This window comes from Armigeres subalbatus, chromosome 3 (assembly GCF_024139115.2).
Source record: "Armigeres subalbatus isolate Guangzhou_Male chromosome 3, GZ_Asu_2, whole genome shotgun sequence".
Lineage (NCBI taxonomy): Eukaryota > Metazoa > Arthropoda > Insecta > Diptera > Culicidae > Armigeres > Armigeres subalbatus.
In genome coordinates, this window is record NC_085141.1 from 32,969,938 (window position 1) to 33,114,116 (window position 144,179).

The 144,179-nt window shown below is 40.9% G+C and overlaps 5 protein-coding genes and 1 long non-coding RNA gene across 19 annotated transcripts in view; 2 read left to right on the top strand and 4 right to left on the bottom strand.

The window, feature by feature from the left end:
• Positions 1-3,060: 3,060 nt before the first annotated feature.
• LOC134226616 (myb-like protein U) lies at positions 3,061-87,323 on the top strand. 11 transcript variants are annotated; one of them, XM_062707499.1, is made up of 8 exons: positions 3,061-3,545; positions 30,160-30,380; positions 51,129-51,227; positions 72,096-72,776; positions 72,841-73,266; positions 73,332-76,329; positions 76,397-77,128; positions 85,822-87,323. In XM_062707499.1, exons 3-8 carry the CDS (start codon positions 51,138-51,140, stop codon positions 85,881-85,883), a joined length of 4,989 nt encoding a protein of 1,662 aa, XP_062563483.1. In that variant the 5' UTR covers positions 3,061-3,545; positions 30,160-30,380; positions 51,129-51,137; the 3' UTR covers positions 85,884-87,323. The 11 variants fall into 11 exon arrangements, 10 of the variants coding, with proteins under 10 accessions (XP_062563483.1, XP_062563485.1, XP_062563479.1 ...); XM_062707495.1 differs by lacking the exon at positions 3,061-3,545 and adding an exon at positions 19,942-20,125; XM_062707498.1 differs by lacking the exon at positions 3,061-3,545 and adding an exon at positions 19,942-20,118.
• LOC134226617 (myoneurin-like) lies at positions 3,552-18,897 on the bottom strand. 2 transcript variants are annotated; one of them, XM_062707504.1, is made up of 3 exons: positions 18,566-18,897; positions 17,455-18,501; positions 3,552-3,979 (listed from the first exon to the last, which is right to left on the bottom strand). In XM_062707504.1, the coding sequence occupies exons 1-3, from the start codon at positions 18,723-18,725 to the stop codon at positions 3,564-3,566; spliced, it is 1,623 nt and encodes a 540-aa protein (XP_062563488.1). In that variant the 5' UTR covers positions 18,726-18,897; the 3' UTR covers positions 3,552-3,563. The 2 variants fall into 2 exon arrangements, with proteins under 2 accessions (XP_062563488.1, XP_062563486.1); XM_062707502.1 differs by having other exon boundaries at positions 17,455-18,504.
• Positions 87,324-103,699: 16,376 nt separating the features above from the next.
• LOC134227069 (CDP-diacylglycerol--inositol 3-phosphatidyltransferase-like) lies at positions 103,700-122,990 on the top strand. 2 transcript variants are annotated; one of them, XM_062708300.1, is made up of 5 exons: positions 103,700-103,843; positions 114,277-114,411; positions 121,180-121,333; positions 121,399-121,562; positions 121,664-122,990. In XM_062708300.1, exons 2-5 carry the CDS (start codon positions 114,318-114,320, stop codon positions 121,834-121,836), a joined length of 585 nt encoding a protein of 194 aa, XP_062564284.1. In that variant the 5' UTR covers positions 103,700-103,843; positions 114,277-114,317; the 3' UTR covers positions 121,837-122,990. The 2 variants fall into 2 exon arrangements, with proteins under 2 accessions (XP_062564284.1, XP_062564283.1); XM_062708299.1 differs by lacking the exon at positions 103,700-103,843 and adding an exon at positions 113,271-113,590.
• Positions 106,351-111,826, bottom strand: LOC134221558 (uncharacterized). The gene is made up of 4 exons (XM_062700751.1): positions 111,650-111,826; positions 107,662-110,634; positions 107,138-107,595; positions 106,351-107,040 (listed from the first exon to the last, which is right to left on the bottom strand). Exons 2-4 carry the CDS (start codon positions 107,930-107,932, stop codon positions 106,351-106,353), a joined length of 1,419 nt encoding a protein of 472 aa, XP_062556735.1. The 5' UTR covers positions 107,933-110,634; positions 111,650-111,826.
• A 10,341-nt stretch (positions 122,991-133,331) lies between the features above and the next one.
• LOC134220269 (uncharacterized) lies at positions 133,332-138,728 on the bottom strand. Of its 2 annotated transcripts, XR_009981827.1 has the most exons (5): positions 138,415-138,728; positions 137,913-138,262; positions 137,719-137,841; positions 136,943-137,045; positions 133,332-134,036 (listed from the first exon to the last, which is right to left on the bottom strand). It is a non-coding gene; the product is annotated as an uncharacterized LOC134220269 (long non-coding RNA). The 2 variants fall into 2 exon arrangements; XR_009981826.1 differs by lacking the exons at positions 136,943-137,045; positions 137,719-137,841.
• Positions 138,729-138,950: 222 nt separating this feature from the next.
• The window catches only part of LOC134225286 (tetratricopeptide repeat protein 28-like), a 9,173-nt gene continuing 3,944 nt past the window's right edge, over positions 138,951-144,179 (bottom strand). Inside the window, 5 exon segments of the mRNA XM_062705237.1 lie at positions 138,951-141,927; positions 141,992-143,335; positions 143,398-143,580; positions 143,644-143,783; positions 143,844-144,179. The exon segment at positions 143,844-144,179 is cut by the window's right edge and continues 2,890 nt beyond it. Coding sequence (XP_062561221.1) covers positions 139,646-141,927; positions 141,992-143,335; positions 143,398-143,580; positions 143,644-143,783; positions 143,844-144,179 — 4,285 coding nt within the window. The 3' untranslated portion in view covers positions 138,951-139,645.

Below are 144,179 nucleotides of genomic sequence, written 5' to 3' on the forward strand. Positions count from 1 at the left end.
GCTTAGATATTAAAGTTTAAAGTCTATCATATTTTCGTGACGGTCCCCGATTTTCGCAATCGTAAAGTGTACCCCGATATAGAAAACACAGACGTAGTCCTACGTCAAAACCCATCTGGGCTGAAACATAATTATCTTGAATTTATTTCAGGATCAAATTATGTATAGGAACCAATTCTCACTGTCCTTACCCTTACGTATTTTTTTTTAAATCTTTATTTAAGTGATTTTTCTTAATATCTAAAGAGTTCATCACTGATAACCTTATGTAAGGTATAATGTCAGACACACTCGTCCCCATGTCAGCTTTTTTATAAACTTTTTTTTTTTCTATGGAGCGTTAGAGCCCCCTCCCCTAAAAGCTTACGTTATTAGTGTACGGCCCCTTGTTACAATACGCTTTGAAAAGACCTCCTAATGCATCTGATTTGAATCAGATTATTATTCAGACCCAACTGAACTCTTGCTAAGCGCAAAGTAATCTGATACTCTAGCACTGGGACAAATATGCTTGGAAATATCAATTTTGTCTTCAATTTCGCAGCATAAATGTCCCACTGAATAAATTTCACTAAAAAAACAGTGTTTATCCTTTGAAACATACTAAGCCATTAGAAATACACTATTTTCATCGATATACGTTTATCAATCAAAATTTGGGGCAATTTAGCTACAAACTGAAAAGTATGTTTACAACTTCAATCGCATTTTTCTCAGTTGCATATTTTTCGACATGGGACAGATATGCTTGACACGGTAACATAGTGGCTGGAAATCGTACATACTTTGGACTCCGCAAGACCCTCCGATCGAATAGAGTTCGCCGCCGTACTAAACTGACAATCAACAAAACGCTCATTAAACTAGTAGTCCTCTACGGACACGAGACCTGGACGATGCTCGTGGAGGACCAACGCGCACTCGGAGTTTTCGAAAGGAAAGTGCTGCGTACCGTCTATGGTGGGTTGTAGATGGCGGACGGTACGTGGAGGAGGCGAATGAACCACGAGTTGTATGAGCTGCTGGGAGAACACACCGCAAAAATCGGACCACTGCGGTGGGCCGGGCACGTAGCCAGAATGTCGGACAGTAACCCGGTGAAAATGGTTCTCGACAACGATCCAACGGTTACAAGGTGAGGTGCGCAGCGGGCAAGGTGGATCGATCAGGTGGAAGATGACTTGCGAACCCTCCGTAGACTGCGTGGTTGGCGACGTGTAGCCATATAGGAAGCTTGATGTATAAACTAAATTTGAATTGGGATATTTTCGCGGAATAACAAAAGTTTCACACAACTTTTTCGAGATCCTTGTTAGTTTTCAGGTCCATTTTACTTTTACATTTATTTCATGAATGATGCTTAGGTATCCACCGAAAAAATGGGGGTCCCTCAATGAATGCAAAATTTTGAAGGGGTACCTCTCAAGAATGAGGTTGAGAAAGGCTGCTCTATAATATCAATTTCAAACTGCGTGAACTCCACATACCATATACACAAAAGGCCGAATCTCGAAAAGCCGAAACATTACAAAAGTTTCAATCTCCCAATTTCAACCAAAAGAACTTAGAATACTCACAAATTTACGTTTACTTTTATTATGCTGCCTTATTAAGAAAAACTTGTCCACGTGTTTTGCAACTACTAGCAGCGATCTAATCAATCTTATTTAGTTGAGGTATTTAACGTCAGTTCAACGTCGAAGCTTAATCTTTCAATTGAATGAAGTTGTATGGCGGTGTTCACAGAGTCAATTTGAATCCTTATATATTCCATAATAGATCAATCCTTATTGTAGTAATGAAAGGATGAACAGAACTGAACACTGTATACGTATAAATATTAGCACTTTAAAGTAACGGAGTAACCCAAGAGCTCTATTTTTTCTTCCTTTGGTGATGTAGTAATCATTATCAGTAGTATTGCAAAAAGTTAAATTCTTAAATCTAATGCAAAGTTAAATTCCACCGGATTCATGGCTCACAGAATCGAATTGCCGATTTGCATCAATGTAGGAGTTGTGCGCTTCATGACGCATGGTTGTGCTAATGATGTGCACTACTCATGAGCTAATTGCAACATCAGAAGCTGAAGAAAATCGTCATTTCCAATTATTATGCTTTTAAAAAAGATATTTTAGTTACTAGATAAAGATTGTCGCTTCGGTTCCCTTTGTTCTGCTGTCCGGAACATGTTGGGTACCAAGCTGTCAAATCGTATGGATTTTCCTTCTTTGACATTTAGCTCCCCGATCCTCGCCAGCAAAAGATGTTCCGGACAGCGACGACAGCGACAATCTTTATCTAGTAACTAAAATATCTTTTGCTTTTAACTAAAAGCTGTATTACTTACGGTAACGCGGTATTCTTAAATGTATTTCATTTTCTCCCAATTTAAGAGAAACTGACTTCACAAGACTTCACTGAGAAATTACAAAATATTCCAAATATTCTAAATTATATTAGGTATTTGAATAAAAAAAAGTCTGAATGAAATCGGCAGACCAACAAAGTGGACCGGAGCGAGCGCGCACCATTGTCGGTCTTTTGTGGTAGCGAGCGCGATACATTGTCGGCCTTTTGTGATTCGGCCTTATGTGATTTCGGCCTATTGTGGTTTCGGCCTTTTGTGATTCGCCCTTTCGTAGTAGACCCGTTTCAATCTTTACAAACAACTCTCTAATAAATAGGTTCCATAGCAGTCGCTAGAGCCGGAAGCGGACAACAAGCCGCTCCACACTCTCCTCCCCTATCTTCTATTCTATCATAAGTTTAATAGCCTGAAACTGAACTGTTTCAGACCCTTTATGGGTCTAAAGCAGAGCACGAGACGCTCGAGCCTACCAGTCAGTGGATGGAAAGGTCCGTTGTGATAACGGGATAGGAGAGCTCCGTTTTGTGTGAATGGAACACAAAATTGTGCAAACCATTTTAGGCGTGTACACGGCCAAACACCATCACCCTTGCCATCATCAGGGTCCAGTTCGGTAAATCCGTCAGTGTCATCTGGCAAGTTATGATTCCGCAGGAAAATAAATAAAAAGAAGACTTTGTACGTCGAACGTCGCCTTCTTGAATAATTCGAACCAAAACAAGAGAAACAAACTTTTGAGTGCTTCGCCTTTTTGTTTTTTTTGCATCACCGAATTCCACTGCATGTGCCATCGGAAACCTGGGTGTCATAGCCAGGCCAGACACCTGCTATCGGGGATCGGATCTATGCAGAAGGGATACACTCCAGTGCTATGCACAAACTTTCCTGGTCATTCTACGTGAACAAACCCATAGTTGGAGCTTGAAAAATGGAATTTCCTTGAGTATTCAATAAGGTGTTCAGTGACAATAGCAAAAATGGGTTGTGAATAATCGGATACAGTTGAACCCTTTCCAGTGAGGAAACAGTTAAGTGAATGTTTATTTCACTTATTCAGTATTAAACTTACAGTGCAAGTGAATTCAATTGATGAAATAAAAGTGTATGCAACGGAGATATAAAAATGTAAAACCCGCCCAACGGGATCTGAATTCAAAAGAAACTTGTTAAAAAGGTAAGTCCAAACCTCCTCTCACAGTGCCGGAATGTAAATTCCATGATCGGGCTCTTCGATATCGATATCCATACCACTCAGCATCATTTCGGTACCGGTGTGGATGAGGTCCACCACATCAATGTCGCGGAACGGGTCGTCCGGTTCCACATGAACCACTTCCTGCGGGCGGTTCGACTTGCTGATCGCTTTACGTTCCGGCGACAGCAAGGACCCCGTCACTATGTCTTGAAAGTTGCGCTCACTGAATGGCAACGGGGCACCACCGTAGCCTGCCGCATTTTCCACCACCGTAACGACGTTCGGTTGTGCCGGGGGGATTCGCTTCATCGGGGCGGAAATTGCGTTCTTCTTGCTTGGAGTAACCTTTCGCTTCAGTTTGTTGATGCCCGAAGTGGAAGGGAGGGAACTGTTCACTTCACGTGGTCGGCAAACTGGAAGGAGAAATAATAGCAAAGAGTTAGAAAAAACTGCGGATGAAATAATCGATTTTATTTTTGCCGACCGTACTTTTAATTTTGATATATCCACAAGGATGTTATCGAACATTTAGTAATTCGCGTTCGATCGATTAGTAGTTTGTCAATAAGTCATTCCAGAAGCTGAATTTCAAAATGTGTTGTATAGTGGACTTCTAGTGTGAAGGTTTTTCTACAACTCTGCCTAATGGTTCGTTGTTAGAATTTAACTAATAATGGAGTTACAGCGCTAGTTGCAGTGCAGTTACTTATACTAAAAGATTGGAGTTTTGTTATCATTTAGTCTAAGTTACTGCAACTAGCGCTATAACATTAGCATTGTTACGGTGTAATTCGTGGATTGGACACTAGTGATACTCATGTTTTACTTTTGAGATCCTTATCTAGAATGCTATCAGAAATCAAGAAGGGGAGTGGTCCTTGATTCTAGTCTTAAACAAAAATAACAAAAGCATGAGGATTACTACTCCTGGCCACGCCCATCTTCACCGTAACTAGGGAGAGGAAGGAAGTGTTGATGTAGTACTTACTTAACGAGAGGCCACCGAGTTAGCGACACCCTCATAAGTACCATGGAGTTGGATTATGAGGAAGGTATTCGTTGGGTCAGGATTTGCCTGTAGCTGGCAATTGTGTTTATTCTGCGTCTCGAATGTCTCGAGAATACATAGTCGAATTCAACACGTCTCACGTGAGACGACCGTGAAATTTACATGGAAGGTATCGACAATTGTTACTTTATTCGAAACGCCTCACCTCATACGAGACGCAGAATAAACACAAATGTAACCGTGGTAGATCTTACCCCGTAACACACCACGTAAAGGTGTCTACCCAGCATTACGGGCAGAAAAAGTTACTGCAACTAGCGCTATAATTCCGTTATTAGTTGAATATTATAACAACGATCTATTATGCAGAGTTGTAGAAAAAGCTTCACACTAGAAGTCCACCATACAACATATTTTAAAACATATTGAATCAGTTTGACAAACTACTAAATGATCGAACGCAAATTACTAAATGATCAATAACATCCTTGTATACCTATGACAATTTATTAGTGATTCTTAAGCGGACATAGTATTATCGTGGATTTTCGTTTTAAACAAGCATTTGCTGTCAATGGCTTTCTTGTTCGGCTGAACTAGCTCCCACGTCTCATTGTCCATCACAGCGTGAAAGTCCTCATCCATGGCGGCCTGCCGCTGTTGCGCATTGCTTCCGCCGGTATCCGAGGAACATCGAAACATCTGGATGAATATTTGTTTCTTTCAGGCCTTGCAGCGTGGCTCCAGGGCCGAAATGGACATTGCAACGCTCTGTGAGTTTATTTATTTCAATGGTTTTATCATGTCCTTAATTCAACGGTACTATTATAATATTTACTTTTGCAGTTCAGAGATTTGGAATATCTTTCAACTGAGAGTAGTTGAATTTTTTAATAAGAGACATTAATAGCATAAAACAAGAATTCACTAGTTACAATTAGCTTTTTTAGGTAAACTAGTTAAAAAAAACCTAGATCTCTAATTATCTTAAAACTAATAATATTACAGGAATTAAGAGATGAGTGCTTTGATGAGCAGATTTGTTGACGTCTCACAGGAAGATGAAGGATCAATGCTTGTGTCGATAGTGTTGACGCCGGCTAGCTTGTGGAGATCGTCGGTCGGATACCAGAGGTCCAAGTTGAGGACCATCTTGAGCAGCTTGTTCTATTTCACCTGGAGTCGTTTGCGGTGAGATTTTGCGCAGTTGCCCCAAACTGCCGATGCATAGGTCAGTATAGGCCGGATGATGCACTTGACCACCAGTAACTTATTTTGACCGGCGATTCAGCAGAGAGTACAGCGCTTTTGAACAGCGATCCATCATTCCGATGACGTAGTTAAAATGTTTGTCAAACTTGAGCTTGACAATACCACTCCCAGATACTTGACTCCGTCGTCCCACAAAGTTGTTTGCCCATTGATTGTGATCGATCTGCGGGGGAAGTATCGAGCGACGCGCCTCTTGGTGAAAAATATGGACTGGGTTTTCCCAGTATTCAGCTTGATGCGCCACTTCCGTTGGAATTCCAGAAGATTGACCATTGCCACTTGAAGGTGGGTAACAACTATTTGTGGATCTTCATCCGACGCCAGGAACGCAGTGTCATCCGCAAAGAATGCATAAGACACACCGTTAATCATAATTATATCAGAAGTGAGAACATTGTAGAGAATTGTACTCAACACTGATCCTCGGGGTACTCCAAAGAGAATGTTGTGCTCATTGCACTTTCCCCATTTACTACCACCGTGAAGATCCGGTTTGACAGGAATGATCGGACAATCTTTTACCAGGTAAAGCTGCAGATTAGATCGGAAGAGCTTGAACACCACGACGTCCTGCAATACGGAGTTGTACGCCCTTAACAATGAAGAGAACCATGTCAGTCAATTTACCCGTTAAGAATCCGCGCTTCGCCTTCTGCTTTATGCGAGCCAGTTGGTGCACCGTTGAGTGTCCCGTTTTGAAGCCTAACTGCTGGGGTGGAAGAACTTCCTCTGTCTCCAGGTGTCGGTTTAACCACTGCTCAGGAGACTTATCGGTCGGTAGTCACCGGGGTTGGTGATATCTTTATAAGCCTTCGGGATAGCTATTACATTGGCTAGCTTCCATTCGGTTGGAAAGTAACCTAAGATTACAGACAAACAGACATAACACACTCAACATATACTCATCAAATTCATCGTCCTACAAACATTAACGACATCTGTTGTTTCCACTAAGTTAGGTAAAACGCGAACCAGATGGCGGTAGTGAGCAAATGTCAAACTCGAGTAAATCCGATGTGCGCGCCACGAGTAATCGATTGGCCAACTAATCATTATTTAAATTGACCAGTAAATCAGTGAACGATGAAAATTTCACAAGTGTTATGTCTGTTTGTCTGTGCTAAGACTATGCACGCGTTGAAGATTTTGCTCAAAATAATCAGTCCTTTTCTTGGAAGGTGTTTGACCCAGGTGTTTCTCATCCCGTCCTGCCCGGGAGTTTTCCTATTTTCAACGTGCGGATGATTGACTTCACCTCTTTCTGTTTTACCAGAGCAGCATTAGGAATGAGAGGGCTTGCTGTGTGAACTTAATCAGCTACATTTTCCACGGCGGCCGAAGTTCCAGGATCGCCCAGCTCTTCATTGTTGTGGACAGAAGTAAACGCCATTGCAAATGCTTCAGCTTTATGTGTTTAACCGTGTTCCGGAGGTTGCAAGTCAACTTAAAAAATTTGTTACTGCCGTTATTCAGGTGCTTCAGCATTGACCCACAGTTCTTGTATCGATGTTCTGAAATTATCGCAGTGATGGCATTGTGGGTGGAAGTTATTTGATTGACATAGGGTTACTGCTCCTGGACTTCATCTCACGAAAAACCAAGTATAATGAAAAGGAATTTGATTTTAATGTTTGTGATTTTTTCAGCAGTGAGCACGAATGTTAGCAAAAAGAAGCGACGAAATTGGTGGCGTATTGTTTCGCGATGAGATGAATATTATATATTGTGTTCAGTGCGATGGAAAACGGAACCGTTCCCTTACATAGTTACCCACGCTATCACATGTCGCAAAGTCGAAAGCAAAGTAGTGATGAGTTCATGCAGCAGGTTGACCCACCGGTTCAATCCGTTATCATCGAACGCTGCCTCTAATTTCTTCTTCCACACATCACGAGCCGTTTTTGCATCCTTAACATAGACCGGGATCCAACAACATTATTCTTGCGCAAGCAGGGCGGCTGGTAACGGAGTCATGGTCAAATAATAGTGACTTTAGTGACTAAAAAGTGACACAAAATTTTAGGATTTTACATATCTCTTATACATTCGTTTTTTTTTTCTCCAAGACCGTGAGCACTTGGCCCGCAACTTTTTTTGCGCAGCATGTTCTTTACGTACTTATGGTAACATACTTTATCAGTAGTATGTATGTTCCTTACCTGGAAAATTCATTCCCTACTTTTTATCGATCTATGATTTCAGCTCCTTCATTTCCGTTCTTCGGCTTTTTTTCATTGTTTTTTCTTAAACATTTCTCCATTTTTAGCTTTTTGTTTCGCCTTTTTTTCTTCCAATACGGCTTGTACTTGGAATAGGCCGGATGTGCCATCGTCGAAACTTTTGTTTTTCAAATTCTTTATTAAATCATTTTAATAAAGAATTAGAAAAAAACGCTCATTATTCTTTCTTGAGTAGAGAAACCTCGCTCGACATCGGCATTGCTATGTGATGCAGCTAAAGTTTGCTCAATCACCCACCCACCCAGAAAGGCAAAAAACTGATTCTGTTCTGTACTCCGTACTCGAGGTCATCACTTCACATACAAGTCTCATTCGTCAAAAATAAAAATCATAGTTGACCTGAATCGGAAGTAACATGAAGATTTTCACAATATACTTGGGGCATTGGCAATATTTTATAAACGAGTTCTGCAACCCTCCTTAGCCGTGCGGTAAGACGCGCGGCTACAAAGCAAGACCATGCTGAGGGTGGCTGGGTTCGATTCCCGGTGCCGGTCTAGGAAATTTTCGGATTGGAAATTGTCTCGACTTCCCTGGGTATAAAAGTATCATCGTGTTAGCCTCATGATATACGAATGCAGAAATGGTAACTTGGCTTAGAAACCTCGCAGTTAATAACTGCGGAAGTGCTAAATGAACACTAAGCTGCGAGGCGGCAATGTCCCAGTGGGGGATGTAATGCCAATGAAGAAGAAGAAGAAGAACCCATTTTTCACTACGTGCTTACAAGCAGCAATGAAGTTTGCTGATCTTCTTCAACTTAACCAGCTTTACCGTTGCTGTATTCTACTGTCACCAGTAAGCTTCCTGTAAAAAGTGAAACACCTCACTGGATTGGTGGCTTCGAAAAGGACACGCCAAAAGCGCATTCCAATTTTGGCCCAAAAAATTAGGAAAAAGTTTGTAATGCGGCATAACTTGGTGGAACTATGAACTATCTACTTACTATCACTTTGCATTATCCCCAACATAAACTTTTTCCGTAGGTAGCAAGTTCTAATATTGTGTGAAGTATTCGCGAGCCACAAATTGGGCTTACAAACTCGACCAAAGATAGTTCGCACCTACCTTTCCAGCTCAACGTACATTAGATGTATGAGCGGTTCTTTTCTCTGGAAGAAAATAGGCCATTAGGCCAGTTGGTCTAATGGTCGTTTGCCCTAACGGTCGTATGGCCTAATATGTCTGTGTCCATTCTAACCCCCACTACTGGCTGGCAGTGCTCTGTGGAAAAAAGCTATGAGATATGAGCCGAAAGTTAAAAGGTGCTAGATCTACTGCAGCTCGGGTGACCCATTTCAGGCTTCACGACCAGTTCGAGTTTACTTTTGCTTTTAAAAGCCTCGTTACCATAATCAATTGGATAATGGATCCATAACCAAACTTCCGGGTTCATCAGTCCGGCACGTATTTAGTATTTTTAATGAAATCGGCACCAATTAAAATACCAAACCAAAGGTTTTCACGATGGACACTAATTTAGACGGAATCCTTCTGTCTAGAATGGCACTAAATTCGAAAAATATATAACCTGTCGCAAAAATCGTAAAAAATGGAAAAAATAGGGAAAACCCGTGCAGTGAAAAAACTTCATTCCGTGCCGATAGTTCGAACGAGCCAGACGTGTGTGCTGTGTCTCATCGCGGGTGTTGTTCGGTAGTGCGAGTCTATTGTGTGGTGCCTACCTACGGATCCAAGGCGATCACTGTCGGCGAGCGAAGTAGCTGCTTCTGGCGACGCCAGTAAAGCAGGCTATTGTTTCTGCTGCTACCTACAGCAGCAGCACAGATAAGTGGCAGATTTTGTTTTATTGTTCTCCCTTTTGGAGCGGGACTGATTGAAATCAATTGAATTAGTTTTTTTTCTTATTATTTTTTTTCTGATTTGCTAATAGTTTTAAGTTAGTATAAGACAGAATTGTCCTTCCACCTCTCGGGGTGAGAATGGAAGCAGAGACTATGGGAGGCGGTGAGCCACCAAAAGAGGTTCGCAAACGGTTTTACCAGGCATCTTCGCCTGGCCCTTGGGTTGTTTACTTTCGGCAGAAAGCGAAAAGCCTAGATTTTCTCGGCATCAAACGAGACTTGACGCGTCGTTTTACGAAGCTTGAATTCAATCAAATCAACAGAAACAAGCTACGCATCACCGCACCTACATACCAGGTGGCGAATGAAATTGCTGGCGACAGGGCGTACAACATTGAATATTTAGTTTATGTCCCCTCGCGGGAGGTCGAAATAGAAGGTGTGATCAACGCAGCGAGCTTAACTTGCAAGGATGTGCTTGCAGGGAAAGGTCGCTTAAAGAATGCCCTGCAATCTACCGTGGATATCCTGGACTGCAAGGAATTGCATTCAGCAACCACAGTAGATGGTAAAAAGGTATATGCTAAGTCAGGCTCGGGTGACGTTCGCCGGTTCGATGCTCCCAAAATATGTAGATATCGAGAATATGTTGTTTCCGGTGCGTTTGTTTGTACCAAGGGTATTTAATTGTACCAACTGCAAACAATTAGGTCACACTGCCGAGTTTTGTGACAACAAACCACTTTGTGGTAAATGTTTCCAAAGACATCGGGAGGATACCTGCCAGCAACAAGCCACAAAATGTGCTTATTGTGGTTTGGATCCTGCCCATGGTTTGCAAGATTGCCCGGTGTACAAACGACGTACTCAAAAAGTGAAGCGCTCGTTGGTACAGCGCTCCAAGCAGTCTTATGCGGAAATGGTTAAAGCGCAAGACACATCCGCCACTGCCACCGCAAAGACTGCTTTTTCAGCTGCCGTTCAAGTAAGTGACTATTATGATTCCATCTCCATTGATGAATCGGACTCTGACGCAGCCGACATGGATGATTCTTCGGAGGTACACGCGCCCGAAAAGAGGAAGCAACCGTCTTCCCCGGGATCGCGCCGAAAGAAAACAAAAGTCATCCAATAAAGGCTTGGCAAAATCTGAAGGTAATGGGGGATTATTTAAAATCCCGAAGCAACCAGTCTTCACTGCAGATCCCTGCTGCTCTAAGACATTCCCGCCATTGCCTAAAACCGATGTTCCTAAGAAACATCCGGCTAGGATTATCAATGAAAAGGAAAATGCTACTCGCACTTGCGAGGATTGATATCCTTTAAGGACCTCGTGGACCGCTTTTTGAATCTTTTCAATATTCCGGATTCATTGAGGCCAATCATTGACCTCTTTATTCCAACAGTAGAAAGTTATCTGAAGCAAAATTTCTTGCAGAAATTGTATCTTTCGATGGATAATACGGCCATACAAGATACAATCACTGTGCTGCAGTGGAACTGTCATAGTCTAAAAAATAAATTGGACGTGTTCAAGTTTTTGATTCGCAATTCCGATTGTGATGTATTTGCTCTCTGTGAAACATGGCTTTCTTCTGAAGATGAAATCAACTTCCACGATTTTAACATTATTCGCCAAGATCGGGATGATCATTATGGTGGCGTTCTTTTGGGGATCAAAAAATGCTACTCCTTCTACAGAATTCCCATTCCGACTGTTCTCGGCTTAGAAATCGTCGCTTGCCAAGTAAATGTGAAGAATAATGATCTTTGCATAGCTTCAGTGTACATTCCTCCAAATGCCTCTATTAATCGTCGACATTTTTGGAGCGCAGTCTCCCTTCTATCATCTCCAGTATTGATATTGGGTGATATGAACGCACATGGTATTGGATGGGGCGAAACGTATGACGATTATAGAGCGCCTATTTTCTATGATTTGTGTGACGATTTCAATTTGAATATTTTGAACACTGGTGAAGTAACTCGAATAGGACCAAATGGTCAACAAAGCCGTATTGATCTGTCTTTATGTTCTAATTCACTATCGTTAGATTGCACATGGAAGGTTATCCAAGATCCCCACGGTAGTGACCATATGCCGATAGCCACCACCATTAAAAGTGGCTATCAAGAATCTGAGCCAGTTAATGTTCCTTTCGATCTCACGAAGAACATTGACTGGCAAAAATTAGCATCGGCGGTAAAAATTGGTATTGAATCAACTGATATTCTTCCGCCACTGGATGAGTATCGATTCCTTACCGAATTGATTCATAAAAGCGCACTGGAAGCTCAGAAACGACGCGTTCCAAGTACATCTGTCATAAGAAGACCAGCCACTCCTGGATGGGATGATGAATGTACTAAGTTGTATTCTGAGAAATCTGATGCCTTCAAGGCCTTTCGTAAACACGGAAGGTCCGAGCTTTTTGAAGAGTATTTGAGGCTTGAAAGAAAGCTCAAAAATCTTCTCAAGGCAAAAAAACGTAGCTACTGGCGACGTTTTGTCGAGGGACTATCACGAGAAACCTCAATGACAACACTTTGGAAAACGGCCCGCAACATGCGGAACCGTATTTCCACCAATGAGAGTGAAGAATACTCCAATCGATGGATATTCAACTTCGCAAAAAAGGTCTGTCCAGATTCCGTACCAGCAGAACCGCTATTTCGAGAATCAGTCACTGATCCCGGTTCTTTGGGTGGACCATTCACAATGCTGGAACTTTCTATGTCTCTTCTTTCATCGAATAACTCTGCTCCGGGATGCGATAACATCAAATTCAATCTTCTTAAAAACCTCCCAGATATCGCAAAAAGACGATTACTTGACCTGTACAACTGTTTCATGGAGTACAACATTGTGCCACCTGAATAGCGACAGGTCAAAGTAATAGCTATTCAAAAGCCTGGGAAACCAGCGTCTAATCACAATTCATACCGACCGATTGCCATGCTATCATGCATGAGAAAGCTATTGGAAAAAATGATCCTTTCAAGAGTCGATCATTGGGTCGAGCAAAATGCATTACTGTCAAATACTCAGTTTGGTTTTCGAAAAGGTAAAGGAACAAACGATTGTCTAGCGTTGCTCTCTTCAGATATTCAGCTGGCCTTTGCGCACAAGGAGCAATTGGCTTCAGTATTCTTGGATATTAAGAGCGCTTTTGATTCAGTTTCCATAGAAGTACTGTCAGACAATCTGCACAGTAGTGGATTACCCGTTATTTTGAACAATTTCTTGTACAATTTGTTGTCAGAAAGAAAGAAAAACAAATGAATTTCACACTCGGCACTCTGACAACTTCCAGAAATAGCTACCTGGGCCTTCCCCAAGGATCATGTTTAAGTCCCTTGCTTTATAATTTCTATGTTAAAGATATTGACAATTGTTTGGAAGGACAATGCACGCTCAGACAACTTGCAGATGATGCCGTGTCTCTCTAAGAGGTCCAAGTGCAGCTGTCTTGCAAGGACCATTGCAAAGTACCCTAGATAATCTGACTGTTTGGGCCAGACATTTGGGGATCGAGTTTTCACCGCAAAAAACTCAGTTGGTTGTGTTTACTAAGAAGTGGTACTCTGCTCAACTGAAACTAAAGCTGTTGAATGATGACATCAACCAATCTTTATCTTCTAAATACCTTGGGGTCGTGTTTGATTCTAAATGCACCTGGAGACTTCATATTGAGTATTTGATAGAGAAATGCCGGAAAAGGATCCATTTTCTACGTTCTATCTCCGGAACATGGTGGGGTGCTCACCCGGAAGACCTCATCAAACTCTATAGAACGACTATTCTCTCTGTTTTAGAGTACGGCTCCTTCTGCTTCCTCTCAGCAGCTGATTGCCACCTTATCAAATTGGAACGAATTCAATATCGTTGTTTGCGTATTGCCCTTGGCTGTATGCATTCAACGCATAACATGAGCCTGGAGGTGCTTGCTGGAGTCACTCCTTTAAAGCACCGTTACTGGGAGCTCTCATTAAGAATACTAATCAAATGTGGAACAAGTAACACACTTGTCTTACACAACTTCGATAATATGCTTGAACTGGTTCATCGGTCAAGATTCTTAAGAGTTTATCTCAACTACATATCGTCAGATCTTTGTCTTCCATGTTATACTCCCCTCGAGTTGACTTCACCAATGACAGTTTCTCAATTGAATACGATCTGTCCATGAAACACGCTATTCAAGGAATACCAGATCATCTTCGAAATCTTTCAATTCCCTCCATTTTTCTGAAAAATATGAACATGTCAATTGCAACAACAGATATTTCACTGATGGTTCTCGCATTAACGGATCCACTGGCTTTGGTGTTTTCAATGTAACTTCAACCACCTTCCGAAAACTTCAGGAACCGTGTTCGGTTTATGTTGCTGAGCTGGCAGCAATTAACTTCGCTTTGGGGATAATTTCCAATCAGCCTGTAGACCATTATTTCATCTTCTCGGATAGTCTTAGTTCTATCGAGGCACTCCGGTCGATGAAACCTGTTAAGCACGCATCTTACTTTCTTACAAACATAAGAGAGCAGATGCGTGTTTTGGTCGAAAGATCATTCAAGATTACCTTTGTTTGGGTCCCTTCTCACTGCTCAATCTACGGCAATGAGAAGGCAGACTCGCTGGCAAAGGTGGGCGCACAGGAAGGTGAGGTTTATGATAGACAATTCTCGAGCAACGAGTTTTTCCCATTAGTCCGTCAGAGTACTCTTCAAAGTTGGCAAAGAAATTGGACACACAACGAACTTGGACGGTGGCTATTTTCTATTGTTCCAAAAGTTTCTGGGCGAGCGTGGTTCAGAGGTGAGGACCTAAGTCGAGGCTTCATTCGCGTGATGTCGAGACTTATGTCTAATCACTATTCACTAAACGCACATCTGTACAGAATAAACCTTGTCGATAGCAACTTATGTAGGTGCGGAGCCGGTTATGATGACATCGATCACGTAGTTTGGTTCTGCTCGGAAAACGACGTCTCCAGAGAGCAATTATTGGATACCCTAGTGGCCCGAGGTAAACAACCCTTCCAGGAGATAAGAGGTGTTTTGGGGGATCGTGATGTGGTCTATATGCAAGCCATTTATAGTTTTCTTTGTTCCTCTGACATAAAAGTCTAATACTTTTGTTTTTTTCTTTTCTTCAAAGTTTTTTTTTTGTTTTGTCTCTGTCTGTCTGTCCCGTAGAGCGCCGTAGCTCTGGCCGTCCGGAAGATGCTCCCATTCGAACCATTCTTCGAGCACGACGACACACCACATCGTCCCCGACGCCAAATGACCGGATGAGCTGCTGAAATTCCTTGATTATGATGATTCCCTGATTCCCGAATCCTAATCCCCGTCCATCCTTAAACATTGTAAACCTAACCTCGAGTCCCCACGAGTACGTTGGCTTATTTCCTCTCTTACTAATTTAATAATAAGATTATGTCGATTGTACATATCTCAAAGAAACGTGGCTCCGTAAAGTGTTATACACGCCTGAGCCTACCAAATAAACGAAATTGGAAAAAAAAAGTGAAAAAACTTGACATGAGGTCTCAATCCGCCTAAAGGTCGTATCAAATGACAAAAACTGAAAGTAACTGCTCGTGCTAAAGTTAATGCACATACGTGAACGCATGCATACTAGCAGCAGCGGATAGAAGACCAGTCGCTGCATCTGCATGTGATTCATTCTATCTAGCAGTTACTGCTCGAGCAAGTCAATTTAATGGTATACTGCCGTTATATGCATAACTGCCCCATGTATATAGGGAATCCCAGCAAACATGGGACAAATATGCGTATAACGGCAGTATAGGATAGGAATGAAAACATTAATTGAGTCCTGGCGATTGCTAGAACATGAGGAATTTAGAGAAAAATTAAAACTAGGAGAATGAAACGGTCCTGATATTAAACCCACAACTTGCGTAAGTGGTAGAAATGGTAACCATATTACTACCAAGTCCGTTACTACAACTTGTAGTCTACAAGTGCAAGAACTATCAAGATCCTCAGTTCTACAGTATCAATATTTCTATAAAACTAGGAAGAACTGGTTATATTTTAAAGAAGGCCTAATCCTCATTGATAGGGTTACGAGTTTCATATATGTGTAAAAATCAGGGGTGAAGTGGGCCTGTCATCCACGAACAAATCAACCCTTCCTAATATGTATTATCCGGGTCGCGTCGCTTAGAGAAAGCGGGCCACCCCGCATTGCAAGTGTAACATTGTTCGAATTGAAATCTCGTGAGATATTTGTTAATCTACACTACTACAGCTGACTAACAAAAAAATTGTGCTGAGTAGGCGACATATTACCCCCCTGGTAAAAATTAACCAGTTAGGCTTCGAAGTATTGCTCATGTTTAAATGAAGACATCAGCCTCTTTTGATAAAATTGCAAATTTCTGGATATTCAATATGTTGTAAATAAGTTGTATCAAGGCCAAATGGCATTAGCCCAAATGACCTACAACCAAAATAAACATAACTAATTGGTCAATTATGGATTTTAAAAATCTACTTTATCATAAACTAAAAATATTTGTCCCCGTTTGTAAATATAAAATTTTATTGTATGAGTTTTAGTGGATCTATAAAAATATCACGCTTCATAAATTGGTCAAATTTCATAAAAGGTACAAGTAATTCTTTTTTAACTTTTTGCAATGGAGGTCAATAAAAAGTGACCTGCTACCAGTCCTGCGTGAGCTGTTCGTCACTTCCGCTCGTCGATCTTAAACGCGTCCCACAAATCAATTCCCAGGAAAGTCTATACAATAAATTTTCATGTTGGCCAGTTGTCCCGGCTGGTTAGTCGCTCGATAGACGAGAGACTGACAAGCGCTTGAGGTTAATATCAGGGCTGCTGTAACTGGTACTGATCTTGCGGAACTGCTTGAGAATCAATTGCTTCATTCATGGTGGATATGTACACAAAATTTTACACTTTTGGTCGATCCCGGCTGACATCCGTGTTAAACAATGTGTTCCATGAGTTCTGATCACTCATGATATCAAAAGATCTTGATTGAGATCCCTTTCGACAAACAACCACCATAAATGGTAACGCACCGAATCGAGGAATAAATGCAGTATAACGCAGAAACCCTCTCTTGCGCTAAATAAGTTATGCTGAAAACAAACCTTCTAAGATTGTTATGCGTGGAAACTAACTATCCTAAAATTGATGGGTGGCACAATAAGTTACACTACAGTCGACTCTCTGGATCTCGATATCTCTCCCCATGTCGATGGTTTTCTTAATCCCTTCAACCACATACATTTATGCTTTCTACATCTCGATAACCACCCTATCTTGATATCTCGATGTGTTCTCTTCATATTTTCTTCAGGATTCTCACTCCCTATGTCGATATAGTGCCCATTACAATGTTTCTTCCATTCCCCGATCTGTCTCTATCTTGATGGTCCCTTCAATATCGCGATGTGGAGAGACGGCTGTAAATAACCCATTTATATTTATATGACATCTCATGTCAAGATTATCTATATCAAGTAGCTATATCACCAGTCTGAACGTAGTCTAAACCTCTTACCTGGCAATCTTCCACTCCTTGGCGCCGCCCCGCCCGAAGAGGTAGTCACCTCTGTGACATTCAGTTGGGTTAGTGTCTTGTACACATCGCCACTGGCCAACGATTCCTGCAGCACTTCATTGCATGGCTCCAGTTGCGGAATATCGTTCGCTTTGTAGTTCGAAACCGGTTCGGAAATTTCGTAACACATAACACCGTGCGGATCGATCCTCTGCCGGATTGTCGCGACCACAGCAATGGTGACACTTTTGGCCTCCTCTAGCCCTGGACCACCACGCTGCGATTCGCGGAAGTCACGATTCTCCGCCGCCTTCAGAACAGTGCAATTTCCCTGCTCTATCACTCGGACAATCAACGGAATCTCATTCATCAAGTGTAGCACCGCGAAGGGAACTTCCCCCCGAGATTTGGCAACGGCTAGGGCCGATGTTCCTATCGCCGGGATGAGCAGCGTTGTGACGCTCGGCGGAATCGGGGGTATCGCGGGAATCGTAGCAATCTGCTGCGCATCATCCTGCCGTTGGATTCCGTGCACCTTCCGCTCATGCATCCGCAACGAGTGTTGTTTGTCGAATCCGCAATTGCAAATGTCGCACCGAAAACCGATCGTTTGCTGGACGCCTTTCATGTCGTGCGTTGCCTTCCGGTGCTGGACTAAGTTGGCCATCTTCGAGAACCGCCGACGGCAATCCGAACACTCGAACGGTTTGTCTTTCGGATGGACCGACTCCAGGTGAGTTTTCAGATGGATCTTCTGACCGAATGCAGCACCACAGAGGGCACAAACGAAACTATCATCCGGTAAATGAGTTTTTCGATGCTCCAGAAGGGACGAAACTCGGTTGAATGTTTTTCCGCAGTCGTGGCACTTCAAAGGGCCGCTTTCATTTGAGCTTATTGAACGGGAGTTCTGAATCTGCGTGGTTTTAGGCGGTTCGCCTTTTCCGTCCAATTGGCATGGAAGCGAGTTCTCTCTGCTGTGACTGGCCACGTGATGCTCAAAAATGAAACCCTTGAAAAACTTCCGGTAGCAGATGGGACATTGATCTACTGGTTGTTGGAAAGTCAAGATCGTTTTCAATATAATCCGAAATAGTTGTCTGGTACTTACCAAGTTCGATTGATGAATTGACGTTGCTTTCCGGTTTTCTCGACAAATTGCTGGAAAATGGCGTTAACCCATCGAACCGGAAACGCTCGAATTCCAATTCGAAAGGGGATGGCTTGCTTTGATTGCTTTGTAGAGCACTAATTGCAGAAACGAAATTCATTTCTCAAAATTGCCTGTTTGCTGTTTGGAAATAAAACCTGTTTTGAACCTAAATTTATTTGCGAATGATACCAAATTTGTTCACGAGACTTATTGCTAAATTTATTCGCGATAAATTATCAAAATCTACGATAAAAATTACGTTCGCGCTGTTCGCGTGCGTTCCACTTCCACCTGAAATTTGAATTTCATTTTTTTCAACGTGTAGAGATTTTTCTTTTGGCTCGCCGGCACGCCCACGCGGTGCCCTAACCAGCACGTAAAGAAAAAACCTTGAGTTATGGCAAAAATAAAAGATCTTAGTTACAAGATGAAGATTGTCGCTGTTGTGATGGTTGTGATTGATTGGAACATCTTTTGCTGGGTTTGCTGGCGAGGATAGGGTGCTAAATGTCAATGAAGGAAAAATACATACGATTTGAAAGTTCGGTACCCAACATGTTTCGGACAGCAGAACAAAGGGAACCGAAGCGAAAAACTTTATCTTGTGACTAAAATATCTTTTGCAAAAATACTAATACACTTCACAAATGCCATGTACCTAATTCCGCCTAATCCCACAAAAATTCTAATAATATTCATAAGTTAATGGAAAGTATAAGTTTTGAATCCGGAACAAGTCGTCAATTCCTTTAAATATCGAGTTAGAAAGACTTTTAATATAGTATAGATTTATCTCAGAGTGTATAAGGGCTGAGCTGTCAACCTAATTGTCTATATTGCTATAATTGCCAAGCAGTAAAATTTTTAAAAACTTTTTAAAATGGATAATTAAATTGATCGTGAAAAATATGTTGTAGATCAGAAAAAGGTGCTATCGAGTAAATGAAAATAAAATAAAATAAATAACTAAATAAATAAATCAAAATAAAAAACCCAATTCCTTATCATCCAATAGGTAAAAAATACCCATGAGAGTGGACTTCATACATTAAAAAACTGGTTGTTTTTTTACACATTAATGGATGAAAAAAGTTATAAAACATAGCGTATCCGGCACATCGTTGAAAAAAAAACAGTTTGCATTTTTAATTTTATATTATTATATATTATATATTATATATTTATTTTTCTCTGTCACGGCACTGCCCGAAACCAGGAACTGCCGAAACTCCCAATACTATACAATCTCTACACAGACACAATCTCTGCAGAGTCTCCATTTTAAATGATCTTGGATTCGGTAATTTCTATTGAGACCGGCAACACTGGACGGCCCCATCATACTTTTTTTTGTTGGTGAAAAAGCCATCATCACTGCGAGTTTTGGGGACTGATTTTTAATCATCCGCGGAGTGAATTCAATTCGATTCGAATAAAAAGTGCGTGCGGTTTGATCCGGAATCGGACCGTTCTAGTACGTGCGTGAATTTCGTGCAGAATTCTTCCCGTGAGTGAGTGGTGAGAAATGATTTCTTATGGGGTTTCTTCATGGTGATGGCCACTGGGTGTAGGACCACTCTCCGATTCGCCTGGAGGATAACAGTAAAAAGTGCATCTAAAATGGTCAAAAAATCTCCGGATGCGATGGATGAGTAGTTTTTTTTTTCTTCCGAACCGTCGGTTGTCTTGGCAGTGGGTGCTTGAAAAAGAAAAATCAAGAACACCAGGAGCGAGTGCGGTGTTTGGTGCGGGATAGAAGTTTTGTCGGAAAGGGAGTGCAGTGGAAGAGAGGTTTTTTTTTCTCGTTGATTTTCGAGACCCCTATTTTCCTATTCCGACGGACACGACGACGACGACGTACGTTTCGGTCACATTTGGAGCGAACCATCATCAGACACGCACACACTGAAACGTTGCGAGTTGGTGCGACGAATCTAGCGTAACATGCGAAACGTCCGCGTGCAGAAAGGTAAACTGGAATTTATTCTTTTATTCGTTTTTGCTTTTTGTCCCTTATGTCAAAGAAACAGACGGAGGACACTTAAAACTTTATACTAGTAGCGATACAAGAAGGGCATAATCCGTTTGCGAAAGGAGTGAACGAAATTAATCTGAGAAACAATCTGCCCAATCTGATCTGAAGTTTTATAACTGACAGGCTACGGTTGATCAATAAAATTTTAGTTGTCTTACATCAAGAAAAAACTATATACTGTAAAACAGAAGAATTAATTAATTTTCTTCTTTATATTTGTTATTGTAAATTGTGCAACAACAGTCATGTAGAAAAACTTGTATTAATCCATCTAGCGATGTTGTATATAAGGCTATCTGACGTTTAATCATCTTTCTCTTGCATGCGCACAGACGGGATATGATTTGTTTTCATACGGAAACGCTTCTGAAGCGATTGTGAAAACAAATCCGTCTGTGCGCATGCAAGAGAAAGATGATTAAACGTCAGATAGCCTTATTGTTTTTACACGATTTACATATTCTCAATTTAGCGCTCATCTAAATTGTTTACCGTACATTAATTGCCATCTGTTTTTTCTTCGAATTATTTAGGATTTTGAGGAACATGTTGCATTGACTTTTGCATGGTAAATTTAGCCACATGATCAAAAATACGACCGGAAAAATCGTGTAAAAACAGAATTCTGTTTATTTTGAAAAAATTTTCATGAACTTGTGATGTACAGAATCTGATTTTACTAAGAGCCGAGCTGCCGAAAAGTAATCTAACTGCAAAAGAACCAAATTTAAAAAATCAATCTCTTTTTAACATCATAAAAAAGGTACGAGTACGAGTGTGGGAAAAAAATCAAGAATTCTAGAATTCAAAAACATAATAGAAAACAATGGAACAGAATTTCCCGTTGAATGCAATTTATTCCAGTTCAATAATCGAAATATTTCTGGTATTAGGTTATGGTTTTAGTTGGAACAAAGTAACCATTGTTGCTTTGCAAGTTTCTTGTTCAGTAAGTAGTTTTCGGTTGGTAATCAAAATTAAATGAAAATGACAATCAGTTTGCATAAAATTATTGTAGCCATTTCATCATGGCTTACTTGATTGAATAACTATTAGTAATATCTTCTTAACTTCGGGTGTAGTTTTTGAATCTGATTTTTCTTCAATTTTTTGTGGATTTTTCGTAGGATGAACTCAATGTCATTCAATCGATGGTCAATCAAAAAAATATTAGTAACTATTAGTTGGTTCTACATTTAAATTTATTCGATCTTGACCTGATAATCCAAAACTTCCAATCGATATTTCCAAGAAATGCTGTTCTTCATATGGCTGCTGTGCAATGTCGTTGTATCTGTCGCGTGACTGATTTGCATAAGCACGAATCATCTTCCTGCATTCTAAGGATCTGTCTCAATTGGATAATTAAACTGAAATTAAACTTAAAAGTGACATTTCAATAATTATCGAATAACCCTGCTCGCAGAGCAAGATTACTTTTGACAGATATCGAATCATTTTGGATCGATGTCTTATTGGAATTGCTGGGTAGCACCAGCCATTCTTATGATTGGGTTATTTGCTAATTTTTGAACTGTCACTTTTAAGTTTAATTCTCCAAATGAGACAGACCCTAAAGTATGGAACGGATTTTGAAAACATAACAAAAAAAATGCCTTTAATGCTGAGCATCGCTGGTTCATGTTATTCTTCTGTAGCAGTTTGAATAATGAAGATATCAAAGAAGAGGTGTGCGCCGGTCCAGAAATCGTCGGCTGTGGCGTTTTTGGCGTCACGACGGGAGTCATTAGAGCCGGCGGCGGCGGCGGCAATATTTTATTGCATTTGATTGCCGGGAGATTTGGGAAGAAGTTTGCAGTATTAAATTTTCTGGACAATTAATTCCTTAGTAAAATCTTCGGAATTTCTTCGAGAAATATTTCGATATTTTTTCGGCAAATTCTTCGTAATTTCATTGAAAAATGCTCTGGAATTTCCTCTCTTTTCCGAAATCCTTAAAAATTTCTTGTAATATTCACGAGATATTTTTCGGAGTGTCCATGAAAGATTCTTCGATATTTCCGCGTCTGGCGTCGGTTTCACTGCTGGGATTGTCACCAAGAATAACTGATTTCATTTGACTTCAGATTGCTTCTTTGTAGATTGAATGCCTCGATAAAATCAAGCTGGTACCAATTCTTGAGTCATATATGTGAGGATGGTCATCCTACATTTGAACTACCCTTTTCTTTTAATGCAAGTGTAAATCCAGATTTTTTTTGGTGTAGCATGTGATGTATTAGTAATTGAATGATATTTCTGGCTGGGTGCAACTTAGGACAAAATACATAGTTTATCATTGCTAACATGGTGTTCGGGGTGTCTTCTCGTTTTACTCTACGCATCCAGAATATGTTGTGTAGACTGCTCTAGTAGTCGAACTACCTGAACTCAGGAAAATGCTTATTTCTTCTCTTCACCAGTGCCGTGCTGTGTTTAAGTTTCGACAGGTGCATGCATTCGGTGACTAAAGCCTCGAGGTGACTGTAGTTATTGTGTCTGCTTCATGCTTCGATAGTAATCTTTGTACTGATAAGTCTGCGTGCAAAAATAAGTGCTTTGTACTAATCGATGGTCAATTTGTTGAACTCAAAGTGCCGACGTAAGGAACGTAATACATAGGATGTTATTTATGAACTGTATGCATTCATCTTACTTGTCTCCGATTTGTTAGTGATTATCCTAATATAAAATTGCAATACAGAATACACTGGCGGAGTGTCTACTACCTGGAAAAACCTGGAAATATCAGGGAGCTCCTGACATAATCATGGAAATTTAAATACCCGGTGATCATGAGTGAAATTCTCTCAAAAAATGAACAAAATCCTTAAAAATATTTGAATAAATGTACTAATCAAATCTATTGAAAATGTATAGTGAACGTTAATGGATCGTTGTTCCGCAAAAAACGTTTTGCCGTCTTCTAAACAAAGAATTCCTCGAGAATTTCCAAAGCTATTGGTGAAATCTAGGAATTTATTCGAGAAATCAATTTGGGATTGCTTTGTAAATTCTTTTGAGTATTCCCTCGGAAATTCTTTAGGAATGTATTAAAAGCTACTAAATCAGTTAGGATTTTTCAAAGCAATACCTGGAGGAGCTTCCGAAGGAATTTCGGGATCAGTTTTCCAAGGAATTATGGAAAAAAAATCACTATAAGAGTGTCCATAAGAATGATTAGCAATTTTCTAAATTATTTCTGGTGAAATTTCCCAGATAAAAATCAAAAAGAATTCTGGAGGAATTTCAAAACGAATTTCCGGACAATTTTTAGTATGGTTTCTTTAAGAAATTCCCGAAAGGGAACCTGAAGAGATTTTCATAAATAGAGTGATTGGTGAAGGATTTTTGCTAAAAGAATTCTTGAAAGAATAGCCGAAGGATTTCCAAATAGATTTTTCAAAGGAGTTTCTAAAGGTATTCTCGAAGTATTTCCAAAGAATTCTTAAAAACAAAATATCCGGAAAAACTCCTCCAGGTGTTTCTTTAAGATACTTCTTTTTTTATCTATTGTGTTTATTTGAACGGCTTAGACGTGCATAACACTTAACGAAGCCGAGACTCTTTATGATATTTACAATCTATATTATTATTATTAACAGTTAGTAAGGGGAAGGGACATAGACCAAGATACTCGTGGTGACTCAAGGTTAGATTGCGTAATTTCAGGACGGATCAGGTTTGGATTTAGGTTTGAGGTATTACAGCTGCTCATCCGGGTATTTGACGTCATTAACGTATGGCGTAGCGTCGTGCTCGAGTTGTGGTTCGTCAGGGAGCATAGTTTTTGGTACTAACTTGCAATTAGCTGAGATTTATTAGCCCTTTGTGTTTGTGTAGCAATTGAATGTCGAAAATAGCACCGTCAATACCTCAGAAGCTTTATTATAATAAATTAAAAGAAACAAGAACATTAAACGCCATATTGAATGGATGGTGGGTTGACGAATTAGCCAACTCTTCAGTTTCCTTCAGTGGTTATGTATCTACAATAATTAAATCTATGTTTTTATCAAACAAAAATTTGCAATAAAAATTGAATTTATTGTAATTCTATTGCCAAAATAATGGTATTTTTTGTATCATTATATTGCCATTCTATTGTTTTGCCTTCCTCGTATACTAAGTATACGGTAAAGGCTATATGATCGCTCCAAAAACAAACTTTTTATAGAAGGCGCGGAGACCCATAGTGTTATATACCAATCGACTCAGTTCGACGAATTGAGGTGATGTCTGTGTGTGTGTGTGTGTGTGTGTGTGTGTGTGTGTGTAAAACGACGCAAAAAATGTCACTCATTTTTCGGGCACTTATCCTCATCCGATGTGCTCGCAACAAATTGCATTCGACGCAGAATCCTTTCCCATTGTTTCCTATTGAAAATTGTCCAGGTCGAACTATGAGATCGGAAGTTATGGCCAAAATACAAATTTAAACGTAAAAATCGCGTAAAAAATGTCACTCATTTTTCGGGCACTTATCTTCATCCGATTTGCTCGCAACAAATTGCATTCGACGCACAATCCTTTCCCATTGTTTCCTATTGAAAATTGGCCAGGTCGGACTATGGGGTCGGAAGTTAAGGCCAAACTACATTTTTAAAAAAATAAAAATCACACATAGAATTTTGCGAAAAAATCGCGTAAAGAATGTCACTCATTTTTAGGCATTTATCTTCAGATTATTTGCTCGCAACAAGTTGCATTCGACACATAGATAATCCTGTCCCAATGTGTCCTATTGAACATTGGCCAGATCAAAATATGGGATCGGAAGTTATGGCCGAAACACTATTTTTGCCTTTTGTCTACAAAGTATACGAAAAGGCTATATGTTCGCTCCAAAACCAAGCCTGGAGACTCATAGTGTTATATACCAATCGACTCAGCTCGACGAACTGAGATGATGTCTCTCTGTGTGTGTATGTATGTGTGTGCGCGCACCAAAAGTGCAAAAAGTTTAGCTCACTTGTTTGGTACTTATCCTCAACCGATTTTGCAACAAGTTCCATTCGACGCGGGATCCTGTCATTTTCTATTGAAAATTTGTCCAAAAAAACTTTATGTTATAAAAAAGCGTGTAAAAAAGTCTAGCTCATTTTTAATGCACTTACCCTCAATCGATTTACTCACAACAAATTGCATTGGACGCAGAATCCTATTCTATTATTTCCCATTCAAATTGGCCAGCTTGGACTATTACCTTAGGAATTATGGCCAAAATACTTTTTGCCTTTCTTGGCTGAAAAGTTGTACCGAAAGGCTATAATTTCCCTCCGAAAACGAGCTACCGGATGCTTCCACACTGATACACTTCCCTCCCTCTTCATACGGGAGTTTGGCAGAAGGACGGTCACGAGATTTATATCATAACAAATATTGCCCTCCGCTCGCTTGATGGGAATGACATTTTCGTTTTCTTTTTGTGTAGTCAGAGCTTCAGTTTAACAAACATCCAAATGTGATATCCTTAAAATATATAACTGGGTAAAATAAAATAGGGGTATGTACATTAAAAAGATTGGAAAAGGAAAAAAAATGTCGAAATTCTTGTTAGCATATTATAGATCAAGTTGAAAACCGAACCGAGATCTCGCGTTTTCAACTGGATCTACAATATCTTTGCTTGAAATAATCCGATTTTTATACTGCCGTAATCTGGAAAAGTGACGTAACAGCCATTTTACAATATGCATATTTTCCATTTTTCTGTTAAAAAGCTCGATGAGTAGTAATCGTTAACACCATTTTTGGAAAATGGCGTATACGTCACTTTTTCAGATTACGGCAGCATAGAACGGAGAAAGAAGTTTTTCTTTTTTACTCCTAACTACTAGCTCATCTACTTTCAAGCAAACACATTTTACGAAGGTCGAGAAAGGCACCATCACCGCTAGGTGGATTAATCTGGGTTTTTTTTAATCCTGTAGCTATTTTAGCATTAGCATTAGCATTGTTACGATGTAATTCGTAGATTGGACACTAGTGATACTCATGTTTTACTTTTGAGATTCTTATCTAGAATGCTATCAGAAATCAAGAAGGGGAGTGGTCCTTGATTCCAGTCTTAAACAAAAATAATAAAAGCATGAGGATTACTACTCCTGGCCACGCCCATCTTCACCGTAACTAGGGAGAGGAAGGAAGTGTTGATGTATTACTTACTTAACGAGAGGCCACCGACTTAGGCTGATGCCATACTGGGAGAGAAGAGGGGCGATTAGAAGAGTTGAGAGAGAAGCGAAGCGTCCGCGTGCAAGCTACCTCATGTATGGAAATCGCTTGGAAATGTATGGAAATCGCTCATACCTGGCATAGTGGAAGCGATGAGAAGAGGCGAGAAGCGGTAGCCAAAGAGGTGAAGCAGTTCGTAGAGTGCTTTTCCGCGCGAGATTGCAAAGGATCACTGCTGTATGTTTGTTGATTTGAGTTTACTCTCGTTCGCTCTTGTGTAAAATGGCTGTGGGTGAATAGTATTGCGGGAGAGGCAAGCAACATTGTTTATTTATTAATGAAAACATTAGAATATGTATGGTTTCATCTACCTGTACGGAGCAATTCTGATGTATTTCATAGTAGCGGTACTTATTAAAATTGGGAATATTCTGGCGCAGTCCATACATTTAGAAACACTTTGAAACAAAAAGCACATATTTTGCTGTTACCACAGACAAACGGATGCAACACTTGTTATTTTAATATCGTTCTCGTATTTAGGATTAGTTTTAAATGACAGATTTTTTACGCATCTGTAATGCGCGTTTGAACCGAAAGAAATTGTTGTGTTCATTCGCTTTGATATTTGATTTTACACTGAAGTCGGTTTTTACGCGGGAGATACGTACCGTGTATCTTGAAATGCCCGTAAAACTGAGTAAATCTCGATAACCACGAAAAAAACAACTTCAACGAAAATCGGATTTTGCGCATTAAAACTTCGGGAACAATCCGATAGATAAGGAAATTGTTGTCCCAATTTTTTGCCGGCCGTTGGTGGGAAATGGTTTCCGAGACAAAATGGAGCCGAGACAAAACGATTTTTGTGCAAGTTGTTTCTATAAGTTACGTATCTCCCGAGTACAAATCACAGACAAATCAACTTCAGTGTATAGAAATGCCATAAGAAGAACAGCCATAAATTACGTAACGCTTGAATGGGGAGGGGTGTTGTCGGCGAAGTGTGCCGATCCATACAAAATTTTCAGATGTTTCATACAAAAAGTGTGACGTAGGAGGGAGGGGGGTTGAAAATTTCCCGTTACGTAATTAATGGATCTTTCATAGGAGCAAACGTAAAATAGGAATAAAACATGTCCCAAAAAGTTTTACCATAGCTACGCCCTACGTCTGTTTGTATGTGGTGATAATCTACCGCTCACATCATAAAATCGGTTTTCAATTGCGACATTCTATAAATCTCCCCAACACTCTTCTTTAAGGTTCCCCCAAACACACGCGACGCGACAGTCGCGACGCGATTCTACCGCTTGGCAACAGCGATTCTGTCCCCGTTGGTATGGAAGCGTAAATAGAACATTGCCTGCAGCGACCCAACGATAGAATCTCGGCGACTAGTTGTCGCCGTCGCGGCGATGAAATCGCTTAGGTCTGGGGGAGCCTTTATTTGTGCTAAATGTGCTTCGAGAAGCAAAATATTCTCCATCTGACGAAATCCATGTTTTTACACGTGTATTTGTTGCGAGATTAACACTCTGAAAAACGCTTTCAGTATGTCATGGCTCGCTTTGATCGCCGCTTCACTTCGCGTTGCTTATCTCCTACCTCTTCGCTTCGCTTCTCTTCGCTCCCAGTATGTCATCGGCCTTAGCGACACCCTCATAAGTACCACGGAGTTGGATAATGAGGAAGGTATTCGTTGTGTCAGGATTTGCCTGTAGCTGGCAATGTAACCGTGGTAGATCTTACCCCGTAACACACGACGTAAAGGTGTCTACCCAGCATTACGGGTCTATCCTATAGCTATTATTTTAAATTAATAAGCAATTCATTAACGTCTGGCTAGGACAAGAGCTTGGAACACAATATACTCTCTACAAATGACTACAAAATCATCCCAAAAAATTTCAATAAATTTGAAGTACATATTACCACGACCTCGGCCCAACTGACGAATTCGGTTTTTCAGTTGGGCCAACTGACAGCCATTTGAACACGTGTATTTCGACTTGAACATCACAAATGATGTCCAGTGACGCCCAATCCCGTTTTCCGTGTTGACATTGAATTTTGACGTGGGCCATGGCCCAACCAGCGGAGGCCCAACTAAAAAGTGACCCAAGTACTAAAATCCCAACCAGCGAATCCCGACTGTATTCCAACCCCAATCAGATTTGCATATAGGAACTTTTGCATGTTACGCTGGGAATAAATTGAATCGGTCGGTGCGGCTCGTTGATGTGTGCGTGTGTTGATCGTATGGTTCGCCCGTCATGTTTTCATATGCGCGTGTTTGTGTCGAGGGGCGAGTGGATGCATTGGTATGTGTGTGCCTTGTGCGGTGACATTTTCTTTTTTCTACACTCTCATCGCAGTAGCAGAGCTGAAAATCGTCGTCGTCGTCGCGATCTCAAATCGTCTGTCGGTCGAGGTCTTTCCAGCTACATAGGAAAAAAGTTGCAAATTTCGGTTTGAGTTTTGCGAAAAATGTGATTCTGGACAGAACAGTGCGTAAGACTCAGGAAAATGTGAACCGAGTAAAAACGGAAGTCCTTTGGGTGCGTGAGTGAAGTGCAAGAACCTAGTTTCCTCGGATAATCATCGCCGAAATGACGATCGCACGAAGAAAAGTCGAATCATCGATTCATCATCAAAAAATTCTGTGTGCCGTGGCCGTGGGGTGGTCAATAATATAGCTAGTAGTGTAGAGTAAGAAGAATAATAAGCAGTACTAGGAGACAAGTGCCCCGGAAAAAAGAATCCGAACCAAAAGGAGGTTTCCTAACTGAGTGTCGCTCCGGGGTAGTTCCCAGACCCAACGGAGAGGAAATCGCTGGCCCCGTTATTGGCGATTTTCCTTCAACTCTGTTTTTGGGATTCCAAAGTGAAAGCACAGGTGTGTGTTAGTGGGGATCTTTTTTTGCTTATTTGACAGCGCCGAGTGGCCGCGCTCAATAATAATAATAATAATCTCAATCTTAATAATCTCGCTATCCACTGCCGTTGTCGCGAAGAAAAAGAAGCAATCGAATAGTACACAGAGAAGTCTTTAGTAGCACACAAACGTCGAGAGTGCGAATTTAGTAGATTCCGAACACAAGTGGAGGCGAAAAAGAAGCTCCGACTTTTCCGGATATTATTTTTCTTCGCTTCACGCTTTCCAAGATGGCTCCGTCTCCGGAGCTCGGGGGCCAACCGAAGGCCCCCGACAAAGCTGGAACGGACCAACTGCTATCCAATCCGGCGACGACGACCACGGAACACTCGTCGTTGTCGTCGTCCTCAGCACCGTCATCATCGTCAAATAGTAACAATACCAATCCCCCCCAAACGTCAGGAACGAAAAACTCATCGTCTACCGTGGCTGCTGGTGCTGCTGCTGCGGGTACAGCAGCAACGTCAAACACATCGGTCGCATCTGGCAGCAGTTCTAGTGGAAGCAGTAACAACAACAATAGCAGCACGTCGTTAGGAGAAGGCGCTGGAGCTGGTCCTGCTGCCGGCGCCGTCACGGGCACCATTGCCCTAGCTACAACTCCTCAGCAGGACAACCGTAAGGTAAGTGGCGGTCTTTCAGACTATCGAAAATTGAAACAAAGAAAAAAAAACGAGCGATACGCCCCTTTTTGGGCCATGGTCAACCCAGTGCCAATAGTTACTTTGAGTGGCGAAAAAAAAAACGAACTTGCATGTTCCGATTCTTTGTGTTGCCGGGCCAGGGTTGATTGGACGACGATTTTCTTGTGTGTCTGTGAACCGTCATTTCGTTGGTCTTGGATGGAATGGCTCGTAGCTGAATTCGCACACTGACTGGTGGTGAATCAGAGATGACGATTGGAATGGTGCTTTACCCGAAGTATATATTCTTTGTTTTTGACTTAGCTGCAATGAAATTGCACAATTTGACCGGCTGTCAATGCATCCAATTTCTATATGTTCGCTGTAAAGGTGAAGGTGGCCTTTTCTTATCGTGGGTTTTATATTTTATTTATCTTGAAATTATTAATGGCAAGGAATATCTCTTATTAATTTTAACTGTATGTGTAAAAATTTGTGTTACTTAACTTGCTCTGCTTAGATTGACAATTGATGTCCCAGCCTTGCAACCCGACGAAGGATGTGTTTTTGCCTTTCTCGTACAACAAAGTTGTACCGAAAGGCTGTCATTTCACTCCGAAAACGAACTTTTAATATAAGTTCCGGAGACCCATAGTGTTATATACTAATCGACTCAGCTTGACAAGCTGAGCACATGTATGTCTGTCCGTGAGTATGTGTGTACACAAAAGCTAAGAAAACCATTAGACAACTTTTCATTAAGTAATGATTAACCGATTTTCTCGCAAGATTCCAACGAGCATTCGACAGAGGGGAAATCCTAGTTCATCAATTCTGCTACTAGGAGGTCCACTATTGGGCATTTTACCATAGTTTAAAAAAGAGACGCCTTTTAAAAACACTTTTCTTACACATTTGAGCGGCGTTATGCAAACCGAATAGCGTTTACAAATCAGCCAAATCCGGAATCATCTTTGAAGTTACTTTTCCGCATCTTCAGAAAATTAACCCCGAGAACGCTCTCACAGCTCGGAGCTGGTCATGTCAGCATAGTGCGCCCAGTCAGTGGTGCTTATATTTTTTGCTATAGTTATACCAAATGATTTACAATTATTCAACATGTTAATAAACAATAGTTTTACTAGAAATAAATTTTTATTTCTTCATTTTTGATCATTTTCATATGTTGAAGTTGTGATTTATTGTTTTCATGATAAAACTCATCTTTTGCTTATTTTCCTTTGGTTCTTCCGGGGATACCTTAGAAGTTTGTTCGCAAATTCCATACAGAATTTCACTTGATATTCAATCTAGACGTGTGTGCCGGTTAAATTCATATCGGCGGTGGCGTGATAGATCATGTTCAACCAGCGGCGGTGGCGTAGTGGCGGCGCCAATCACCAGCGGCGTGAGTTGGCGTGAATTAATCAATCCGGATGTTTCTCCAGGAATTCCTCCGAGAGTTCCTCCAGGTATTTATCTAAGAGCTCCTCAAGGAATTCCTCTGGACGTTTCTCTACGAATTCTTCCGGGAAGTTCCTCCTGAAATCCCTCCGCAAGTTCCTCCCGGAATTCCTCTAGAAGTTCCACCCGAAAATCCTCTGGAAGTTCCCCCATGAATTACTCTGAAATATCCACCAGGAATTCCTCCGCAAGTTTCTCCAGAAGTATCTCCAAGAATTCCTCCGTAAGTTCCTCCAAAAATTCAACTAGGACTCATATGAGTTACTCCAGAAATTTCTCCGTGAACTTTTTCAAAATTTCCATTGAACATCCATCTTAAAATATTGCCAAGTCCAAGTATTTCTCCGTTGATTCCTTCAAATATACCCAAGAAATTCTCTCATTTTCTCGGTGATTTCTTCAGCTATTCACTAAGGAATTCCCTTAGAAATTTCCATGAAATTCTTATGTAAACTCCTCCTGATATTCTCCCGGGAGTTACTTCAAAAATTCCACCAAGATCTCTTCATTAATTACTTCGATGTTTTCCCAGAAGTTCCCTTTCAATTTCCTTACTGTTGAGGTCGAAATACAAACTCGTCTTATGACAAATGAAGACATTTCACTAAAAAGCTCAAAATAATTTTCTTAAGAGAAAATTTTAAAATCATCAATTTTACAATCAAACCTTCATGCCAAACGCTGTCAAATGCTTTTTCTATATCAAGAAGAGCAACTCCAGTCGAATATCCTTCAGATTTGTTGAGCCGAATTAAATTCGTAAGTCGTAACTCTTAATAACTAACTAATGCCCATGACGAAAACCAAATTGCTCATCAGCAAAAATAGAATTGTCATTAATATGAACCATCATTCTATTTAAAATAATCGTTTCAAACAGTTTGCTTATTGAAGAAAGCAAACTGATTGGGCGTTAACTAGAAGCCTCAGATGGATTTTTGTCCGGCTTCAAAATTGAAACAACTTTGGCGTTTTTTTTTTCATTTATCTGGAAAGTATGCCAATTGAAAACATTTGTTAAATAAATTAACCAAAAAGAATATAGAGCTCTCAGGAAGTTTTCGAAGGAAGGGTTTCGAACTGGGATCCAACTTCGAGACATTATTCTCAAAGTTGGTATTTCCCAGAATAGCGAAACGTTTTGCTGTACCGGGTGGCTATCATTTCACTACGAAAACGAACTTTTTATAGAAGCTCCGGAGAGCCAAAGTATTATATACCAATCGAATCAGCTTGAGGAGCTGATCAAATGTCTGTCTGTTCGTGTGTATATATGTGTGTATGTGTGTACACAAAAGCTACAAAAAACATTAGACAACTTTTTATACAGTAATCCTCAATCATCTTCTCGCTACAAGTTTCATTCGACAGAGGGCAAAGCCTAGTTGATCACTATTGAATTTGATAACGATCGACCGTTGGGTTTAAAAGTCATAAAGAAAATGGTACATTGAACCATATTAGCACAATATAAGGTTGGTGTCTACTCGGTGAATTAAGTTGGGTTTTTTTAATTTCATTTTGCAAATCTCGCCAAATAACTTTCAACGCGGGATCGCGAGTTCTTTGGTATTGCCTTCGTCTCACATTTTTAAGACGGATCAGTAGCTAAAGATCGTCGTCAATAATAATGGAGTAGAATTTAATTTCACATTTAGGAATTGCAATGCCTCTGGCTTCGACAATTAAATTTGTCAAAGATACGAGAGCATTATCAATATCACTTTTGGTATCGAGAAGAATATCAACATCAAAATTCCTATCGATATACGTTTTATACAAATCCCAATCAGCTCTATGATAATTAAAAGTAGAGCTGATTGAATTATAAATGGCTTCTTGTGAGATTTCAAATGTCACAGGAAGGTGATCAGAGTCAAAGTTAGCATGAGTTACCAATTGGCCACACAGCTGACTTGAATCCGTTAAAACCAAATCAATTGTCGAAGGATTTCGAGTGGATGAAAAACAAGTTGGGCCATTGGGATATTGAATAGTATAATATCCCGCAAAACAATCTTCAAATAAAATGTTGCCGTTGGAATTGCTTTGAGCATTATTCCATGAACGGTGTTTGGCATTGAAGTCACCAATTACGAAGTATTTTGATTTGTTGCGAGTCAGAATTTGAAGATCAGCTTTCAACAAATTCTTTTGCTGCCCATTGCATTGAAAAAGCAAGTAGGCTGCAATAAAAGAGAATTGTCCAAAATTTGTTTCAACAGAAACTCCCAAGGTTTCGAAAACTTTGGTTTCAAACGAAGAATATAATTTATGTTTGATACGTCTATTAATGACAATGGCGACCCCATTTAATAATTTGGATCTCTTTTCTTTGATGAAAAGACCAGGTTTTAAATATGTTTCAGTAATAATGGCAATGTGCACATTATGAACTGATTATTATTATTTATTTATTCAGACTAAGGCCGAAGTGGCCTGTGCGGTATATAAGAGTCTTCTCCATTCGGCTCGGTCCATGGCTACACGTCGCCAACCACGCAGTCTACGGAGGGTCCGCAAGTCATCTTCCACCTGATCGATCCACCTTGCCCGCTGCGCACCTCGCCTTCTTGTGCCCGTCGGATCGTTGTCGAGAACCATTTTCACCGGGTTACTGTCCGACATTCTGGCTACGTGCCCGGCCCATCGCAGTCGTCCGATTTTCGCGGTGTGAACGATGGATGGTTCTCCCAACAGCTGATGCAACTCGTGCTTCATTCGCCTCCTCCACGTACCGTCCGCCATCTGCACCCCACCATAGATGGTACGCAGCACTTTCCTTTCGAAAACTCCAAGTGCGCGTTGGTCCTCCACGAGCATCGTCCAGGTCTCGTGTCCGTAGAGGACTACCGGTCTAATTAGCGTTTTGTAGATTGTCAGTTTGGTACGGCGGCGAACTCTATTCGATCGGAGCGTCTTGCGGAGTCCAAAGTACGTACGATTTCCAGCCACTATGCGTCTCCGAATTTCTCTGCTGGTGTCATTTTCGGCAGTCACCAGTGAGCCCAAGTACACAAATTCTTCTACCACCTCGATTTCGTCACCACCGATGCAAACTCGCGGTGGGTGGCTCACATTGTCTTCTCTTGAACCTCTGCCTATCATGTACTTCGTCTTCGACGTGTTGATGACTAGTCCGATCCGCTTAGCTTCCCTCTTCAGTCTGATGTAGGCTTCCTCCATCTTCTCAAAGTTACGTGCCATAATATCTATGTCGTCGGCGAAACCAAATAGCTGGACGGACTTATTGAAAATTGTACCACTCGTGTTAATCCCTGCTCTTCGTATTACCCCTTCCAAAGCGATGTTGAATAGCAAACACGAAAGACCATCACCTTGCCGTAACCCTCTGCGGGTTTCGAAGAGACTCGAGAATGCCCCTGAAACTCGAACTACGCACATCACCCGATCCATCGTCGCTTTGATCAATCGTGTCAGTTTATCCGGAAAACCGTGTTCGTGCATTAGCTGCCATAGCTGGTCCCGATCGATTGTATCATATGCGGCTTTGAAGTCGATGAATAGATGATGTGTGGGCACGTTGTATTCGCGGCATTTCTGCAGTACTTGGCGAATGGCGAACACCTGGTCCGTGGTGGAGCGTTCGCACATAAACCCGCCTGGTACTGCCCCACGAACTCCCTTGCAGTTGGTGCTAGTCGACGGCATAAAATTTGGGAGAGTACCTTGTAGGCGGCGTTCAGCAATGTGATTGCGCGGTAGTTGCTACAATCCAGCTTATCGACCTTTTTGTAGATGGGACACACGACACCTTCCATCCACTCCTGCGGCAAAACTTCCTCCTCCCAAATCTTGGTAATGACCCAGTGCAGCGCTCTAGCCAGTGCCTCACCACCGTGTTTAAATAGCTCTCCTGGTAGTTGGCCAACCCCAGGGGCTTTATTGTTCTTCAGCCGGCCAATCTCCTCCTGGATTTCCTGGAGATCCGGAGCCGGTAGAATTATGTCCTGCGCGCGTTCTCCCAGGTCCATCACCATACCGCCATCTTCGTCTGCCACATCGCCATTCAGGTGCTCTTCGTAGTGCTGCCGCCACCTTTGGATCACCTCACGCTCGTTCGTAAGAAGGTTCCCGTTTATGTCCTTACACATATCAGCTGTGGCACGTGGCCCTTACGTGAACGGTTTAACTTCTCATAGAACTTTCGTGTGTTATTAGCGCGGTACAGTTGCTCCGTTTCTTCACGGTCTCGATATTCCTGCTGGCGCTTTTTCCTCCGGAAAATCGAGTTTTGTCTGTTCCGCGCCTGTTTATATCGTGCCTCGTTCGCCCTCGTGCGGTGTTGCAGCAATGTCGTCCATGCTGCATTCTTCTCTTCCACTAACTGCTCACATTCGCCGTCATACCAGTCGTTTCTCTGATCCGGGGGCACCGTGCCTAGTGCAGCGGTTGCGGTGCTACCAATGGCGGATCGAATATCTCTCCAGCCATCTTCAAGAGACGCTGCGCCTAGCTGCTCTTCCGTTGGAAGTGCCACTTCCAGCTGCTGCGCGTATTCTTGGGCTCGTCTACCGTCTTGTAGCCGCCCAATGTTAAGCCGCGGCGTCCGACTTCGACGCGTGTTGTACACCGTCGAGAGTTTTGAGCGCAGGCATACTGCAACGAGGTAGTGGTCGGATTCAATATTCGCACTGTGGTAAGTGCGGACATTCGTGATGTCGGAGAAGAATTTACCGTCGATTAGAACGTGATCGATTTGGTTTTCCGTTTCTTGGTTAGGTGATCTCCATGTGGCCTTGTCGATATTTTTGCGGGGAAAGAAGGTGCTTCGGACTACCATTCCGCGGGAGGCTGCGAAGTTTATGCATCGTTGGCCGTTGTCATTCGATACGGTGTGCAGACTATCTGGTCCGATGACCGGTCTATACATTTCCTCCCTTCCTACCTGTGCGTTCATGTCACCGATGACGATTTTAACGTCTCGCAGTGGGCATCCATCGTATGTCTGCTCCAGCTGTGCGTAGAACGCTTCTTTCTCGTCGTCGGGTCTCCCTTCGTGTGGGCAGTGCACGTTGATGATGCTATAGTTGAAGAAACGGCCTTTAATCCTCAGCTTGCACATCCTTGCGTTGATTGGCTGCCACCCAATCACGCGTTAGCGCATCTTACCCAGCACTATGAAGCCGGTTCCCAGCTCGTTGGTGGTGCCACAGCTTTGGTAGAAGGTAGTCGCTCGATGCCCGCTTTTCCACACTTTCTGTCCTGTCCAGCAAATCTCCTGCAGCGCCACGACGTCGAAGTTTCGGGGATGTAATTCATCGTAGTGATCCTGTCGCAACCTGCGAAACCTAGCGACTTGCAATTCCAGGTTCCAAGCTTCCAATCGTGATCCTGTATTCGTCGCCTAGGTCTTTGCCGATTATATCGAGTCGCATTATCTCTTATATTGTTCGTAATGATTGGTTTTCTAGGCGGCTTATTGGGCCTGCGCAAACCTCCTGTCTCGTCGGAGGGCCGTCGTGTCAGGGCTGTTTAGCGTCCCACCTAACACCAGGACTTGGGCTTGTGCGCTTTGAGCGGCATACGGTCGCTTTGGTGGGGCCTACTTGCGGATACATGCAGCTTTTTATAGAGGTTTAACAGGGCCCACTGTCAAACCCCACCACATCCTAGGCAAGCCCCACAACTCGCAGATGGCCTGGGGAGGGATCGTCAAGCCCTTGGACATAGTCCCTGAACTGATAGGAAGTTGAATAATTCATCTTCCTTACCCTTTAAAGAGTGGGCATTCCAATTTAAAATTTTCAAAGAATTATTTGGATCCATTAAAACGAAGTCCAATAACAATTCTTTGAGTAAGTTTGATACCAACCTGAACTGCTTCAGTTTTGGTATTTGCTTTGAACATTGCATCAATCATGTGATGCAATTGTTCATTAAGAAAATCAAAGGCGGAAGCAGTCATCCTACCAGAGTCGTCAGAACGAACGTTATTTTCCGTTGAAGAATGGGTATGAAAATCATTCATCTTCGGTAAATTTTGTTGCCTGCAGCGATGCTAGCATAGGAGGGCGTGTTTGAAAAATTAGAATTCGACGAACTGCTCGTTACCTTTTGAGAGGTAGGAGCAAAATTTGTTCGTTGATTGTGGTGGGTATGAATTACTGGACCGGCAAATGATTGCGGATTTTGAGCGTTTGAAATATGTTTACCCAGCGAATCTGGGATCCTATTGGAATTACCTGTCATCAATTTTGCACGGAAAGTCAAAACTTTTTTGCGTGAAGGGCATTTCCAGAAATTGAATTTCTGGTTGTCCCCATAATTAGCACATTTAAATTTATTGGAATCTTCTCTCACAGGACAGGCGTGCTTGGGGTGAGAGGTTCCACCACAAATCATGCATTTAGCATCCATGTGGCAATAGTTAGTCCCGTGACCCCACTTTTGGCACTTACGGCACTGAGTGGGGTTTTGGAAATTTCCCCCAGGCCTGCGGAAATGTTCCCATGTAACACGGACATGGGACATAATACAGGCCTTTTCCAAACTTTTCATATTATTTAGTTCATTTTTGTTAAAGTGAACTAAATAAAATTATTGAGAAATACCCTTCTGGGAAGTACCAGAGCGAGATTTCTTTTTCATCTTAATTACTTGGACTGGTGAAAATCCAAGTAATTCAGATATTTCAATTTTAATTTCATCCAGTGATTTGTCGTCACCAGTGAGACCTTTCAAAACGACTTTGATCAATCGCTCAGTTTTGTCGTCGTATGTGAAGAATTTATGGCGCTTCTCAGTTGAATACTGAAGAAGACGTTTGCGATCGTCAAAGGATCCCGGCAAAACGCGGCAGTCACCCTTCCTAGCAATCTGAAATGAAACCTTGATCCCCTGAAGGTTACTCAAAATCTCATTCCTAAAGCCAGAAAACTCGGCAACAGATACAACAATTGGCGGAATCCTTTGCTTTTTCGCATGAATCGAATCACCTGGGCTAGAGGTAGATTCGATTTGCTCAATTTTATCATTAATCAAATCAAACTGATTGCTCAGTTCGATAGGAGAAGAATTATTTCCGATATTAGAGTTAGAAGGAATATCTGAATTCTCCAGCTTCCTTCTATTTTTTCCGCGCTTTGGCTGGACGGTCTTGAAACCTTGCTTCTTAGAAGGAAGTGGAGAATTCAAAGACTCCCCCTTCCTATTGTTTTTATTAATACTCATTGCTGAGCGTGGAGACGTGACCTTCTAAGAGGTTTTTTCCCAGAACGGTGTCCCTGCAGGATTACCACCGCTTGTCGGAATTTTACTTCCGCAAACGGGTCCAACGTAAAACGAAGGCACGGGTCCTTGCAATGATCGTAACGGGATCAGTGGGTACAAATAGCGCTGAGAAGCACTGTTGAAATTAAAATAGCTTCGGGTAGTATTAAAAACTTCCTTCCGCAAAGAGAGAAAATAGAACCGCACAGCACGAAAGCACGATGCGGTCTGACTTTTATGGTGATCGTTACACCAAGCATGTGAGATCCACATTGAGCATCACAATTGAGTACTTGACACATGACCTGGATTTCGTTATTGTCACGTTTTGCGTGACTTGAACGGTGACACTTTGCAGCACTGGTTGGTAGTTTCTCGCTTTGGCAAGGAAGCGTCAATGGACCCAATAGAGTAGTAGTGACAGAGATCAGTACAACCTTGAAGCCTTTCATTTTCATAATAATATATATTTTATTATAGGGGAAATTAATAAAATATGTCACGTAAAAATGTAGTGATCTTTAACCCAATCGTCGCTTTTTGTAGTAACATACATAACTAATTATGTACGATGCGTAACATATCTTTAAAATATTAATTTTGGATTATTTTATGGATGTTTCAAAGCATTAAAATACAATATTTTCGTAAAAACAACCTCGCATTTATAAAGACAGACGATGACGTTGGTCAATGCTATAACTAATGTAGACACCATTTCAAGAAAAGCTGAGTACTGTTGTGTACCATATCAAATACAGATTCACATATGCTTAGAGTACAGAGGCTTCAAATCTATTATTCCATATCTCGAGCAACATATGATTAAGGCCGAAAAACCAACAATGAGGTTCAAATTTTCTATGACTAATTTAATTCATTTATTGAAGTAGAAACTCATTTCATTGCCAAAGCCATGTCAATGCTATACGTAAATGGTTATATTATAACAGCAGATTAAGAGTAATTGAAAAACAATACGAAATCTACAAAATTTCAGCTAAAACAAAAATCAAGCCGTTTACTCGCATTACCGGCAACACGTCTGGTTCTCAGGCCGTTTGCTTAAATCTAGTAACACCATTGGATTTGTTCAGATTTTTTAGGCAGAGCAGTTCTGCTATGCGATATATTGAAAACCTAGTAAGAATATACATTATACAATATACAAATAAATTTAAGCCAGTTTTTCTAAATAAACAATATAAAGTGAACGGCCTGAACACCAAAGCAAACATTCCGTATGGTAGTTAAGGTGACACGGGAAGCACTAACAATCATCAAATCGTCATCATTTTCATCATTGAATGCTTAACTTTTTTTCTACAACAAATATGATTTTGAAAAAGTATCACCGGCGCGTGCTTACTCGCAATCTACATGCTGATACATTTACAGTTACATCAAACAACTGAAAACCGAAATACGCCGCTCCAAAGTTGCGAGGTGATAATGCTAGAAAGAGACGAAAGATAGGAAAAATAACACGATGTTTAGTGCCTCCCCGAGTCACCTTAAGGGCGCCAACAAAGGACTTAAAAACCACTCTGGTGCAAATGGTTCATGAGACGTTCACTCAAAATAGCAATAAATGTGTTTCTTAAGAGATATCAAGTTCGGAGTTTTACCGAGGATGAAGAATCATTTACAAAGCAATCGTTTATGCTAGAAAATCGAAAATCATGGTTTTGGTTTATAAGCCGTAATCATATGTTACGCGAGATATGGACATTTGCTTGTTTTTTATTGCTCTTAATTGATTATTTTCCGGAACATTTTCACCTTTAAAAGTACTTTATTTAAAAGAAAAATCAATTGTTTATGGAAATTTTGGATTGTTTGTAGAAATTTATTTTTTATTTATTGCTCATACCCTGATTTCTCAATTGGCAATTTTTCAATTTTATATGGAAAATTTCTGATTCTTTATACAAATTTTCTGGCGTTTACTGTCGCTAGTTGTTCAATACTGAAATTTGATGCATTTTTGACAAACTAAACTATTCAACTTCATATCTCTATTTCACAATCTATTTGAAATAAAAAAAAATGGACTGTTTAGTTAAAAAGGTACGCCTAAGAAAGATTTATCAAATGTGCTACACTGCCACTAACCGCAAGTCGAGCGCATCTGTATATGGAGGCCCATATACAGATGTGCTCGACTTGCGATTAGTGGCAGTGCAAAAATATAAGATCTATGCGAGTGTAGAACAGTAGAGGACTCTTTTTAGCAGATCGGTTTACTGGAAAAAAAGTCCTAGCGTGCCTTTTTAAAGCAAGACTGTTAGATCGAACAGGCTGTTGATACTGTTAAACTATCAATGCGAGAAGATTCGACTGCCGGTTGGACTTGAATTGAACTTGAATAGTGTGGGTTTAAGTCCCATCGAAAGTCGAATCTTTTTTCGCAATATCTCATAAATTGAACATCTTTTCCGAAAAAGAAAAAAAACTGGCTTCTCTCACAATTTATTAGTCAAGAAAAACAAGTCGATTACTTTCATTAATTTCATGTGATCTGTCTCTATGAGGTATGTATGCTAAATCAAATGTCTGTATGTCTTGCATCCCTGCATCTCACCTACTCATCTGTCAGACTAACATCTTGCTGCCTGTACATCATCGACAAGCAACAAGAAACAAAATAGAAGACTCTGCAAGTATGAGAGACGTAGTGAATGATATCGATTGCACTCTGTTGTGTACGGCTCTCCAATGCTTATCCTCATCGTGACTTTGATAATAAAGCCCAAGTTAAAGCCACTTTGATTGCCAAAAACACATCGCACGATCGTGGATGTGGGCGTAAGCTGTGGTTTTTCTTCTTTTTAACTTTTCCACTTTTCCATTTTTACGGTGAAAATAATAATATTAACAATAAGTGGTTCACTTCCACAGACGTCCGATTGCATGACAGTACCCTTCAACTACCCTGTCACTGCATCACAAGCACACGACAGAAGAATGTTCGAAAAGTGTTGGTAGACGGTTCCCGTTACGCACACACAGTGCAGCCTTTAGTTGTTGCTGCTGCTGATGGTGTCAAATCTACGTATACCAAAAAGGGGAGAGACTCCGTCTCGGTCGGTTGTCGCGAAGAAAAGTCTCCACAGTCGATGGCGATGTGTCAAAAACTAGAGAGATACTAATGCTGTCCAATGAGCAGCTCGAAGTAGCTCGAAGTTGTTCCCGTCCTGCTCGTTCTTTTTTGTCAACAAATGGGCATGAGCAGGACAGGGAGAAACTTCGAGCTACTTCAAGCTCTCATTGGACAGCACTACTGCTTCATGTACATGAATTGGGAATGTGTGATTCACGAGCTATACGCGCTGTTGAATGACAGTGCGCGAGTGAATGAAATGGATGTGCTTTGTTGTGTTTCTGTTTTGATCATCCCTGTGTGAATGCTTGGTAGCGCCGATTATCGGGAGTCCTCGGTGTTCTTCTGCCCTAGCTTGTGGTGATAGCGGTAAGTACTTGCTGGTAGTCTGCTGGCTGCAGGAGTCATTCACCGAGGTGTATTCCAATAACAAGTTCATTGAAATGCGTAGTGAAAATATGAACCTAGAAATTAATTATTTGAAATAACTTAATTGCCCTGTGTAAAGAAAAATCACGACCGGTATAAACCAAAACGACGAGATCGAAATTCCACAATGATGTAATACATCAGATGGATAATGAGCGAATGTTAAATATTGTTCATAAAATTATCATTTGAATGACCAGTTCGTAGAATGAAAGTAAATAAGCTTGCACTTTCTGAGAATTTGTGCGGTTTCGGATGTTGCACAAAATATGACATTGTATGCCGAAGCCGAACAACATTACAACAAATTGCAATAGTTCTTCAAAGATTGAGTAGAATAATTTTCCATACGATTCATTCTTCTTTCAGAAGAATGCTAAACACTAAACTTGATTGGTTGCTAAACAAATAAGACGGGCTGTGATGCTTGATGGAATCATTAATAAGCACTGAGTGGCAACGAAATAGTGATACACTTGGATTGATTGATTAAAAACTTATCATCTCAACATTGAATCCGGAACACATAAAGGAAACAAATTTTTTTAAAAGACTAATTTACATGCCGATACAATCGGCACCGACCTAGGCGACGAATGAAGGATCACGATTGGAAGCTTGGAACATGGAACTTCAAGTCGCTAGGTTTTCGCAGGTTGCGACCGGATAAACTACGATGAATTACATTAGGGCTGCCCAACCTTTTCAAGCCACGGGTCAATTCTTAGAATTCACATTAGCTGGCGGGCCATGAAATATTCGGTACATAACTGTTTGAATATCTTCAAATTAATAACGCGTTTTTTTTCTTTTTCTAGTACAATTAACACGATGTTATGGCATCAAACAATCTTTTTGCCTTTCGCGTATACTAAGTATACGTATAGGCTATAGGATCACTCCAAAACCGAACTTTTGATAGAAGGCTCGGAAACCCATAGTGTTATATACCAATCGAATCAGCTCGACGAATTGAGGTAATGTCTGTATGTGTGTGTACAAAAAAATGTGAGACACACTTTTTTGTACTTACCCTTATCCGATTTGCTTGCTTCATTCGACGCAGAATCTTGCCTAATTTTTCGCTATTGAAAATTGGCCCAATCGGCCATTGCGTTCCGGAGTTATTTAAAAAACATTGATTTTTTCCCCATTTTTCCCAAGGGTCCGCCCTTGGAAAAAAAAATTCAAAATCAATTTTTTTAACTGTTGCAATGCATTCAAATGAACGCAAATAAATGTGAATTGTTGGAAATAGCTGAATCAATCTCCCTAAAATGCAATTTTGACCTCTCTTATGTACTTTTCATGACCCGTAATCCTGGGTAGACACCTTTACGTGGTGTGTTACGGGGTAAGATCTACCACGGTTACATTGCCAGCTACAGGCAAATCCTGACACAACGAATACCTTCCTCATTATCCAACTCCGTGGTACTTATGAGGGTGTCGCTAAGTCGGTGGCCTCTCGTTAAGTAAGTACCACAGCAACACTTCCTTCCTCTCCCTAGTTACGGTGAAGATGGGCGTGGCCAGGAGTAGTAATCCTCATGCTTTTGTTATTTTTGTTTAAGACTGGAATCAAGGACCACTCCCCTTCTTGATTTCTGATAGCATTCTAGATAAGGATCTCAAAAGTAAAACATGAGTATCACTAGTGTCCAATCTACGAATTACACCGTAACAATGCTAATGCTAATGCTAATGCTAATGCTTATGTACTTTTCATGTAATTCTTATGTGTTTTCTTGTTTTATAATACACGAGAAAGGCACCATCACCGCTAGGTGGATTATTCTGTTTTTTTTTTTTTGTTAATTTTGTTTTCGTCGTTGCATTAGAGATCCATTTGAAACATTAAATTAAATTATTCACACCGAGTGGAAATTTCGTTACTTTATCAGCATATTGAACAGATTTGCATGAACTGTTTGTATAAATGTACCAGATTTCAGAAACACACTGGGCCAAAGTGCTTTATGTTCAAGTAATTAAGATGTTTGGCGATATGTGCTAGAAAAGCCAAGTAACTCATCTATTCAGGATCATTTAGCTCTGGCGGTCGCTTTCCTTCATCTTGTAGAAACAGTGCCATTTTCTTTTCGAAAAGAACAAAATCTCTCAAGCATGGTACCTGCTGATAACGCGCTAAGACGCGCGGCAACAAAGCAAGACCATGCTGAGGGTGACTGGGTTTGATTCCCGGTGCCGGTCTAAGAAATTTTCGGATTGGAAATTGTCTCGACTTCCCTGGGCATAAAAGTATCATCGTGCTAGCCTCATGATATACGAATGCAAAAATGGTAACCTGGCTTTAGTAACCTTTAGTAACCTTTAGTTAATAACTGTGGAAGTGCTTAATGAACACTAAACTGCGAGGCGGCTCTGTCCCAGTGTGGGGATGTAATGCTAATAAGAAGGAGAAGAACTACTTGCTGATCGTTTTCACATATCGATTCTTTTGGTGAATATGCAATTACAGGGAAATATCGCCATAGGATTGTTCTTTCTTACTTAGAATTGTCGCAACGCCATTGTTCTTTTCTGTCATTGCAGATGCTCCGTCAATCGTAAGGTCACTAAAGTTTTTGAAGGAGGAAAAATAGTTCCTTCACACATGTCTTAACAACCGTTAGGGTTTTCCTGTAAGTTATTCGCTGCAAAGCTGCAAATTTCTCTTTCATTCGACAATGACCATCAATTCATCGTATGAAGACAGCCACCTTCGCCACTTTTTTCACGTCAGTATTTTCATCGTTTGCAAATAAGTAGAATAGTGGCTTTTTCACGTAACGTAGCTTTCAAATCTTTTGCGAGACCTTTTACTCTTCACCGTCTACCGCGCAAACTAATGCTACCTTGAAATTTTGTAGCCAAATTTTATTATTGGAGGAGGGATTACAAAGTTTTACCGGGAAAATAATTAAATATTGCGATTAATTGCGTATTATTCGGCAACTCAGCCGTACGGAAACCATTTTTTTGTTGAATATCTTGGCTGTACATATGCACCTAGTGGGCCCTCCTTAGCCGTGCGGTAAGACGCGTGGCTACAAAGCAAGACCATGCTGAGGGTGGCTGGGTTCGATCCCGGTGCCGGTCTAGGCCATTTCCGGATTGGAAATTGTCTTGACTTCCCTGGGCATAAAAGTATAATCGTGTTAGCCAAAATATATTTTAGTTACTAGATAAAGATTGTCGCTTCGGATCCCTTTGTTCTGCTGTCCGAAACATGTGTGGTACCTAACTGTCAAATCGTATGTATTTTCCCTTCATTGACATTTAGATCCCCTATCCTCGCCAGCAAAAGATGTTCCGGGCAGCGACGACAGCGACAATCTTTATCTGGTAACTAAAATATCTTTTTGTTAGTCTCATGTTGTACGATACGAATGCAAAAAATGGTAACTTGGCTTAGAAACCTCGCAGTTAATAACTGTGGAAGTACTTAATGAACACTAAGCTGCGAGGAGGCTCTGTCGCAGTGTGGGGATGTAATGCCAATAAGAAGAAGAAGACATATGCACAGCACATGTTTCGAAATGGACAAATTAGTGGTCTTGTTGTGTAGGGGTTATCACGCCTATCTAGAGAGTAGGAGGTTGTGGGTTCGAGTCCCTCCAAGACACGTGGATTCTTTTTCGCAAATTTTATATCAATTTGTCCATTTCGAAATATGTGCTGTGCATATGTACAGCCAAGATATTCAATCAATATTGCGCTTTCATTGAAAATTCTTTAAGAAAACTGATGAGTTCTTCGTTTTTATTTTATTTCGTTTTATTAATTTACGTCCTTATGTAGGGCTGGCTCATCTTGCCACATATGGCCTGCCAAACTAAAAACTTTGAGGTGACTTGTCCACCTTCTTCTTCCTTATATCCTCAGGAACGACAAGCCGTGATGTGGCAAAGTAAAACTCTTGCCCCGGCAATTGTTTTGTGTCAGCCTTGATGTAAGTCTTGTCGTCCATCAAGGTGCACTCCGGTTTCGTCAGCCACTCTCGGTACAGCTTCCTGGCGCGGGTTTTGGCCACCGTATTTCGTTTGCCGTTACGGTTTGGTGCCTTCCTGGCCTCGTTGACGTGGAGTTCGGCACGTTTCGACAAACCAGATGGAAACCTCCGCTTTTTTCGCCACATCGTGGATCGAAAGATTCGGTCCACGCTTGAACAGATTCAATACCTTCCTTGCCTTCTCCGGATTAGTTGTCTTCGTTTTTTGTCATTGTCTAGCCGCCGCTGGGCCGTTTGAGTCTGCTTGAATTATTTCACCACTCATGACACCGTTGAATGATGCATACCGCGGGTTTTCAACGATCACTATCAGCTAGTTTCAGTCAACATTCCATCAATTTTGACGTCATCTAAACTAGAATGTTTGCAACCGAATGTTCAGGCAGAAGTCTATTTTAAAAAGCTTTATTCTATTTTTTTTCAAATTTGTTTAAAAAGTTCATCACTGTGGCAGAACATCAGCTTTATCTAATGTTTCAAGCGGAACGGCACCACATCCACTTGGCAGCCTATGGTGGATCAAACAAAATGACGTCGCCGATTAGTAATCACTTTTTTTAAACCGGTCTAGCAGAAAAATATCATCCGGATTTTTTAATAAGTTGTACTTGCAATAATAGGAGTTCTGGAAAAACTTGTAAGCTGAACCCAGTCGGAAACTCTGGAGCAACTTATGGAAAAAACGCAGGAAATCCTTGGAGATTATTATTATTATTTATTCAGACTAAGACCGAAGTGGCCTGTGCGGTATATAAGAGTCTTCTCCATTCGACTCGGTCCATGGCTACACGTTGCCAGCCTCGCAGTCTACGGAGGGTCCGCAAGTCATCTTCCACCTGATCGATCAACCTCGCCCGCTGCGCACCTCGCCTTCTTGTGCCCGTCGGATCGTTGTCGAGAATCATTTTCACCGGGTTACTGTCCGACATTCTGGCTATGTGTCCGGCCCACCGCAGTCGTCCGATTTTCGCGGTGTGAACGATGGATGGTTCTCCCAGCAGCTCATGCAACTCGTGCTTCATTCGCCTCCTCCATGTACCGTCCGCCACCTGCACCCCACCATAGATTGTACGCAGCACTTTCCTTTCGAAAACTCCAAGTGCGCGTTGGTCCTCCACGAGCATCGTCCAGGTCTCGTGTCCGTAGAGGACTACCGATCTAATGAGCGTTTTGTAGATTGTCAGTTTGGTACGGCGGCGAACTCTATTCGATCGGAGCGTTTTGCAGAGTCCAAAGTACGTACGATTTCCAGCTACTATGCGTTTTCGAATTTCTCTCCTGGTATCATTTTCGGTCACAACTGAGCCCAAGTACAGAAATTCTTCTACCATCTCGGTTTCGTCACCACCGATGCAAACTCGAGGTGGGTGGCTCACATTGTCTTCTCTTGAACCCCTTCCTATCATGTGCTTCGTCTTCGACGTGTTGATGACTAGCCCGACCCGCTTAGCTTCCCTCTTCAGTCTGATGTAGGCTTCCTCCATCCTCACAAAATTACGTGCCATAATATCTATGTTGTCGGCCAAGCCAAATAACTGGACGGACTTATTGAAAATTGTACCACTGGTGTTAATCCCTGCTCTTCGTATTACCCCTTCCAAAGCGATGTTGAATAGCAGACACGAAAGACCATAAGCTTGCCACAACCCTCTGCGCGTTTCGAAAGGACTCGAGAACGCCTCTGAAATTCTTACTAACGCAACGCAACGACTCGAGAACGCCTCTGAAACTCGAACTACGCACATCACCCGATCCATCGTCGATTTGATCAACCGTGTCAGTTTATCCGGAAATCCGTGTTCTTGAATTAGCTGCCATAGCTTCTCACGATCGATTTTATCATATGCGGCTTTGAAGTCGACGAATAGATGATGTGTGGGCACGTTGTATACGCGGCATTTCTGCAGTACTTGGCGAACGGCGAACACCTGGTCCGTGGTAGAGCGTTCGCCCATAAAACCCACCTGGTACTGCCCCACGAACTCCCTTGCAATTAGTGTTAGTCGACGGCATAACATTTGCGAGAGTACCTTGTAGGCGGCGTTCAGCAATGTGATTGCGCGGTAGTTGCTACAATCCAGCTTATCGCCCTTTTTGTAGATGGGACACACGACACCTTCCATCCACTCCTTGGAGATATTCCTAATGAAATCTTTGAAGCGTCCAGAGATGCATCTGAACACGAGAACGCGTGTTCGTGTTCAAAACGTTCTGAACACTGCACACTGTTCAAGAGCACTGACCTAACTTAGCAACTTGTATCCTAGGAAAACAAATTCAAGCGACGGCATGCTACACATTTTTCGGCTAGTAATGGAACACGTGGGCATCTAACGGATAGAAATCAAGCATGCTCGTATGTTTTTGCATAGTTTCAAATCTAAGGAATCTTAGTTACCATGATCGTTTTGCTTGCATACCAACCCAGTGCACACTGAACTGTGTTCAGAGTTCAAAACTAAGAACACCAAGGCACGCTCTTGGCTCATGTTCTGTTCAGGATGCATCTCTGGAAGCGTCAATGCCTCAATAAATGTCTAAAGACGCTCCAGTAGAAACTTCCGGAAAACATCTACACAAAATTCGAAATTAATTTTTATCCTTGGATCTCTAAATCCCAGCAAAAATCATCAAGGAATTCTTTAAGAAATCTCAGTAGTTCCTGAACGAATTTCAGGAAACCCCTAAATAACTGTATCGAAGAATTTGTCGAGAAATCATTGCGGGGATTTTGCTTCAGTTTATTTTAAAGCTTATATTGATAGGTTCGGGAGCAGTGTCGCCGAACCAGTTGCTTGAGTGTAGAAATGCGATTGAATATTGATAAATCCGAGACTTCCTTAACCTAGCGGTTAGATGCGTGGCTACAAACCAGAATCCGAGCTGCAAGGCAGAAATATCGCAGTGGAGAATGTAATGGCACTAAAGAAGGAAGAAGAAGAATTATTTTGAAAACAGCCCTTTTTCCTATTTGAACCAGCGCAGAGTATATGTTTGCCATGGTACTGTTTTGGGGGTCGCAAAAAATTGTTCGGAATATGTCTGTCGATTAAATAGTTTAAGATGTTTGAGAACGTTGGTGTGCCGTTGTTGACGTCAATTGAAAAAGCTATCGGAACCACGTCGCCTTCCGAAAGAGGGTAGGCTAAAATCCTCGATTATCACGATTAGGGAAGAACCATAAAGTATGTCATGCGAAAAAAGACGATTCAAGTCCCCTTTTCCCCTCCATCACGTTTTTTGTATTTATTGTCTAAACAAATTGTATGGATCGTCACGCTTCTCGAAACTCTCCATCTCAAAGCGTGACGTATTTTGTGGATGGCCTCTTACGTCTTTGAATAAAGCGTTCTCTGAAATATAAGCAACTGATTGAAGGTGAATATTGATGAGATCAACGTCACTCACTCAGTGGGAGGGGGAGAGGGATGGTGTAAGTGGCACAGAGCTACAAGGCATTAATCCTTGAGAATCAAGTTGAGATTAACCAAAATCTATTTTTTTATCGAACTTTCATATCTGACGCAAAACAAAATCAAAAATTAATTGTTGTAAAGTCAACATTTATAACTGTTAGTTCTTAGGTTTTAGTTTATACTAAAATTAAATATTTACGAATTGTATTAGTCTTCTGTCTACTATAATAATCTTTCCTATTACTTTTATATTTGTACGATGACGACAACATTGATATCGGTTCCTTGACAACCATTCTTCTCCATCTTCCATCATGTCAAAAAGCACCAACCGAGAATGCCTCGTGCCTTATGGTTTCACGATAACATAATTCGGTGGGATTATTGTTTTTGTCCCCACAAATGACGTCTCCGACGTCGTCGAGCTGAATTTGTCACCAACCCCCTGTTCGAAGGCGCATGCTCCGGAACCATATGATTTTGAAACTTCCGTCCTGGATTGTTCCCTGGTGGAATCGCTCGCCACTAGCTCTCTCGCTTGGACTCGATTCACTCTGTCCCTATGTGTGCGTCTCCGCCGTCGTGTTCTGCTTCGCTCGTACTCCGTCGTTTTCAATTTTCTTCGCATAGACAGAGGCCTGAAAGCTTTTCCTCCTGCTGTACATAGTAGAGTTCCGTCTTCATTCGTTCTTTTCCAAATGAAAATGAAAGAAAATTTGTTGGATGTCTGCATTGCTTTCGCGATTAGGTCACGTGTGCGTTAAGAGTGGGTCCTGCATTTGGGGAAACGAATTTTCCTGCCGCCGTAAAACCCACTCGCCAATCCAATGGATACCGTGTACAATTTTCACGAAATGATTGATATCATCGATGTGATTTGCACCCTTCGCACAGAACTCCACCCGATAATTGACAACGGCTCTGGCGAAAACGGTGACATCTCCAACGATGTGGCACCATCAAACCTTGTACCTTGCAAGGTAGTTTCCAAAAACGTAGTTTTTCCAGTGATAATTCCATTCTATTTTCGAAAGAAAAAATCATCCCATCTAATTGATAATTCTTTTCTTTTCTTCTACCCAAAACAGATCGGTAACATGGAGGAGAGTGATCTCAAGGCGCTTCTCGAGGAAGCAATCACCTATAAATGTCCAAAGGATCGGGAGCACAAAAGTGAAATGTTCAAGGCAAGTTCCGATGTGTCTATCAACTAAATGGTTTCGAAAATGTGGAAAAGAAAAAATCTATAATCAAATCATTTGCCACCCAACGACGAACATAGCAAAAGACGACGGATGCGTTCCGTTTTTTTGGGACTCCCGTTCGTGTTTTGTGTCTCGATTACATAACACGCAATCCTGCCCAAACCGATACGACGCGATGATAATAGTGACAGTTGGGTTGCTGCTAGCGCCAGTCCTGTGGGCGTAGGGGCTTTGGAAACAATGTTCTTTGTACGTCAGAATGAACGAATGATCTCGTTCGTACGCTGCCCAAACTGGGAGAGTAAAATACTCCGAATGCTACGGTTCGTGGGTGGGACGGTGGGTGATGCGCATGCTGCAAGCGCGGGTCGGTATGGGATGACAGCACGCCAGAACGGGACTCTGTATGGAGCGAATCCTTTTCTCGCTTCCTGGATGAATGTGTGAACAGTAGTGGAGAGCAGAATCAGATCGCACATTCCTGTTTAGTGTCTACTGCGCTGTTGTTTTCGTTCAGAGTCATGGCTTCCACTAGTTTGTAGATTATCAAAATTTACTTATTTTTTCCTATTTCATTGTTGTTGATTCGGCCATTGTAGTGACAAAACTGGATAATAACCGGCTATTCATTTGAAATTAGCATTAGCATAAATACCGAATCTCCGGTAGTGTTTGGATACACCAAAGATTTATGTTCCAATAGTGCTAATAATAGTCAAAACCTATGAAAAACATGATTAATTATCAAATGTGGCATAATAAGCCAAAATAAAACTACGACAAATTGTCCGACGGGATAAATTAAAATCAAAAGTTGGTGCAACTCCAATGAATGTTGTTGGCCAATCAACGCACCATGTTGTCCGTAATTGGTTCTTCCGAAAGGTAGCCTCAACATTTCGTTAGTTCACAGGGCTCTGAACGAACGTTCAAACTACATATTTTTAAAATTCTCGGGATTCTAAATGGGGTAATCCCTAAGGATAAACGACAGCCTAAATTACAAAGATTTTCCCCCATTATTTTGACTACTTTCATATTTCTACCTACTTCTCAGCTTCCGTTGATGACAGTGCTACTGTGTTCTGCTTCCTGGAAGCGCATGAAGCTATGGCATTGTCAATTTTAACAGTCGAGCACACGCGCTGTTGTGTATTGTAGCACACTAACGGAAAAAAAACATCGCTCGCGGTATACAGCACGAGCGAGCCTGCATGGGCGTTCCAGGACCACGCGCGTGCCGAACGGTTAAAAATAAATCCAGATATCGAACGTCTATCTTTTCTTGATCATTGCCCCAATCGGAATCAGCGTAACCAACTAAAGCTTCTGCATCAGTATCATGCAATATTATTAGGCATCGGAGTAATCGTTAATCAGTTAATATCTGACTCTGGTATCTTCTGAAAAAAACAAAATGACTGTCGCATTAATACTCGCACTTGATAACAGATACAATAAATGGCTTTCAAAACATTTGAATAATTTCTCCACTGCGATCATCAAACAACAGGTGGTGATGAGAGAGGAATCAATGTGATTTTGCGTATACGGCAGTGTATCTGTTGTTCAAGCACGTACATTAATTGTCCATTAAAAAGTGACATAGGTATCAAAATTTAAAAGATAGGGTGGGTGTCGTCGCCATAGTTAAAAATAACTAGGGGAACGGTTCGGCACTTCATCCCATAGCTCCTATTTCCATCCCATCAAAAACAAAGCAATGAAAGGGAATTTGGTTTGTTTCTCATTTTTGTGATTTTTTTTCTCCAGTGAGCACGCGTAGTTGGCAAAAAGAAGCGACGGGATTGGTGCTGTACTATTATCCCAAAATATGGGTGAATTTCACCTAAAATTAGGTCGAAACTAATTGCAATTTATCGCTTCATATTTTATTTAATTATTTCATTCTAAGGCTCCAATAATAGAACAAAACCTTCCAAAGCCGTCTTTTCCCCTATTGAAATATAAAAAATATCCAAAATGGCAATTTCATCGGACTTCGACCTTCTTGGAAAATCTTCGGGATTTTCTCGGAAAATTATTCATAATTTCTTCGGTAAATTCTTCACAACGCCCTCGAATTTCCTTCGATAAAATAATTCAGAAGTTTACTGGTTAAATCTTCGGGATTTCCTCCGCAATTTTTTCCTTATTTCTTAGGAAAATTATTCGAAGTTTCCTCGAAGTCCTTCTACAATTTTTCGACATACCTTCGTAATTGGTTCTGTAATTTCTTCGCAATTCTCTCGACAAATTCTTCGGACTTTTCCCTGCTAATTATTTAGAAAATTTCACAGCATATTCTTTGGTATTTCTTCTGAAAATTCTTTTCGTTTCTTTTCGCAAATCTCTCGAGAAATTCTTCTCAATATCTTCGGAAAACTACTCGCCATTCCTTCGACATTTTGTCGAATCACGTTTGGACGAATGACATATCGAAATGACATTTGGTCGAATGTTGAAAGCGAATTTCAGTCGGTAGTAGTTAATTCATTAAAATGGATAATTCGTCAATAGCTTTTTGGTTAAATTTGAATAAATAATCCACAAAAGACATTGATGGTGAGGAAGTTCAATCAGCGGCGGAAGAAACGAATACGGAAGCAAATGAGAATTTTTCACCAAACGGAAACTTCTGTATACCCCCGGGTGGGCTATAGGAAAATTTAAAACCTACGGAAATAGCAAAATATTAGGTACTTAGGTACAAGCTCAAAAACCAATGATATCAATGTTATGTTGCCAATACTTCATAGTCGGCTTTTCATGAAAATAAATACTAAGGAATGGAAATCCATATGTATGTGCCTTTCGTGTATGGCGAAAAAGCTTTTACTACTACATTGGAACGGTGGTAGGTCCTTTGGCATAAAGTCGTTTGGCATAACGCCGTTTGGCATAAAGGTCGTTTGGCATAATGGCCGTTTGGCATAATGGTTATTTGGCATAATAGTTGTAGACATCAATTTCGAAACATATGCATAATATGTTCAATTATTTATAATGATTGTCACTTTAACATTACAAGAGAGAAAATTTTCCAATTGATTTTTTCGAATTAAAGTTCAGATTCTATCAAATCACTGCTTGAAGGTACTTTGGTAGACTTTTTATTTTCTGCCTATTTCACATAAAATCTTTTTACCTCTGGGTCAGCAGCAAGATCGTCGTTACAAAATACGGAAAGTCAAATAGCAAAATTGTAAGTGCTCAAGAGCAAAAACAATTTTACACAAAAAAGGCAGTAAAAAGTAAATGAAGTTATTTCTGCATGACATACATTCATCTCTTTAAAAGCATACTTTGTCATTCATAAGTCTAAAAAGTATATGCTTCGTTTTTCAAACAGTGCATTTGCCAGGCATAACACAAGGGAGAGTATGTATCAGGGCTGGTAGCGATCAATGCCGCTCAAAATAGTGACTTTAGTGACCAAAGCTGACGAAAAAAGGGACCAAATAGTGACTTTCAGTTGCAGAAAAAGTGACCAAATAGTGACTTTCAGTTTCAGTTGCAATTTCGATGAGACGAAATTAAGCGTTTTTGTGTCGAGGGAGAATATTTTTTTTCGTAATTTGTGGCGGAAACCATCTTTCACTCACCACTCTCTCATAACGGACTCAGAAAAGAAACGAAAATCGTGCACGCTAACTTTTGCCCTCTCTTTTTATACCAAGGAAATTTTACTAAATATCAGTCAAAAGAAGGACTACTAAAAACTATGAGTCAATCGTTTGCGCCACTTTAAGTGAACGAAACATGGTTATTTATTACTCATAAGACCTGTTTTTCTTCCCCGAAAAATGACTTGTAGGCAAAAATCTCGTGAGAATGAGTGAAAATTACGATCACTGGATTAGCTGAACACCTACTTAAGAAAGATGCAGATTTGATTTGGTTTAGGGAGTTTTAGGAATTTATAGTTCGAAAGGAACATCAGTACGGATCGTTTTGGTAGAAAACGAAACAAAAATTATGAAAACCGTCGGGCTTGTCTTCAAATTCAAAAGTTATCAAAATATAACGAATATAACAAAATCTAAGAAAAATCACGCTTTGAATCTTTTACATTTATGCTATTTCAAATGTATAAATTATCACCAAATTTATTTTGAAAAATTCCAAAATATTGATCAAAGTTGGGAGGGAAAAACGGCTTTTATTTTCTCATGTTCTTACAGCAAAATTAATTTGAGGATCCCTTACATATTTAAAGTATCGCCTTTCAATTCGAACAGTACAATAATAGAAAGCAACTATCATTATTTCGATTTAAAAATAAATATTTTTATTTTACCAAAATAGCACCGCTTTGTGATAAAACAATTTTCTGTTATAAAAAAAAAACTGATAAGCATGTTTGTTTTAGGTATGCACTAAATAACAAGCCTTGATAGTTGATGAACTATTGGTTTTCTTGAAGCACAAGGAAGAATATCTAAAATTGAAAAGATTATTCTGAACCGCCAATAGTGCAATTGATAGGGGAGACTGGGCAGGCTTGATCCACTTTTCTCATTTTCGATGTATCTCAGCGCATGCAATCTTCAAAAATGGGGAAACTTTATCCCCTGTATATAATATCTATATCATTTCCCGTCAAAAACTGCATCTCGTTTTTTTTGTCACAATCGATTCTTTGGCTTATTTAAGGTCAACTTTCACTCTGCATGATTTCTGCATGACATACATTCATCTCTTTAAAAGCATACTTTGTCATTCATAAGTCTAAAAAGTATATGCTTCGTTTTTCAAACAGTGCATTTGCCAGGCATAACACAAGGGAGAGTATGTATCAGGGCTGGTAGCGACCATTGCCGCTCGAAATAGTGACTTTAGTGACCAAAGCTGACGAAAAAAAGAACCAAATAGTGACTTTCAGTTGCAGAAAAAGTTACCAAATAGTGACTTTCAGTTTCAGTTGCAATTTCGATGAGACGAAATTAAGCGTTTCTTGGTCGATGGAGAATTTTTTTTTTTTCGTAATTTGTGGCGGAAACCATCTTTCACTCACCACTCTCTCATAACGAACGAAAAGAAACGAAAATCGTGCACGCTAACTTTTGCCCTCTCTTTTTATCCCAAGGATATTTTACTAAATATCAGCCAAAGAAGGACTACTAAAAACTATGAGTCAATCGTTTGCGCCACTTTAAGTGAACGAAACATGGTTATTTATTACTCATAAGACCTGTTTTCTTCCCCGAAAATGACTTGTAGGCAAAAATCTCGTGAGAATGAGTTAAAATTACGATCACTGGATTAGCTGAACACCTACTTAAGAAGATGCAGATTTGCTACGGTTTAGTTTTTGAATTTTTAGTGCGAAAGGAACAACAGTACGGATCGTTTTGGTAGAAAACGAAACAAAATTATGAAAACCGTCGGGCTTGTCTTCAAATTCAAAAGTTATCAAAATATAACGAATATAACAAAATCTAAGAAAAATCACGCTTTGAATCTTTTACATTTATGCTATTTCAAATGTATAAATTATCACCAAATTTATTTTGAAAAATTCCAAAATATTGATCAAAGTTGGGAGGGAAAAACGGCTTTTATTTTCTCATGTTCTTACAGCAAAATTAATTTGAGGATCCTTACATATTTAAAGTATCGCCTTTCAATTCGAGCAGTACAATAATAGAAGCAACTATCATTATTGCGATTTGAAAATAAATATTTTTATTTTACCAAAATATCACCGCTTTGTGATAAAACAATTTTCTGTTATAAAAAAACTGATAAGCATGTTTGTTTTAGGTATGCACTAAATAACAAGCCTTAATAGTTGATGAACTATTGGTTTTCTTGAAGCACAAGGAAGAATATCTAAAATTGAAAAGATTATTCTGAACCGCCAATAGTGCAATTGATAGGGGAGACTGGGCAGGCTTGATTCACTTTTCTCATTTTCGATGTATCTCAGCGCATGCAATCTTCAAAAATGGGGAAACTTTATCCCCTGTATATAATATCTATATCATTTCCCGTCAAAAACTGCATCTCGTTTTTTTTGTCACAATCGATTCTTTGGCTTATTTAAGGTCAACTTTCTCTCTCTTTCGACTCGCTCTCAAGCCTCTAACTATTTAAAAAATCCAAAACAAAAGTTGAAAAAATGCTGCACGTGTGAACCGGTCTGACAAAATTCACCCGCTGTTCGTTCAAAATCGTGCGAATGTTAGGCAAATCTAAAAAAACCCTTTTTAAATATTTTGTTTTTAATTTTAAAAATACTTAGAGGCTTAAAAAATATGGGTTAAGTTAACTTTGAATAAAATTAATAATCGATTGAGCAAATTAAATTTTTGACGGGAAAGGTCAATTAGCTACTGGTGAAATGCCAATATTAGAGTAGCGAGTAAAATGGCTGGCGAAGTTTCAGAGCGATCATTTTTCCAAGATCCGTAATTTCATTTCCGCTATGAACAAACATCATCCGACTTATACATAAAGCTTCACTCAAAAATAGTCAATAGTTTCAAAACAGTTAAAAATAGTGACTTTTTGCGAGAAAAAGTGACTTTAGTGACTTGAGGTCGAAAAAAGAGACTTTTTAGTGACTTGCCTGAAAAAAGTGACCAAGTCACTAAAAAGTGACCCGCTACCAGGCCTGTATTGGACAAATGCGTTCATTGAAAGAAGGCATTATCATCTCCGTTCGCCTTAAACCGGGCAAATGTGTTCATTTGAAAAAGGCCTTACCTCTTCTGTTTGCCTTATACTGGGCAAACTGTTAATTTGAAGAAGGTATTATTTCTACTGTACACCTATGTTAATAGAAAGAAGATGTTATCTCCTCACTTACACCATTTCGTAGGATGGAACTTTTCTAAATAATAATGGCGTAGAATAATAATTTAAGTCAAAAATGTTTATTAAACAGAAGCTTAATTGAGTTTCTCTAAGTAACTCTAAGTAGTATATACTTTTAATCTAAACAAATTCTTTTCACAGATTGTCATTTCCCAAATCATTATTGGTATCTGTGAGTGTTAAAAATAGTAATAGTAGAGAACTACAGATCCGAAATGTATTCGGACTAATGGATCTCGGGGTAGTGTCCCATTCGGGGTAATGGCTTTCGGGGTACTGTCCCATTCGGGATAGTGGTCTTCGGGGTAATGGCATTCGGGGTACAGGGGTGGAGCCACCATTTCCTCTCGTGAGTTCTGCCAGGCGAATGAATTTTCTGAACGAAGGGATATTTCTTTGACTTAAACCGAGCAAACGCCTGAATTGAATAAAGAAACTATGTCGTCTTTCAACTTTTGCCGAGTAAATTCATCCTCTGAATGAAGGAATTTCATCTTCCCTTGCCTCTAACCGAGTAACGAAAAAAAAGGGGGACTACATCTCTGTTTGCCTTCACTGGACCTTCTGCTATCCTCTGAAACAAGAGATCATATCTTCCCTCGCATTAAACCGAGCAAATGCCTTAATTGAACAAATGAATAAAATCTTCCCATGCCTTTGCCAAGAAAAACCATCTTTTGAAAGAAGGAACTATATCTTCCTTTTCCTAGAACTGATAATTGCACACATTGAGAAAAGGAACCATACATCAGGCCTGGTAGCGGGTCACTTTTTAGTGACTTGGTCACTTTTTTCAGGCAAGTCACTAAAAAGTCTCTTTTTTCGACCTCAAGTCACTAAAGTCACTTTTTCTCGCAAAAAGTCACTATTTTTAACTGTTTTGAAACTATTGACTATTTTTGAGTGAAGCTTTATGTATAAGTCGGATGATGTTTGTTCATAGCGGAAATGAAATTACGGATCTTGGAAAAATGATCGCTCTGAAACTTCGCCAGCCATTTTACTCGCTACTCTAATATTGGCATTTCACCAGTAGCTAATTGACCTTTCCGTCAAAATTTAATTTGCTCAATCGATTATTAATTTTATTCAAAGTTAACTTAACTCCATATTTTTAAGCCTCTAAGTATTTTTAAAATAAAAAACAAAATATTTAAAAAGGGTTTTTTAGATTTGCCTAACATTCGCACGATTTTGAACGAACAGCGGGTGAATTTTGTCAGACTCGGTTCACACGTGCAGCATTTTTTCAACTTTTGTTTTGGATTTTTTAAATAGTTAGAGGCTTGAGAGCGAGTCGAAAGAGAGAGAAAGTTGACCTTAAATAAGCCAAAGAATCGATTGTGACAAAAAAACGAGATGCAGTTTTTGACGGGAAATGATATAGATATTATATACAGGGATAAAGTTTCCCATTTTTGAAGATTGCATGCGCTGAGATACATCGAAAATGAGAAAAGTGGATCAAGCCTGCCCAGTCTCCCCTATCAATTGCACTATTGGCGGTTCAGAATAATCTTTTCAATTTTAGATATTGTTCCTTGTGCTTCAAGAAAACCAATAGTTCATCAACTATCAAGGCTTGTTATTTAGTGCATACCTAAAACAAACATGCTTATCAGTTTTTTTTTATAACAGAAAATTGTTTTATCACAAAGCGGTGCTATTTTGGTAAAATAAAAATATTTATTTTCAAATCGAAATAATGATAGTTGCTTTCTATTATTGTACTGTTCGAATTGAAAGGCGATACTTTAAATATGTAAGGGATCCTCAAATTAATTTTGCTGTAAGAACATGAGAAAATAAAAGCCGTTTTTCCCTCCCAACTTTGATCAATATTTTGGAATTTTTCAAAATAAATTTGGTGATAATTTATACATTTGAAATAGCATAAATGTAAAAGGATTCAAAGCGTGATTTTTCTTAGATTTTGTTATATTCGTTATATTTTGATAACTTTTGAATTTGAAGACAAGCCTGACGGTTTTCATAATTTTTGTTTCGTTTTCTACCAAAACGATCCGTACTGATGTTCCTTTCGAACTATAAATTCCTAAAACTCCCTAAACCAAATCAAATCTGCATCTTTCTTAAGTAGGTGTTCAGCTAATCCAGTGATCGTAATTTCACTCATTCTCACGAGATTTTTGCCTACAAGTCATTTTTCGGGGAAGAAAAACAGGTCTTATGAGTAATAAATAACCATGTTTCGTTCACTTAAAGTGGCGCAAACGATTGACTCATAGTTTTTAGTAGTCCTTCTTTTGACTGATATTTAGTAAAATTTCCTTGGTATAAAAAGAGAGGGCAAAAGTTAGCGTGCACGATTTTCGTTTCTTTTCTGAGTCCGTTATGAGAGAGTGGTGAGTGAAAGATGGTTTCCGCCACAAATTTCGAAAAAAAATATTCTCCCTCGACACAAAAACGCTTAATTTCGTCTCATCGAAATTGCAACTGAAACTGAAAGTCACTATTTGGTCACTTTTTCTGCAACTGAAAGTCACTATTTGGTCCCTTTTTTCGTCAGCTTTGGTCACTAAAGTCACTATTTTGAGCGGCATTGATCGCTACCAGCCCTGTAATATAAGGTAAACAGAGGAGGATAATGGTTTAAGGCGAACACAGGTGATATTGCCTTCTTTAGATGAACGCATTTGACCGATATAAGACGATCCCCACCAGTGCGTAAATAAAGCCAAAATAGCAACCTCTATCATGACGCGAACTCGCACCGGTCGTTGGTAAACGGGTTTGGGAAATGTAAACGCAACCTTCGGTGAATAGCGAGTTGGCAAATTTGGCGACCCGCTCCAACCGTTGCCAAACCACACACACGGAAATATAGAGTAACGCATAAATAAAAAATGTGCCGTCTTCTGAAAAATGGTTCGGTTATTCATCATCAAAACCATTGTGATGGAGGTCAGTTTAGTTTGGATTTCAACTGATTGGTGGCGCTAGTGCATATGAAATAACCTGATAGGTTAGATATCTCGAAATCTGGAATTTTAGAATATTGGCGTCTTCTACAAAGTTGTTCGGGCGGTCAAAACTATCATGACGAAAACAAGTTTATTTTGAAATACAACCGCATGGCGGCGCTAGTGAATTGGAAATAACCTAAAAGCTGCGATCATTTTCTTCCAAGTCGAGTCAAGTACGAGACACTGAAGACAACCTTACTGTTGAGGTCGAAATACGTATCTGTCAAGATACAATTAAGTGGTGGAATTCAATGGGATTGTTTAAACTCGTCTTATGACAGGTGAAAACATTCCACTAAAAAGCTCAAAATAATTTTCTTATCAATAACCTAAAAGGTTAGATATTTCGATAGTTGAAATCTTAAGAATATTGCCGTCTTCTACAAAGTTGTTCGGATGATTAAAACCATCATGACGAAAGCAAGTTTAGTTAATAATACAACCGCTTGGCGGCGCTAGTGTATTGGAAATAACCTGATAGGTCAGGTATCTCAAAATATGTAATTTTAGAATATTGCCGCCTTCTACAAAGTTGTTCGGTGGTCAAAACCATTATGACCTATGCAGGTTTAGATTAAGATATAACCGCTTGGTGGCGCTAGTATATAAGAAATTACCTCGGAAATTACCTGCTAGGTTAGATATTTCGAAAACTGAATTTTTAGAATATTGCCGTATTCCACAAAGTTGTTCGGGTGGTGAAAACCGTCATGATGCAAGCAAGTATAGTTTTAAACACAATCGCTTAGCGGCGCTAGTGTATAAGAAATAAACTGATAGGTTAAATATCTCAAAATCTGGAATTTTCAGAATATTGCCGTATTGTACAAAGTTACTTGCCATAAGACGAGTTCGTACAATTCCATTTAATTCCACCACTTGGTTGTACCTTTGACAGATACTTATTTCGACTTCTACAGTAAGGCCATTCTCAGTGTCTCGTACTTGACTCGATTCAACTCAACTCGAGCGCCAACGAGTATTGCGGTTTCAAACTAAACTTCTGGTTTTGACTACCCTTTTAAATCTTATATAACATAACCAACCTAACAGATAATTCGGATAACTTTGTAGAAGATGGCCACTTTCTAACTCTAACGGATTTAGAAATATTGAACCTAACAGGTTATTTCTCATACACTAGCGCCACTATGCGTATGAATTCCAAACTAAACTAGTCTCCATCATAAATGTTATGGCTACCCGAACAACTTTGTAGAAGACAAAATCTTGCTAAGTCTTATAGATCTCGAGATATCCACCTCACTAAATTATTGCATATAAGCTAGCACCACCTAGCAGATGTGTGTCTAGCTAATCTGATAATCACAAAATGCATTACGCACATACTTATATTACAAAAGTTGGAGCGCGTTCTGAAAGATTTGAAAATAAATAATATTTTTTTCCTGATTTTATTTATTTCCGTGTTTGCCTCAATAGCAACCGGATATTCACCACCGGTGCGAAGCATGATTGCACTTCAACAACCTTGATAGAAACAACCGGTGAGAGAACAAGTGCATAAATAAAATATGAACGCATTTCGTTCCTATACTAGACACTCATTTGGATACACATCGGTGGGGATCGTCTAAGGGAACCAGAATTGATAATTCGACACGGTTGTTTCATAAGGGCCAATGTCGCAAACGTAAACAATGCCTTCTCCTGCAAATTCCTCAACAACTAGGACTGCTCTCAGCTAACAACCACTTGGAACTGGTGGCGCTCCGCGCCTTCTATCGAACGGAAGTGGAAAATACCGCCAGAAGTCTCTAATCTTCCTGAAATCAGCAGAAGAAGTCAATGTTTACGTTTGCGACTTTCGCCCTTTTGAAACAACAATGTCGAATTATGGACACTATAGGTTCCATAGACGAGCTGAGGCGAAGGCGAGTGTAGCCAAACGAACTGTCAGTTAGTGTAGTCAAACGAGCATGACGTCACTATTGCAACCCGTCAAATTCGCGTGGTACACTGTGAAAAAGCGGAAAAACACACTTAATCGAAATAACCCAACCGTGCCTGCGCTCGTCTAAGGAACCTTTTCTCGCAAAAAGTCACTATTTTTAACTGTTTTGAAACTATTGACTATTTTTGAGTGAAGCTTTATGTATAAGTCGGATGATGTTTGTTCATAGCGGAAATGAAATTACGGATCTTGGAAAAATGATCGCTCTGAAACTTCGCCAGCCATTTTACTCGCTACTCTAATATTGGCATTTCACCAGTAGCTAATTGACCTTTCCCGTCAAAAATTTAATTTGCTCAATCGATTATTAATTTTATTCAAAGTTAACTTAACCCATATTTTTAAGCCTCTAAGTATTTTAAAATAAAAACAAAATATTTAAAAGGGTTTTTTTAGATTTGCCTAACATTCGCACGATTTTGAACGAACAGCGGGTGAATTTTGTCAGACCGGTTCACACGTGCAGCATTTTTTCAACTTTTGTTTTGGATTTTTTAAATAGTTAGAGGCTTGAGAGCGAGTCGAAAGAGAGTGAAAGTTGACCTTAAATAAGCCAAAGAATCGATTGTGACAAAAAAAACGAGATGCAGTTTTTGACGGGAAATGATATAGATATTATATACAGGGGATAAAGTTTCCCCATTTTTGAAGATTGCATGCGCTGAGATACATCGAAAATGAGAAAAGTGGATCAAGCCTGCCCAGTCTCCCCTATCAATTGCACTATTGGCGGTTCAGAATAATCTTTTCAATTTTAGATATTCTTCCTTGTGCTTCAAGAAAACCAATAGTTCATCAACTATCAAGGCTTGTTATTTAGTGCATACCTAAAACAAACATGCTTATCAGTTTTTTTTTATAACAGAAAATTGTTTTATCACAAAGCGGTGCTATTTTGGTAAAATAAAAATATTTATTTTTAAATCGAAATAATGATAGTTGCTTCTATTATTGTACTGCTCGAATTGAAAAGCGATGCTTTAAATATGTAAGGGATCCTCAAATTAATTTTGCTGTAAGAACATGAGAAAATAAAAGCCGTTTTCCCTCCCAACTTTGATCAATATTTTGGAATTTTTCAAAATAAATTTGGTGATAATTTATACATTTGAAATAGCATAAATGTAAAAGATTCAAAGCGTGATTTTTTTAGATTTTGTTATGTTCGTTATATTTTGATAACTTTTGAATTTGAAGACGAGCCCGACGGTTTTCATAATTTTTGTTTCGTTTTCTACCAAAACGATCCGTACTGATGTTCCTTTCGAACTATAAATTCCTAAAACTCCCTAAACCAAATCAAATCTGCATCTTTCTTAAGTAGGTGTTCAGCTAATCCAGTGATCGTAATTTTCACTCATTCTCACGAGATTTTTGCCTACAAGTCATTTTTCGGGGAAGAAAAACAGGTCTTATGAGTAATAAATAACCATGTTTCGTTCACTTAAAGTGGCGCAAACGATTGACTCATAGTTTTTAGTAGTCCTTCTTTTGACTGATATTTAGTAAAATTTCCTTGGTATAAAAAGAGAGGGCAAAAGTTAGCGTGCACGATTTTCGTTTCTTTTCTGAGTCCGTTATGAGAGAGTGGTGAGTGAAAGATGGTTTCCGCCACAAATTTCGAAAAAAAATATTCTCCCTCGACACAAAAACGCTTAATTTCGTCTCATCGAAATTGCAACTGAAACTGAAAGTCACTATTTGGTCACTTTTTCTGCAACTGAAAGTCACTATTTGGTCCCTTTTTTCGTCAGCTTTGGTCACTAAAGTCACTATTTTGAGCGGCATTGATCGCTACCAGCCCTGTAATATAAGGTAAACAGAGGATAATGGTTTAAGGCGAACACAGGTGATATTGCCTTCTTTAGATGAACGCATTTGACCGATATAAGACGATCCCCACCAGTGCGTAAATAAAGCCAAAATAGCAACCTCTATCATGACGCGAACTCGCACCGGTCGTTGGTAAACGGGTTTGGGAAATGTAAACGCAACCTTCGGTGAATAGCGAGTTGGCAAATTTGGCGACCCGCTCCAACCGTTGCCAAACCACACACACGGAAATATAGAGTAACGCATAAATAAAAAATGTGCCGTCTTCTGAAAAATGGTTCGGTTATTCATCATCAAAACCATTGTGATGGAGGTCAGTTTAGTTTGGATTTCAACTGATTGGTGGCGCTAGTGCATATGAAATAACCTGATAGGTTAGATATCTCGAAATCTGGAATTTTTAGAATATTGGCGTCTTCTACAAAGTTGTTCGGGCGGTCAAAACTATCATGACGAAAACAAGTTTATTTTGAAATACAACCGCATGGCGGCGCTAGTGAATTGGAAATAACCTAAAAGCTGCGATCATTTTCTTCAAGTCGAGTCAAGTACGAGAGACACTGAAGACGACCTCACTGTTGAGGTCGAAATACGTATCTGTCAAGATACAATTAAGTGGTGGAATTCAATGGGATTGTTTAAACTCGTCTTATGACAGGTGAAAACATTCCACTAAAAAGCTCAAAATAATTTTCTTATCAATAACCTAAAAGGTTAGATATTTCGATAGTTGAAATCTTAAGAATATTGCCGTCTTCTACAAAGTTGTTCGGATGATTAAAACCATCATGACGAAAGCAAGTTTAGTTAATAATACAACCGCTTGGCGGCGCTAGTGTATTGGAAATAACCTGATAGGTCAGGTATCTCAAAATATGTAATTTTTAGAATATTGCCGCCTTCTACAAAGTTGTTCGGGTGGTCAAAACCATTATGACCTATGCAGGTTTAGATTAAGATATAACCGCTTGGTGGCGCTAGTATATAAGAAATTACCTCGGAAATTACCTGCTAGGTTAGATATTTCGAAAACTGAATTTTTAGAATATTGCCGTATTCCACAAAGTTGTTCGGGTGGTGAAAACCGTCATGATGCAAGCAAGTATAGTTTTAAACACAATCGCTTAGCGGCGCTAGTGTATAAGAAATAAACTGATAGGTTAAATATCTCAAAATCTGGAATTTTCAGAATATTGCCGTATTGTACAAAGTTACTTGCCATAAGACGAGTTCGTACAATTCCATTTAATTCCACCACTTGGTTGTACCTTTGACAGATACTTATTTCGACTTCTACAGTAAGGCCATTCTCAGTGTCTCGTACTTGACTCGATTCAACTCAACTCGAGCGCCAACGAGTATTGCGGTTTCAAACTAAACTTCTGGTTTTGACTACCCTTTTAAATCTTATATAACATAACCAACCTAACAGATAATTCGGATAACTTTGTAGAAGATGGCCACTTTCTAACTCTAACGGATTTAGAAATATTGAACCTAACAGGTTATTTCTCATACACTAGCGCCACTATGCGTATGAATTCCAAACTAAACTAGTCTCCATCATAAATGTTATGGCTACCCGAACAACTTTGTAGAAGACAAAATCTTGCTAAGTCTTATAGATCTCGAGATATCCACCTCACTAAATTATTGCATATAAGCTAGCACCACCTAGCAGATGTGTGTCTAGCTAATCTGATAATCACAAAATGCATTACGCACATACTTATATTACAAAAGTTGGAGCGCGTTCTGAAAGATTTGAAAATAAATAATATTTTTTCCTGATTTTATTTATTTCCGTGTTTGCCTCAATAGCAACCGGATATTCACCACCGGTGCGAAACATGATTGCACTTCAACAACCTTGATAGAGACAATCGGTGAGAGAACAAGTGCATAAATAAAATATGAACGCATTTCGTTCCTATACTAGACACTCATTTGGATACACATCGGTGGGGATCGTCTAAGGAACCAGAATTGATAATTCGACACGGTTGTTTCATAAGGGCCAATGTCGCAAACGTAAACAATGCCTTCTCCTGCAAATTCCTCAACAACTAGGACTGCTCTCAGCTAACAACCACTTGGAACTGGTGGCGCTCCGCGCCTTCTATCGAACGGAAGTGGAAAATACCGCCAGAAGTCTCTAATCTTCCTGAAATCAGCAGAAGAAGTCAATGTTTACGTTTGCGACTTTCGCCCTTTTGAAACAACAATGTCGAATTATGGACACTATAGGTTCCATAGACGAGCTGAGGCGAAGGCGAGTGTAGCCAAACGAACTGTCAGTTAGTGTAGTCAAACGAGCATGACGTCACTATTGCAACCCGTCAAATTCGCGTGGTACACTGTGAAAAAGCGGAAAAACACACTTAATCGAAATAACCCAACCGTGCCTGCGCTCGTCTAAGGAACCTATAGTGTCTATATTGATAATGCCTTCTCTTAATGAACACATTTGCCCGGTATGAGGCGAACATCGGAGATAATGCCTTCTTTAAATAGATGCTTTTGTCAGTTTAATGCGAACAGGTTTATCGCTGGCAAATTTCTGAAGCAACTTTTTCTACCCCTTTATTCTGTTTAAATACATGTTCGCTAGCCGTCTCAAGCCCAGTCGACGTGGGCTGAAATTTCCTCCAGCTCCCTGCATTGAGCATGAGAACGTGCTTCGAAATTCTCACCTCAGCTTAAACAGTCTTTAAAAGTAGCACATGATATGTAATGGGAGTTTTTGGACCGAGAACTATTCGTTCTATACTGTTTTCAAACAGCTTGAATTTGATGAAACGAACTGGGAGTCCAACACGGTGAACCTTGTAAAAGGATCGAAAAATAAGTAAGGATCAACGATAAAAATTCTCTTAAAAATTGTGTAATTTACTCAACTGGAGTCGCCCTGCTATTGAATAAGTCGTAAAACAAATAATAATCATTCACATAAATTATAAATAAATTTCTATTAATTATTTTTTTCATTGAAATAAACTATAAACTTGAGATCAAGACTACTGGGGTACTGGCTCATTCGGGGCAGTGTCCCTATCGGGGCGATGGCATTCGGAGTAGGCACTCATTCGGGGTAATGGCGATCGGGTTAGTGGCCTTTGGGGTAATGTCATTTAAGGGTAATGGATATATTGGTAGTGCCATAAAGTCGAAATGGTTTCTTCTTTCAATTCAGGAATTTGATTGGTTTAAGACACAAGAAGATATTTCGCTTCTTTCAAAAGGTGCATTTGCCCGGCAGACGGCAAGAGGCGATATGATTTCTTCCTTCAATTCAGCTATTTGCTCGGCTTAAAGAAAAGGGCTATAATAACCCCTTATTTTAAGGGATGCATTTGCTCAACAGAAGCCAGAGAGGATATGACTTCTTTCAATTTAAGCATTTTGTTCGCTCGGTTCAATGCAGGGGAGATATGGTCCTTTCTTAGAAACCATTTGCTCATAAAAGGAGGCATGGGCAAGTTTTCTGGCTTGACCTTACATGAAAAAAAAACTAATGTCAATTTTATTTAATGCGGATCTATCTTGCTGGTAAGTGCGTCAACATTTCAAATGGTCCTGTTTTGACAGGAAGCTTCTTTATTTTTAATTTGTCAAGCCGTACAATTCTGTTCCTAATTATCATGTATTGTCCATATATATGAAGGAAACCACGTAACTGAATGGCTCTACAGTCTACAAATCTTACTTATCATTACACAGCTCAAATAACAATTATGCCAAATGACCTTATGCCAAACGACCATTATGCCAAACGGGGTACAATCGGCGAAAAAGCTTTTACTACTACATTTGGAACGAGCTCCCATACGAAGCCGTGCAAATATGTACGTCATCATTTTGCTGTTAACATTTTCCATCATGCACTTGGATTTGGCCTTCTTGCTCACCTTCTATCTATTCTCATTGGTCGGCTTTGGAACATTTCGTTGAATGACATTTAGTCGAATGACATTTGGTCAAATGACATTTTGTCGAAAGGACGTTCAGTCGAAGGGACATTTGATCGAATGGAAATGGTTTTCTGATTCTTTTAATTGATACTCTTTCTTCCACTCATAGCAACCAAACATAATAATTATTCGTTAATTATTGGCCGAAATTTAATTTCAAGCAAATGGTTAAATGGCCTAATGTCTATTCGACGTCTTTCCGATTAAGTGGCATCTGACGAAACATCATTGAACTAAAATGTCTTTTGAACAGATGGTATAGATTCATCGTAATCGGTTAGATGTGTTAATGTCAAAGTAAAGATCAAGACCAAGACCACTTAAAGGTCACGTTTGCGGAAAAGCCATCAGAATCCGAGTACCAACCTCCACCTTTGCAAATTGAATATCCTTCGGATGCTTGATTTGTCCAATCTCACATGTGCTTTACTGTTGTATATCCACAGTCAAGCGAGTACACATTGTTTATTAAACGACGGGTTCATTTGACCAAATGTACGAAGATTCATAGTTCTAAAATCTGATTTCGACTAAATGTCCATTCGATCAAATCTCCTTTCGACCACATCTCTTATGTCTCTAGTGGACTAAAAATTCATTTTCGACTAAATGTCCATTCGACGATATGCTGGGATGTATCGTGTAGTTAGTTTGATGGATGTTAAACAAAAACACAATCGAACGCGCAGTTTTACGATCTTTCTATTTTGGTAAACATACGTTTAACATCGAGCGTTTGTTTTGGAAGCAATAGTTTCTCAACAGCTGCTGCGTTCACTGGAGAAGATTTTTTTTCTCTCCTAAGGCGAATATTCACAAATGCATCATGCGGGAATCTTGAGAGTTGAGAATAAATTGTCACTTGACTTCTTCAGCATTTATTTGATCGGTAAGTGAACGTTCAACCAAGGTGTTCGATGGCCCATCATCAATGAAAGCCAGTCTTGTGATGCTTTTATTTCCACAGATCAACGTCACTGGAGTCATTCTAAATATGATGGATACATCTATTCATAACAACGATGCTCTCACCCGCTAAAGAAGTGAATGATGACGCTCTCGACTTTCGCCCATATTGCACCCACAAAATGTTGTCGGTGTTTGACTCTTTTGCCTGTATCCACGGTTGCTTACTGGTGGGGGTGACAGAGCGGTCACACTGGCTGAGTTCGAAGCAATGACTGTGTGTCTTGATCTAGGGATTGATCCGCTAGTTGGTAAGACCTTTCCTTCTACTTTTTTGTTCCGGCAGTGAATCGAATTTCCAAGCTTGGGTATTTGTTGCCTGAGCTGCGGCTTGATTATGATTTCTTGTGTTGTTTGTGGTCTATCTTAGGTCCCTTTTTGTTAAAGCTTCTGGTCCCTAATCGTCGAAGACCATCAATTTTGGTGTGTTTTGTTTTCTTGCAAATGCTGCTAATGTCCGATCTCTCAACTGGAAGCATCCCTATTTCGCTCGAGGTTACCAACCGGTCCCAGACGACATTCTTCACGTAGCGTAGCATGTTTACGATGATCCTCCAAAGCTTCAGCTTTTCCAGCACTCGACTAGTCATTCTCACTTACCTTTTCAAAAGGACCTAATTTAAAAAAAATCAATCATTAATTTGAGTACTGCAATCAAAAGCTTCCATATTGGTCTGCTGATTGCACTGTATTGCATTATTAATTCATGAAAAAAAGTTACTTAGGTCCTTTTGAAAAGTTAAGCAAGCATTGTTCATAATTCAAGACAAAAATTTCCAAACGACTTGTCTGATTTTATAAACAAAGATTCAAACGACGATTTGACGAGTCCGATCTTACACGAAAACCAACATCAGCAACAGATAGCGGAAACCTACCTACCTACCTACCTATTAATGATGTTAGTTTGCGTGGGAGAGCTATCAGATTCGTTAAATCGTCGTTTGAAATGAATCTTTGTTTACAAAAGCAGATAAGTCGTTTTGAATTTTTTTTTTGAATTGAGGAATTTTAATTTTAAAACAAAGCATAACCGCGCATAACCCTTTTCATGCGAAATTAATCAAAGAGTCCACGATACTTTCATTTGGTTGCCTGAGACTATTTTATGACGATCGCGACATTTTGCAACTACTCGTACCATCTGTTATGAGCGTGATTCCCTCTCCTTTTGCCCTGAAAGCAGTCCCCATAATTCCGTCGTTGATTGTTCGCTGTTGATCCCATCCAGAAAATCAGCCATGCTTTTCTCTTTTTCTTCACGGATGGTCTGCCTGCAGTCGTTTCTAGTCCTCTGATAATCCGTGCAAAGCTTCACGTTCGATACCACATACTCAATCGAATTAAGTTGCGGATGTCCGACGATAGACAAGGGCGTGCCGTCACTGGGTTTGTCCATGGTCAAAAGGTGCTCGTATTGGCTACGATTTCTTACCTTAAGCACGTAGGTATGTTGCACCTCGTGCAACATTCTATCCTTTTTGGCGCTTTCTATTGTTCCCCGGCAAAAGATTCCACGGAACAGTGCTGTATGGAAGGAGTTGTCCGAAGTCCTGCATACGCATGATCAGAAGAGTGTGTTGCTGTCCCACCTACTGTATTTGGGTTTATTCGATCCGATTACTGTGTCTTTATTGGGTTCCGTAGGTCTCTAGGCGGTAGGAGTTGCCCATGGCCAGCTCCATCGCTTGGCGCACGTGCCGCCAACCGGTACGGGCGGGGCTTGATACGCTCGAGACGAAAACGAACGACGACATCATGCCGCATCTCCCTTCTTCTGTTTTCTCTCCAATTTATTCCTCTTCTTTTCTTTTATTCCTTCTTCTTCCTTATTGATGATGATGATGATCCCGTCACATACCCATACAAAGGTTTGAGCTGGACGAGTTATCTCGAGAATATATAATTTACTACTTTCTTCATTTCTTTCTATACGTTCTTAGTTCTTTCTTATTCCATGCCTTCACTTCTCACACTCGTCTCTGATTTCGCATGTGTATGTCTCACTTTACACAATGTGAGGGAAAACAAAATGATAAAGCTCAATTAATTACAGTTCATGAAGAAAAATTCCAAAAAATGTAAAATAAATCTGAGATAAGAAACGATTTTGCGTGATGTAGAAAAAAATCACAAAAGACACCGATTGTATCGATGCATGCGAACGACATTCCACTAACCTCCGCGCTTCTTTTGCACTGATCCATCAAGTTTTCCACATTTTATTAGGCCACCCATTTCGTAGAAAAAATATCTTCTTTCTAATTGTTTGTCATCTTCCTTCCCAACCACACAGGAACTTCTCAGCTTTGCCGAGATGGAAGACAAGGAACAAAACTTTCCCTTTACGAGCCGCGCGGTCCAAACGAAACGTGCCTCGGGTCGACCCACCCAGGGTGGCTCTCTGCAGGATCTCCCGGAAGCCAGCCTTCAGGAATATTACTCGGACTTTTCCTTTACGCCCGACTGCGGCAATCGTAGTGCACCGTTTTCGCAGAACTGGCGGCGGTGTCAGGGGGGTAGCTCCGGTGCCACCAGTGTGGGCCCCGGCGGAGGCGATCGGGCAACTAATCCTCGCCAGAAGCGAACGACCAGCTCGGTTTCGTCCCGGCAGTGGGAGGGTGGCAGTTTGCCCAGCAACGTAAACGTGGAATGCTCTTTTTTCAATGATGTTGGGCATCATCATACCACCGGAACGATAACCAAGTTCAAGAAGCGAGACGGAGGCTCTAAGAGCGACTACGGCACAATGGTACTGACGGCACCGTTAATTACCAGCGCCGGTGCAGCAGAACTGATTAGTGCCGTGGCCGATATTGCTGGTAGCACTGGCATGTGCGGCGGCATGAAGAATACCGAATCTCAGCTAATCGATGGCTGCGGAACGGGTGTCGGTTCGGGACACACCGTAATCGATATGGGGGAGCTGGAATCTGAAGAAACTCGTTCTCTGTTGGCTGATGATGCGTTGCAACAGGTTAGTATTACAATTCAAAAATATTCTAGTTATGTCTTATTTATTGTCGTTTTGACCGTTGAAGACCTTATACGACTCTGGTCTGGACGACTTTGACGGAGGTGGCGGCGATCTGTACGGCAGTAGCACAACAACCAGCGGTGGCAGCAGTACAACTGGTGCGGCCGGGACAGGTTGCAGTGCGATAAAGAAAATACCTCGTCATCCTGCAGCCAGCTACACTAGTCATGTCAATCTGGAAATCGGTGAACCATCATCGACGGTGCGGCCTTCCTCGGTTCATCATGTTGACAAGACTGTCTCTCTACCGCTGTTGGAGAGCAACAGAAGTGTGGAAATTACGCCGATCCAACACGGTACGAAGTACCATGCGGTCAAGGTTATGTCCAGTGATAGCATCAAAAGCGACCAAAGCCGGGTGATGATGACCTCCAGCAATACCAAATACATCGCCACGCAGGGTATTGGACAGATTATGTCACAGGTAAGGGTGTGTGTTTTGAACTGACCTTGATTGGGTGATCGGTTTCTAACGTCTGGATATTTATTTTGCAGCATAAATGTCTTGACGAGAATGGTAACTCGGTTCAGCAGCTCAACAGCGGTTTGGGATCGTCATCATCGACTGCGATAGTGGGCACCGGATTGGTTGGAAGTGGAAATAGTACTTCGGTGGGTGGGATCGGAGGGGGCAAGAAGCGGAAGCCAAAATCAGATCGCAACACAGTATTGGTTATACCGGAAAAGATTGCTGGATACCGTGGCAAGGATCACGATATAGAATCGTTGGTTTGTTATATTGAAAACAAGGACAAACAAAAGGACAATGGTAATAGGGGAAGTGGTGGAAGTGGATCAAATCCGAAGAATGGCACCATAGTGAAGGTCGGTAGTGCAAGTGTAGAAAATGGAGTTTCCGAAGAAAAGGTGCCGAAAAAGAAAAATGAAAAGAAGAAAGAGAAAGCCAAATTGAAGAAAAGCAATTCGTTGGAAGAGCTGAGTAGTTGTAGCAGGAAGAAACAGCAGGCCGAGGATGAACAGAATACTCAGAAAAATCATGTTGGAGAACAACAACAGCAAATAGCGGTGCAGAAATCGCAGGATGCGGAATCGGCTGTGACGCTGAGAAGCGGTAAAGGCAATAAAAAGGCTCAAAACAATGTGAGTAGTAGTTTGGCATCTTCGGTGTCGTCTGCTTCCTCGACGACGTCATCACATTCGTCAAAGGAAACATCAGTCACCGGTGGGAAACGTGGAGAGCGCAGGTCGTGGGGAACGGAAGAGCTTAGCTATCTGGAAGATAGCCAAAATCAGAATCTACAAAGCGTGGAGAAATTAGAAGAAAAACCTACGAAAAAGGAAAGCAGAAAAGAGTCCAAAGATAGTGCAGAATTGATGACGCCTATTTTTAATGCTGGTAAGAAGCGCGACTCATTACGAATGTCCGTAGAGTCGTTGTCAGCAATCAGTGCGGGAGTGGGAGCGGAGACAGCAGAGTTCCATGTAGTAACCAAGAAAAAGAAAATGAAGAAAAAGTCTCATAGTTTGTTCACGGAAGATCCGATTTCTACTGCTACTGTTGGCTATTCGAATGTGGCTCCAAATGCCAACAATAGACGCCATCTAACGGCTAGCCAAAGTTATAATCTGGGAAGCTCAACGATCCGGAATTCGAATATTAGCGGAAAATACCAGACCAGCAATACTTTCACAAACGATCGAGATGTTTATATGAACTCTTTGACTATCAGTAATGACGTCTCTAGAAGGAAATCGACGTCATCGGTTCCACCATCTGAAAAGTCTGATTCAAGTGATGCAGACTCTGTGCAATCGCTCCCTATCGAACCAACGCGGAAGCAGCAACAGCCTCATCAAACCGGTGTTAGTCGGCAGTCCGTCGGAGTTCCTCAATCATACGCCGACATCGCTCGAATCCCAAACGCCGATCGAATCAATAACAATCTCATTGGAGCAGTATCCAATAGTAGCACGTCACCATTGGACAGCTCCAGTGTCGAAAAATGGCCACGAGTTCAAATGGCCACCGAGGAAGATCTCGCCCAAGCACTTAAGTCGCCCTCCGCGTTTCCCGAACTAGTCCCAGAATCGTCTTCATTGCAGCAGCCTCAGCAGCAGTCGCAACCGCCGAATCAGCAGCAATATCAACAGCATCAGTATGTGAATAGTAGTGTTAATAGTGTTAGTAGTAATAATGTAGGTAACAATAATAAAGCGACTTACTCTCAAAGTCTGCTGATATCTACTACCAAAGCGGCGGTGGAAGAGGATGATTCATCCAACAGGTTACAGCAACAGCAGCGATTGGCAACGGCAGCCAGTGGAAAATTAGTTAGTAGCGTTAACAGTGAGCATAGTGTAAATAGTAATAATAGCAACAACAACAGCAGCAGTTCTAAATTAGCGTTACACAAATCGAAAAGTGTTGACACGAACGATATTTACTACTCTAATGAACATTACCCTGCACTGGAGAAGACTGTCAAACCGGCAAAAGCGGCTCCCACTGTTACTGCGAATAGTAACAGCCTTCAAGAACCGAAAACTTCCTCCACGGGTAAGGTGAGCCCTGTGGTCAATGCCGGACAGTTCCAGCAAAACGCGCTCCCGCAGCCTACTAATGCGCCGATGGCAACTACGACGGTTATCTCTGGTAACCCTATCGCCAGTAATGTGACCGGTGCCAAAAAATCGAAAAAGAAAGATTCACTCACGACAACCACTACCGCCGTCACTGCTGCTCCTACTGCTCCGTCGATATCTCCCAGTGAAGTGGAAACGATCAACAATGCCCGGAATGTTGTGGCGATCCAATCATCTCTGGACACCATTAACAACAATAATCCACTACTAATTGAGAACATCGATAATGTGCTCTCAGCGGACTTCCTCCAGAATAATGGCATGCTGAGCCGAAGTCCCAATGGCGGCTTGAATCCCCAGCAGCCCACACAGAGCACTCCTAAAAACAGTACTAATAGCACGAGTTTTGCTTCCTCTGTTACGTCCAATGCAGTTTCCTCCAAGCGAAGCAAGAAGGAAAAAATGTCCTCCACGATCAGTCATAATTCCGTTTGTAATATGAACACTGCGGGTCTTAATTCTGCAGCTACTATAACTGCCAACATGAATCATCGCCCAGCCGTGATAATAATGAATGACCACAATGAGTCCAACTCAAGTCACGAGTTTACTTTCGGTTTCGATATTGACCAAGAGCTGCTCTTTGGCGACTTCCAGGAAGATGAAGTGAGCATGCTTGACCAACAGTCGTCATCGCAGCACCAGTCATACCACCATCACCAGCAGAAGCCTTCTCAGCATCACACCGACAATGTTCCTTCGCCAACGAGCAATACTTCGGCGCAATCCACCGATCTCGGTTACAGCTCGTTGCAACAATCGTCCACTTCGACCGCATCACCAACCTCTTCCAACTCGTCACAACACAAACCACTCCACCATCACTACCACAATCAGCCCTCTCAACCACAACTGGAATCATACGAGCTGCTTCACTCTACTGACCCTGGTAAGCGAACATAATTCCTTTAACGGGATTTTTTGACAGTATTCTGCTAAATTAAATACATTTTCAGACACCTATCGAGACAGCATCGAGCACAAATATCATCAACCACCGCCACCGATGGTACCGGCGATGTACACTCAGCCGCCACCACAACTTCCTCCACCCCATGTACTGGCCGCTCAGCAGCAATCGTCTCGTCAGTCTCGCCCGGCCGGTCCGAGCCACTACAATCTGCCGCCACCGGTGATTGCGGCCCATATACAACAACAGCCTCCACCAGCGCTTCCAGTCGTCGCAGCCAAACAGGACACCGCCACTAACACACCGGCGATCATGAGTGTTCCACCGCCGCCTCTGCCCCCGGCAGTGGTCCCGGCGGGGATACAAGCTGTACAACCAGTAATCCTGCCATCTGGACCACCACCAGCTGCTGCCATGAACGCGACAGCCACTTCCAGTAGTTGCAATGCGAGTTCTGCCGTTGTCGCTGGCGTCAGCGGTAGCAGCAGCAACGACAGCAATATCCATACTAGTCTCAACAACCAAACGTTAGCCAGTAGTGGTGGCAGCAGTAGCAGCCTCAACAGCTGCTCGTCTACGTCGCTTCAGCAGGAACCGAAGCCTCAAGGACAGCAAGCGGTTCAACAGCTGCAGCAGCAGCAGCAGCAGCAACAGCAGCAAAACACCGTGCAACCTCAGGTGCGGGAGAAAATTAAGGAGATCAATCTGAGATTTATTGCACCGGAGCAACTCCAGACCAATCACAATCACGACAAGATCGTGAACTTTGTCGGAATGGGTGAGTATTCAAACTTGAAGATAAGAATGTTGATTATTTGCATATTGGATGTGTTCCTCGAAAATTTGGAAATCTAGGTACGATCACAAATTCATCTTATCTAAAGAATAATGCATTTCGAGAGAAAAATCGAGAACTTCCTTTGCACAGTTTCAACTTTTTGCAAGGCATAACTTACATTATATATGATAGTTGTGTCCATAGTCCATACTAACACTCATTGATCAAAAACACTGAAAAAACGATAATTCAGGCGAATAATAATGTCATAACTTCCGAGTCTGCTAACATCCGGGGTCACTTGGGCTACGTTTTTCGTAAACGCTGCAATCATCCGTTGTTGAGCTAACTCGCAGTTAAAATCTTCAATTGGTAATCAATCTTTGTAATGACCCAATGCAGCGCTCTAGCCAGTGCCTCACCACCGTGTTTAAATAGCTCTCCTGGTAGTTGGTCAACCCCAGGGGATTTGTTGTTCTTCTGCAGGTCAATCTCCTCCTGGATTTCCTGGAGATCCGGGGCCGGTCAAATTATGTCCTGCGCGCGTTCTCCCAGGTCCATCACCATACCGCCATCTTCGTCTGCCACATCGCCATTCAGGTGTTCTTCGTAGTGCTGCCGCCACCTTTGGATCACCTCACGCTCGTTCGTAAGAAGGTTCCCGTTTATGTCCTTACACATATCAGGCTGTGGCACGTGACCCTTAGGGGTCGTACACATATTACGTAAGCATTTTTTCTGGGTTTTTCGAACTCCCCTCCCCCTCATGTAAGATTTTTTTCATACAAATGATTTTTTATTTAAATGGTGCGTAAGAAAATGATGGACCTCCCCTCCCCCTATAAGTGCTTACGTAATATACGGCCCCTTACGTGAACGGTTTAACTTCTCATAGAACTTTCGTGTGTTATTAGCGCGGTACAGTTGATCCGTCTCTTCACGGTCTCGATCTTCCTGCTGGCGCTTTTTCCTCCGGAAAATCGAGTTTTGTCTGTTCCTCGCCGGTTTATATCGTGCCTCGTTCGCCCTCGTGCGGTGTTGCAGCAATCTCGCCCATGCTGCCTTCTTCTCTTCCACTAACTGCTCACATTCGCCGTCATACCAGTCGTTTCTCTGATCCAGGGCCACCGTGCCTAGTGCAGCGGTTGCGGTGCTTCCAATGGCGGATCGAATATCTCTCCAGCCATCTTCAAGAGACGCTGCGCCTAGCTGCTCTTCCGTTGGGAGTGCCACTTCCAGCTGCTGCGCGTATTATTGGGCTAGTCTACCGTCTTGTAGCCGCCCAATGTTAAGCCGCGGCGTCCGACTTCGACGCGTGTTGTACCCCGTCGAGAGTTTTGAGCGCAGGCATACTGCAACGAGGTAGTGGTCGGATTCAATATTCGCACTGCGGTAAGTGCGGACATTCGTGATGTCGTAGAAGAATTTACCGTCGATTTGGTTTTCCGTTTCTTGGTTAGGTGATCTCCATGTGGCCTTGTGGATATTTTTGCGGGGAAAGAAGGTGCTTCGGACTACCATTCCGCAGGAGGCTGCGAAGTTTATGCATCGGTGGCCGTTGTCATTCGATACGGTGTGCAGACTATCCGGTCCAATGACCGGTCTATACATTTCCTCCCTTCCTACCTGTGCGTTCATGCCACCGATGACGATTTTGACGTCCCGCAGTGGGCATCCATCGTATGTCTGCTCCAGCTGTGCGTAGAACGCTTCTTTCTCGTCGTCGGGTCTCCTTTCGTGTGGGTAGTTCACGTTGATGATGCTATAGTTGAAGAAACGGCCTTTAATCCTCAGCTTGCACATCTTTGCGTTGATTGGCTGCCACCCAATCACACGATGGCGCATCTTACCCAGCACTATGAAGCCGGTTCCCAGCTCGTTGGTGGTGCCACATCTTTGGTAGAAGGTAGCTGCTCGATGCCCGCTTTTCCACACTTTCTGTCCTGTCCAGCAAATCTCCTGCAGCGCCACGTCGTCGAAGTTGCGGGGATGTAATTCATCGTAGATCATCCTGTCGCAACCTGCGAAACCTAGCAACTTGCAGTTCCATGTTCCAAGCTTCCAAACGTGATCCTTTATTCGTCGCCTAGGTCTTTGCCGATTATATCGAGTCGCATTGTCTCTTATATTGTTCGTAATTATTGGTTTTCCAGGCGGCTTATTGCGTCCCACCTAACACCAGGACTTGGGCTTGTGCGCTTTGAGCGGCACACGGTCGCTTTGGTGGGGCATACTTTCGGATACATGCAGCTTTTTATAGAGGTTTAACAGGGCCCACTGTCAAACCCCACCACATCCTGGGGAGGGATCGTCAAGCCCTTGGACATAGTCTCTGCTGCTCGCAAGATGTCGAGAATGTGCCCAATGTCGAAGTAGATATCAACAACTCGCCTCGCTCGAAAGCTTCTAAAATGCGATGTCCCCCAATCACAGTAGCAGGGATAGGTACGAAACACCTGCGTCAACTGCTCTCGACGAAAAAAATTCCGCAGGATAAATACAACATGAAATTAACTAAGAATGGTGTCCAGCTGATCGTCGCAGATAAAGAACAGTTCCAAAGGTCAGTCGACGTTTTGAAACAAGGTAAAGTTCAGTTTTTCACATATATGCTTCCCGAAGACACTCCGGTAATTCTGTCGGGTTTATCATTGTATGAATTGAAATTAAAGTGTTCTCCGTGAAGAAAAACGCTGTGGAAGATGACGTTTTGTATCTGCTACACTTAAAAAAAGGGCAGGTCAAGCTCAACGAACTGAAAAAAATCAAGACGTTGTTTAGCAATATGGTCAGCTGGAGATACTTCATCAAAAATAGGACTGATGGCGTTCAATGCCATCGGTGCCAACGGAATGGACACAGTAAAACTAATTATAACATGCTTCCTCTGTGCGTCAAGTGCGGAGAAAGGCATGAAACAGTTCAATGTAAGTTTCCGGTGAAAGCAAACCTCCAGGACACTGATCGAGTAGACCGATTTCGGAGCAAATGTGCTAACTGTAGCGGCAACCATTCGGCGAATTTCCGTGGCTGCCCCATCAGGAAGGGCTATTTGAAGCAGATGGAAGAACGTGCGGCGAGGAGTAGAACCTATAATACGGGCAAGCTACGTCGGTGCGATACAAACCTGACCGGTGGACATAATCAGCAGTTTCCAGGGAGTTCATCTCGAGTGGGTAACAGGTCCGGTCACTTACCAAATCGTCCACTCTACGCAGACGTCGTTCGCACTCAAAGTCAATCAACCCCAGATTACAACAATCCAGAGTCTACGTTATTCTCTCTATCAGAATTCCTTAGCCTAGCACGTGATTTGTTCCAACGACTTCGAGAGTGCAGGAACAAGGAGGAACAATTTCAAGCTCTAACGGAGATAATAATCAAGCACATTTTCAATTTCTGATCACGCCACCATAAAAATACTAAATTGGAATGGTAGATCTGTTCTTCCAAAACAACTGGAGTACTTCGAATTTCTGAACCGACACAATATCGATGTTGCTGCTGTGACAGAAACATGGCTGAGACCTATAAATTCCTTTCACCATCCAAATTATCATTGTCTTCGAATGGATAGAAACCGTGAAGATGTAGAAAGAGGTGGAGGAGTCTTGGAGGAGTCATTTCAACAAATAAACGTCTGCACGAAACTTATCGAGTCGGTTGGAATTAATGTGATCTGCAATGGTTTTCTCATCGTTCCTGGTGGGTGATTTTAATGCACGAAGCCAGCAGTGGAATTGCTACAAAAGCAACAAGGCCGGAACTCAACTCATCCAAGCTATCACTGCCAATAACTTTTTCGTTCACGCACCGGCCGCTCCAACATTCTATCCAACTGGCAGAGGACGAGCTTCAACCCTAGACCTCGTTTTATCCAACAACCTCATCGACATGTCTATGCCAGTGATGGCCAACGAATTGTCCTCCGATCACCTACCTGTCACTTTTGAAATTGCTGCCAGACCAAATCCTATTCCTGTTGTCAATACGGTATACAAATATCATCGAGCAGACTGGCTCAAATTCCAACGAGTTATGAACGATTATGTAGATCTCTCTGCTCCGATTATCACGCAACTGAACGACTCAGCTGCGATTGATGCTGCCATACAATTCTTCTTCGACTCACTTCTTAGAGCGGAAGACCTTGCAGTTCCTAAAACGCCTATTCCAGCATATGATGTACCAGAAATCTCTCATAATACCAAAAATCTGATTACCCTTCGGAACCAACGTAGACGGCAGTGGATGCGAACAAGAGATCCCCTCTACAAAAATATTGTGGTGTCCCTGAATGCTCGTATCCGTCAAGAATGTGCTCAGACTAGATTTCAAAAATTCGGCGGTGTTATCAACAGAATGGCGACCGGAGAGAACAACATGTGGAGAATAACAAGAGCACTTCGCAAAAACTGTAAATATAGCACACCTCTACATAACGATGGGCTTATTGTGTCATCCCCTCAAATGAAGGCAAACCTACTAGCAGAAAGTTTTGCGAACGCTCATGACAACACCCTTGAATCCGATGCTGAGACGACAGCAGAGGTTGCAAACTCGATAGCTTTGATCAACGAAGCGCCTAACACGTCTGACTCGTTCCTGGTCATACCATAACCAGCTCCTAAAACACTTACCTCGCAGGTCGGTAATAGTGGTAGCCCGCATATATTCTGCATTCCTACGTATCTGTTATTTCCCTGAATATTGGAAACATGCGCTCATCACTGCCATTACAAAGCCTGGGAAAGACACATCGAATCCAGTAAACTATAGGCCTATTAGTTTGCTGCCGACAATGAGCAAACTTTTGAGCGCATTATCCTCATCCGGTTGGAATGGCACCTCCAGTCAACTCAGATAATTCCAATTCAACAATTCGGATTCAAACAAGGACATTCTACAAATCACCAGCTTTTTCGTCTTGTTAAAGTGATTAAGAATGGGTTTGAAATGAAGAAATCATCCGGAATGATATCGCTGGATGTTGAGAAGGCATATGATTCCATTTGGCAAGATGCGATTCTCCATAAAATGGCTCAGACAGGTTTCCCAATTCATCTCATTAAAATAGTGCAATCTTTCCTGAAACATCGTAGCTTCCAGGTTTCCATTAATGGGACCCTTTCTGAGAAGAAAAGCATCCCATATGGAGTACCACAGGGATCTGTATTGAGCCCAACACTCTATAACATCTTCATAGTTGACATTGTGATGATCGACGGAGTGCACTATTTCTTGTTTGCAGACAACACAGCTTTTATACCTACCGACGCGGACCCAAAAGTAGTCGTAACGCACTTGCAAGCTGCTCAGAATGCGCTGGAAATGAACCAGAAATCACCAGAAATGAAAAAAAATAAACCCAAGCAATTTTCTTCACTAACCGGATGAGTGCCAGACACCTACCAAGGCGTAAAGTTCTTGCTCGTGAGCACGAAGTAGAGTGGTCTGAAGACGTAAAATATGTAGGTCTAACTATGAACTGTAGACTCAAATTCATCACACACATACATAATTCGCTTCAGAGATGCGATAAGCTCGTGAGGTCCTTGTATTCAATGATCTGTCGGCGATCCCGTCTCAGCATTACGAACAAACTAGGTAAGGTACAGTGGGGTAAGTGGGTAAATGGGGTAAGTGAAAAAAACGCAAGTATTTCACTGATGAAGCACAGAATTATTCAATTTCACTTCACAATCATACAAGGCCATTCAAATCAATGCGTTGAATGAGTGAAACATGAAATAATGAACCATTTCAACATGCGAGAGGAAAAGTTTATTAACCTTTAAAGTTTATTCTTTGCACAAGTTGTTTTGCGTGTCAATAAATACAAATATTTTTTTATGTTGTTTTCCATAACACATTCAATTAGCGCATTGATAAGTTGGTTTTCTTTGTAGTTTTGAATTCCAGCCACAAAAATATTGATATGAACATCAAAAATTTTGAAAAAAAATATTTTATTGCTTTGCCTGTTTTTTACCATGGGTGGGGCAAGTGAAAATTTTCCGACACTGAATGCATTTCTCTATTTTTCCAAACACAAATCATTTCTATTAAGCGTATATAAACAAATGATACCAATTCGAACTCATTCTAAAGCTTTTGGTTATTACAGTGATACGTGGTAATACTAAATCAGGAACCCAAAGTGCCAAGCGTGTCAGTGTTTTGAATAATCCATATGTTTGATAAATAATTCGTGAAAAAATGTTATTTATATAGCTTAAATACAAGAATCACTACTATTGTAAATATATCAACAATTATAATTTATTTAGTTGAAATTTATAAAATTTATTTATTTGTTAATGTATACTCTTCTACTGAAATCATAAGTGGATTGTTAATGAAACACAATATGATTCCAGGTTTGATGAATATTTCAAAGGTAATTTCTCTGCATTATCGCTAAGGTTCATTATCTTACTATAAACCTGAAATAGAAAGTAGTGTTAGACACAAATGGAGATGAGAAATTAGATCTCTAAAAATTCAAGTAAAGAAAACATAAAAATCATTTAATGGAGGCACTCTAGTGCCCTTTGACATTCATGAAGTGTTAAAAAGCATCACAACAGATCACAGTTATGTTCTATTCAGTATAATTATCATTTGCATGAAATATATGAACAGAAAATGTGTTCTTATATTGAAAAATACTCTTTTAAAATCATTTTTTCACTTACCCCACATGTGGGGCAAGTGAAAAATTGAAACCGATTTTTTTGTTTTCCAAATATTTTGTATCCTAAAAGTATTTTTCAAAGATATTGTTCACAGGCATATAAAGATTGGATAGATGATTCGTTATGTCATAAATATGATCGTTTTCAATATTATATTCAACTTTTATGACTTGATGAACATGAAATATATGATTTCCTTTACCCACTTGCCCCACTGTACCTTACTGCTATATAAAGCCATCATACGACCTACTATCACTTATGGCTTTCCAGCGTGGCGCATTTGTGCCAGAACACATCGCAAGAAGCTGCAAACTAAGCAGAACCGTATACTGAAAATGATGATGGACCTCGACCCCTTCTATCCTACAGATGCTCTCCACAGAATTGCTGGAGTTGACCTCATTGATGACTGGTTTCAACGGCTAATGCCCAAATTTCGGAATAGTTGTTCATTGAATCCCATATTGTAAAATATGTTTTAGTTTGTTCTGTGATATTTAATTAAGTGTATCTTTTCTATTTAGTGGGAATGACGGCTTTGGCAGGTTTTGTTCTATTATTGTCAGGGGTTTTTTTATGACTGATTATGCTCAAATTTGGCCTAAACATTCTTTGCATATCAAAGTATATTGTGTCAAAATTTCATTAAATTTGGCCGACAAACCCCCCCCTGCCAATAATAGAATAAAACCTGCCAAAGCCGTCTTTCCCCCTATCTAATGGTAAAGGTTTTTTTTTGTGATTTTTCCTTTAATGTTTTAAAATTGTTTAAAATTCCAAAATATTTCTAACCGTAGAATATTGTTAAACTACGCTGAAAGGATCACCAAACCTCAGTCAAAGAAATCAAATCAAACTAAGTGTATAAAAACTAAATAAAAATAAATAAATAAAAAAACAAAGCTCGCGTGATCGCTACCCTGTCATCATCACTCTCGATTCGTTTTGTCGATGGATCGCCTGTGATGCAATCAACGAGGAATACGATGAACACTTTATACGCAAAGCAAGAATCCGTGCAGATACGAATCACTGATGCGTGCCACTTGTATGTAACCTTTATGAAGCTGGGCTACCCAATAAGCTCTAGGCCGAAACTGTACCCACGGCAGTTTATTTAAGGACTAGACTCCCGGAATAGAACACTAATTTTATTCGCGTTTTTGGGGGCACCCCTCTCGATACGGAAGAAACGCACAACTGTCATTTATATTACATATTTGACGCATGCTGCGACGCAGCAATCCTGAAAAATAAACTTAGTTTTGCTTCCGTATTGAATGGATTCCGGGAAGCTTGTCCTTAATCAATTGGTCATAAACTCACTCCTGAAGAAGCACGGTGTGAGAGAAGGCCAAACCCGGTTAGGAGAAAACAGCAAAATAATATCAAATTTTACTTTTAATATATGAATAACTGAATAGCAAAATCTGATATTAGTTTGTTTGATATAGTTGCTAAAATAGCAAAAATAATAACAGACATTGCTCTAGCAAATAAATGCGCGGAACTGCAAATCCGTTAATAGTTTGTCTTGCAACTTTTAACTCTTTTTACGTAAAAATCACGTAACGTGATAGTCGTAACTGTAACAGTGATATTCGCCAAAGTTCTGAATAATGCGATGCATCAACATTATTAACCTTCCATAAACATCGATATTATTTGTTCGTAACTTATAATTTACGTAATTTTTAACGTAAATATGACGTGAAATTATTGTATTCCAGGTAGGGTCTTATTTCCGACACAGGCGTAATAACTAGAGATGGAAACATTATTTTGAAAAATCCTCCGTAATCGTGTGTGCTTACTAGAGAATTTCCGATGCAGTTAGTTGAAATTGAACTTAAAGATGCAGTTGTGGCTTTAGAGAAGTGTGCCAAATCGCTATGGCTCGCCGGGAATACCTGGCGATAACCTTCTATATCTATCGATCAAATGTTTTCGGACCTTCGGTTCATTTTTGTTCCAATTTGTTCTACTCCACAGCATGGGAGGACGTGATCTGTGGAACGAATGGAAGCGCCAAATATTACGAGGGAGGACAATAAAACATGTGGCTGGACACGGCTTCAACGAGGAACCGCTCAACACACCACACACACCAAGGGGAACATCCTAAAGAACTCTGGCAAATGAGCAGCACGTGCACGGATAATCCAACTGTCACAACTCCAACTCCTTCAACTGTTTTCGTTCGCGAGGGTTGGGCATGTCAGCGTGCGTTGTGTTGAACAGAGACGCAAGAATGAATGAGCATGTAGAAGTTACATACACACAAGACTAAAATCGAGCAGCAACAAGAATCTATGTCATAGTAGGAGTAGTCGAGTAACAAAAAGTCATAACACATGTAATGGAGGGTAAAAAAATCAAACAATAACTAATTGCAAACAGTTAGGAAGTTGCAAGAAAAACAATGCCAAGCATTAACACTGAAAAAAAATGCACTGCAGATGTGCGCGCAATGCTGTGTGAGTGAGCAAATATATATGTAGAATGTTTAAAAGAGAAGCGATAATCACACACAAGAGGCCACCCACTCTCACATATACACACACACACGTACACAAGATAACAAATAGGACACAGTTTTGGCTTATCGAGTTACTAGTAATTATGTTATTTTTTGGCTGATCTGGTTGGAATGGGAAGACTTGTTCGTTCGGAAAGCTTAGGGGAAAAGGCAGAGTATACATTTGTCAGTCTTAGCAGTCTCAGTTCCCACGTTTTCTAAGGTAATTTACTCTTATAGGTTTATAACGCGAATTACCATGCTGCTTGCTGCTTTTGGTTTTGCAAATGCTCTGAAAGAAAGTGTTGTTTTTTTGTACAGTGTTAGAGAGCGTGCGGAAAGATGTGTGAGTAGAATTGCTTGCTTTATTTAACGATTATTATTATTAACAATATTGTTCATTTTATTCAAGATTCAATAGATTGTTTTCGTTTTATTGCCTATTGTTTGTAGATGGGAGTAATAAACGTATAATGATGTGAACAGAAGCGATCATCGGTCTGAACGGAGACGGGCGGATGCAAGAATGTGGAATTTAGGTAATGCATTAATTTCGCTAGTTAGATAATCGAAAGAAAAAAAACGCGGATATAATATCAATATACATTTAGTCAAGGAATGAGGTGTATGTGTGCGAGTGGGAAGGTAACCAAAAGAAGCCAACAGCGACAACAAATTGTTAAACTGTTCGGGGAGCCGAAAGCTCCAGGAGGGGATGATACAAGTGTCCGATAACACCCAATGTGATTTTTAGTAACTAATCAATATAACCGAGAAACAGAAAAAAATAAAGCGAGCAAAAGGGTGAGAGGTGACTCGCGCTAGAAAAAAAAATCAAGAAAACATGAAAAAAAAACAAAAAGAAGAAACAAGGACTGCTGCAGCTTCAAAACTGTATCAAAGTTACTGACTGTATTTAAGAATATATAAAGAGGAGAATAAATTATATTTAAAAAATAAAGAAAGAAACATAGAATGCTTACATATTTAGTAACTAATAGCAAAAAAACCAATCTAAGCAAAGCAAACTGCTAGGCGAAATGAGAGCGTTGCGAAACAAACATAAGAAGGAATGTAAAGGCGGATAAACAACAGCGAACTGAGTGAGGGCGATCCATTAGATAGTTTCGGAAAACAATTGATCGAACAAAAGATTATTAATTTATACTAAAGCAAAACACTAGTGAACCGGTGGAACGCGTTTCGCACACAGTTTCTTTGTAGAAATAATATCCACCATATTCGTTGCAGCGATAGAGAATACCTAAAGACCATCATCATTCTTCAACGTCGCGAACATCATCCACATCATCGATCACGAGCACTGAGCACATCGCGCAGCAATCGTCGGCAAGAGGTAAATTTATTTTACATGGTAAGGATGGTATTTCATGCAAAAAATGAAAATTCACGTACATACAATCAGGTTCATCTTCACAGCCATACAGCGAGACACCATCATAGGAAACAGAACAGTGAGCGGGGATGGATGTAATATTGAGCAATAGAAGAGGACAAAAGGGGATACATAAAATTAAATTTTATGAGCATATTTTTCCAAGTAGCATCGATTCCGAGTTTTACAATTTAAGAATTTTTTTCCATGCGTTAGATGAAAAATTAAAGTTTGGTGTTGTTATCTGAAGCAATTTTCAAATCTTTTGGTCAAATGTGATCAAGGTGAGATACCCTACATGTTTTGGGTCATGGGTTATAATGTAGATGACTTCATTTGAATCCTATGATATTGCACAAAACACGATTTACAAAAAAAGCACTTTCTTCGATTCATTTAACTAATTTATTACCGTTATCTTCACAGGAATCCCGACAAAAGTGGTAAAATTATGCGTATATAGGTATTTTGTTTTTTTCTCCTTAACTGTTTTATCTTAGAAGGAGAATTCTATTAATCTCGTTCAAAATCGTATGATTACCAAATTACGATGAGTCTGGCAAAGCCATAAAACGTGTCGATTTCGTCTCGACTCATTTGGGTTTATTCTACGAATGGCGCTACTCGAGTTAGGTGAAAATGATCGATATGATAGCATTTGAATTACGTCACTCCATTTGCATCAATATGCACGATAGCGTCATCTAAATACGAATAGGTAAACAGTATCAGGAGTTAAATAAAACAAGAAAATTTATTTTTCTAATAAATAAATTTACTTGTAGCCTATTCAGATGCCGATGTTTATCATAGTATCATGGTGTCAAAGTACATGAAATCAAATTATCCAATGAAGCTTCTTCAACTGCTCTCAGAATGAATCTAGGAAAAAAAACTTCAATGATGATCAGCTCAAGAAAATGGAGGGTGTGTTCATTTGTGGGAAGCCACTGTTCAACAATTTCAATCAGAATGGTATTCTTCCGAACTGGTGCAAAGAAAAGATGTGTTAGCGTAAATAAAGTATGTTATTGTTTCTTTATTTCCACTGTTAGAAACCGGAAAATAAAATCAGATAGGAATGTAAAAAAGCAAGAAAAAAACCTCACGTGAATCGATATTATAAACCAAAAAAAAAAAACATAAAAATGGTTTATGAAAAAATCGAAGATGAAATCTAGTTTATCACCCAGCTAAAAGTAATAAGTCTAAACCGAGTGAAACGTCTTTTTGTTAAATAATCAGTAAGCTAAAGTGTGTGAGCCGTTGTGACAGAGATAGAAGAATGTGTGAGCACCCATTTCTTGTTTTTTTTGTTTTGTTTTCGTTTTGTTCATTATCTCATCAATCGTAAAGAATCGTGAGCGCGTGCGTGATTTTGTTTGAGTGGTGTGACTGACTCTCATGTGGAATCTTCATCAGCCTTGAGAGAAGAGTGTGCAACACAGTACTAGATCAAATCAAAGATTTCCGAACGTTATTATGTGATTGCAGGTAGGTTTAGTGTTTGAACGGGGAATGAATGAATGAATGAGGAATACATTTTATGCTTTCGGTGGGCATATGATATGTGATTAACTTGTGTATATTAATTATGAGCAAAGGCAAAAGAACCGCTATTATAACTGTACTCGAGCGGAACGAAATAGCCAGGGGAGAAGCTTGTGCGAGTGCGTGATTGTGCAAAGCGTGCTAATATGTAAAGAAAACGTTATTCTAATTATTACTAAAGCAAAGAAAAAAATATCGTGTGTTCATTACAATGCGGGCGAGTGTGAATAATTTTCAGTTCCAATTTGCTCGAAGACTAAAACAAGAGCCAACTAAAACGATGAGAAAGAGTAAAGGGTGAATGGGATGAAGAATGATTGTGATGGTAATATGGACATTTGGTGAATGTCGAATGAACATCGTAAGCATCAGAAAGCATTAGCATAGGAGCAATGTTTTTTTTGTATTTATTGCGCAAGCAGATCAGCAAATTTTGAAATGCAAAAAAAATCAAGTACCAATTCGTACCGAAAAAATGAAATTCTAATGATGCTGTTGCAACAACAAATTGCAATCGTGGAATGTGTTTTTATATGGAATAAGGGCAAAAATCCGGAATGATATATGGAAGCAAAACATATATGTTGCATCAAAATTTAGGGAAACAAAGAAATTAAATCAAGAAAAAGAACGAATGGAGAATGTTTTTAATTTATGTTTGTAAATTATTATTGAGAAAAGAAGAAAAAAATAATAAAACAAAAAATACCAAAATTTGGGTATCTAATTTAAATAGAACAAAAGAAAATCATTTGCTTTCTCACGCACTCAAATTAATCTCATTTGAAAATTAAGGAATGAATCGCCTTCCTTGAGCGTGCTTACAACAGCACACTAGGAGTTAACTTTCGGAAATCAGTATGGCGAAAGACATCTAAGGTTTATTATTTCAAAAACAATCACCTTAATCAAAAAAATATTTGGTAGGCGTAGTAGCGGACACCTTCCTACATAGGGTATGATGGGGCAAGATGGGTCGCCTAAGGCGAACCCTGAATATCTCAAAACAGAAACATTTTCATTAAACTTTTCAACTTGGATCTATAACAATAGCTCATAATCTGTAAGCCAAGGGTATGAAATAACAAAAACTCCACTTTTTCACTTGTCAAGACGAGTTAATACAATCCCATTGAATTCCACCACTTAATTGTATCTTGACAGATACGTATTTCGACCTCAACAGTAAGGCCGTCTTCAGTGTCTCGTTATTCCATTTCAAGTCATTATAGTAGAAGTCTATTTTTCTGCTAATCAAAGAATGGCGGGGTAAGATGGGTCAAACAGCGGGGCAAGATGGGTCACCTAAATATTGCAATTAATATTATTTTTATTCCCAATATTGAATTACACACAGATAGATACACCCAGGTTTTTTTTTTACACGGTTGGAATTCATTAATTTCCCGGTTAACCCGAACTTTCACAGCTTTTTAAATACCACCTGAATTTTCTTTGATTTTTTGTGAATTTTTTCGTGGGGTTAACTCATTATTTCATTGATGCTGAAGGTCTCAAACGACGAAAACCAAACCGTGTAAAAAAAACCTGGGTGTAGTTTTATTGCCAATGATTATATTGATTAAAAAATAATTTTTAAGCCTGCAAATTCTTATGAAAACAAGCCGTCTAAGTATTGCTTTCTTAAAAACAAAAAAAAAAGACATTTTCAATAATCAAATTAACATCATTATGTCAAAAGTAACCTTAAAATGATTAAACCAGCAAAGAAAAATATGTTTTGAATACGAACTATGCCCTTCAGTATGTGCTGACTCATCTTGACCCATTTGTAAGCTTATGTTAGAATGTCTAATTTTCGATCAAATTTATTTATTTCAACGCAGTTAGTATAACATCATCTACATTACTTTTAATACGTTTACTATGTTACTAAAAATGTTTAAATTTTACATTGCTCGACGAGATTATACGTTTTATAGAAAGTGTGTTTCGCATAAGAAACAATGCTGAAAAATATTTTACCTTGCCATACTCTACCAAAATAAAAATTTTATTATGAAATCGAGTGATAATAAAGTAGAACCAAATTATTCCTCCTACAAAGTCATAATCTCCACATTACAATGTACACACGATGCGCAAAAACGACCCTGACCCATCTTACCCCGTGACCCATCTTGCCCCGCCTAACCCTAACTGGTAATAAATAGGTTTTCGTGAGAAGTTCCTGTTGTTGAGAAAACCTGAAAATTATTACATATAGGTACGTTACCGCCTGGATACGGCAGCGGCGGGTAGGAAACACAACCACAGTATGTGATTCATTAGCGTGATGGTTGTCGATTTCCTTTACAATGAGTTAAATAAAAATAGCTTACTTTACATACTTATGGCGCCTGTACACTTCCTGTGTTGCAAATGGGTGACTTGAAAGATCTTCATCCTGAGCAATGTCCTGCCTTCGCTTTATCCTGTTGCCAGGTTAAATTATGTCGAGTTCTTTTATTTTTTACTAGCAGACTCGACAAACTTCGTTTCGCCTAAAATTTTTTATTCTCTGGCTATATGCAGAAATTTCTGTTTCATTTATATGGGATCCCCCTTTACAAATGGGGGTGGGGTCTCGAACCATCTTAAGTGCCTTTCCCGGCCCGAAAAACCTCTGCTTACAAATTTTCACGCCAATCGCTTCAGTAGTTTCCGAGTCTATAAGGACCAGACAGACAGAAATTCATATGTATATAGGTAAGATAAGATGTATATAAGATTGCGGTTGCGCCGCCATGAGCCTCTGGGTTTGCCTCTGCTGCGACGACCCGCTGAGATAAACGTCGGCAGCCACGCAGTCTATGGAAGGTCTACAAATTGTCTTTCAACGGATCGATCAACCTTGCCGTAGAGCTGGGCGAGCTCGTGGTTCATTCTTCGCCGCCACACACCGTCTTCTTGCACACCGTCAAAGATGGTCCTAAGCACTCGTCTCTCGAATACTCCGAGTGCTTGCAAGTCCTCCTCGAGCATTGTCCATGTTTTATATCCGTAGAGGACTACCGGTCTTATCAGCATCTTGTACCTGACACATTTGGTGCGGTGGTGAATCTTTTTTGATCGCAGTTTCTTCTGGAGCCCGTAGTAGGCCCGACTTTCACAGATGATGCGCATTCGTATTTCACGACTAACATTGTTATCAGCCGTTAGCAAGGATCCAAGGTAGACGAATACCTCGACCACCACAAAGGTATCCCCGTCTATCGTTACACTGCTTCCCAGGCGGGCCCTGTCGCGCTCGGTTCCGCCCACAAGCAGGTATTTTGTTCTCGTCAGTTCTCGTCCACAATTTTTCATAGCTCTACGCGGTCTATACTGTCGTATGCCGCCTTAAAATCAATGAACATATGGGACCTGGGATGGGATTGGGACCTGGTATTCACGGCATTTTTGAAAGATTTGCCGTACAGTAAAGATCTGGTCCGTTGTCGAGCGGCCGTCAACGAAGCCGGCTTGATAACTTCCGACGAACTCATTCACTAATGGTGACAGACGACGGAAGATGATCAGGGATTTCACTTTGTAGGCGGTATTAAGGATGATCGCTCGAAAGTTCTCACACTCCAGCTTGTCGCCTTTCTTGTAGATGGGTCATATAACCCCTTCCTTTCACTCTTCCGGTAGCTGTTCAGTTTCCCAGATTCTGACTATCAGTTTTTGCAAGCAAGTGGCCAGCTTCCGGGCCCATCTTGATGAGCTCAGCTCCGATACCATCCTTACCAGCTGCTTTATTGGTCTTTAGCTGTCGGATGGCATCCTTAACTCCCTTCAAGGTGCGGGCTGGTTGGCTTCCATCGTCCGCTGAACTGACGTAGTCATCTCCTACGCCGCTGCCTTGACTTTCACTGCCTGTACTCTCAGCGCCATTCAAATGTTCCTCGTAATGCTGCTTCCACCTTTCGATCACCACACGTTCGTCTCAACCTCTTCCGGCAACGCTCCCTCGAGATGCTGCGCGTATGCAGTGGCGACATCAGGTTGCTTCAGTCGCTCTAGGTCGTACAGCGACGGTCGTCGATACCGAACATTGTTGATGACGGATAGTTTTGGGCGCATTTTCACCATCACCAGATAATAGTCAGAGTCGATGTTAGCGCCACGATATATCCTGCCGTCGATAATGTCAAATAAGTGCCGTCCATCAATCAGATTTGTGATTCTGTCTGCAGTGGTGATCTCCAGGTGCACCGATACGGACGGCTATGTTGGAAGTAGGTGCTGCGAATGGCCATATTCTTGGAGGAATTAGTCGTAGGCCGTTTTCGTTCGTCAGCCGGTGAGCGCTGTACTTCCCAATAGTCGGTTTAAACTCCTCCTTGGCCAACCTGAGCGTTTAAATCTCCTATGACGATTTTAACGTCGTAGCTTTGGCAGCTGTCGTTTTCGCATTCCAGCTGAGTGTAGAATGCGTCCTTATCATCATCAGTGCTTCCGGAGTGTGGGCTATGGACCTTGATTATGCTGAAGTTGAAGAACCGGCCTTTGATCCTCAACCTGCACATTCTCTCATTGATCGGACACCACCCGATCACGCGCCTTTGCATATCGCCCATCACTATGAAAGCTGTTCCCAGCTCGTGTGTGTTGCCGCAGCTCTGGTAGATGGTATGATTACCTCTAAACGTTCGCACCATTGATCCCTACAAACAAACCTCCTGCAGCGCTACGATGCCGAATCCACAGTCCTTGAGCACTTCGGCGAGTATGCGTGTGCTCCCGATGAAGTTGAGAAATTTGCAGTTTCACGAACCGAGTTTCCAATCGCTAGTCCCTTTTCGTCGCAGCGGTCTTCGCCGATGGTTCCGGTCCGTACTCTCTTGTTGAGAGTACATAAGTTGCGTTGCGTAAGTTTTTCTAAAGGCTGGCTTGCAGGGCCTGACATCAAACCCTCTAAATTTCCGGGGGACCATTCCTCCTTATTCTCGGTGGACCATGGTGTACAGTTTCACTTAGAGTACCTCGCTGGTACTCGGACGATGATCAGCCGCCCCTAACATGGAGAACAGACGCTGTTATAAGCCGCTCCTAACATGGAGAACAGACGCTCAGTAAGATTTGCACCTCCGGAGAGGAGCAAACTCCCCCTTCCCTGTCAGTATACGACCATAGTTCCCACCGGGGTTGGTTACCCGATCTTCCCTAAGGTTTCTCGTATCCCGTCCAGCGCCACGAGGACTTAGGGATAGGAGTTGCTGGGTAAGAGGCTAAGGAGCGCGAGATGGGGTCTGTTTTATTCCTTCAGGTACGCGAAGTACCAATGGTACGCTTTACCCAGCATTTGCCGTGTATGGACATGCTAGGTTGATTTTGGTTTTTAACCAGGTGTAGTTGAACTTGTAGATCAATTGATCTAAATTCTCGAACAGTTGGAGAGCCTAGATCATCTGCATCAAACCAAAATAATACGCAAAGAAAAGATATTTTAGTTACTAGATAAAGATTGTCGCTACTGTTCCCTTTGTTCTGCTGTCCGAAACATGTGTGGTACATACCTGTCAAATCGTATGGATTTTCCTTCTTTGACATTTAGCTCCCCTATCCTCGCCAGCAAAAGATGTTCCGGACAGCGACGACAGCGACAATCTTTATCTAGTAACTAAAATATCTTTTACGCAAAGGCTTTAGGGTCTTCCAGGGACAAGCAGGGTTGTTTTCCGTTTTGAAGTTCTTCTTAATCGGTAAATTTAACTCATATTGAATTTGGTAACCAAACTAACATTTAATGTCAATGTAAATGTTATTTCAACTCGTCTATACGGCTTCAAGCTGAATATGTGTGCTATACACATGATCAAGAACTTCTATTCAATGCTTTTACCAGCAAATCTGGCGAATCTATTCAGCTGTTTTTGACGTGTCTGCACAACTACTTTACAGCATGTTACACAGTTTTTTCTCAATCTTTACTAAACCATTTAGTAATATAATTCGCTTCAATGGCGCTTATTCAGATTTTTTGAATCTGTTAAATAAGTTTTATACAGCCATTGAATTCAATTTGATTAAATATTATTTGAGAGGAGAGTAAATTTCGGGAGTTTATTCAATGTTTTTTTTTTGTGAAAACTCAAATATCAATTTTGTTGCTACCTAGATTCGAACTCCTGATCTCCTGATTCAATGGCCGCTGCTCTGTAATCACCGTCATTTTGACATATGTAAATAACAAAGAAAATTATGGATGTGCTTCTTCGCATACCCTATAGGTTGTTTTACTAACGCTATTTTCAGATTCATGCTGTATAAACGTTAGAAAGAGGCCTACATGCTGCTTTCAGCACATAAGCTTAAAAATTATGCTTTCAGCATTATTTCAACCATTATTCAAACATCTATCAGCATGTTCTGTTGGCTAACTTTTATCCATCATCAATCGCTGAAATTGTTTTAAGGCAACATTTTCTCGACCTGTATAGATGCTACTTTGCTGCAAATCGTTTAACAGTAGCCGTCAACAGAAATATCGCTTCTAAATGGCTTGTTTTCTTACGCTATCTGCTAGCATTAATGACAGCGCTTTGTCAGTTGCTATAAGAGCAGATGAATATCTTTGTAGCTGCATTACAGAAATCAATAGCTCATACACAGCTCCGGCAACAAAAATCAAATGTAAACATAGCGGTTTTGACGTTCCATACTGATATGCTATTAAAAGAAGCAGTAATAGGTTTACTTAAACGTTGTGTAATCTTCAAAGGTACAGAAGTTGCCTAAAAGCTTCGTTAGTTCATTTATAGCGTCATTACGCTATATTGTTAGTGCTATAACAACAGCGTTTTTTTTTTTCATTGTGAATGCTACTCACCGTAATATGGGAAGTTGCTAACAAGCAACTCAGTTACATACATGAGCTCTTAACCGATAAGCTTTGTTGCTAATTCAGACAGAGCTGTTTTATGACTATATGAAAGCTGCATAAACGATAAAAGGTTAAATATATTCGGCACACTGACTAGCTGATAGATATTTGGGTAATAGTCGAGTAGAAGTTTAAGGGATTATTTGCGGAGGCTTTTCTTTTATTCAGCATTGGCTGCTTTTATTCAAATATTATACAGCCAAAGGCTAGAAGTTGAAGCTTTTAGCACCAAAAATGTTAGTTGGGAAGGTACCCCGGGGCAAGTGAAAATGCCGGGTAAGTGGGTATTATGGCTGCCTATGAATCGATTAACGTTTTAATGGTAACAATTTTCTAGAGAGATGAAGCAGGACTATCAACGAATACACCTGACCCAAAAATATTTGGAATCAAGAGCATTTGAGGCACCATGCTAAAATGCTATCGCTTGATCATGACTTCTACCGGAAAAAGCTATTACTTGTATTTTAACTCAATGGATTTCCAACAGAATAGTCGTTTCTAAATTTATCATTGATATGGAAGGTGAATAGTTTGAGCAATAAATAATATTGTTTGACATCGAAAACGATTTGTATTTTTTTTTATTAAATCCAAAATCTGCAATTTTCACTTTCACTTGAGTTTTGACATACAAGGGGCAAGTGGGACATATTTGAACAACATTTTCGATATAGCCATTTTTATTGTTTTTAAGTCGTTGTCTAGTGAAAAATAAATTCGACATTTATATACCATAGGGGAACAGACGGCTTTGGCAGGTTTTGTTCTATTATTGTCAGGGAGGTTTTTGCCGACCGAATTTTTTGAAATTTGGCCACAATATTCTTTGATATGCAAAAAATGTTTAGGCCAAATTTGAGCATAATCAATCATAAAAAAAACCCTGACAATAATAGAACAAAACCTGCCAAAGCCGTCATTTCCCCTATATCATATCTAATTATCTTCTATATAATAAAAATGAAATGGTCTGTGTTCGTATCCGCATAACTCAAAAACGGTTGGATGGAATTACGTTCATTATACAGTCGCCTCTCCATGTAGAGAGTAGATGTAGAGAGTCGACTGTAGTTTCCGACGGGTTTATATAATATTTCCTCATGCGAAAATCATAATAAAGTTGAGTAAATCGTGAAAAACTGAAATAAAGATTCGTATGGAAATTTCGCATGGGCAGTTCACAACGCGCATTTTCGCCTACTATGCAGGACAACGTCTGCCGGGTCAACTAGTTCTACAATATAGATCAACAGGTATGTCTTGTGTTTTGTAATTTTCAAACTTCAAGTGCTGATTTATGTAATAATTTGTGTTCTAAACAGAGACATTTTTCATCGAAGTATGCCGCGTTAGACGATTGACGTGTTTTGCTTTTGCGAAAAAAATCTTTGTCAAAATAAGAGATTTTTATTAAAAGAAACGATAAATTTAAAGTCGAAATAAGCTGTACCGTGAAGTGAAACAAGATGAAAGATAAAATGTTCCAGTTGATAGTTATAACTACATAGCTCGAAAAATTTCGTGTAAGAGTTGAAGCCAAGGTTGAAGCATTGTAATACTGCACCTAAGACGACCTAACCTTCTGCTTGTTCTTCCGGGGATTAATTCGTATATGTTGTCCAGTATTGGTAAGATGGTGTCCATTCAGGTACGTAATAATTTTCAAATACTTGTATCGGGCCATAGATCTCTACCAATAATGTAGAGCGTGTAGTTCTAATTTTGTTCTCGGGGTATTGCGGAGGTCAATAGTGAAATTCAAATCCCTGCCTTTCCCAGGAAGTTTCTCGAGTGGAAAATTGTCTTGACTTCACCCGCTACTTAGTAACCTCCAGTTAAAAAATAATCCACACGTCATTGCTGTAGAATCCAATGGCCGGGATATTATTTCCAGGAATATTCGCGATTTGGCTTATGAGCTTATCGGTCTTGGAGGAACACTATTTGCACCCGTTCGTCTCAACTACTTGTTTCCCACTCCCGAGCCAACTGCCTTCTTCAGTTTTGCCACATATACAGATTTTTCTGTAATGATACAGATTTTTGAGTCAATTTTGAACCGAGAATCTGTAAATACAGATTACAGATTTTTCAGAAATCAACAGATTTTATACAGATTTTGAATATTGCAGAATAAAACTCATTTCTCTCAAAAACTTCTTCTTCTCCAGTGGCTCTATCAAAATGAATACACCACTAGGTGTTCCAATCTGCCAAATTCACGATTTTAGTATGGGAGAGTATGGGAGAGCCAGCCGGTTTGTTTTCGTTTTGCACTGAAAGTGAATGTTTCACCCCCACCTTCTTCTCTTCCGCAAACTTGGCAGATTGGAGCACCTAGTACTGTACTCATCTTGGGCTCTACATTCCTACTGGAACATGGCCTATTTTTCAACTCAATGTTCTATTATCATTTTCACAGTTAATATTTGAAGGCCTTTCTATGTCCACCAATTGCATGAACATGTATCTTGTGTAGCAAGTAAAATGGATACACTATGCCTAAAGAGCCGATTATGTTCCTCTCCCGAAAACATCTTATGCCGCAATCCTTTTTTAAGCAAATTTATGCTCCAATTTTCCAATTCTATACCTAATCTATCAGCGGCTGTAAAGCACACTTTATTGCAGACAATTTTAAACCCAACGGAGGAATCACCGAGCATCATAAAGGTTTTTAAAAACAATATCGAGTATCAAATCTCACGTCAAACTTTGTAGATAATGTTTTTTTGTACAACTGAATGAAAAATCCAGCTTTCCACGCTAGCCATAATGGCGACTGCTATAAATAAATCTGACAGTAACTGCTTCCGACGCTGAACTGTTTTCGACGCTCGTCGTAACTTAGCAACTACATTGTTTGTTTATTAAGAGAAATAATGTGACTCGAGGAAATTAGGGATTTTTTTCAGTAACTTGTAACATGTTTCTAATAATTAAAAACTTATCCTCCATATCATCAATTCACAAATATAATACGTTTTCTTATGTTGTAGGTCGATGTCCTTTTTCAGGCAACAAAAATTTTAGTATACACCTGGATATGAAGTTTTTTTACATGATGGTCCCCAACTAATACATGTGTGAATGCAGCATTCAGATTCGATTTTTTGCGAATTGTATTTAAATTAGCCGAGCTGTATGTTTTGATTATATATCGGAATTTTTCTTTACAGCTTAGATCGGAGTGACAAATACTGGTGCTGTTTCGTCTTGTTTTTGTGAATATTTTATTTTAACATAACGTTAACGATACGAAAAAAGCTTCAAGGATTTTACAGTAATGTGTTTAATTCAAATTATTTGTTAAATTCTCTGATACTAAAATTTGTTTTGTTGAACCACAAGTTTGATATTATAATACGGAATATCATCTTCTAATACTAGCTGTGCATGTGCTTATATAATACAATACAATAATACGGAATATTGTGTTCTGTGTAGATTTATTTTCCCTTGGTTTGATTGGTTCCGCGAGTGTCGACAATTGCTAATTTACTTTCTGGGCTTTCAATTGAATAAAGACGGAGGCTTTTGGTCGAAATCATCGAATGAATATATTATTCAGCGGCGGTGAATCGATGTGGAGGATCTGTTTCGTCTCTTCGGATGTTAGTAGTGTTTTTGTGCAGATTGCCTATCGGTCTAGGGCTATCGGGTACTCGCTGCAGCTCGAGTACGTTCTCCTTTACCGATGATGCGCAAACATATGAAATCAGTGCCGTATGTTCCAACAATCCAACGGTTGTAGTTTTCGATCACATAAGGTCAGCGGTTTATGATGCGCCTAGAGCAAAATGATCATAAGTTAACGGAGGAACGCTTTCCATATGCGACAAAACCAATTAGAATAAAGCAATATTAATGAGGCTGACCCAGCACACAGGTACTACACGTTTGATACGCAATCCAACGAACAAATCAATTTTTGTCACTTGTACTGAACATTAGTACTGAGTATTTTCGATTTCATCATTGATTTTCAGAGAAACAAATTAGCATTTGCCGACGTCCGATAGAGGCAAATAGAGGATTGTGAACAGGCTTGTGAAATGTCATCTGCATGTCATTTGACTAATTTGTTCATAACTTTTTTTAGAAGCCAAATCTATTCCATAATTTTAGATGTACTTATAACGCTTGAGTAGGGCTATATTTTTGTCCAAGGGTACATTGCTCTAAATATCACATCTGAGCCTGGAGAGAGAAAATTCTCCAAAATGTCACGTGTCATTTGACATAATGTCATTTGAATGACATTTTGTCTCCCACGCCCCAGATTACATATTTACAGCAATGTCTTGTTCGACAAAGTTGTAGGCACATTTAAGCGCTATAAGTTCGTCATACCTCGTGAATCGATAGCTACCTTCTGGAAAAAGTTCTGGGAAAATTAAACAAACGAATGCAAATGACATTTTACAACACTGATTGTGAATGAAATATTAAAAAACAACTTCATCGAAATCAGAACTCACATCCTAATAGTGTAGCTGTTTGTCTAATTTAAATCTAAATGCTAGGAACTAGTCGGGTCGGAGTGATAAAATCTGCGCTGCATTCAGGTATGTCTTGGTTGGGAATCATCATGTTATTAGGCTTTCAGCGATCGTGTACGTACACGCACGTTTCACTCACACTTTTACTCGGTTTGTTTGCAACCACGAGCAGCTGTCACGGCAAAATCAAATGGGATTGTTTGCAACCACGAACCTGCGTTCGTGTTGGTGAGAAATGTCGGCGAGACCCTAATAGGCCTTTATGTCACCTTTTTTACACATTTTCAGGCTTTGATTCAGAAGTGTGGCACACTGGGGCACAATTTTGACATTTGTAGGACCTTAATGAAAATACTGGCAGCCTTGCCGAATTTTGTTTTGATTTGTTTTCAATTACGTAGGGCAATTCACCCAATAATTGACGATAAATAAAATCTCTATAGGAGCTATATTTTATTACGGCAGTTTTATCATAAAGTTCTTTAGATAATAGTCATTAATAATTATATTGAACTTTATTGAGCACAGAAAGCTCAATTCATCGGCAAGAGGAAGAATATGAAAGCAAAAAGATTTAGGAATCATACAGTTTTGACAAGAAATGAATGAGATCAGCCAGAACGGTAAGATGGTAACCTGGCTTAGAAACCTCGCAGTTAATAACTGTGGAAGTGCTTAATGAACACTAAGCTGCGAGGCGGCTCTGTCCCAGTGTGGGGATGTAATGCCAATAAGAAGGAGCAGATGGAAAAACCATATCATTAGCCTAACACGTCACTTTTCAATTCTCGAGTAAATCATGAAAGCACAGATAAACAGACGTCTCACTTAGAACAAAATGCAATCAAAATCATCGTCATGAAAACATTATCGCCCAATGCTAAATACCCTGTGTGTGGTCAAGCGGCAACCAGATGGCGGTAGTGAGCAAACGTCAAACACAAACAAAACCGATGGAAGCGCCATCGGTGGCCGATCGACCACCTACAGAAAATTGAATCCACCGTTAAAAAGCTGAAAGATGGAACATGTGTTGAGTGAGACGTCTGTTTCTCTGTGATGAAAGTATATATATAGTGGTACGGAAAACAAAATTTTACGATTATAAAAACATAAAAAAAGATATTCCACGAGAGTAATCTTGCATTTGACTTATGAACAAAAGGAAACATAGAAGTAGTGAATTGTAATTCACTTCACCATAACGAAACTTAAAACTAATTCATATCAATTTCCATTAGATGTCTACTTTATCTCCATTTACCCTATGTCTAATCACCGCACCGAAACATTCAGAAGCTGAGATTTTTACGGCGGTAATGAATTGCTATTATTTTCTATAGGGTTTGTATAGTGAAAGAATTAGCTCCGTATGGGAAGAGCCTCGAAAACTATCACTTTTGGATTCCGATTAGGCAACTTATAGGTACATAAGGACAGGTGAAACATTGAAATCCACTTCATGGAGCTATGTACAAAAATCCTCTTGCTGCAAAACTAATGTCTTCCCCCTGCTACAAGGCGAGAAGAACCGTTCCAAACTCAAATCCTGTTGTGCGGGTTTTCTTCCATCTTTTTCCGCGCGCATATTCATACAGAATACGCTCTTCTTTAGAATCCACCCTGGGGAGAGGAACATCTCAATGCGACCGCGGCTGGCTGATGTTATCGTCCGATCCGAAAATACGAAGAAAATCAGTCTGGAAATGAATTCACATCGAGAATCTTGATGTTTTTATCCTATCACCAGAAAATCTGTTGAGTGTTTGACAACCGATCAGCTTGATGTTTCGTTTGCAGTGTTGCCAAATTTTGCGAATTGTCAAAATGACAATCTGTCATATTTCAGGTGAGGCACAATTTATGGCACAATGTGGCACAGATAATCACATAGTAAAAAACGAACACAAATTTAATTGTGCTCAGCGTCCCACCCCTTGATTTATTCTCATTGGTAAAACAGCTTATTTATTTTTTTCATTTTATTCAATATTAGTCAACCAAACATTGCATCGATAAACTCTAGAGTGCTTTGAAAATAGGTCGTATGTGCAAAAGAGAGTCTCTCTTTGGATCTATTCTCTTTCGATTATTACGAAATTATACAAAAGTTTAATTCAAATTTCTTGGCAGATATCCAAAGACAATAGCTTTGTCTATCATGCTGAAGTGGAAATGTAGCAAAACATGCAAATCTAGCCGATATATTAGCGAAAGAGAGCGTGATTGAAGAGAATCTCTCGTTTGCACATACGACCTATTCTCAAATCAATCTAGAACTATTGTTTTCCCTTGTTTCCGAAACCACTGCCCCCGATGCCCGACAACCGGCGCCCCTGAACGCCCCGGCGGTTGCAGTGTGCTCATCTCTCATGAGTGCTTGACATCAGATGTCAAATTATTTCATTGCAGTCATCATTCAATGCACTAAACAAAAGGGGCGGAAATCGTTTAATATAGACCAATGCAAACTCTAACTTAACCTCACTTATTTTGATAGTTCACAGAGCTTGTTTACAAGGTGTTGGAAGAAAAATCGATGAAGGGAAAATTAAAAATCATATTTTTAGTTTAAAATTGCTGTGATCCGAATACTTTAGTGTTATTCTTTGCATTCAGCATGAAATCAATCGCAAAGGACATCTACATGCGAATAAAATGACGAAACAATTCTATCGGAAGCTGGGCCGGAGGCTAAGTCCCGGAGAAAAAGCTCTGTGAACTGTCAACCTACGTCATCATGCACTGGTCTATTCGTGACATCCGATATGCTTGACAGAAAACAACAAAATGGTACATACATATAAACTCTCGAGAGATCTTTGGAAAAGCCGTAGATGCTGCGTCACAGCTTAATTTTATTTACCTTCATACTAACGTGCTTTTTCGAACTTCTTCGCCACCTAGGAATCTGTGCCATTGAATTTGTTTGTGCCTCCTCCGACTAAACTTGAACGAAAGAAAAAAAAAACAAACAACGGAAGAGTTTTCCTAAATTTCCCATCGGATTTCTTTCATATTGGTGTTGTGAAACGAGCACCCGGCCGACCTTGAATTGCCTTAATCAAAACGTGGGAGCGAAATTTTCTATAAACTACGGGGGACATCGGAAAAATACCTATAGTTTTCTTACTGGACTAGAAAATCGGATTATAGTTTTCCAAGTTAAATTCGTGAGTATTCGTGAGAAATTTATTTTTTTTACCACTAGATGATTAATGATCGTCTTGCATATGCCTGACATAATCCGATAAGTAGACAGGTGCCTTCTTGTTCCGAGATGATCTAGACGATTTCGCAACCTCGGATTGTTTCTCTTTTTGCTCAATGTTCTTTTCTCCCAGAATTCCAGAATCCGCAGCTCTCCAGGCATGAACCTTCTTAGTCTGAGAGACATGACGACGAAGAACGTGTCCATTTCCATCATTTAGGAGAAGACTACCATTGTCTTCTTTAACGACTGTATATCTTTTTTCATGAAATCTTGTATCTCCCTTAGATTTGATTTGTCTTTCTAGTATGACATCATCTCCAGGACCGACCTTGCAGGGCCGGGATCCTCGCCGTGCATCTGCAATGGCCTTGGAATATAGCTTCGCCTTTGCATCTCTCGAGTTCAGTAACTGTTCATCGATATTCACTTTGCCAGGGTTAATCAGAGGCAGGCCACGGCGAATTTTCCTTCCGCTCATGACCTCTTCCGGTGCCACCTTAGTAACAGTATGAGCAGATGCATTGTGGGCATTCACTGCCGCCTGTAGCTCATCATTGAAGTTAGTAGAGTTGGACATCGCCGTGGACATGGCCTTATTCACAACCTTCATGAAATTTTCGACCAGACCATTCTGCTGGGGGAAAAATGGTGTGGAGAAAATTGGTTGTATGCCTCTTTCGCTGCAATAGTTCTTATAGTCGTCACTGTTGAATGGAGGCCCATTATCGGATTTGATCGCAACAGGGTAGCCCTCTCGGTTAAACACATCGTCCAGAATTTTTCTCGTACTTTCAAAACTAGTTGACTTCACCGATCTAGCGATGGCATACCTTGATCGGTAGTCGATTATAACAAGGATAGAAATTCCGCCAAATCTTGCGTAGGGACCATTGAAGTCGAGTGCTATGGTCTGCCAAACGGTTTTTGGAGCAAATACACGGTGCATCGGTGGGGGTTTCTCTGGTCTCCCATTTATTGCACACGTTTTACATGATTTCACCCAGCTCTCTGCATCCGTTGCCATCCCTGGCCACCACACTCGTTCTCGCAATATACTTTTTAGTTTCGCTGCTAACGGGTGGCCAATATGGGCCACTTCTAAAGTTTTCTGGCGTAACTTTTCTGGAATCACTGCACATCCAAGCTTAGTAAGTATACCACCTTCCACAGAGAGATCGTCCGAAACTGCTTGGAACCTGCTCAAATGCTTTGGCCATTTTCCCGAATCCAATGCCTTGATAACCTATCACATGTAATAATTACTTCAATGTTATTTTACAAATAAATTTTAATTGTTATCATAATACCTGTTTTAACGTTTCATCGATTGTAGTTGATTCCAAAATTTCGTGTTCCGTTAGGAAGTTAGCACTTTTTGCCTCTATGTGTGCCAATTCCCAGGGACTAGACTCTTCATCGAATGGTTCGTCAGTTCCTTGGTACAGTCGGGAAGAAGGATCCGCTATGTTGTCGTTGCCTTTCACAAATTCCACAGAGTAGTTGTATGGACTCAGTCGCAACGCCCAACCATCCGCTCTGGTTAGAGCCCTCTTAGTGGTCTCGCGAGAACGATTGAAGATAAATGTCACTCCTTTTGCATCGGTCCGTAGCGTGAAGTGCCTACCAAGCAGGAAGTAGGAAAAGTGCTCCACTGCCCACACCGCAGCAAGAGCTTCTCTTTGATTCTGTGCGTAACGTTTCTCTGTGTCTGTCAGAGCTTTCGATGCGAAACTTATTATCCGTGACTTTCCCTCGGCAGACTCTTGTACCAAAACTGCCCCCAAAGCATTAGGTGAGGCATCTGTGTACAGTACGGTATCTTCTTGTTCCGAAAAGTATCCCAGGGATACGGTACAATTAATTATCTGATCTTTCATAATGTTGAACGCTTCTTCGTGCCTTTTGTCCCACGTCCAAACTTTAGATCCGACCAGTGCCCACAAGGGACTCGAAACATTGGCAAAGTTTTTTAAATAAGGACTTACGAAAGACGCTAGTCCGAGAAAACTTCGCAACTCCGAAGAAGTGGAAGGCCGTCTAAATTTCTGAATTGCGCCAATTTTCGCTTCTTCGATATGAAAACCGTTTTGATCCAGCTCATGTCCTAGAAACGTGACGCGTGTCTTGTCGTATTCACACTTATCGAGATTCAAGGTGAGATTATTTGCTTTCAGTATTTCCAAAACCTGTGCCACCGTTTTATGCAAATCTTCTAGATTCTCCTCAAAGATCAAGATGTCATCTATGTACACGATCTTGTTTTCTATGGTCTCCAGAATCCTGACCATTTCTCTTTGAAAGATTTCTGGAGCGCAGTTCACTCGAACATTAGGCGCGTAAACCTGAACATTCCGTTCTCGGCTAAGAATGTTGTCAGATCCCGCGATTCTTGGCTCAATTCCAGGTGATAGTAAGCGCTCTTCAGATCTAGTTTGGTGAAATACTTAGCTCCATGAAGTTTAATCTTCATTTCATCCAGGATAGGAGACGAAAATACTCGCGTTTGATGGCTCTATTGGTGCTCTCATATTTACGACCAGGCGAAAATCGTTTTTCCTTCGCCACCGCTGACATTCCGCTTATCCACTCGGGAGCCGTTATTACTCTTTCAATAATTCCACTTTCCTCCATTTCCAGTAGACGGCGGCGAGCCCCTTCGCGATATGCAGCAGGAATGTTGTAGTATGCGTTACGAGTTGGTGCAATACTTTTATCCACGCTGAACTTGATTTCAACCCCTGGCATCTTCGGGAATTTCTTGTTCATTGAATCCTCACAGCCGTTAATTTGAGAGCTTACGAATAACAGCTTCAAATCGCTCGCAGTTGTTCTGCCAAGAAGTGATCGCTTACCATTCATTACCACAAGAAAATCCGCTATTACAGACTGTGTAAATCCTTCTGGTTCGATCCGTGCTCTGAAAGCAGATTCAATTTTCATTGGGACTCCGGAGGCATACGCTCTCAAGTCTCTATGTGAGGATATTTCAATGGGATTGAGTTCCGCTTTTTCTGATAAATATTCCTGCTGTAAACATAGCCAGTCACTTCCACCAACTACGTTGACGTCTGCCCCAGAATCGATCAGAAATTGGATTGGGCTAGAGGATCCCACACGGCATTTGATTAACACGTCTTCGAAAGATAACGCGTTTAACTGTCAATGAATAGCAGAAAAAAATACGTGTATGAATAAACTCAACTGACAATATTTATTTCTTCGAATAACAATGGATTATATTATCTTATTTTACCTCTTCTTCCTTAGCAACATTCGTTACGTCTGACTGACTCCCAGTATCGAAAATCGCATGGACACGTTTCTTTCGGCACACCACAGCGAAATGACCCATTATGCCACATTCATTACATTTGAGTTTAAGCGCCGGGCAGATTTGGTTCTTGTGCATCCATCTGTTACATCTGGGGCAAAGACGCTGCTGATTGCCGCCGAACCGGTTATTGAAACGAGAGCGTTTGTTGTATGGTCCATCTGTTGGTCTGGAACGGCCTTCACGTTTCACCATGGATCGTTTGAAACCACCACGCCAGGCACCACGCTCATTTAGATGATTGATGCCAGAATCATATATATCAACTGTTTGAGATGGGCCAGGCTGATATGCCTCGTCGCGAGTTGCCGATTGTACAATGAAATTAATTTCATGGCCGAATGTTCTCGCCGTTTTAGCCAACTCTCTGTTTGACATACCTTTGGTAAGTATTGAAAAAAGATATGCTAATCATATTAGTATTCCTATTAATTCATTCTTCTTACCTTTCAATAATTGTACACGAACGAACCGTTCTTGATCAGTTGGACTATACCGACATAGGCGAACTTTTTCCATGAGCCTTGAATGGAAACCAACAATCGTTTCTCCTCTTTCTTGATGCATATTCGAGAAGGCCTCGTGCTCCACTGCTGTGTCGGTCATAGATCGAAGGTGGTTCTCGACGTTTTTCATGAAGATCGTGTAGCAGTTTCGGTCGTTTAGATTAGGTCTCAATTTAGCAGCACGTACAATGCCTTGCAACTCTTCACCCATCGATAAGAACAGTAGCTGGGATCGCCGAACAGGGTCTGTACTGCCGTTGGACGCATAAATGTCACATGTTACATTTTAACATTTTTGAGGTTTTGATGTTTAACGTCATAATTTGATACGTATTTTCGAAATATTTTGTCAAAACAGAGGTTTTATTCTAGAAAACTCGAAAAAAATGTGAAGTCAATTTGTCACATTCGAACAAATGGACGCATACTTGTCACACCGGTATAAATGGACGCATATTTGTCACACTAAAAACAAGAGATATAACAACCACACAAAAAGACACATAGCACTGCGTGATGTGTCCTGACGACCGTCCATAAAATATACCATGCTTTTAGGGTCATCTACAATCTACGTGGATAGTTTAGAAGGGTGGCTGGTAAGCATGCAAGGTCTTTCCCTACTTTCAGAATTTATATGAAGGGTTGTCCATGAAAGAATAGGGAAGGTATTATATTGTCTAGAACCTCTCCAAGTATAACGTGAACGGCCTCTTGGCAGAAGACAATATGAGACTGTGACATAATTTTAATTTTCAAGGCCTGTAAAAAAGTGATGAAGAGGAACCTTTTAGCAAACCCGTTTTTTTGTAAAACTCATAATTATTGTGACATGTTATGGCGATAAAATTTATTCAAAGTATGCAACGAGTACAAAGATTAATCAGAAGCTTTTTGCTTCGTCCCAAGATCAATGAAAAACGATTTTTCCTCTTCGGTAACAACAGGTTGAACCACTTTTATTATAGAAGTTTTCTTTTCTTCAATTCCTAGAGGAGCATTTTGCCAACGTACATTTGTATGAAAAGAGGATGAATTCTTTACAACCAACTTAAATTGCTTGTTGGAAAACAGTATTGCAGTATTTAAGGTCTTTACTGTTGATATTGTTTGCGTATCCAAGTTCATAACGGCCTTTTTTAAACTCCACTATTTGCATGGAATCCACATACGGGCGTGGCTTGCAGTGGTTTATCGTATACTCCAAAACGGTGAGCTTTGAAGAAGTCAGTTGCTTGCATAACAAGTGCATCAACATTGTTCTTTGCATTGCCAACCACAGACTTGAAGTTTTCATAACTGACGACATGTTCATGTCGCATTTTGGAATCAAACGCCGCATGGAAAGAGTCATTGGTCATTAACGTATGTCCCGATTGAAAGTTCTCCAACAGCATGCGCTTGACCTGAATTTCATTATTGTTTATCAGTAGAGTAATGTGATAGGATTAATACCAGTTCTTATTTTGCGAACAACAATTATTCAACCAAAAGATAATTGTTTTCAGGTCAGCGCACTTCATAATAACTTTGAAAAAACAGCTAAGGATTTCGTTGGCTGTACGACCATTAACTGTCTCGGACAAATGCACGCAGACAATGGGAATTTTCGTATGTAGGGGCCAACAGGCTCATTAAAGACCAGCAGCCTTTACGCTAATGCTCTTGAACCTATCCAACCGTGGAAGCCGTATGACCTAGAATATAATCTATAAACAATTAATAACTTTTTGCAAATCCACAGAAAAAACTTTTTCACCTGGTACTTTGTCACCATCATCTCGATAAGACAGTCGTGATTCCTTTGAACGTTGAGGATGTTGTGCATGTCCTTGTCCAGTGCAAGGAAACTACGCCACTGCCGTCAAGAATCGGTTGGTCAACCACTGGGACCGGTAATGGAACGTTTGCCGGCTCCGAAAACAAAACACGATCACTTGTGTCATTTTTTAAATCGAACCCGAGGAAGTCCTTTTCCGATTCCAGCTACTGGATTGTCTGTATTGGATTTCCGGTTCCACTTCTACCGACAGCAAAAAATCACACCAAAGAAATACAATCGTCGCTCACGAAATGTAAAAACAAATGAACAAACAAAAACTATCTCTCAGTTCACAGTGTGACAAATATGCGTACATTTTGCACCTGGCCAGTGAATTTCGCGGCATAAGTGTCACATTTGGGTTTTGATTGAAAAACGTGGGAAAAATAGTTGTTTTTAGCAATGTTTGAGTCCGGCCCAACGAATATGAATATTCTTTTATAGTTTATGGGGTTAAAGCTAATGAAAAAGCAACATTTTGCGATAATAGGATGAATGTATTTTGAAACTTCAAATGGCGTTTTTCTCATTTTTCTCGTTTGTAACATGTGACATTTATGCGTCCGACGGCAGTGTAGCATTTGACAAAGAGGCAGCGATTTCGAAGTTTTCAATATACTTCGTCCACTCTTCCCACATCTTATTCGCCGGAATGCTCTTCGGGAAGGATTTCATCTGGTCCCAACGGATGCTAGTAGTATTCTCATAGGAGTGCGGCGACGGGAGGAAACGTGCTGTAGTCCAACTTTCCTCGGCTTCGTTAGCTTCAGTGTTTGGTGCTTGACTGTTTCTCGCAGTTATTACTGCAACCGACTTAGTCAATTCTGCAAGTTGTCGCTTGAGCATCTCATTCTCTTTGAAAAGATTGCTTGTAGTTTCATTTTGGACATACTGATCTGGTGATTTCTCGCTGTTCTCTTCAACGACGAACTCAGGGGCACGAACATACCTTCCAACGCTCGGGAGCTCCTCGTTATCTTCTGTCTCGACTTCTTCATCACTCTCTCTGTAACGACGGACATATTTGCCTTCCATTGACATTGCTTCGACTTTGAATTTCCCGTTTTAAGTTTCCAAAATATTCCAAGTATCTGTAAAGTCAAAATGGAAGATCGAGAACAAATTGATTTTTATACACTCAACGATTCTTCCATATTATTTATTTGATCCTAACAGATTATTATGATCAAAGATAATATTATTACCGTTTTTTATTCTCGTCATAGATTTGCATTACTCTTGGAAACATTCAACCACACATTATTCAATACAGAATTGAAAAAAAATAAGTTTTATTTCTCTGTGTAAAGGTTTTCATTACTTGTATGCAAATCTTTCGAAGTGTTTCTATTACCATCTGACACATTTGCTATTGTAGTTTTTTCTTATTACAGTTCTTGTTACAGTTTTCCTTACTGCCATTAACACTTTCCACTGCCAAACACAAATTCGACTATTATTTGTACGGCCATTCGAATAATTCTCGCATTTTTGCGCAAGGTTTCCATTACCTTGGCAGGGTTTTCGCTACCCTAATACGGTTTTCATTACCTTCAAGACAGTTTGCACTGCCTCACTAAAGTTTCCACTAGTATTATTCGAAGGGTTTTCATTACCATTCGAATAGTTTTCATCGCAATGCGCAAGGTTTTCTTTACCTTGGGAGGGTTTTCGTTACCCTAGCACGGTTTTCATTACCGTCAAAGATAGTTTACACTATAATTCAAAGGGTTTTCATTACCGTTCGAATAGTTTGCATTATGATGCGCAAGGTTTTATTACCTTGGCAGGGTTTTCTTTACCCTTTTTACGGTTTTCATTACCATACACAAATGTTCACTATTATCCAAAGGGTTTCATTACCCACACAATTTTCTTCGCTTGCGTTATTTCTCCGCCATTTTGTTTTTTAAACAAAAAAGTTTTTTTTCCCACGCCAAGTGATTTCTTCTCTGCTCCCCTTAGTAACATAATTATATTCTCCTGGCAGGATCGCCAATGTAAATTGTTAATTACTTTAATGCTGTCAATTTTGTCCCAGGAGCTAGCCAAACGGAAGAATCACTTGGCGAGGGAAACACGGTGACTTGCTGGGAAACAACTTACCTCCTCGGAGCCTCGCTGAACAATGACGAAGGTGGTTACGTGCCAAGCGCGCGCCGCGATCGTATGCTGTTCAGTTTGCAGTGTTACCAACCTCACTGCGTGCCGGTTGCACAAGCATAGCAAGGGGAAGGAAGCTGGTAGAATGAGTCTCGTATACACCTCGCTCCAAAAGGATACCTCACAATTTTATATACTTCCTTTCTTCCAGTTCGATGGTTATGGTTATATATTATTAACATTGAGTAGGGGACCAGGGGGCATTATGAACACCCGGGGTAGATTGGACACCCCCAATATTCTTGTTAATTCAATCATTTTTCTACTTTCAATGCAGCGAACTCTATAATCCTTTCATAAACAACTAATTTATAGCGTAGAAGTCATTGTTTTATTTTCTTAGCGCATAAATTTGACAAAAAAGTAAGAATGTCTTTCAAATGATTAAAAATTATAAGCTTTACTTTACCATAGAAAATGATTTCTCAATTATTAGTCATCCCATAGCAAAATTCTGTTATTTACAGTGCTACGCAATGCGGTCGGGTCTGAGCTTGACGACCGACTGGCAAATAGCTCACACAACCTCACTTGATCAGCACAGTTGCTGATGAAGAATGTGTGTAGCCGCCAGACATTCTAAATACTCACGCTCCTCTAATGTGAACGTGTACCATACACAAGTGGAAGTGTTGGTTTGACAAATGGACTGCGAGTGATTTGGTTATGCGTCCAATTTGGGAATCTCGAGCTCGTTCAGTAGCCGCTAGGTTGAGAAGGCCGACGGAGGTCCTTCGTGGCTTAGTTGGTTAAAGCACCAGTCTAGCGTACTGAGGGTCGTGGGTTCGAGTCCCATCGAAGGGAAAGTGGTTACCTACGATAAATTTTCCAAATCAATATCTTCCACATGATGTACCTATTCACATATGAGTTTTCACAACATTGTAAATTAATATCCAAGTCGGGTGGTTTAATCCCCGAATATAGGCAATTAACTTTGATTGAACTGAAAATTTTTGTAAAACTTTCAAAATTGCAATTAGAGATGTCGTAAAATCCCGATTAATCGATTAGTTACTAATCGATTACTCTTGATTCTTGTCGATTATTGAATCGATTAATCATTGTATAGTAATCGATTCAAAATTAATTGATTATCATTAATTGATGAATCCATTAATCGAAATAATCAATTAATTTTCGACATCCTTATGATGTCGTAAAATTCTGATTAATCGATTAGTAACTAATCGATTACTCACGATTCCTCTCGATTATTGAATCGATTAATCGTTGGGTAAAAATCGATTCAAAATTAATCGATTATCACAACGATGAATCGATTAATCGAAGTAATCGATTAATTTGCGACATCTCTAATTGCAATTCATTACAGATCATACATGCTTCCCAATCAACCGCGTGTTTTATCAGCGGGACTGCTCAGAACAAATTCGTATCAACAGGCAACAATATATATTAGAAGATGTTGACAGGTTCCTTCAACGAAACTACAAAAAAATAGAAATACAAAACACGATTAAATTTTAAATCAGTTTTCTATTTTGGACAAGCAACATTCAAAAATTACTTCAAAAACCTACAGAAATCATCACCGTCCTTCAGCACAAATTCGACAATATTTTCCACTGGCTGGCCCACTGTTTGCCGTCATGTCACAATAAAGAGCGAACGAGAAGGTGAATTTATTCGGCTCGTTGGGTCCACCAACTCAAATCAAACACAGTTCTGATTCGGAGTTGAAGTGCAGCGAAGGTAGAAAGCGATTACAGCGCAACATTTTCCACTGAAAGTATTTCCCTGCGGTTGAAAACCGAAAGTTTGTCTGTAATTTTCCGCAGTTAGGACGCCGCTAAGGGTTAATTGCTTGCATCATGTCCACGGAAAAGGAGAATATTTTTGTCTTCGTGCCGAATCTGATTGGTAAGTGACTTTTTCTTCGGTTCATCTCCAATTAATGTTGAGTCCTTTCTTCGCCCTTGCATTTGATTTCCTTCGGTTTGGTTCGGTGGGTGGGTGGGTGGTTTGGTCTAAGGATGGGTGGAGCCGAGTGGGCGAATACATATTTCCCATCTCATCGGAATGGAAGTAACAACAACAAACTGAGTACATTTTGAAGAGTGGTTCAGAAGTGCCTTGCTAATGAATGTAGTAGGTGTATTTTGTTTTTCGTCTGTCTATCTAATTTACAAGTCTTAATTAGGAAATATGTTAAGTAAATCTTAAATGATGCCTTTACGTCAAATCTGTTCCTCTATAAACATGCTCCTATTTCGATCATATCGCTGCTGAAAATGAAAAAAAATGTGATCCACGTGCGTACACAAGTTCAAAATTTCTGCTTAACAATAAGAACTATAATATTTGGCGAAAATAAGAGATTTTTGTAAAGCTAATAAAAAAGGCGAATAAACGTTATAATATTCGCATCGCATATCAATTTAAACAAATATATAAGCGCATTTGAACGATATGAACCACTCTGCGATGACGATTGTACTGCTGTGAGAGGGGAAGATATTGATTTTCTGTACGACTGCGGCGTCATACGGATTCTGGAATATTGTTTATTTATGTTTCAATTCGGCCAATTTTCCTCTCCTTTGCAGGCTATGCCCGGATCGTGCTGGCGATCGTTTCGTTCTACTACATGCCTACCAACTACGTGATCGCCGGCTGGTGCTACATCGTGAGCGTCGTACTGGATGCCCTCGATGGACATGCTGCCAGACATTTCAATCAATGTAAGTGTTTGAAGGACAACGTTGCATGCGAACGCCAACCAATTGATTAATTTAATTAAAGGATAAACGGAGAAATAGTGAAAGCTTAGAAGTTGCATAACGTCGAAGGGGACTAATGCGGTTTTGCTATCTTCAGGAATTAAAATGCTTATCTCACTGATAAAGCACAATACTTCATAATGGTTCGAGATAAGCAGTTCGATTTTATAAAATTCTTGATAATTAACAGTTTTGGGTAGCATCGATCACATTTTTCACAGTAAAACATTTCAAAGGAGATTTTCGTTCTTACAACACTTGGAAGGTGCGATGAAAGAGGTCGCCATAAGCAGGTTCCACCTGCTCGCATGCATAGGGTAATTTACAATATTTTTTGATCTCGTATGCATGTTCAGTTGAACCTCTAATAGAAAATATTATTAGGTCATTGGAAGTGGAAGAGTTAGATTTAGAATGGGATAACAGTTTTCTCCATCTTGGCTGATATTCATGTTGTTAAGTTATTTCAAATCGAACTCGCAACTAGTGATGGGCAAAACTGTTCATTCAGATGAGCGGTTCTGAAGCAAGCGTTCACTTAAATGAGCCGACTTATTTCATTCAAAAGAACTATCAAGCCCTGGTGGTTTGACGAAACATCATTCAAATTATCGTAGTTTGAACTTCTAGTAACTTCTTGATATGCAACTTATTTCTAGTGGACTGTTTTTTCTCCGATGTTAGTAGGCTGAGACGCTTATTACAGATTTGTGCCGTTTTCTCACGCATGACCTTGAAGTACCCGTAATACAAAATCTTTTCAAGACCAACTGATATAACCTCGGATAAATTGTTTTTATCTGCTCCCACCATAACAAGGGATTGCTAACTTTCGGAAGTGACCTCAGTGAAGCTGATTAAGCGAAAAACGTACTCTTAAAGGAACTTTTGGTTACTTGGGGCGTACCTAGCGCCTTCGTTTATGGCAGCAACTGAATCATAATATGATCTCGAAGCTTACTGATCTGTTCGTCAAACTCCTCCCATACAGACAACTAAGCTTCGACAGAAACTGTTTCTGAATTGACCTTTCCCTTTCGAACAATTTATTCTTTATTTTCAATTGACCTTTCCCGTCAAAAATTGTTTTATTGTCTCAGTCGATTCTTTGACTTATTTAGCCATATTTTTTAAGCCTCTAACTATTTTAAAAATCGAAAACAAAACCCGAAAAAGTGTTGCACGTGTGAACCAGGCCTGAAAAATGCCGATGTTCATTCAAAGTCGAGCAAAGGTTAGGCCAATCTTGACAGCATTTTTTGATCTGTTTTTTTTTTTAATTTTAAAAATACTTAGAGGCGTCAAAAATATGGGTTCTTTGGGAAAGTTGACCCTAAATAAAATAAAGAATCGATTGAGCGAATAAAAATTTTCAAAGGGGAAAGGTCAATTATCGATTGATACTTGCTGTTATTTGCTGTCAGCTCCAAATCCCAGTTTTAAAAATCGAGGATCCAGAAATACGAGAAATACTGACTGCGCTATCAGCTCGTTCATTTCGAGGCCTGAAAATGCTAAGGAGTATGTAAGAGAGTAGGAGAATATATGCTGGCTCCTGAACAAACAAACAAAATTAAGCGGCTGATCAAGTGACACAGTGTTTGTTATTTGAGCCACGGTTCATTTGAAATCCGCGGCTCAAATTTAGAGAGCCGTGGTTTGAACGGTACACTACGATGTGTTCAGAAATCCCAATCAGCTCCTGTTTCTGGAACCGTAGACTTTCAACGTGACCGGTTGCTTCGCTCAGCAGGTTGTCCAGTTCTTTAAATGTCCCCTTTGACATTCTCTTTAGATTTAGCAATCCTCGTATATGCGATTCGACAATCACACGCTTGTTTTCGTACCGATCCGTTAGAACTTTCCAAGCTTGCTGATAATTACCTTCGTTGATTATCTTCTCATCCAGTATGCCTGAAGCGGATCCAATCAGCGCTTTATCTAGGTGGTATAGTTTTAGCGCCTCCGAATCACCCGACTGCGCCATCAAGTCCTGGAAAATCGCCTTGAATTTGGGCCAATTGGAGTAATTGCCGTCGAACGTAGGTATTGGCGCTTTTAGCGGTTGCTGCTGGATGATGACTTGTGGTTGAGGAACGGAATAGTTCGTAGGTTCTCGAGGAGTAGAATAATTTATCATTTCCTGGACACGGTTGGACAATTCACTGTGACGATCCTCGAAGCTACAGTATATTTCGTCCTGCTCATCGGAAGCTTCGTCAGGAATTAATGCCATGATTTCGCTATGGAAGTGGCTGAACTCGGTATAGATCGCCACTAGTTTTCCTTCGTGCATTGCAGCTGGGCCAACTTCAAATTTCTCTGGTCTCGCAAGGTGAGTTGAATCCGCACAAGCTTTTGCTCGGCGTGGCTTCTTTGGCGGAACAATCCTCTCAATTTCTGCATCGTTTCCGGTGTCACTCCCTCTTCCCAAGTGAATCCATGAAATGAACCGGACGAAACAGATCTTGAGCCTTGCCCGCTTGGAGGAGGAGGCAATTGCGATTGATTCAATATCGGTACGTTTTGCGATTGCTCCTCTTGCACTTGCTTTTCTTGTACCTGCTCTCCTTGCACTTGCTTCACCGGAGAATGTTCCAGCGGCATTTTCGATATAGTCTTCAGCTACTCTTCTAAACGGCAACGTAGCCCGCGATGAATGTATTATTCGGCACTCTCAATCACCTTTTACGGAAATGTTCAAACTCTTTGTCAGGCACTCGCGGTGGATTTAGTATCCAGACTCTTAGGTTACTCGCTCCGGAAATGCTCAAAGCTATATTTTCACCACACTATAATCGCGACGGAAAACACTGTTCTGATTCGCAACACTAACGCCGACGCAACTGTACCACTTTGAGCAAGCACGCTCTTGATTTGTCTTGTTTGAATTTTTCAAAATGGCGTCACTTTTCGAACCACGTTCGTCTTGTTTGAATTTTTCAAAATGGCGTCATTTGTTGAACCACCGAATGGGTAGTGTAGAAAACAGTAGAAAAAGATGATTTCCGGATTCAAGATGTGTAACGTGTTCTTTCGGGATGGATTTGACCTTCCGTGTTACTGGAGACCTCTCGTGGATGGGTACCGGTCCTTCCGTTGGTAGCCTCTCGATGGCTGGATTCCGATCCGGTTCGACTGGACCAATTTATGTTCCGTAACAATGGACCATAAGACTTGGTGGAGGGTAATCGTCGTTAACTTTGGAATGACACGGAAGTGTCCTTGGATTACGATTCCCTTGGATGGATGGATCTTCGGAAGTGGACTGTATTAATAAAGACCGGTTCGAATTAATTAACACATTAACACTTAATTCTACTTTATTTTTGAAAACGCTCTACACTGTTCGAGATCTTATACGCGACTGTACTTCGTTCCAAATTTTCCGCTCGCACGCTCTCGTTCGCCGGCCGGCTTAATAGCATTGCGGGTCGCTGTCTTCTCAAAGTCGACGCTGCGTCAATATTGGGCATCGCTGCTGTGACGAACGGAACAAGGTGCGATGGAGCACATTTGTAAAAAAAATGATTGCGAAGTCTTTTTCTCATGCTAAAAGTCTACTACTTTGATTGGCTGTTGAACTATGCTCCTAAACCAATTTTCAGTGGAAAAATGTTTTTTCTTATAATTCAATATATATGTTTTCGTGTCCTATTGATACTGGACCCTAATTTTCAGTTTGAAATGTTGGTCCTTTGGCGTAGAAGTGCGTGGAATGTGTCATAATGCCATTTGGGATTACGAGCTGAACAGCCCGGGGCCATTTGGCATGACGACCGTTTGGCATAGTAAAGAAAAAATAGTCAATGATTTTAGGGCCTTTTGGCATAACGACCATACGGCTTATGACCATTTAGTGTAGAAATTGAAAGAATTATAAAAACCCTAGCCAGAAGCTCGCTTTACAAGAGTCATCTGTCTTATTGCCTTATTCTGGGCATATGCGTGTTTTCAATAAGTGATTTTCTTTTTCGCATAATTCAGGGTAAATTCGTGATTGAAATGAAGAAACAATGTACTAATTTGCCTTATTCCTTAAAAATGCGATTTAAAAAGAAAAATCTAATGCATGCTTAGAATGAACGAATGATCTACTCATAAGAATTCTTCTAAGCAAATGCGTGCATGCTTTCTCGTTATAAACAGAAATTGTGTGCTTTAAAAGATGGAATCATCTGCTCAATTGTCTTATTTCGATCCTATGCGTAGAAAAGAAATCATATAAGCTTCGACTTTTTTGTTCTTATGAAAAATGGGTCTAGTCTTCTGTCTTTTTCCGGAAAAAGCCGTACTTTGAAGAAGGGGCCATCTACTCTTTTGCCTCATTCCGGGAAAATGCATGCTTTTAAAGAAGGAGTTATATACACTATCAAAAATCCACACTATTTTATTGGCAAAAATCCATAGATTTTAGTTATGATCAGAGGCGCATCCCCGTTTCGAGTCGTGGGTAGGACAAATAGGAAATGCCGATTTGGGCAATAATTCTGGTAGCATTGAGCGATTCTCAGGTGTTACAAAACTATTGTGTTACTTACATCCGTTAGCACAAATAATGATTTTGGACTAATCACTGGAAGCAAAGCACTCTTCAACAGTCGAGATTTCACGTTTCACGTTCTTGTGAATGCTGGAGGAAAAAGGATGGTAGTTGGGACACCTATACTTAAGAAAGGAGCAGAGAACTCTTCGTCCTCTCATCAGTGCCACGGGAGGTTTTGGAACTGTTAGTGTGAAAGTTGTAACGGTAGGAATCGTTTTGGTAGAACATGAAACACAGAAAGAACTAAGGCATACAGAATAGGAAAGGGCGAGTCTGTGATCGAACCCATGATCTCCTGCTCATAGGCAGAAACGATAGCCACTAGACCACCGACCAATTTGGGCAACAGTTCTGGTATTAAAAAATCGATGCAAATTTTACCTATACTGCCCCTGAAAGCATAACTGTACCATGTTTATATAAAATCCATTTCAATATGGAGAAGTTATGCTTTCAATATAATAAATTCTAAAAATAATCAGATCTTAGAACTTCTTGCAGCCAGAATATTTATATAATTTGAGAAAATTGCCTTTTTAGTACAAATATTGCTTTTGCATTATTGATTATCGATCATATTTACCAGCTTCCAGAAGAAGTCACCGGACACAGAAATTTAAAAATATATTTAATGGTTTCAATCATTTTTTTCAACTGCTAGGATTTCATATTACCTTCAGGATCTAGCGATCCAAAGCAAACTACCAAAAAATCGCATGATCGTCGAAGAATCTGTTTTCGGAGATCAGAATCCTTTATGGATCAGATTTAGAGTGGTCTTCGGAATGTTTCTGGTTCCTCAGATTTCAATAGCTCTTTTGAGGTTTGAAGAAGACTTTTTCCGCAGGCTTCTAATAATCCATTCAATCGCATGATTGTTTAAAGCATTATCATAACTTCTAAAATATTTGATTAATCGCATTTGCAGATTTCAACAACTTCTATTTCAACTCTGCAAGACATCTTTGAGTGCTTTAGGGATTTTAAAAAGTGCCTGAAGTCCTAAATAACAATCAGTAGTTTATTGCTCTACGAAAACATCTATAACTATTGCTTGGACTCTGATTAACTTTAAAATCACCGTCTGCTAACACACAAATTCTTGCCATCCAATGACTTCATATGTTCTTCCAACAATCATGGGTAGGACAATCCTTTGACTGTCCTACCCAGGAAAATTCATGCGTAGGACATGTCCTACCTGTCCCACCCACTCCCGGCGCCACTGGTTATGATGTATTTTTGCGCAATAATTTGATTTATGTGTGGATCCATATCGATTATAATAGGATGGTTCTATTGCAAAAATCTATAATCGCGACACATATACTTTATGTAGTTATTTTTAGCAGTGTACTCTTAAGCAATTTTTCCGGGAAAATGCGTACTTTTGAAGAAGGAATATTGTCAAGACTTCTACTCTTTTGCCTTTTTCCGGTTAAATGCATACTTTTAAAAAAGAAGTCATCTACTTTTTTGGCTTATTCCGAGCAAATGCGTGCTTTTAAATAAGGAGTCATGTACTCTTTCGCCTCACTCCGGGTAAATACATACTTCGGAAAATGAAAATCATTTATTTACACAATTCACTTTTTTGTCGAATGGTCGTTAAGTCAAACATATGCCCATTGTATTTGATTCGATTTTTCAACGATTATGCCAAATGATCATTCATGCCAAACGGCCTCGAAGTACCCAACAGATTATGCAGATTATGATCTTTGACGAACTCATTTTCTAATGGAAGATCAGGAATAACTAAATTGTGGACTCGGAATCAAACGATAAACGAAACTAAATAAACTTAAAGAAAATTATTTTGAGCTTTTTGGTGGAATGTCATATGACGAGTTTGTATAATCCCATTTAATTCCACCACTTAATTGTACCTTGACAGATACGTATTTCAACCTCAACAGTAAGGTCGTCTTCAGTGTCTCGTACTTGACTCGACTCGAGTCGAGGTCGAAATACGTGTCTGTCAAGGTACAATTAAGTGGTGGAATTAAATGGGATTGTACAAACTTGTCTTATGACAAGTAAATAAACTTGATTAAACATGTCTGTACAAGGGAAAAGAAAGATTTAAAAAAGAGTAACATCTTTCATAATAGTACTAGACAGCTTATCGAAATCTGTTTTATTATTCAAGATAATCAAAAATACTTTCTCTCTGTTTTTAGCGACAAAGTTCGGCGCCATGCTCGACCAGTTGACCGACCGTTGCGGAACAATGGGTTTGTTGGTAACCCTCAGCTACTTCTACCCGAAGTACATGTTCTGGTTCCAGATGTCGATGGCTATCGATGTTGCCTGTCACTGGTTCTATCTGCACACGTATGTTCTGCGATGGTTTTGACCTACCTTCGGTTGGATTTAACAAATCTTTTCTTGTTTTATAGAACTGTTCTGCAGGGCAAAACTTCGCACAAGTTCATCGATATGTCTGGTAATCCAATTATGCGAGTGTACTACACCAACCGAACTGTTCTCGGCTTCATGTGCTTGTTTAACGAATTGTTCTATGCGGCTTTGTACCTGTTGCATTTCACACCGGGACCAATTAGTAAGTATCTGGCTTGTACCATATTAGGATTCATGATTATCTTAATGTGCAGTACTGGACCATCATAACTACATTTATGCTCACATTTTCCATGTCCGCAGTCTTCGGTATTTCGTCGTTCAAATTGCTGGCGATGTTCTCTGCCCCGGTGGCTATCGTCAAAACAGCCATTTCTGTGATCCATGGATACGTTGCCAGCATGAATATCGGCGTGATCGATGTGGCCGAACGCGAAGCTCAGCGGGAACGGGAAGCCGCCAAAAAGCCACAGTAAGGTGACATCTGTGCGCACCGCGCACTGTGAATACAATTGATGGTTCGTATTATGCTACTACGTCCCTATCGACGGTACTTCTTCCTCCTCAGTGTCAATCCATTGGAATTAAACCATCGTATCTATATCTAGTTTGTATCTGAATATAGTTGGGCGAAGAATATTCGTTAAAGGGCAGATGAATTAGGTATCTTTTTATGGGTTCATTGTTGTAGTAGCAAATGTAGTTGTAAATTATCGAATTTGTGAAACAGGTTCATTTAGTCGCTAAGATGACTATCACAAACAGAATCCCATATACCAAATGTATAGTAAACTAAATGACAATTCAGTATCCTTTTGATCTAACGTGGAAAAGTCTCGCCATTTTGATATTGATCTAAGCAGTCGTACAATTGTCATTGATATTCGAGTGTGAAATATTTTATAGTGGATTGAGCTTAGTAGGCTCTATTCCAAATTAATTGCCCAAAACCAGAAAATTCAAATTCATCAAAACCTATCAGAAAGAAAAATCTAATCGTATTTTATATTAAAAATGGTGTACCGTAGAAAAACAATGCACACATGAGCACTCAGCTTTATCATTCCACATATAGAGGAAAAATCGGAGAGGTGGTTAATAATAGAACATGTTGAAACAGTATCCCGTGCAATACATCCTTAAGGACAAGCCTCCTGGAATCCAAAATTAAATTTACTCGCGTTTTCAAGAGCATACCACTAAACACATACTACTAACTACTAAATACGGAAGCAACATACAACTCTGTCGTTTTCATCATTTTTTCATGCAAGCTGCGACGCAACAAAAAAACAAATAAAAAGATAACAGTTGATCGTATTGAGTGGTGTGCTTTTTAACACACGAGTGAATTTAGTCGTGGATTCTGGGAGGTTCGTCCTTAACTGTAAAATTATAAAAAAAACACGTGAGACTATTGAGAATGTTCGAGGAAGGTTATGCCAGTTGAAAAAGAAAGATTTTCACAATAGTATCCATTTGTAAACCTGATGTCCGTGCGCTGTCCGCGGTATAACTAGGGACGCAATCTGAAACATTGCAGAGTAGTTTTGTGAGTAAATCGATGTTGCACGTAACTTATTTTCCACCGTACATGTGTGGATAGAAACAAAACAAAAATGAGAAGTAATTAATTAGTTAATTCATTAGGAAATGTGTAGAGAAATTCCAATTGTCTATAATTGCCATTTTGTATAATATTTCCAGAAAGTGTTGGTAGTCGGTAGATGCGTAAAAATACAATAATGGTGTGTACAATTAAGTTGGCCAAGGATGATTCTGGGGTTTTTGAGGTACACAATGTGTCGGTCCAAAATATAATTGTGATTCATTCTTTGGATACAATTGAATAATTTCTCCAGTTGTCTTTGCGAGCAAAGGCGTAGGATTGCCAATACGGTAATGTCGAGTTCGGTTCTTGATCCGGTCTAAGATGTTTTCGGGTGGGAAACATTTTCGATTCCCTGGACATAGTGTATCCATTGCAATGTACTTGTACATGTACTTGCCACACAGGATACATACATATGCAGTGGCGGGAATAGAAAAGCTTTCAATTAATTGCTGAGGAAATTGAGCTTGATCTTAAGCTTGATGACCGTATAATTCATAGTTGTTTTCAATTAATTACTGAGGAAATGCTGAATAAGTTGAAAAATAATGTTCCTGTTCTGGCAACCTTGCCAGACGGCGTAGCGTCACTTAAACTTAAAAGTGGCAGTTCGAAAATTAAAAAATCACCCAGTCATATGAATGGCTGGTGCTACCCAGCAAATCCAATAGGACATCGATGGAAAATGATTCGATATCTTTTTTTTTTGTTAAATATCTTGGCTGTGCATATGCACAGCACATGTTTCGAAATGGACAAATTGATATGAAATTTGCGAAAAAGAATCCACGTGTCTTGGAGGGACTCGAACCCTCAACCTCCTACTTTCTAGATAGGCGTGATAATCAAGTGTCGGTCTTTCACCGTCATTAGTCGTCTGAGTACACGCGACCGCTTACGTAAGGCAATCAAACTCATCAAATGCTTTAGCCAAGCAAGCCTTTGGCACAGCAGAGTGCGATTGATTCGCATTCTATACCAGTCCGCCCAGCCTGTTGTTGGGGGCATGGAGTGCGATCCTCTCGTTTAATAAACAATGTGCACTCGCTTGACTGTGGATATACAACAGTAAAGCACATGTGGAGATTGGACAAATCAAGCATCTGAAAGATATTCAATTTGCAAAACAGAGAGCTAACCGCGGTGGAGGTTGGTACTTGGATTCCGATGGCTTTTCCACAAACGTGACCTTTAAGTGGCCTTGTTATGTAGGGGTTATCACGCCTATCTAGAGAGTAGGAGGTTGAGGGTTCGAGTCCCTCCAAGACTCGTGGATTCTTTTTCGCAAATTTCATATCAATTTGTCCATTTCGAGACATGTGGTGTCCCAACAAACAACGGCAAGCTACAAATAAGCATCTAAGTTGAATTATTGTTTATTTGTAATCTTCATAGCTGAATAAAATGGATGCTGAATAATTCGTTAGACAGATTTCATCTCAGCATTTGATGCAACTAATATTCGATTTGGCCTATTTATTTGTTTACCACCTTTATTTGAGGTCGAACTAACGTTTTAGTTTTATCACATTTCAGTACATTGGGAAGTTTATCAATGTGTTGAACTAATGATTTTCAAAATTCTCTGTTCGACTATGATGTAATTCTCTGAAAGGGTGGTCGAAATTAGTTTGAATAGTAGATTAATAAACAAGCATTAGACATCCTTCTTAACCATTGGATTTCACCTTTACCGGATCTATCGCACAGTGGAAGAAAACATTATAATATAGTTTATGCTTTTTCCGTTTGAAAGAAAATCGCGATGGCTTGAATTGATGATATTTGGATAGGAAAATAATAATTCATTTTCAAGACATTGTTGGATTAATTGTCAAGAACACTCAGGCTTTTTATATTCATGGGGAAATACATAATTGTTTCGTGATACATAATTAATTCCTGAGCTAGGTATAAAGATGTTGAAGATTATAACGAACAAAATTGTTGGAGCAATGAAGAAAATTCATGCAGTTGTTGTATAAAGTTGTGCGGAAATGAACACAATAAAAAATCATAAAAAATCTACCATATTGCATGTCTGTTATAGATTTCCTGTGTACTAGTTGTTTTTCTATATGTAAATAAATGTCGATATGTGTAGTTATTTTCTCGCTGCATGTGTGGTATTGATGGCACAATCATATCGCAACCGGTTATTCAGAAATTCCGAGCAAGGTCGAACATAAAATCATTAAATTTTCATGAACCCCATCGTTGGAGACGAATTTTATTTTATCGTTTTGACATTATTTTCTTATATTTTCCCCCAGTGTTGAATGGTTATTACTGGCTGAACAATGGTTGAAATAAAAATCTTGTACAGTTATTAACAAACTGTTGTTTAACAGATTGACTTGTTGATTAAGAGTCCAATTATGATTCATATTCAGCCATACGATTATTTATGTTTTGCATTGAGTAAGCCATAACTTACAAATCAAGGATGGCGCGGATGGCAACGTTACCGGCGGATGATCAAATGTCAGCAGTTCGAGACCCGATTTAGGAAAATTTTAAAATGATTATATGAAAATAGCAATTGCAATGAACGTATTGGAGATCTTGATGATGCTACTCTCAATGCGTTATTATTTTCGAAGAATTTACATGTAGCTGAATTAAGGCTAAGTAAAATGCTTATTAAAGGTTTTACGAATCAGGTAATAAAGTTGTTTTTCAAAACGAGATGTTATAGCTGTATAACTTCTCCAGAATTGTGTGAACAATGCCTGAACAGAAGTTGCGATAAGAAATAGTACAGACATAATTCAACACAGTGCTGAACTGAATCATCACACTGATGTTAGTTAAACTAGTGAATGTTTGTTGGGGTGCATATGCACAGCCAAGATATTTAACAAAAAAAAAATGGTTTTCGTACGGCCGAGTTGCCGAATAATATGCAATTAATTATTCGATATCTGTCAAAAGTAATCTTGCTCTGCCAGCAGTGTTTTTCGATTATTATTGAAATGTCGAAATGCTTAATGGCGGATGAATTACAATTTGAATCAAAACTTATTGAAATGGTTTTGACAATTTTGTATTTCATTTTTATTTTTAAACTTTGTCTTGTACTTAATATGCATGGCGATCAGTAGATCATGGCCTATTGAATCCTGACCTCCACAACCAGTACACAGGATGAAAGGTTGTGAGACAAAAATGAAATCTACCAGGCTAAAACAGAATGTAATCTAGAGTCTACAAATTTGAAAGCCTCCATTTGGGAGACATGGAAACTTTTTCCCGAAAAGCTCAGTTGCTTCGTTGCAAGAGAATTGGAAGAATTCTTCAACGCTTCTTGGAAATCGCCTTCCAAGCAGCTCGGAAGCCTCCTTTCAAGTGACCCGGAAGCCTCATTTTAAGAGGTTCGTAAACTTTTTTTCAGAGGCCCTAAAGCCAAGCTTTTTTCTATAATTTTTGTTTCTGCTTTTTCTTTCAAAAGGCTCGATGCCTTTTTTCAAAAGGCTCGAAGCCTTCCGGAATCCTTCCATAAAATGGCTCGTATGGTCTTTCAGGAAGCTCGGAAGCCTCCTTTCAAGTGGCTCGGAAGCCTCCTTTCAAGAGGCTCGGAAGCCTCCTTTCAAGAGGCTCGGAAGCCTCCTTTCAAGAGGCTCGGAAGCCTCCTTTCAAGAGGCTCGGAAGCCTCCTTTCAAGAGGCTCGGAAGCCTCCTTTCAAGAGGCTCCGAAGCCTCCTTTCAAGAGGCTGCGAAGCCTCCTTTCAAGAGGCTCAGAGCCTCCTTTCAAGAGGCCTCAGAAGCCTCCTTTCAAGAGGCTCCGGAAGCCTCCTTTCAAGAGGCTCAGAAGCCTCCTTTCAAGAGGCTCAGAGCCTCCTTTCAAGAGGCTCAAGCCTCCTTTCAAGAGCTCGGAAGCCTCCTTTCAAGAGGCTCAGGAAGCCTCCTTTCAAGAGGCTCGGAAGCCTCCTTTCAAGAGGCTCAGAAGCCTCCTTTCAAGAGGCTCAGGAAGCCTCCTTTCAAGAGGCTCGGAAGCCTCCTTTCAAGAGGCTCAAGCCTCCTTTCAAGAGGCTCAGAAGCCTCCTTTCAAGAGGCTCAGAAGCCTCCTTTCAAGAGCTCTGGAAGCCTCCTTCAAGAGGCTCAGAGCCTCCTTTCAAGAGGCTCAGAAGCCTCCTTTCAAGAGGCCTCGGAAGCCTCCTTTCAAGAGGCTCAAAGCCTCCTTTCAAGAGGCTCAGAAGCCTCCTTTCAAGAGGCTCGGAAGCCTCCTTTCAAGAGGCTCAGGCCTCCTTTCAAGAGGCTCAGAAGCCTCCTTTCAAGAGGCTCAGGAAGCCTCCTTTCAAGAGGCTCAGAAGCCTCCTTTCAAGAGGCTCAGAAGCCTCCTTTCAAGAGGCCTGGAAGCCTCCTTTCAAGAGGCTCGGAAGCCTCCTTTCAAGAGGCTCAAGCCTCCTTTCAAGAGGCTCAGAAGCCTCCTTTCAAGAGGCCTGGAAGCCTCCTTTCAAGAGGCTCAGAGCCTCCTTTCAAGAGGCCTGAAGCCTCCTTTCAAGAGGCTCAGAAGCCTCCTTTCAAGAGGCTCAGAAGCCTCCTTTCAAGAGGCTCAAGCCTCCTTTCAAGAGGCTCGGAAGCCTCCTTTCAAGAGGCCTGGAAGCCTCCTTTCAAGAGGCTCCGGAAGCCTCCTTTCAAGAGGCTCGGAAGCCTCCTTTCAAGAGGCTCAGAAGCCTCCTTTCAAGAGGCTCAGCAGCCTCCTTTCAAGAGGCTCAGAAGCCTCCTTTCAAGAGGCTCAGAGCCTCCTTTCAAGAGGCTCAGAAGCCTCCTTTCAAGAGGCTCAGAAGCCTCCTTTCAAGAGGCCTCAGAAGCCCTCCCTTTCAAGAGGGCTCAGAAGCCTCCTTTCAAGAGGCTCAGAAGCCTCCTTTCAAGAGGCTCAAGCCTCCTTTCAAGAGGCCTGGAAGCCTCCTTTCAAGAGGCTCAGAGCCTCCTTTCAAGAGGCCTGGAAGCCTCCTTTCAAGAGGCTCGGAAGCCTCCTTTCAAGAGGCTCAGAAGCCTCCTTTCAAGAGGCTCAGAAGCCTCCTTTCAAGAGGCTCAGAGCCTCCTTTCAAGAGGCTCAGCCTCCTTTCAAGAGGCTCAGAAGCCTCCTTTCAAGAGGCTCAGAAGCCTCCTTTCAAGAGGCTCAGGAAGCCTCCTTTCAAGAGGCTCAGGAAGCCTCCTTTCAAGAGGCTCAGAAGCCTCCTTTCAAGACTCAGAAGCCTCCTTTCAAGAGGCTCAAGCCTCCTTTCAAGAGGCTCAGGAAGCCTCCTTTCAAGAGGCTCAGAAGCCTCCTTTCAAGAGGCTCAGAAGCCTCCTTTCAAGAGGCTCAGAAGCCTCCTTTCAAGAGGCTCAGGCCTCCTTTCAAGAGGCTCAGAAGCCTCCTTTCAAGAGGCCTGAAGCCTCCTTTCAAGAGGCTCAGAGCCTCCTTTCAAGAGGCTCGGAAGCCTCCTTTCAAGAGGCTCAGAAGCCTCCTTTCAAGAGGCCTGGAAGCCTCCTTTCAAGAGGCCTGGAAGCCTCCTTTCAAGAGGCCTGAAGCCTCCTTCAAGAGGCTCAAAGCCTCCTTTCAAGAGGCTCGGAAGCCTCCTTTCAAGAGGCTCAGGAAGCCTCCTTTCAAGAGGCTCAGAAGCCTCCTTTCAAGAGGCTCAGGAAGCCTCCTTTCAAGAGGCTCAGGCCTCCTTTCAAGAGGCCTCAAGCCTCCTTTCAAGAGGCTCAGGAAGCCTCCTTTCAAGAGGCTCAGAAGCCTCCTTTCAAGAGGCTCAGGAAGCCTCCTTTCAAGAGGCTCAGAAGCCTCCTTTCAAGAGGCTCAGGCCTCCTTTCAAGAGGCTCAGAAGCCTCCTTTCAAGAGGCTCAGAAGCCTCCTTTCAAGAGGCTCAGAAGCCTCCTTTCAAGAGGCTCAGAAGCCTCCTTTCAAGAGGCTCAGGAAGCCTCCTTTCAAGAACTCAGGAAGCCTCCTTTCAAGAGGCTCAGGCCTCCTTTCCAAGAGGCTCAGAGCCTCCTTTCAAGAGGCTCAGAAGCCTCCTTTCAAGAGGCTCAGAAGCCTCCTTTCAAGAGAGCTCAGGAAGCCTCCTTTCAAGAGGCTCAGGAAGCCTCCTTTCAAGAGGCTCAGAAGCCTCCTTTCAAGAGGCTCAGAGCCTCCTTTCAAGAGGCTCAGAAGCCTCCTTTCAAGAGGCTCGAAGCCTCCTTTCAAGAGGCTCAGAAGCCTCCTTTCAAAGCTCAGGAAGCCTCCTTTCAAGAGCTCAGAAGCCTCCTTTCAAGAGGCTCAGGAAGCCTCCTTTCAAGAGGCTCTGAAGCCTCCTTTCAAGAGGCTCGGAAGCCTCCTTTCAAGAGGCTCAGAAGCCTCCTTTCAAGGGGTGCAGACGCCTCCTTTCAAGACACTCTGTAGCCCCCTTTCAAGTGGCTCGGAAGCCTCCAATCAAGAGGCTCTGGAAGCCTCCTTTCAAGAGGCTCAGAGCCTCCTTTCAAGAGGCTCAGAGCCTCCTTTCAAGAGGCTCGGAAGCCTCCTTTCAAGAGGCTCAGAAGCCTCCTTTCAAGAGGCTCAGGAAGCCTCCTTTCAAGAGGCTCAGAAGCCTCCTTTCAAGAGGCTCAGGAAGCCTCCTTTCAAGAGGCTCAGGAAGCCTCCTTTCAAGAGGCTCAGGAAGCCTCCTTTCAAGAGCTCAAGCCTCCTTTCAAGAGGCTCTGGAAGCCTCCTTTCAAGAGGCTCAGAAGCCTCCTTTCAAGAGGCCTCAGGCCTCCTTTCAAGAGAGCTCAGAAGCCTCCTTTCAAGAGGCTCAAAGCCTCCTTTCAAAGAGCTCGAAAGCCTCCTTTCAAGAGGCTCGGAAGCCTCCTTTCAAGAGGCTCGGAAGCCTCCTTTCAAGAGGCTCGGAAGCCTCCTTTCAAGAGGCTCGGAAGCCTCCTTTCAAGAGGCTCGGAGCCTCCTTTCAAGAGGCTCGGAGCCTCCTTTCAAGAGGCTCGGAGCCTCCTTTCAAGAGGCTCGGAAGCCTCCTTTCAAGAGGCTCGGAAGCCTCCTTTCAAGAGGCTCGGAAGCCTCCTTTCAAGAGGCTCGGAAGCCTCCTTTCAAGAGGCTCGGAAGCCTCCTTTCAAGAGGCTCCGGCGCCTCCTTTCAAGAGGCCCGGAAGCCTCCTTTCAAGAGGCTCGGAAGCCTCCTTTCAAGAGGCTCGGAAGCCTCCTTTCAAGAGGCTCGGAAGCCTCCTTTCAAGAGGCTCGGAAGCCTCCTTTCAAGAGGCTCGAATAACTCCTTTCAAGAGGCCTGGAAGCCTCCATTCAAGAGGCTCAAGCCTCATTTCAAGAGGCTCAGAGCCTCCTTTCAAGAGGCTCAGAAGCCTCCTTTCAAGAGGTTCTGGAAGCCTTCTTTCAAGAGGCCTCAGAAGCCTCCTTTCAAGAGCTCAGAAGCCTCCTTTCAAGAGGCTCAGAAGCCTCTTTCAAGAGGGCTCGAAGCCTCCTTCCAAGAGGCTCAGGAAGCCTCCTTTCAAGAGGCCTGGAAGCCTCCTTCAAGAGGCTCAGAGCCTCCTTTCAAGAGGCTCAGAAGCCTCCTTTCAAGAGGCTCAGAAGCCTCCTTTCAAGAGGCTCAGGCCTCCTTTCAAGAGGCTCAGAAGCCTCCTTTCAAGAGGCTCAAGCCTCCTTTCAAGAGGCCCGGAAGCCTCCTTCAAGAGGCTCTGGAAGCCTCCTTTCAAGAGGCTCGGAAGCCTCCTTTCAAGAGGCTCAGCCTCCTTCAAGAGGCTCTGGAAGCCTCCTTTCAAGAGGCTCAGGCCTCCTTTCAAGAGGCTCAGAGCCTCCTTTCAAGAGGCTCAGAGCCTCCTTCAAGAGGCTCGGAAGCCTCCTTTCAAGAGGCTCAGGAAGCCTCCTTCAAGAGGCTCAGAAGCCTCCTTTCAAGAGGCTCCAAGCCTCCTTTCAAGAGGCTCGGAAGCCTCCTTTCAAGAGGCTCAAGCCTCCTTTCAAGAGGCTCAGGAAGCCTCCTTTCAAGAGGCTCAGCCTCCTTTCAAGAGGCTCAGCCTCCTTTCAAGAGGCTCAGAAGCCTCCTTTCAAGAGGCTTGGAAGCCTCCTTTCAAGAGGCTCGGAAGCCTCCTTTCAAGAGGCTCGGAAGCCTCCTTTCAAGAGGCTCGGAAGCCTCCTTTCAAGAGGCTCGGAAGCCTCCTTTCAAGAGGCTCGGAAGCCTCCTTTCAAGAGGCTCGGAAGCCTCTTTTCAAGAGGTTCGGAAGCCTCCTTTCAAGAGGCTCGAATAACTCCTTTCAAGAGGCTCGAATAACTCCATTCAAGAGGCTCGAAAGCCTCATTTCAAGAGGCTCGGAAGCCTACTTTCAAAACGCTTGGAAGCCTCCCATGATGGGATAGAAGCCTTCTTTCGAGAAGCTCGGAACCCTCTCTTCAAGGGGCTCGGAATTCTTTTTTCAAGAGGCTTGGAAGCATACCTTAAAGCAGCTCAGAGGCTTCTTTTAAAGATGCTCGGACGCCTCCTTTTAGATGGTTTGAAAGCCGCCTTTCAAGAGACTCGGAAGCCTATCTTCAAGACGCTTGGAAGGTTCTCTCGGAAGAGGCGCGGAATCCTACTTCCAAAAGGCTCGGAAGCTTCCTTTCAATATACTCGGAAGCCTTCAATAGTCAAAACAGTCCCTAGATGTAAGAGCTTAATTTTAATAGGGAAGATTAAAAAAATGAAAATTTCAGAAAAGTTTATGGAGAGCCATATATTCCGTTAGTTTTCAGGTCTATTTTTCATATACTTGAAGAGTAACGATTATTTTTATTTACAGCAAAAAATCATAGGGGGTACCTCAATTAATGCAAAAGTTCGGAGGGGTACCTCTCAAGAAAAAGGTCGTCGGTGCAGAACATTGTTAACATTGTTGATGACAAATAGTTTTGGGCGCAGTTTAACCATCACCAGATAGTGGTCAGAATCGATGTTAGCGCCACGATATGTCGTGACGTCGATAATGTCGGAGAAGTGCCATCCATCAATCAGAACGTGGTCGATTTGTGATTCTGTCTGCAGTGATGATCTCCAGGTGTACCGACATGGGAGGCTGTGTTGGAAGTAGGTGCTGCGAATGGCCATATACTTGGAGGCGGCGAAATCAATTAGTCGTAGGCCGTTTTCGTTCGTCAGCCGGTGAGCGCTGAACTTTCCAATAGTCGGTCTAAACTCCTCCTCTTGGCCAATCTGAGCGTTCAAATCTCCTATGATGATTTTGACGTCGTGGCTTGGGCAGCTGTCGTACTCACGTTCCAGCTGCGCGTAGAATGCGTCCTTATCATCATCAGTGCTTCCGGAGTGTGGGCTATGGACGTTGATTATGCTGAAGTTGAAAAACAGGCCTTTGATCCTCAACCTGCACATTCTTTCATTAATCGGACACCACCCGATCACGCTCCTTTGGATATCGCCCATCACTATGAAAGCTGTTTCCAGCTCGTGTGTGTTGCCGCAGCTCTGGTAGATAGTATGATTACCTCTAAACGTTCGCACCATTGATCCCTTCCAACAAACCTCCTGCAGCGCTACGATGCCGAATCCACGATTCTTGAGCACATCGGCGAGTATGCGTGTGCTCCCGATGAAGTTGAGAGATTTGCAGTTCCACGAACCGAGTTTCCAATCGCTAGTCCCTTTTCGTCGCAGTGGTCTTCGCCGAAGGTTCCGGTCCGTACTCTCTTGTTGATTGTGTGTTGCGTATGTTTTTTAAAGGCTGGCTTGCATGGCCTGACACCAAACTCCCTAAATTTCCGGAGGACCATTCCTCCTTATTCCCGGTGGACCATGGTGCACAGTTTCACTTAGAGTCCCTCGCTGGCACTCGGACAATGATCAGCCGCCCCTAACATGGAGAATAGACGCTGTTGTGAGCCGATCCTGACATGGAGAACAGACGCTCAGTAAGATTTGCCCCTCCGGAGAGGAGCAAACACCCCTTCCCTGTCAGCATACGACCCTAATTCCCACCGGGGTTGGTTACCCGATCTTCCCTCATGTACAGGTTATTCGACTTCGTCAGTTGATGGGAATAACCAGCCCAAGGTGGGGACATTAATTTTCAGGGCAAAACGTAAACAAACGAGCATAGATTCCATACAAAAATCCAAATCTGTGTTGGGGATTTTGACAAGTCAGAACACCCCCCAATAAATGCATCCTGGAAGAGGCTTAACCATTAGCTCTACCAAAATAAAGTACATGGTTGCGGGTAGATATAGAAGTAGGCCTAGTGGCACAAACAAACAGACGTAACTCATAGTGAACATCAGCTGAAAAATCTTCATCATCGTCAATACTAGCGAAATCTATTGTTGACAGTTGTAAAAATACGATATTGAGTAAAGTAAAACCGTACAAATTTCAACGGCATGATGTAAAGTTCAAGGAAAACGCACTGGTCTGGTCAACAGTTGCTACAGAAGAGAGCATCTATATTTATTTTACCCAACAGCAAACTTCTCATGTTTATGTACAAGTGTTTCTTATATACCTAGATTTATTTATCAGGACTATGACAGTTCTTATCTGTCAATTATCTGAACTAGGGATTGGAATCTGAACACGCTAAACATTATTTATTCTTTCTTGAGTATATGACAACTCCTCCCTTATTTAGTTAATTATTATACCACTCTTTCTCTGAACAATATTTTCGCAAAATTCGAAGGTGTCCATATATGTAACTTTATATTTAGATCGTGAGTTTTATAACTGTAATTCATGATGGCACTTGTTAACTAAATTTGATACTTAATACTTTCTTTAGTAACACCTAACTACTTAATAGTACACAAATTCATGATCATTTGACTTCTGTTTCTTTCTATTCGAACGCCTTAATGTAACTGAAGGCTTCGAACTTCCTGATGGAAAAACATCAACACTTTCTTGTAACGCTCCCGGATGTAATTCATTTCTGGCGGGTGGTGGAGCCTCAGCATCGAAACCGTGAAACGGCTCATCTTCATCGGAATCGACAAACTTCCTCTTATGTGTCCGTACGGGCGCTTCTTCTCCTCCAGCTTGAAGCGAAACATTTCGCCTCCGTTCATTCGTTTTGACAAGCTTTATCTGCCCCCTGTGGGCCGTTAGGAGATGGGCTCCGATGGCAATCTGTAAAACATTCGTGGAAACTCTTTTTAGTAAATTTAGCTTCCACCCATCTTTGAGTTTCAGAAATATTCGGATTCCTATAGTAAACCTTGTCGCCTGGTACTAATTTTCCAAAAGGATCTTTCTGAGTACCATTAATATTTTCCCCATTACAGTATTTTCAAATGGCGGATATTCCAATTGTTTTTTAAATGATTTATTGGGGTTTAACAAATCTAACAATAGTTTTGGTTTATAACCTAATACTTTGTCAGAAGGTGTCACCCCAGACTCTAGGCAAGTATTCCTATAATTGATAAGAAAATAATCAATTTTGTCCTGTAGATTCAATGACAGCATTTTAGGATCGATCAAAAACTTTTTCAAAACTCCCACCAGCCTTTCCGCCTGCCCATTACTTTGAGGGTGAAAGGGCGGGCTTCTAAGAACTCTTATACCTTGTTTCTCCATATATGAATAAAAGCGCTGGAATTGAAAGGCGGCCCATTATCGGTCACCACCATGTCAGGTAACCCATACCTGGCAAATATTCCAGCCATTTTCCTCAGAACTCTATCTGCGCTTGTACCTGAATCCATTATTTCAATTTCCAACCATTTGGAACAACTGTCAACTATCAACAACAAAGTATGTCCCTTGAAGAAGAAAAAATCAGCGTGAATTCTGCTAAATGGCTTTAAGGTAGGAATCCACTTGTGTGTTTCTTTAGCTCCTGGAACATTAGTCATCTTCAAACACGTCTCACAGTGATTTACGAAGTCTTCTACATCTTTATTGATCCCAAACCAATAAACAGTCTTTCTGGCCATCTGCTTCATTTTAATAATGCCGTTATGGTTGACATGTAGAAGTTCTAAAACTTTCCTCTGAAGATTAGCGGGTACCACAACTCGATCTTGAAATAATAAACATCCCTCTACTTCATCTAAATCCTGCTTTTGTGCATAAACGTTCCGGTAGCAAATCTGGAGTCTTTTCGGCCAACCATTTTTTATGTAAGAGAGAATCTGTTGCAAAAATGAGTCAGTTTTGGTTTCTTTCGCTACTAGCACATAATCTACTGGACACCCGTCAGTCAAATTCAATGATTTTACATAGTTGCACTCTGGATCACACGAAACCTCATTTTTCAATGGAAACCTTGAACAGAAGTCAGCATTTCCTTGTTTCTCCGCTGGCCTATATTCTATGACGTAATCGTAAATAGCCAAATCCATGACATATCTCTGGAGCCGCGTTACATAAATTGAATTTTTTCCCGATTTCCCCAATATACCTAAAAGCGGCTTGTGATCCGTATAAATTGTGAATCTCTGGCCATACAAAAATTTATGAAACTTCTTGACCGTTGACACCACTGCCAAAGCTTCCAAGTGTAATATGGGATAAACTTTTTGGGCACTGTTCAATGAGAACGAAGTAAACCAAATCGGCTGCTCTTTTCCATCGATAATATGCGAAATAACTCCCCCCAACCCATAAGAGGACGCATCCGTGCTAACGACTATAGGTTTCTTAGGGTCATAGTGAGTGAGTATATTTGCAGCCAGTAATTTATCTTTAGATTCCTGGAATGATGTTTCACATTTGGAACTCCATTCATACCTAACATTTTTTTTCAATAGTCCATACAGGGGGTACAACGTCCTAGAAAGGTTTGGAAGAAATTTGTTATAATAATTTAGAAGCCCCAAATAAGCTTTAAGTTCATTTACATTTTCAGGTTGTTTTGCAGCTTTTATTGTGGAAACTTTTTCAGGATTTGGTAGAAGGCCTTTGTTTGAAATTATGTGTCCCAAGAATGGTAATTCCTTTACAAAAAACTTTTTATATAATTGACTTTGATTCCTTTGAAAGCCGTTTTAAAACTTCTTCTAGTTTACTCAAGCATTCCTCTGGAGTTCTTCCTGCAATCAACACGTCATCTAGATAAATAAATACAAAATCAATTCCCTTTAAAATGTCTTCCATGATCTGTTGGAAAATTGCGGCGCTCGATGATGCCCCTTGGGGAAGTCTGTTATAAGTGAACAAACCCCTAATAGTATTAATAACGACAATTTTTCTTGATTTTTTTGAAAGCTTTAATTGTGTGTATGCTGTAGTCAAATCCAACGCACAAAATACACTGCATCCGGCTAACGATGCAAACACATCTTGCGCTGTAGGAAGGGGGTATGTGTTTGGTATCAGTACCTTGTTCAATGATACTTTACAGTCTATAACAAACCTAATTTCGTTGTCTTTTTTAGGTACAATCACAACAGGGGAAGCCCATAAACTTGTTTTGATAGGGGTTATAATTCCATCCTTTTCTAATTCTTGCAATAGACCCAACACTTTATCGCGCAGTCTGTACGGTACATTATATGCTTTTTTAAAAATAGGATTTTGTTCCCGAAGTACCAAGTCTGCTTCATACCCTTTAATCGGCATAGTAAAATCTTTGTTAAAAACAACGTCATATTTTGTTCTCAAGCCATCCACAATTTTGTCAAAATTATTTACAAATGTAACATTATTTACTAATAAAGTCCGAGCAAACATCTTTCTCCAATCACTACAAAATACGTCCAACCAATCCCGCCCAATCAAAGGTATAAAACTATGTTCAGTATCAATCACAATTAGTTCCAGTTTAGCTCTTTTCGAATTTAACACCACATTAACCATCATCGATCCATGCACCTTTAAAGTTGACCCATTCACAACCACCAACCGTTTTTGGTTGCTTCTTACATAAATATTGTCAAAATTCCGAAAATAATCAGCTTTGCTCAATACTGAAACTGAGGAACCACTGTCAACCTCCATTTTCAAATGTCTACCCTCAACGTTAACTTCCACCAGACAAGGTTCACTAACTCTACTAATTGATTTTATCATCATGCAAGGGTAGTAATCACCTGAGTCCACGTCGCTATCGTAGTCCATTCTTAATCTTTTGAAATACTCATGCGGATCCTCCACACTTGCAGTGTCTCCTACAAATTTAACTGGATGTTTTTGCTGGTTGATGAATTTATAACAATTTTTTTGTATATGTCCTCTGGCTTTACAAAAATGACAAATAAAGTTAGCATACCGTCCCTTTGTCTGTGACCTAGATCGAGAACGATATCCGCCATTTTGGTATTGGGATCTTCTATCATCATTTCGATACTTTTCTCTGCTCCTTCTTTCAAAATCTCTTTCGCCATAATTCTTTCTTTCATCCTTGATTTCCTTCCATCCTAACCTATGCTTTACCGAATTCACTCCGCTGCTCCTATTGATTGCCTGCGAGCTATTTGCTGTAACTTCTTTTGTTTTAAAATCCGCTCCGCCACTTTCAACGTCAAATTCTCCTCACCTAAAAGCTTCTGTTGCAAATCCTTATCATGCACACCGTAAACCAATTGATCCCTAATGGCCGAGTCTCTAAATTCACCAAAGTCACACGTTTCAGCCAATAGTTTCACATCTAGAAGAAAATTTTCGTTCGTTTCACCTGGTCCTTGTACCCTGCATCTAAACTTATACCGCATCACTATGTCTGATTCTACCTTATCATATCTCTCCTTTAATTTTTTTATAATATCCGCGTAGGATACGGTTCGTAAGTCCGTCGCAGGATAAAGACGTTTCAATTCCTGGAACACCGTTATCCCGCACAAGCTAAGGAAAATATCTTTTTTCTTACCCTCTACAATGTCGTTACTAGAGAAGATGTATTCCATTTGTTCGACATAATGAGAGAACGAGGTACCTTGAACATATGGATCAATTGAACCGATTAGCCCCATTGTGTCTAATTAGTTCACAACTTGAAATTCAAAATGAAATCTAGCAATCACTTATATTCTTCAAAAATAAAGGAACAATATATTCACATACCTTTGTACCGTTCTCACTCGCTGAATTCCAGTTCCCGTCTCCTCCGAAACTAGTGGTTATTGTACTGCTGAACGCCAATTGTCCCAATCCCGAAAAGTTCGTGTGTGCGTCGATAATTCCGCCTTTCAAACGATTACGTTTTTGCACCGGTATCACGTATTCACTCAGCAACAACACCGGTAATCATCCTTTTTCGTACAGCCTTATCCGGATTATCGGTCAACTGGCCTAGCTTTCCTGCTCAAAGGCTCTTCGGTAAACTTCAATTTCAGACGCCACCAGGAAATTAACTCGACCTGTGGATAATAGGGTCCACCCTAAGCCAAGGAACTAGCGTCACTTTTGACCGGCTATGAACGAGAAGAAAAGGAATAATATCTTTTACACTTAGCTCACTTTCTTTTGTTAACAAAACAACCACCCAAACAATTGACTTCTTTCAATAGCTTTTCAATTCAAATCACAACCTACAACATCCCAAAGCACAATGTCCACTAATTACCTTTCATCCGATTAATTCCTCAACCAGCCAACCTTAGCTCCGTCCGACACAAGCTAATCCGAAACGGCCACTTATTCTACTATTTTTTACAACTTTCACACGCGAATTACTAATTTTTTTATCTCGTCGCCACTGTAAAGTTCAAGGAAAACGCACTGGTCTGGTCAACAGTTGCTACAGAAGAGAGCATCTATATTTATTTTACCCAACAGCAAACTTCTCATGTTTATGTACAAGTGTTTCTTATATACCTAGATTTATTTATCAGGACTATGACAGTTCTTATCTGTCAATTATCTGAACTAGGGATTGGAATCTGAACACGCTAAACATTATTTATTCTTTCTTGAGTATATGACACATGAAAGATTTTTGCCTATACAAAAATATCGGCGGCGAGATGATGCCAAAAAGCATGAACGTTAACGGCGACAAACACATGTCAACTGAACCTGGTTTCAAACCCAAATGCTGCATATCTTACCGTTACGGGACCATTCAATATCCAATAGTTTTCTTTCAAAAAAGTTGACTCGTTTCTTTCGTTTGAATAAAACCTTTTATTAATTAGAAAGCTACTCGTTATACATACATAGAATACCTACGTTGATTATTTACACTTTGAAATGCATTGAAAACATAAAATAAATTCACTATCTATTGATGCAGTTCAGCTTAGTTCTATGAAAAGAGTATTATTACCAAGGTTTGTTGGCAGGCATATTTTTACATTGTCCTAAGCCTGTTTTGAGACGAAAAATTACAATTTTATTACACCTCTATCGTATTAATCTCAAATCGGCTTTCAACTTTTTAGCTAGCATAAAACCACATTACCTAATCAGTTCGTTGTTTTCAAAAAATAATAGAACTTTAAAACTAGTTAAAATTTCTATCTTACATTGATTTAAAACATATTTTTATAATAAAATGAGCATTGAATTAATCCTAAAAATGGACGGTAAACCTAAGAATAATGTCACAATCGTAGCCTTTCGGAAGCTTATTAGTTTTATACATGGGGTTCACCCTTTACCTCAAATAAACAAAACTTTTACTCGTTGCTTATTTGTTCCTTTGCATTTGGTATGGGACCAAATAAATGTGCGCATAGTTTTAACTCTTGTGAAAAAGACTACTAATTACATGGCGCTCTAATTAACATCTAGTTTTTTTTTACCTGTGCCCTAATTCAACGGCCATCGTATGTAAAAGTTATTCATCTCGAGCTCTACGTGTCAATAATATATTTACTTCTCTGGTTAGGATTCGCCCCGGACGTGACTCCCAACGCAGCTTGTTGTGCTTGGGCAACTTGTTGTTGTTGCTGTTGCTGTTGCCCCAAGCTTCCGGTTCCACCTTGTTGAGTTCCGTTCCCACTAGACTGTCCGCCTACCGTGATCTGTGACTGTTGACTCTTGGAGGTGGTGACTGTTACCGTGGATCCGGTGATATCGGTCCTAAAACTCCCGGAACACTGGGAATCCGCTACGCTTCGTCCGTCTCCTTCATCTCGGCGCGAGAGATCCGAGAAGGGACTTCCGCCGCGCTTCACAACCGTTGATAGGGAGTTCTCCGTCGACGAGGACATGTTGCTAGTTAGGCCACTCACCGTGGACTTCAGTTGTTTCTGCTGTTCGAGGATGTCAGCTGTGGTGAGATCCCCGGGTTTCACGATATTTGGCGTCACGTTACTCAGCCAGGGCTTCGAGTTGGATTTCTTGGTAATGGTGGTTGCTCCGAGAGCAGCGGTCATGGCGGCCACGGCAGCTACTGTTGATGTAGTGCTGCATCCGCATAGCAAATCGGATGGGCTGTTGCAGATTGTACACTGGCCTTCCTCCAGTTTAGTGGACGTGGTTGCATTCATTTCGATCTCGTTCATTGCTTCCGCTAGGTTTCCGACTGTTAGAGCACTTGGTTTGTTGAGCATGGCAGCTGCAGTGGAGGATTTGATATCGGGGGAGTCTTCGTAGTTTTTGCTAAGCAGGAGTTTCGACAGTGAAGGAGCAAGTCCAAGACCGATGTTTCGTTCGTGGTAGACTTCCGAAATAGTTGGAGTCATTTCGCGACTCATATGGCGTAGAATGGAATCTTGAATGTTCTTACTATTGGTCTTCTCCTTAGAAGTGCCACTAGTGGAGGGCATGCTGGATGACATGCTTGTTGTTGGTGGTTGTTTTAGACCAAGTTCTGCCGGAGTCTCAGTAAGAGGAATCACCTCAGCCTCCGATGGATTGAAGTAAAGTTTGCTAGCATTCAAGTTCAAAGTGCGCTCGTCGTCTGGGAGAGTGGATAGAGGTTTCCTAGGTGGCGCAGTATGATTGCCTAAGCTAGAAGAAGATATTTCCGTTCTACAACTAAGACGATCCATGAACGCAAACTGATCCACCATCTTGCTGCGGGTTATTGTTGAAGTTCCATGTGGAGGAGGTTGTTGCACAGGTTGCATCTTCAACTTACGGCTTCGCATACTCTGCAAACTGTGGGCCAAACTAGTCAGCTTGCTGCTGATCGAAGCGGCGTTTGAGCTGGAAGGCAGGTCAAAGCTTCGCTCAAATTCTGAATCCGAACTGGTCGATTCCAGTACGTTAAGGGTTTTACCGTTTGTTTGCGTCTTTCCAACGGCTCCACCGTTGACGTTGTTGTAAACTGGCGCTAGAGGTGCCAAAGGTCTTAAACTGTCAACCATTGGTAAAGTTTGCCGCGGCGGTGGAAGGGGTGGCAAATTGTGGTGACCTTGGTTGGCTCTTCGTAAAACGGTTGCATGTCCGGAGCCTTCCCAATCGGTAGCCGAGCTGGCAGAACTCGAACTGTCAGGTCTTCGCATATTGGGGTTCTGGTGGTGATGACCCTCACGAACCGTTTCGTGGCCGTAGGTACCTATGCCGTTGTTTGTATACAGATTACGAATACGGGTTTGGTGCGCTAAAGCAAGCGATACATTGGGGTCTACATTCTGAATTGTGACTGGCGGGCTGGGAGTGAAAGCTGCATCACTTTCCCCACCGCCGCCAGGTCGAGATACCTTGATGGTTCCTCGTAGACTCGAATAGCCAAGTCCCTTGGCTAAGTGATCGCTCTTCATGAGAATCTGCTGAGTCGTGTATCCATCGGACAGTTCGCTATCGGTCGTATTTGCCAAACTGGAGTCTAGATTGGTTGCATTGTTCGTTGGTTGTGATTGTGCTTGAGCTTGTTGTCCACCGAGAGGCACTTGCCCAGATGTTTCCGTTTGTCCTCCATCGGGTTCGCCGCGTCGTCGAACATAGGAGATGAAGGCACTTCTAGTACTCAAGAATGGTACCCGTCGAAAAGGTAACGGTGGTCTCGGGAAGTTGTAGCTAGCCTGACTTTTAACCGTTCCAGCTGGAGAAACGCTACGCTGCTGCTCCGGAGCTGTTGGAGTAGGGCTTGGCACCTTGGCTTGCGGATCATCGGAAGCGTCCTCGTTCAGCGATTCTGAGCTGCTGCTAGATTCAATTCCAAGGCTTTTAGGAGCCTCTTGGGTATCTACAAAAATAAAAAATAAAAATTAGCGGACTCATCCAAAGTATAGCTTTAATTCAAAACTTACCGAATAAAGCAAGCAATGACTGCAGAACAAATTGACAATTTCGACGGTTGGCCTGTTTTCCGGTTCGCAGAGTAACTTGGTCTTGTCCAACTTCCATCAAATCAAATCCAAGTGAAGCCAGCAATTCGTGGCATCCGGAAACTCGCCACAAGCGAACACTCAACGGGATGTCAATGCTTTCGTTGTCGATCGTTCCCTTTGATGGGAACTGCGCCACCACGTTTCGCATGACTCCGATTATCTCGTCGGCGATCTCCGAATTATTCACCAACTTAGAAAGCGCGTGCAGTGTGGTAGGAGATAAGCCTAACAGGGCTTGTAAACTTGCTGAGCACTGCGATAAGCGATCTTCCGGGTCCGTCTGTGGGAAAAATACGCTCGAAGGAATTCCGTTGGCCGCCGGTTCAAATCGGAACCCGACGGCCATCAGAAGATCCTTCCATCCGATCACGGGTCCGGCCTTGTTCTCGATGCTCTTCTGAGTCGTATACATGGCATTCTTCTGTCCTCGATGAATACGCTGCAAACTCTTCTCTACAAGATGGAGACACACGCGGAGAGCGTCTCGGCACTTGTCCGGAGTTCGCATTAATTCACACAATGCCTGACCGATCAAGGCGACCTTATTTGATAGTCGTACATTGCCTCCGATTAATATAAAACCTGCCCAATTGGCCGGATGCGCAAAGTGCTTCGTATGCTGAACGGTCTGCATGGCTTCTGCTAATGCCTTTGCTGCCCGGGTGCCCTGCAATAAGGCTGAGTAGAAAGCCCTCAGTAGAATCTTTGCTGCCGTTTCTGGGACTGGCCAGAGTGAAACCAGAACAGCTCCAGTGCCGGCGAATAACCAACTTCCGGCTAGATTGGCCACCCCCGTACCAGTGATTGGTTCAACAGAGTGATACGAACTCAGCACTACCAACTTGGCGCTTAGCTTCATGGCCAGCAGGTCTGTGGCACTCAGAATAAAGTCCGACAACGGTGGGATTTCCATATTGTTCGACGACATGTCCGCGTTGTCGTCTTCGTTCTCCATTTCTCCGGACGAATTCGGATAGAATCGCTTCTGTGATTGAGAATCTAGGACCTCGCCGGGACTGAGAATAACTGCACCCAACTTCCAGCTTACATTTGCTGCAAAATGGACACACTCGGCCGCGGTCAGTTCGGACACGATGGTTTCTTTTGTGGCACTGCACGACACCAGCGGTTTCGTATTTAGCATGTCCGAAACCATAGCGGCTTCCTGTAGCGATGCAGGTGACTCACTCCAACCCCAGGTTTCGGATAGAGATGATGGGATTTTGGGACCTCCGATGACTAATGCACTGTTGAGACCTTCAGCTAAAATTTGAGGTAAAAATAGTAAAACTTTTGGAGGAAATCGTCGATTAAAAAATATTTACCGGGCTCTCGGGTCTTGGTTCGACTTTTTTGGCGCAGAATATGTAATGATGGAACTGTTAGTAATGAGCATCGCTCCGAAAGATATTCTCCAGACTCATCACCGCTTCGAAGAATTGCAAATGGTACTAAGTAAAGCTCTTTTTCCAAAACCAAGATCAACTCACGGCGACCGATTCGGGATGCTGAGGAAACGAAATATTTATTAAGAATCGTTTTTAAATTGAAGAACATTCTTCTCTACTTACTGGTACTGATATCCGGCAGTAGATCTTCAAATGGCGCCAACAATAAATTGTAGAGTACGTGGAGGCAAGAAGGCCCTTGCCATGGTGGTAGCATATTGGATCGTCGAGATCTCGTTGAACCCTGAAGGCTTCCGATGGATCTGGAAACGTCGGACATATTAACACACCCATCATATCAAAGCCTTCATTTTCTGCCTTACCTGGTAGATCCTTGCAAACTGGCCACCGATCCACCAACGCTTCCTAAGCTGAACAACGAGCTTAGAGAGTAATTACTCGAGTTGAGCAGATGGTTTCTGTTCACCATTCTCAGGAAACCAGCCCTCTCGTTGGAAAAATCGTCAATCAGGTTTTCGTTCGATGACTTCCAACCACTTCCGTCACCTTCCTGTAGTACACTGCCGGAGTTCACACCCAAACTATCCCGCACGAAATTAATATACTGATCCAATAGGCTTCCATTTATTTCTCCATTTTCACCACCAGCGGGTTTCTTCTTCATCTGCAACGACTGTTCATCAACCTTCGCTACGTGG

What these genes read in the sequence shown, in the direction of transcription:
- LOC134227069 (XM_062708299.1), top strand. Translation starts at nt 113,542, where the DNA reads ATGTCCACGGAAAAGGAGAATATTTTTGTCTTCGTGCCGAATCTGATT. An exon ending in CTTCGTGCCGAATCTGATTG is followed by an intron (nt 113,591 to 114,276) that starts GTAAGTGACTTT and finishes TCTCCTTTGCAG; the next exon opens with GCTATGCCCGGATCGTGCTG. An exon ending in TGCCAGACATTTCAATCAAT is followed by an intron (nt 114,412 to 121,179) that starts GTAAGTGTTTGA and finishes CTCTGTTTTTAG; the next exon opens with CGACAAAGTTCGGCGCCATG.
- LOC134226617 (XM_062707502.1), bottom strand. Translation starts at nt 18,725, where the DNA reads ATGAATTTCGTTTCTGCAATTAGTGCTCTACAAAGCAATCAAAGCAAG. An exon ending in CAATTCATCAATCGAACTTG is followed by an intron (nt 18,505 to 18,565) that starts GTAAGTACCAGA and finishes TCCAACAACCAG; the next exon opens with TAGATCAATGTCCCATCTGC. An exon ending in AAGGAGTGGAAGATTGCCAG is followed by an intron (nt 3,980 to 17,454) that starts GTAAGAGGTTTA and finishes TTCTCCTTCCAG; the next exon opens with TTTGCCGACCACGTGAAGTG.
- LOC134226616 (XM_062707491.1), top strand. Translation starts at nt 29,988, where the DNA reads ATGGCTCCGTCTCCGGAGCTCGGGGGCCAACCGAAGGCCCCCGACAAA. An exon ending in CTGATGATGCGTTGCAACAG is followed by an intron (nt 72,777 to 72,840) that starts GTTAGTATTACA and finishes TGACCGTTGAAG; the next exon opens with ACCTTATACGACTCTGGTCT. An exon ending in CGTGAACTTTGTCGGAATGG is followed by an intron (nt 77,129 to 85,821) that starts GTGAGTATTCAA and finishes TCTACTCCACAG; the next exon opens with CATGGGAGGACGTGATCTGT.
- LOC134221558 (XM_062700751.1), bottom strand. Translation starts at nt 107,932, where the DNA reads ATGGGTGAAGAGTTGCAAGGCATTGTACGTGCTGCTAAATTGAGACCT. An exon ending in TCGTGTACAATTATTGAAAG is followed by an intron (nt 107,596 to 107,661) that starts GTAAGAAGAATG and finishes TACTTACCAAAG; the next exon opens with GTATGTCAAACAGAGAGTTG. An exon ending in ATGTTGCTAAGGAAGAAGAG is followed by an intron (nt 107,041 to 107,137) that starts GTAAAATAAGAT and finishes ATTCATTGACAG; the next exon opens with TTAAACGCGTTATCTTTCGA.